This window comes from Delphinus delphis, chromosome 1 (genome assembly GCF_949987515.2).
Source record: "Delphinus delphis chromosome 1, mDelDel1.2, whole genome shotgun sequence".
In the NCBI taxonomy this organism is placed as follows: Eukaryota; Metazoa; Chordata; class Mammalia; order Artiodactyla; family Delphinidae; genus Delphinus; species Delphinus delphis.
This window is the reverse complement of record NC_082683.1, coordinates 8,705,236-8,847,805: the sequence shown is the minus strand read 5'-3', so window position 1 is coordinate 8,847,805 and position 142,570 is coordinate 8,705,236. Positions and strand designations below refer to the sequence as shown.

At 52.4% G+C, this 142,570-nt stretch overlaps 1 protein-coding gene across 1 annotated transcript; it reads right to left on the bottom strand.

The window, feature by feature from the left end:
* Window positions 1-57,356: 57,356 nt before the first annotated feature.
* On the bottom strand, window positions 57,357-87,449 carry DISP3 (dispatched RND transporter family member 3). Its single transcript, XM_060014275.1, has 20 exons — window positions 86,354-87,449; window positions 85,197-85,416; window positions 77,728-77,864; window positions 76,702-76,836; window positions 76,120-76,280; window positions 74,506-74,645; window positions 72,722-72,870; window positions 72,332-72,493; window positions 71,258-71,419; window positions 69,210-69,320; window positions 68,182-68,318; window positions 66,836-67,020; window positions 64,903-65,033; window positions 64,653-64,825; window positions 63,527-63,653; window positions 62,861-63,006; window positions 60,713-60,872; window positions 60,031-60,144; window positions 59,433-59,599; window positions 57,357-58,542 (listed from the first exon to the last, which is right to left on the bottom strand). The coding sequence occupies exons 1-20, from the start codon at window positions 87,447-87,449 to the stop codon at window positions 58,180-58,182; spliced, it is 4,176 nt and encodes a 1,391-aa protein (XP_059870258.1). The 3' UTR covers window positions 57,357-58,179.
* Window positions 87,450-142,570: the final 55,121 nt, after the last annotated feature.

The window sequence follows — 142,570 nt, the reverse complement described above, 5'->3', positions numbered from 1 at the left end:
AGCTGGAAAGAATGAGTCCTAGAGGAGGGAAGGGAAGACAGTATGGTACTGGCACGAAAACAGAAATATAGATCAATGATTCAGGATAGAAAGCCCAGAGATAAACCCACGCACATATGGTCACCTAATTTACGGTAAAGGAGGCAAGAATATACAATGGAGAAAAGACAACCTCTTCAATAAGTGGTGCTGGGAAAACTGGACAGCTACATGTAAAAGAATGAAATTAGAACACTCCCTAACACCATAAACAAAAATAAACTCAAAATGGATTAAAGGCCTACATGTAAGACCAGACATTATAAAACTCTTAGAGAAAAACATAGGAGAAACACTCTTTGACATAAACCACAGCAAGATCTTTTTTGACCCACCTCCTAGAGTAATGAAAATAAAAACTAAAATGAACAAATGGGACCTAATTAAACCTAAAAGCTTTTGTACAGAAAAGAAAACCATGAACAAGACGAAAAGACAACCCTCAGAATGGGAGAAAATATTTGCAAATGAAACAACGGACAAAGGATTAATCTCCAAAATATACAAACAGCTCATGGAGCTCAATATCAAAAAAACAAACAACCCAATTAAAAACTGGGCGGAAGACCTGAATAGACATTTCACCAAAGAAGACATACAGATGGCCAAGAGGCACATGAAAAGATGCTCAACATCGCTAATTATTAGAGAAATGCAAATCAAAACTACAATGAGGTATCAACTCACACTGGTCAGAAAGGCCATCAACAAAAAACCTAGGAACCATAAATGCTGGAGAGGGTGTGGTGAAAAGGGAATGTTTGTGGGAATGTAAATTGATACAACCACTATGGAGAACAGTATGGAGGTTCCTTAAAAAACTAAAAATAGAACTACTATATGACCCAGCAATCACACTACTGGGCATATACCCTGAGAAAACCACAATTCAAAAAGAGACACGTACCACAATGTTCATTGCAGCTCTATTTACAATAGCCAGGACAAGGAAGCAACCTAAATGTGCCTTGACAGATGAATGGTTAAAGAAGATGTGGCAATGGAATATTACTCAGCCATAAAAAAAAACAAAATTGAGCTATTTGTAGTGAGGTGGATGGACCTAGAGTCTGTCATACAGAGTGAAGTAAGTCAGAAAGAGAAAAACAAACACCGTATGTTAGCACATACATATGGAATCTAAAAAAAATGGTACTGATGAACCTAGTGGCAGGGCAGGAATAAAGACGCAGACATAGAGAATGGACTTGAGGACACAGGGCGTGGGCAGGGGGAACCTGAGGCAAAGTGAGAGTAGCATTGACATATATATGCTACCAAATGTAAAATAGCTAGTGGGAAGCTGCTAAAAAGCACAGGGAGATCAGCTCGGTGCTTTGCGAAGACCTCGAGGGGTGGGATAGGGACGGTGGGAGGGAAGCTCAAGAAGGAGGGGATATGGGGATATTTGCATGCATATGGCTGATTCACTTTGTTGTACACCAGAAACTAACACAGCATTGTGAAGCAATTATACTCCAATAAAGAGGTATTTAAAAAAAAATACAAGAAGAAAAAAAAAGAAGAGGTCTGTTAATGAAATCTCCCCACTTTACAGCTGGAAAGAATGAGTCTCAGAGGATGGAAGGGATCCATCCAAGGTCACACGGGGAGCTAGGATGGAAGTGAGGCCAGCGCCCCCTCTGATTCCCACCATGCCATCCCACTTGGGTCTCCACTGCCCCACCACAGGGCCTTCCTGCAGGGACCCAGCCCCTGTAGGGAAAGTACCCAGAGCCCTAGGTTGCTGGGAGCAGGTGACCTCATATCATTCTCCCAAGAGACTCGTTCTCCATCTGTTCCCCCACCCCTGAGAGCATGCTGGATTTGGAGTCAGAAAGCTGGGCTTCCTAACCTCCTCCCCACGTAACAGATGTGTGACCTTGGGCGAGGCACTCAATCTCACCGATTCTCAGTTTTCGAATCTATAAAATGGAGCAGAGATGGGCTCTGCCCACCTGGTGGGGTGGCAACAGTTGCCAACAGCCTTTTGCTCTGGAGGAAGCGACCCCCGCCCACCCAGGAAACATGTCATTAGATCTATAAGTTGTCACATAAACGCCACTTCCTCTGGAGCCAGGAGGAAGAATCTGTTCCTTTCAGAGGCTGGGGAGGGAGGGGCCGGCCTGGTACCAGGAGCTACAAATACCATCCCCCAGGACCCCTCCCTCTCCCAGGGGCCTAGGGGGACCCAGGGGGACCCAGGGGGGCCCAGGCTCGAGGTGGCAATGCTGCTGCCGGTAACTGGCTGAGCTCTGGCTCCCTCCTGTCCCCTCCCACCCTCGGTCTCCTCCCGCTCTGATCAGAAAGCCCGAAGGGTCCAGAGTCCCTGAAAGTTGCCAGGAGCCTCCCGATTGGGGTCTTTTCTGGAGTGAGGTCCTGGGTCCCCGGCGGAGGGGACACGGAGGGGTGGGGCTTCCGGGCCTATGCCCAGGACCTTCCTGGTCCTATGCCCAGGACCGGGCACCTGGGCCGAGCAGCAATGAGTTTCCAGCCTTTGGTCAGCTGACTCTGGAGAATGTTGTGAATAACACGGAACACAGGCTCCCCTGAGCCAAACAATCTGGGAGGAAACGGAATTGGGGTTTATTCACGGGGGAACACCGTGACCCTCTTTTCTCCATCTTCATCTCATTCCAAACAGGATGACGGATTCCAATAGGGAAGACGGCTCCCCTCCCTTCTCGAGCGCTTATGTTGTGCCAGGCCCTGTACTGACCATTGTAAACGTGTCATCTTATCTAATCCTCACCACAGCCCTTTGGGAGTAAGTACTATTTATTATCCCCACTTTACAGATGGAGAAGCTGAGGCTCAGGTACCTGGCCTAAGGCCAGCCCTGTCCCCTAACCACTAGGTAACACTGCCCTTGTTCACACTTTGTCTGACAATATTCTGGGAACTGAGGCTCTAACTGGGAACCTTGGTACAGCCACCCTCCTTCTCTGGGCCTCCTGGCTCCAGGAACTGGGCCTGACCAGCAGGGGGCACTCCAGTAGCCCTCCCCTTGGCTCCCAAGGCCCACATGCCTGGCCCTTGAAACCCACCCCCAGGTGCTCCCCGTTCAGGTCTCCCTAGCAGGGAGCCAGGGACAAGGAGAGATCAAGAGCCAGAAACCTGTGGGTTGAGTCAAAGTAGGGAGGCTCCAGGAGAGGCCCATGCAGTTAATGAGAAACCTGCCCCTGCAGACCTGGGCAGTGACACCGCCGTGATGGTCTCTCTGCCCGAGGCCCCCGGCCCTGCCCTGTTGACTCCATTCAGTGTCATTGATCGGCAGGGGCCCTGTAAGAGCCAAGGGGCAGGAGAATCGATGTCCCAGGGCCAGTGGGGCTGTCCCTGTGGAGCAGGGTGAAGAGAATGGCTTGGGTTGGGACCCCAACTGTGGTCCTGATGACATTTCAGACCTTTGTCTGCAGAGGGAAGGGGATGCCTTCCTAGGAGACCAGGCGATGGGGGTCCTGTTTTGTGGCTTCCTACCAGTCCCCCTCTGCAAGGACCACCAGGCGTGTTTCCCGGGGCAGAGACTGTGCTGCCCAGCTGGCTAACCCGACCAGCGCCTTCTCTCTAGGTCTTCCTACCGCTTGCTTGGACCATGCTGTGGCTCCCAACTACCTCCTGTGTTACTCTATACCACCACCCCTCACTCTTCACCCCCTTCTCAGATTCCCGTCTCTGACTCTGAACACTTTCCTGAGTTCCAAACCCAAAAATCCTCTCCCCATTGGCATCCTCACCTGGACAATCCCAGGCCCCTTGGGCTCAACAAACCAAACAGGACTCGCCATCTTCCTTCTACAACCTCCCTGCCACCTGGTTTCCCTGCCCTAAGTTTCACCTCCCCAGTGAATGGTAGAGACGCACACTTTATGAACACGCAGGTGAACAGGAGTATCAGGTGGTGTTCCGTGTGATGTAGGGGAGCCAGCGGGGTAATGAGGTAGAAGTGACTGGGAGTGGGGTGGGCTGTGTCTGATAGTCAGGGGAGGCCTCTCTGAGAAAATGAATGACCTGAGAGCTGAATGACAAGACAGAGCTGACTTTGCAAGGATCTGGAGGAAGAGTTTTCTGGGCAAAGGGGAATAGCAAGTGCAAAGGCCCTGAGGCAGAAGCAATGAAGCTGGTGTGTCTGGGAAGCAACAGGAGAGCCAGTGCAGGGTGAGGGTTGTGGGTCACATGGAATGCTGTGTGGGCTGAAGTCAGAGAAATCCGAGGGCAAATAGATGGAATTTGTTTCTAGGTGCAGTGGGAGCCACTGGAGGCTTTTGGGTAAGGGTGGGGGCTCACATTATCTGATTCATGTTTTAAAAGGATCCCTCTGGCTGTTGGGTGGGTGCTGGAGCTGGAATCATTTAGGCAGTTGACTTGGAAAAGGCAGGTAAGGACAAGATGTATGAGGAAGCAGTTGGAACTGGGATGTGATTTGGAGACAGAGCCGACAGGACTTCTAATTTGATGCAGGGTGAGGACAGAGAGTGGAAGGCAGGATGATGCCTGGACTTTTGTTCTGAGCACCTGAGTTGGGGAGCAAGGAGGGAGGAGCAGGTGGAGAGGGAAATTGAGATTTCTGCTTTGAATTCCCGTCCTCGTGACAATTTCAAGAAGGCAGCTGGATGTATGAGTCTGGAGCTCAAGAGAGATGTCAAGGCTGGAGAGATCAGTGTTAGCAGATAAACGTGAGTCCAGCCTCCTGGCCTTGTGCTCACCCTTTGCTGCCAATGTCTCTGCTTCCTATTGGAATGTGAACTCCCTGAGGGCAGAACTGCGTTTTATTATTGTTATAGCTCCAGAGCTTTGGGGCGGATGTGACTCAATAAGTTGTTGAGGAGCGAATGAAAGCATAAATATCTATTTCACGTATTCATTATAAAATATTTCCTTAGCACTTACTCTGAGCCTGGCTCTTCTCTTGGTGCTGGAAATACAGTCGTGAATGAGATGATGTTCCTGCCCTCTGGGAACTTAGACTTCGGTGGGTGAGATGGGCCAAAACCAAACCAATGAATATGTAGTATAATGAGGAACAGTGACAAGAACGAGGAAGAAAGATTAAGCAAGATAAGGAGATAAAGGGCACTAGGAAATATTCTTTATGAGGGTAGTTGGAGAGGTCTCTTTAAGGAAAGGACATTTGAATAGAAACCGAGAGTGAATGAAGGGTAAGCTGTATAAATATCTTGGGGGAAGAGCATGTAGGCAGAAGGAACAGCATATGCAAAGGCCCTGAGGTTGGAACAGAGATGTCCCTATGCTGGAGGCTAATGGCACCTCAGGGAAGACACATTTGAGGGCTAATGAGAGTAAGTCAGAGTCTTCTTTTTTTAAAGTTTAAAAAATTTTTTTAAACTAAAAAAAATTTTTTTATCCCTCCCTGCCTTTCCCCTTTGGTAACTGTAAGTTTGTTTGCTATGTCTGTGAGTCTGTTTTTTGGTTTTTTTGTTTTTAGATTCCACATATAAGTGATATTTTTCTTTCTCTGTGTGACTTACTTCACTTAGTATGATAATCTCTAGGTCCATCCATGTTGCCGCAAATGGCATTATTTCATTCTTTTTTATGGCTGAGTAATAGTCTATATACACATCTATCTATCTATCTATCTGTCTATCATATCTTCTTTATCCATTCATCTGTCGATGGGTGTTTAGGTTGCTTGCATCTCTTGGCTATTGTAAAGAGTGCTGCTATGAACATGGGGGCGCATGTATCTTTTCACATTAAAGTTTTCGTCTTTTCCAGATATATGCCCAGAAGTGGGATTGCAGGATCATATGGTAATTCTATTTTTAGTTTTTAAAAAATTAATTAATTAATTAATTTTATTTATATATTTGGCTGCGTTGGGTCTTTCATGCTGCATGCAGGCTTTCTCTAGTTGCAGGCTTTCTCTAGTTGCGGTGAGCGGGGGCTACTCTTTGTTGTGGCACACGGGCTTCTCTTGTTGCGGAGCATGGGCTCTAGGCGCAGAGGCTTCAGTAGTTGTGGCACGCGGCCTCAGTAGTTGTGGCTCGTGGACTCTAGAGCACAGGCTCAGTAGTTGTAGCACATGGGCTTAGTTGCTCCGCAGCATGTGGGATCCTCCCAGATCAGGGCTCAAACCCGTGTCCCTGGCATTGGCAGGTGGACTCCCAACCACTGCGCCACCAGGGAAGTCCCTATTTTTAGTTTTTTTAAGGAATCTCCATACTGTTCTCCATAGTGGTTGTATCATTTACATTCCCACCAACAGTGCAAGAGGGTTCCCTTTTCTCCACACCCTCTCCAGCATTTAGTATTTGTAGATTTTTTGTAGATGGCCATTCTGACTGGTGTGAGGTGACACCTCGTTATAGTTTTGATTTGCATTTCGGTCAGAGTCTTCTTCTTTCCCATACTCGTGTGACATAAATTCCCTTGACTAGTGACTAAAGATAGAGGCTTGACCATTTGCTAGCTGAAATATTTTTTTCCTTTCCCATGACCTCTAGGCTCCTTCTAGGGAAGGAGCCAGTGAGTAGAGAGGTCAAGAGCCTCTTTTAGGGGAAAAAGAAAAAGGAAGTCCCAGTGTCTCTCGGGCAGGACACTTAGCCCCCAAGTGTTTGCTCTAGAATCCCTTCCTCTCACTGGGGGAACGGGTGCAAGTTAAATTCAGTGACACAAAGTACCTTCATGACAACACTGTGTAATAACTTAATGCCTTCCTAGAGCTATTATCTATAATCACAGAAGACTCCAAATGCCACTGCCTAAGAGTGCTGGAACGCAGCCTCCGCCCCAGAAAGTTTCATCCCAATCATGGTATTTTAGCCTCGTAACATTCCCACTTAGAGGTAGGGGGGCAGGACAGCACCCCCATTGTAACAATGTCACCTTCAGGGGTGGAGATGGACCTATGATCAGAGGTTCCAAACTCCTCATTCTGGCTCTTCCTCCTTCCCCAGGTGTTCTGGGGAAACGGAGGTCGCTGTCAGCTCCCCATCTCACCCAAGAAGCCCAGGCAGAGGTTGGGCTCTCTCCTCTCAGCCCCGCCCTCAGCTTTTCCCCACAGCTGGGTTTGGTTGCAGGACTCTGATCAGACCTCTGGCCAGAAGGAACCGTGAGAGGAATGAACGTGTGCAGCATCTGGGCCCATGGCCTCCAACCTCCCAGAGGAAAACATCCTTTTGTCTCTTGGCAACCGACTCTTTGAAGATGCTGTCCAACTCATGTCCTTATTTCCCACTGGCCACGCCTCTCCAGGGGCCTCTGACCCTTGGGTCTGGGTCTGTATCTGGCCTCTCCACCCTGCCCTTCCTGTCCCCGAAGCAGAAATCCTGGGGGAAGCTGCACACAAGTCTCTGGAGTCCTTGGGCTAGGAGAGAGAAATTCACAGCAAGGGACAAGACCACTCCATTTCAGGCTCGCTGGACTAACAACAACAGCAATAATAATAAAGCGCTCGTCACATGCTGAATACTTTTCATACATGGTCGCATGATCGACGGTTATTTTCCCCATTTCCCGGCGGTGGAAACGGAGGCTTGGAGAGGCTGAGGGACTTGCCCAAAGCCACACATTCAGGGAGAGGCAGAGGAGGGATTTGAACCCTGGTCTGGCTGACTGCATTGCTCTCTCTGCCCGTGCCCGAGCTCCCACCTCTGTCACTCATCAGGGGGCCTTGACTGCCGCCTCTTCTTGGCCACCTCTGGGTGTGGATGTTCCTGACAGGGGCCTCTGGCGCTAGTTTTCCCTCCGTGGGCAGGCCGGCCTCTCCCTCGAGCCGGGCAGGCTGTTGACAGGAAGGAAGCTTGGGTTGCAGGGCAGGGCTGTGAGCTAGGCACTCCTCCCTGATGGCCCCGGCTGCTCCCAGGGGCCTCCCTCCCAGCTGTTTTCTAGAACCCCCTGGAACTGCAGGGAGGTGGCTCCTGGGCAGGACAGGCCTCACTGTCCTGCACGACCCCTGCCCCGGAGGCCCAGAGCTAGCAAGGCCTGATCTGTGTGTGCAGGGACCGGGGGCGGGGGACAGGTGGTAAGGAAAGGTTGTGGAACTTCAGATGCTCCGGGGGCCCTCTGTTTGCCCCTTCCCTGTGCCTGCCTCCACCTGCCTCTTCCCTCTCATCTCTTTAGAGGCTTCTGTTGCTTAGCCTCGACCCAGGAGGCCAGGAGGCCAGGAAGCATCACTTCTGCTGCTATGCTTCTTCCGCGGTTTGCAGTTCTCAGAACTTTCTCACACACCTCTCTGGCAAAAGCCCTGGGACGTGGGAGGGGACATTCACAGCTCATCTGGGAGGGGTCTGAGGGGCCCAAGACCGCAGAGTGTGTCGGGGGAGAGCCGGGGCCTGGTCTTCCAGTGGTGGAAAGGGAGAAACAGATTTTACCGCTGGCCTCAGCCTTGACCAGCCTGTCCTACCTGTGCTGAAATATTTCCCCCTGGGGAGGAAATGGAAACAACAGTAATCAACATTTGTCAAACAGTTGCTAACCTGGTAGTTCTGAGGGCTTTGCCTGTACTACTAATCAATTTAATTTTGCCACAGTCTTGTGTGGTTGGCACTGCTATAATCTCCATTTTACAGATGGGGAAACTGAGGCATAGAAAGGTTACTGTCACATGGCTAGTGAATGGTACAGCCAGGATTCAAATGCAGGCTGCCTCCAGAGAACTGCAATGGTATTTGATAGTGATTTACAGAAAAAGATATTAAGTCTAAAAATTACATCAATGTACGTGTATATTTACACAATTGCCTTTATTGAAAAGAATGCAATAGTATGAAATCAGGACTATCTCAGAGCATCTGCTACATGTTTCTGCCTGTGTTGGGAGGCTGTGAGGGGCAGCCACAGGCAGGCAGGCTCTGGTGTCATGTCAGGAGGTCCTGGATTTAAGTCCTGCCTTCCCCACTCACTAGCTGTGTGCCCCTGGGCAAATTACAGAACTGCTCGGAGCCTGTTTCCTTCTCTGTAAGATGAGGATAATGCTATTCTCCATGTCATGGGGTTGGTGGGAGGATGAAATAAGAAATCACGTATAAATACTTTGCCTAGTGCCTGAGATGTAGTAACAACTGGACAAATGAGCTTTTATTATTTAAAGAAAGCCACACCATGTTTGTGGTGGTTTGGTGGACAGTCAGGGGGTGTGGTGGAGAGATCTCTGTGGTGGTTTGGTGGGCAGTCAGGGGGTGTGGTGGAGAGATCTCTGGGGTTGTGTCTCCGGTGTTCATGTTATCTCTTGCTGCATACAAAAGTCACCCCAAAACGTAGTGGCTTAAAACAAAAGCCTTTATTTTGCTCTATATGGGCAGGGCTTGAGGGCAACAGTTCATCTCTGCTCTGTGTGGTATCAGGAGGGGAGGCTGGACCGGGGATGGAGCACCCATGTTCAAGAGGAGCTACTCATATCTTGATGAGTTGGTGCTGGCTGACAAGTTGGGATGGGTCAAGGGCTGCATTTTCTCTCCATGTGGGTCTCTCTGCAGTCTTCTTGGGCTTCCTCATAGCATGGTGGCTGGATTCTAAGGGTGAGCATCCCAAGAGAACCAGGTGGAGGCTGTCTCACCTTTAATGACCAAGATTTGGAAGTCTTATAACATTGCTTCTATTGAAGCAGTCATGAAGGTCCTCCAGACTCAAGGAAGGGGACATAGAACCTAATGCTCAATGAGAGGAGTATCAGGGTCTCATTATGAGAAGCACATATGGGATGGGAGGTACGGTTTCATCCATCTTTGGAAAGTATGTTCTCCCACACTCAACCACTAGTCTTTCCATTAGCCAGGACAGGTGAAGCTTTGCCTTGAATCTCACTGGAAGCCATACTTCTCACTCTACTGGTAGTCCATGCGGGTTGGCCAATGCCCATTGCCTGCCCTCCCACATGCAGGAAATAGGGGATCCTGGTTCCTTCTGCTTTACTACACTGCCATCCTAAACTTGTGCCTTTGAAGTCAGTGTATAAGAGGGAGAGAGAATATAGATGAAAATACAGGGGGTTATGGCCAGACCTAGAAATGACATCCAACACTCAGCCTGCTTCTCCTTTGGCCAGAACCTAGCCAGATGGCCCCACCCCCACTGCAAAGGGAGCTGGGAAATGTAGTTTTCCTGTGTGCTCAGGAAGAGGAAAAGGGATTGATGAGTACTTAGTTAGGCTCTGCCACACCCACCTTCTAAGGCCTCACCTAGAGAGCACAGGGATTAAGGTCCTGGTGTTCACTGTTGTGTTCCCAGTACCCACCACATTGCCGGCACATAGTAAGTGGTCAATACATTGTCTTAAATGAATGAATGGACAGGGAGATGGCTTCCACTTTGCTCCTGGCTTCTGAGCTTTGGGGTTGGGTGTAAGAAGCTGAGTAAGTCTTAGCGTTGATAAGGTTTGGAAAGTGGTGGTTCTCATGGTTTGATCTAGAGTTCAAGTTTAACCCCACCTTCATGAACCCACCAAAGATCCCCTGTGGAAGCTGTGCCCTGGGTGTGGCTGAAGCGGCCACCGTGTCAGCGGGCACCCATGCTTTCCAGGACTTGGGGAATGAGTTGCAGGTGTTTGCAGGAGGTGAGCGCCAAGGGGCATGGGTGGGGCACCGACAGCATCTGTCACATAGGGAAGGGGGAGGATTAAGAGGGTTCCTGAGGTGAAAGATGAGTCATCCTCCAAATGTAAGGGATCGTGGTTAAAACTGATTGAGCAGGAACACCCACCCACCCCTGTCCTAACACAGAAGTCCTGGAACTTCCTCAACTCCTACAACACAGAGTGACTGGCAAAATGAGAAGCGAGATCTTGCTTGATTTCCAAGTGAGAAATTAGCTTCCTGGATCAGGAAGCTGGTCGAGGCTACCACCTGGGGGATGCTGGTGCTGCCAGGGACCCTGAAGGGCAGTAGAAATGGGGTGTCCATCAGCCTCCTGCGCTTGGAAGCTTACCCTTCTTACTCCCCCTGAGTGCCCTATCACCCTGTCCCTTGTCCTGGCTCGAAGTGTCCACAAGTCATGGATATTGGAGCCACTAGCAGGGCTAAGAAGTCAGGATGAGCAGTGTTGGGAAAAAGGTTGAGAAGAGGAGGATTTGAGGATGCTAAGTTTCAGGGGTTGGAGAGCATCCTGGTGCAGACGGGTTACAAAGTAGGCAGCGAGAAGATACTCCACAGGGGCTCCATGACTTTGGAAAAAATAGGAGAATCTTGTAAAGCACGCCCACTTTTATTAATGATCATGGTAATAATGAAGATAAAAGCAACGGCTGCCGTTTACTGGGCGCTAGCACCACCCACTTGCAAGGAGTAATTTATAAACATTTTTCTTATTTAATCCCCTCACCCCAATGAAGCTATAGGTGAGGCACACAGAGGGCCTCCCCAGGTAGCTTGTCATGTGTCAACTCCTTTGAGGCAATCAGGGCTGGATGGGGATGTGGGAGGGTGGCTGGTACCACTTCTCATGGAACCCGGGCACTTGTCTCTGAAACTGGACCCTCAGGGTCACTTGATTTGTGTCTGTTTTTCCTGCTGAACTGTAAGTCCCAGCAAAGTGAAATCAGTGCCTATTTTTCTCCCAGCTGTATCTTTACTGCTCACATGGTGAAACTTAATTCATATTTGTTTGATAAATAAGCCAAAGGGTCAGTTTCTCCAGGAACTCTCACAGGTTCACTTGGACCTGGGAATGGTGGGTCTCACGGGAGATCTAGAGTTCAAATTTAACCCACATTAAACTCGGAAGGAGGTGCCTGAGCACCCTAGTCTCCCACTGCTAGAGCTTTCTGACAACTCTCTCTCCTTCTGAAAGTCAGTTATATGCTGATGATAAACTGCTGTGTAAAAAAGTGTCCCCAACCTTAGCAGCTGTATTAGTCAGCATTCTCCAGGGAAACAGAACCAATAGGAGATAGAGAGAATAGGAAGGGTGGGTATTTATTGTAGGAATTGGCTTACATGGTTATAGAGGCTGAGACGTTCCACCACCTGCCATCTGTAAGCTGGAGACCCAGGAAAGCTGGTGGTGTAATTCAGTCGAGTCCAAAGGCCCGAGGACCAGGGATGCTGATGGAGTAAGTCTGAGTCGCAAAACATGAGAAATAGGGGACCAGGGGTGTGAGTCCTGGTCTGAGTTTGAAGGCCCCAGACCAGGAGCACTGATGTCCACAGCAGGAGAAGATGGATGTCCCAGCTCAAGCAAAGAGAGGAAGTTTGCCCTTCCTCTGCCTTTTTGTTCTATTCAGGCCCTAGATGGATCAAATGATGCCCACCTGCGCTGGTGAAGGATGACCTTTTTTACTCAGTCTACCAATTCAAATGCTCATCTCTTCCGGAGACACCCTCACAGACATGTGAGGTAGAAATAATGTTTTACCAGCTATCTGGTCAACCCTTAGTCTAGCCAAGTTGACACATAAAATTAACCATTGCAAGTCCACCCCTGGTCAACTTGGCACCCATATACATCCCCTTAAACATACTTAATCTCTGAATAAAGACAATAACAAGGTCATAATCCCACCTAACGTGATAGAACTATGCTTCATACAACCAAAAATGCACTGATCCCTTTCCCAGAAGAGGAGGTAAAGTCCTTGAGTGATGTTTACTCTTCTCCTGATACGCCATAACTTAAATACTACGATGTAAAATGAACAATATGTAAATACTGACATAAAGTCAGTACATTTTATGTTACATGATAAAGGAATAAGAGAGGAAAGAAAACAAAGATATTCGCTTAATATATGTATATACACACACAAAAGTATTCGTAACAAATAGCGAGGAAATACTCATGACAATTACAGTGCTTGATTTTTTTGTAACTGGTCATGCGGTCATAGTTGGTATTTATAACTGCCTTTCTTTGTTATGCATTCTGTATTCCCTTTGCATTTGTCCCTCTGTAAGTAAGACCTCTGGGCCATAGAGTCACGGGAAGAGGAAGCAAACGTTTTCTAGCAGGTCTCTAGGGATAATAGTGGGTGGTACCACTCTCATTTCCATCCCTTGGTCCTGGACCATGAATCCTGGCTATTGGAGAAACGGCACCTTATATTGGATGCTGACTCAGAGCATATGCAGCCTTCTGGAGAACCTGGCCTCAGCCGTGTAAGCTATTGCTATCTAGCTGGTGCAATGACTCAGTCTTTAAAAGGCCATTCCACCAGTCTGTTAGACCAGCTGCTGCAGGAGCGTGGAGATCATGGCAAGCCTAGTGAATTCCCTGAGCACAGGCCCACTGCCACACTTCTTTTGCTGTGAAGTGAGTTCCTGGGTAGCAAGCAAGGCTGTGTGGGATACCGTGACAGCGGAGGAGGTGTCCTGAATGAATCAGTGTGTAATCACACATCTGCCATTTCTCCTTCCAAGAAAAGTGAATAACCAGGCGCAACGCCCAAAGTTCTGCACACTGGGAGGGCTTCTCTTCACCACTGTCCTTCATGATGTCCCAGAGGTAATGTGGCAGCTGCCCACTTTTGGGTGGTACCTGGGTGTTGTGCAGAATCGTCTGTAAATTAGGCCCGAGTCTTTTCTTCCTCTGTCAACTGATCATAGTGAGCTCCTCGTGAGGCCGTAGGTGCAGGCTGGGAGAGAGAGAGAAGGCAAGCGTAGCAGGAGTGGGGACCATGGGCATCTGGGCTATTTCTTCATTACTTACTGGTGCTCGGGCCCGATCTTGTATCTACCACGTCCATTTGCTAATGGAGTGTTCTTGTGCACACCCAACTTTCTGGCTTGGTGAGTCAGATAACCCCCAGAAATAATGTTTGACCAGCTATGTGGGCATCCCTTAGTCCATTCAGGTTGACACATAAACCATCACATAACCATCACAGCAGCTGAAACAATAATTTATTATTAACGCTTGCATTTCTGTGGGTTGACAAGACTCCGCTGGGTGGCTTCTCCTTGGGATCTCTCATGGGGTTACAGCCAGATGGAGGCTTGAGTTGGAGTCACCTGAAAGCTCGACAGGGCTGGTCGACTAAGATGGTTTCTTTATGTGCATGTTTGGTGCCTCATTTGAGATGCTGGAAGAGCTGGGAGCTGCCAGGCCGTCTCCGCCTCTTCATGCAGCCTCTTTACGTGGCTAGCTTGGGTTTCCTCACAGCATGGAAGGTGGTTGGACTTCTTACACGGTGGCTGGCTTTCCCAGAGCAAGCGTTCCAAGATGCCTGGGTAAAAAATTACAAGGTTTCTTGTGACCTAGCATTGAAGGTCACGCAGCATTACTTCCATCATGTTCTACTGGTCAACAGGAAGTCACCGACCAGCCCAGATTCAAGGGGTGGGTACCACTTATTGAGAGGTGCAATTTACCGGGTGGGAGGTGGAGGTCATCTCTGGAGACCAGTTACTATAGGGCTGAAGACAGACGTGGTGCAGAAAGCAGGTCTCTGAGCTGCGGGTCAGAAGACCTGGGTCCCAGTCCTTGTTCTGCTGGTCACCCTTGGACAAGTGTCTTGACCTTTCTGGGTCTCAGCTTCCCTAGGCGTAGAAGTGGACTAGACATCTCGAAGGTTCCCCTGGCACCGATAGACATGGGCTTGGCTCCCCGGAGCACAAGGTGGGCCTCTTGTGGAGTAGGTGGGCCGGATGCCCACCTCAAATCCCAGAGCCCATGACCCCCTGCTGAGCTCCTAGACTTGAACTGAAAACAGATGGGGCTTGATGTCCTGAGATCTGGAAAAAATTCACCCTCCCCAGCCATCTTTAGGTGCATTATTCGCGAGTCCGTTACTGTTTGATTTAATCACCAAATGTCATCCAAATGCCATTCATTTTGCCTTATCAGCAGAGATTTACCTATTTATTTTACATTTCAAATGAGTTGCTCATTATTTTGTCATTTGGGGCTTTCTTTTGTAATCATTTGTCAAATTTTCACAAGTCAAAAGTGACGCTGTATTGAACATAGTAATTTCCGGCCCCCTCGAAGGGATCCCTTCCCTAAAAGGGCCTCCCTGAAGCCGTTGATCTGAGAGATGGACGGCACCTCGGCCTGGAACCGAAGCCCACATCTGTATTACAAAGCATCATTGCGCCTGCAGGCAGCTTTATGGGTGCAGCAGAGCCAGAAGGGCTCTGGGCCAGGCTGCCTTCAGAGTCGCTGGGGAGTCCTCACCCCAAGATTCTTATTCCTTAGCCTGGGGTGAGTCCCAGAGGACTCAGAACAACTGCCTTTTGTGTGTCCCTCTGCAACCCAGAAGCTTCCTAGGCCTCTTGGATTCTTAAAAAAAAAAAAAAATATATATATATATATATACACATATATATATATGTATATATATATATATTTGCTTTTCTAATTACAAGATCAATAGCTGTACAATGAAGAAGGCTGGGAAGACACAGAAAAATCCACTTGAGGGAAAATGGCAAATCCTACTCCCTAGAAGGCACTAATATTCTCAGTCTCTGGTTTGTGTGTATGTTCCACGTCACGCATTGTTTCACGTTGTACTCTTCCAGCCTGCCTTTTCAGTTAAGGGCTTAATGCCCATGAATGTTCCTCCTCCCTAGGAGTTTTAGTGTCTGTCCTGGTCCTGCGTCCCCACTCTGGGACTGGCTCAGTATATTCTTCCTCTGTTGGGCAGATTTGACTTCTCTCTCTTGGACCCCAATTTTCAGCCAGCATCCTCAGATTCCTCATCCTAAAATACATTCCCTGGACCCTCTCTTCCCACTCAAACCATTTTTCTATGTTTCCTTTTTAATTTACTGTGAATTTTCTGAAAAGTCTACCTTCGCTCTCCTCTCCTCTTTATCTCCTCTTAGGGTGTTCACTTCAGACCCTCAAACTCAGGTTTTTGCCCCTCCCCATCCCCTGAGATGCTTTAGAGCAGTGCCATCGTCCAATAGCAATAGAATGCCAGGGACTTCCCTGGTGGCACAGTGGTTAAGAATCTGCCTGCCAATGCAGGGGACACGGGTTCAAGCCCTGGTCCGGGAAGATCCCACAAGCCGCGGAGCAACTAAACCCGTGCACCACAACTACTGAGCCTGTGCTCTAGAGCCTGCGAGCCACAGCTCCTGAGCCCGTGTGCCACAACTACTGAAGCCCGTGTGCCTAGAGCCCGTGCTCTGCAACAAGAGAAACCACCGCAATGAGAAGCCCACGTACCACAATGAAGAGTAGCCCCCGCCCGGCACAGCTAGAGAAAGCCCGTGCAACAAAGACCCAATGCAGTCAAAAGTAATAAATAAATAAATTTATTTATTAAAAAAAGAAATAGAACGCCAGCCATATATGGAATTTAGCATTTTTCTAGCAGCCACATTCAAAAAGTAGAAAGAGACAGGTAATATTAGCTTTAATAATATGTTTCATTGAACTCAATATATCCAAACTATTATCATTTCAGCCTGTAATCAATATAAAAGTTACTAATGCGATATTTCACATTCTTTTTAATTTTTTTGGTAGCAACTCTTTGAAGTCTGGTGTGTATTTTATACTTATAGCACATTTCGATTTGGACTAATTGTTTCAAGTACTCAGTAGCCATGTGTGGCCAGGGACTACAGTATCGGACGACACTTACGGAGGGGACAAACCAAGGACCAATGGTAAAACCCAAGCATCTCTTTTCAAGGAGTCAATTTCTATAGTTTGTTGTTGTGTCCAGCATAGCTTTCCATGCTGCCCCTTCTTTCACCTTCACATGTTATATCTTTATTTCTGAAGCTTCTTTTATGATATCAGTAGTACATGATAATTTCTGAGTATCAGAAAAATCCAGATACAATGACCTAAATCTTTTTTTTTTTCGGTACATGGGCCTCTCACTGTTGTGGCCTCTCCCATTGTGGAGCGCAGGCTCCGGACGTGCAGACTCAGCGGCCATGGCTCACGGGCCCAGCCGCTCCGCGGCATGTAGGATCTTCCCGGACCGGGGCACGAACCCGTGTCCCCTGCATCGGCAGGCGGACTCTCAACCACTGCACCACCAGGGAAGCCCGACCTAGATCTTTGAAGTAAGATCTTTGTGACTTTCTCTCCCCCGAGGCCCTTGTAGACATCCCAACCTGGTCAGGCAGAAATATCACCTTGCGTTAGGATTGATTATGGCAGGAGCACAAAGGATGGAATAGTCACTGTTGAGACTTTTTGAGAACCTAAGGGAAAGTTCCAAGGGAATTTGGGTTTGGAGTTCATGCCATAAAAGTAGACAGGGCAGAGGAGAAGGTAGAAGCCAACCCCAGCTCCCCTTTGCTAGGAGTAATGATACGAGGACACTCAGGCTAGTTTCAGAGCAGAAGAAGGACATTTCACAGGGTCTTCAATGGTCTATAGAAATGTTGGGGGCAGGAGGCCCAGACTCCAGTCTGAGCTTTCAGGATTGATTTCTGCAGCCGTGCAGCATAACTGGGCCACTAAAGGGGAGGCTGTCACTTCTATGGTCAGGATGCCTCTTGTGGAGTAGGGGGGCTGCAGTTCCAAATCCAAACCACTGCCACCATGACCAGCATCACCACTGCCCTGACCCAGCTGCTGAATCAGGATGCAGCTGTCACCATCCACACCCACAGCACTGGGGCCCTGAGCCCTGCCAGGTCACTGGATTCCAGGCCACTGGGACTGCCCAGATATAAAATATAATACCATAGACTGAGTAGCTTAAACACCAGGCAATTATTTCTCACAGTTATGGAGGCTGAGACATCTAAGATCAAGGTGCTGACTGATTTGGTTCTTTTTTTTTTTTTTTTTTTGCGGTACGCGGGCCTCCCACTGCTGCAGCCTCTCCCGCTGTGGAGTACAGGCTCCGGACGTGCAGGCTCAGTGGCCACAGCTCACAGGTCCAGCCGCTCCGTGGCACGTGGGATCCTCCCGGACTGGGGCACGAACCCGCGTCCCCTGCATCGGCAACCGGACTCTCGACCACTGCGCCACCAGGGAAGCCCTGATTTGGTTCTTGATGAGGACTCTTTTTCTGGCTGGCAGACGTCTGCCTTCTCACTGTATCCTCACATGGCAGAGAGCTATCTGGTGTCTCTTCTAATAAGGGCACTAATCCCAACATACAGGCCCCACCGTTATGACCTCATTTAAGCCTAATCACCTTCCAAAGGCCCCATCTGCAAACGCCATCACTTTGGTTGGGGGGGTGGGCAGCGATGGTGGGAGTAGCTTGAGGTTTGGGGCTTCAACACACGAATTTTGGGACATACACGTCAGTAGATAGGAGTATTTTTAAAATTGCAAGGTCACTGAAGTTTCTAAGCTGCAAGGGGGTCTGATAAATATAGTGAGGTTTTTGGGGGGCCGTTCCAACCTCTGCAATAGGGAAGGTACATTAGAAAGGGTTATAGGGTGCTGGCACCTGCAGGCAGCATTCAGGACCATGTGGAAGCTGATCCCCCAGCACAGACACCCTCTCCATTCATCACCAAGAGGAGCCTCTATTGACACTGTGGTGCAGTTCTTATAGACTTTCAATAAATATCTATTAACAACCAGAACAAAGAATGGAGATCATACTTAACACCTGGCTCCATGATTTGTTTTCCCTTTTGCTGTATTGTTGAATCCTTTCTCATGTCAATAAACATTCACACCGTCAGTGTAAACAGCTCCTTGATAGTTTGCAGTCTGGATAAAACCATAATTTATTGAACTAAATGCCTATTGTTGGAATTTTTTAGAACAAACGTAGATTCAGCCTAATGTTCCCCTATTAGAAACAAAATTCTGAAGGACATTTCAGAAGCGAAATCTAACGATAAATGACTGAGAGCAAAATTGCTTCAAAAGGGTGTATGTGTTTTAAAGACTGGATACACATTATTGAATTGCCCTCCTGAAAAATTATGTCAAATTACGCCCACGAGTCATGGCAGACAGCGCTTGTTTCCTCACATCTTCAACCACGCTGTGTGTTATCATTAAACTTTCTTCTGATTTGATAGTGAAAATCTGCCCACCCCACCCCCACCTTTTTGACGTCCTTTTCCTGATTTTACAGGTGATCCTGTCTGCATCCCTTCCATTTCTCACTGACGCCTTCTCAACCTCGGTGCAGGTTCCCTCTTCCCCACTTGCCCTGCAAATGTCTGTGCTCCCAGCTGTCTGTCAAACCACATCCTTTCCTTCCCCAACATTCCCTTGTAAATTTGAATGAAACGAACCTCTACAATCTCTCTCTGGCTGACGCCCACTCAAAAAGCCCCCAGCATGCATCTCTCCCCTCCTTGGCCCCAAATAAATATGTGATAGATAAATGAATGAGAAATAACACTCCTAGCGAAGACTTGAAACCAGAAATGCCCTCCTCAGAACTTGTTGGAATCTTAACGACCTTTAGGTGAAATTGTTCACACTCAGTACAGTTAAGAGTTCAACAGTGAGAACAAAACAGAGAGTCGTATCTTAAAGAATCAGCTTTAAAGTGCCTTTCTGCAGCTTCCCAGGAGCACAAGACAGACCGGGAACAGAGCTAGGTGGTAATTCTCAGGAACCGAATCCCCCAAAAGATGGAGGGGAAGTTGACTACAGATCTCATTATAAAGATCTTCTGCGATACAATACTTTCTGGGGTGGGCTTTGGTTCACTCTAAAACAGGTTCTGTTTCCACCCCCGATGTCCAGTGTCTGACCCACTTCTATCTGCTTCTATAAATCTTTGGAAAATAAAACCAAACAGCAACCAAAAAGCCCTCTCTCGTCTCTGTGGGCGATCCCCTAGAGTCTCGAGCTGTAGATGGGATGTTAACTTGATGTCCTGCTGGGATCTCAGACTCGAGGTGCTGTCATACTATTGCCCAATCTTCTCACTATTTTAATCACTGGCATCTATTGAGCACTGTCTTAAGCTGAGTTACCCCAGAGGCAAGCCCAGGGACAGAGCCGTGAGTGCAGTCGTTTATATGGGAGGTGATCCTAGGAAACGCTGGCTGGGAGAAGTGAGGTTGGAGGACATGGGGGAAGGAAGGCGATGCCGGCTTTGTTAACGAGCAGGTGACCGCTGTGCACTGGGCTCACTCACCGGGAGACCTCTGGGAGCCTTCGCAGAGCAGACCTCAAAGCTGCCTCAGGTGAGGGGCAAAGAAACCGGGTATTTATCCACCAATTCCAGTCCGTCATCCGTGTGGGAGAGCTGTGAGACCTCCTGCAGCAAGTGAAGCCTTCGGGAAAGGACCTGCTGGGACCATCGGCTTTTGCAGGAGGGATGAGTGCCAGGGGGCCTCACAGCATCACCATGAGAGCCTCTTACGTGCCGGGCATCACGCTATTAGATATTTATTTATTTATTTATTTAACATCTTTTGGGAATTTTTTTTTTTTTGAGGTACGTGAGCCTCTCACTGCTGTGGCCTCTCCTGTTGCGGAGCACAGGCTCCGGACGCGCAGGCCTAGCGGCCATGGCTTACGGGCCCAGCCGTTCCATGGCATGTGGGATCTTCCCGGACCGTGTCCCGAACCCGTGTCCCCTGCGTCGGCAGGTGGACTCTCAACCACTGCACCACCAGGGAAGCCCTATTTAACATCTTTATTGGAGTATAATTGCTTTACAATGGTGTGTTAGTTTCTGCTTTATAAAAAGTGAATCAGTTATACATATACATATGTTTCCATATCTCTTCCCTCTTGCATCTCCCTCCCTCCCACCCTCCCTCTCCACCCCTCTAGGCGGTCACAAAGCACCAAGCTGATCTCCCTGTGCTATGCGACTGCTTCCCACTAGCTCTCTATTTTACGCTTGGTAGTGTATATATGTCCATGCCACTCTCTCACTTTGTCCCAGGTTACCCTTCCCCCTCCCCATATCCTCAAGTCCATTCTCTAGTAGGTCTATGTCTTTATTCCCGTCTTGCCCCTAGGTTTTTCAGAACTTTTTTTTTTTATTCCATATATGTGTGTTAGCATATGGTATTTGTTTTTCCCTTTCTGACTAACTTCACTCTGTATGACAGACTCTAGGTCCATCCACCTCACTACAAATAACTCAATTTCGTTTCTTTTTATGGCTGAGTAATATTCCATTGTATGTATGTGCCACATCTTCTTTATCCATTCATCTGTCGATGGACACTTAGGTTGCTTCCATATACCCTGAGAAAACCATAATTCAAAAAGAGTCATGTACCACAATGTTCACTGCAGCTCTATTTGCAAGAGCCCGGACACGGATGCTCTTTGATTGCACACGCCACTTCATTTAGTCCCCTCCAGCAGCCCAGGAAGTAGAGACTCTATGTAGCCCCGTTTAGAGATGGAGAAACTGAAGCTTGCAGAAATTGATGCCGAAATCCCAGCTTCCCTGCGCACCGGCGCCGAATCGTATCTCAGAGACAGAGTTTTGGGTGAAGTAGAAAAGGAGAGCTTTATTACTTTGCCAGGCAAAGGGGGACACGGTGGGCTCCTGCCTCAAAAAACTATGTGTCCCAACCCTGGAGGATTTTTTTTTTTTCTGGTACGCGGACCTCTCACTGTTGTGGCCTCTCCCGTTGCGGAGCACAGGCTCTGGACGCGCAGGCTCAGCGGCCACGGCTCACGGGTCCAGCCGCTTCGCGGCATGTGGGATCTTCCCGGACCTGGGCACGAACCCGTGTCCCCTGCATCGGCAGGCAGACTCAACCACTGCGCCACCAGAGAAGCCCAGCCCTGGAGGATTTGGTTAGGAGTTTTATAATGACACTTCCCAAGGGTGGGGTTGCTGACAAGATTAGGGTGTGTGTAGGGGCTCAGGTGGTCGGGTCTCCTCATCTTGATGAGCTTCTCTGGTCCCTCTAATCTTGCCTCAGGTGGTTTCTTGGCTACTCCTACCCTGATTAGCAACAGCTTGAATCTGCCCTTTGGAACTCAGGGCAGGTCATGGAGGCTGGGGTCTTGCCTACAGGAAATGGGGGACCAAAAGAAGAGGACTCTGTGCCCAGAAGCCCCACAGGGCCCCGCTCAGTTTCATTGTCAAAGGATGGGCCACACATACCCAGGAGGCGAGGGGGCTGGGCTTCGGACTGCAGAGCCTGTGTGGTCCACACAGTACCGCCAGCCTCACATCACATGGCCGTGTTCCCTGTGTTCCCTAGTGTTCCCTGTGTTCCCTCGTGCCAGCTGCTCCTTCCAGGGTGGCACCTGATGAGGAAATGGGAGACGGATATAATTCAGGGGCTCATTTACCTCCCAAGCTGTGTGTTTCCTTCAAGCACAAGGTTCTTGCAATTTTCTGAGCCGTCGGTTCCCCACTTGGCAGGATTTTAGACTCTGAGGTGGGAGTTCTGCTTGCGAAGCCCTTCGGAAGGAAAATGAACAGGAGCCCTGCCTGGTGATCACATTAGCCTGATTTTGATTAAAGAAAGTATGCATGCATGTGTGATATGCTATAATGTCATTTTTTCCCATGGAAAACAACCATTTTCTTGTGCTTTGAATGATCTGTTCTAAAGAAGGTCCCTTCTCTGTCTACAGCGTTCAAAACCCTTGGTTAAGCACATGGGAAGAAACGTATTTTAATTCTGATTTCTTTCTCGTCTTTACTCTGTTATTCCCTTTAATAGAATAATAATTGTAGTAGTAGTAATAGCAGCTATCATTGACAGAGGGCTTACTGCGTATGCAAAATGATGTATTGGGTTGGCCAAAAAGTGCCTCTGGTTTTTAAGTAAAAATAAAAGACACATTTTTCATTTTCACCAAGAACTTTATAAAGTATTCACCCTTTTGTTTCATTACCTTCTGCCATTTTTCAGGCAACTTCATAATTCCATCTTCCCAAAACTTTTTATCTTTTTGAGCAAAGAACTGTTCCAGGTGCCTTTTACAGTCTTCCAGGGAATTGAAATTTTTTCCATTAAGAAAATTTTGTAAAGACCGAAATAAATGGAAATCCAAAGGTGCAATATCTGGTGAATACGGCAGATAAATCAGAACTTCTCAGTCAAGCTGTAACAGTTTTTGCCTGGTCATCAAAGAAACATGCGGCCTTGTGTTATCCTGATGGAAGATGATGTGTCTTCTGTTGACTACTTCTGGACACTTTTTATCGAGTGCTGCTTTCAGTTGGTCTAATTGGGAGCAGTACTTGTTGGAATTAATCGTTTTGTTTTCCAGAAGGAGCTCATAACAGAGGACTCCCTTCTAATCCCATCATGTATACAACATTACCTTCTTCGGATGAAGACTGGCATTTTGCTTGTCCCACCATCTCTTCTGTTCCACATTACTGCAGAGTATCCACTTGTCATCGCCCGTCACAATTTGTTTTATTTTTTTAAATTAATTAATTTATTTTTGGCTGTGTTGGGTCTTCGTTGCTGCGCACGGGCTTTCTCTAGTTGTGGTGAGCAGAGACTACTCTTTGTTGCTGTGTGCGGGCTTCTCATTACGGTGGCTTCTCTTGTTGTGGAGCATGGGCTCTAGGCGCGTGGGTTTCAATAGCTGTGGCACGTGGGCTCAGTAGTTGTGGCATGCGGGCTCAGTAGTTGTGGCATGTGGGCTTAGTTGGTCCACGGCATGTGGGATCTTCCCAGACCAGGGCTCGAACCTGTGTCCCTTGCATTGGCAGATGGATTCTTAACCACTGTGCCACCAAGGAAGTCCCACAATTTGTTTTATAAATGGAACGTTTTCATTAAGTTTAAGTAGAGAAGCACAGGCAGAAATACGGTCAAGACGGTTCTTATTGCTTAATTTATGTGGAACCCAAATATCAAAGCAATTAACATAACCAACCTGGTGCAAATGATTTTCAAAGCTTAATTTGGATATTCTGAGTATGTCGGCTATCTCCCGCGTGGTATAACGTTGCTTGTTCTTAATTAATGTCTCGATTTGATCACTATCAGCTTCAACTGGTCTACCCAACCGTGGAGCATCGTCCAGCGAGAAATCTCCAGCACGAAACTCCACAAACCACTTTTGACACGTTCGATCTGTCGCAGCACCTTCTCCATACACTGCACAAATATTTTTGTGCATTTCAGTTGCGTTTTTACCTTTCTTGAAATAATAAAGCATACTATGCCGAAAATGTTGCTTTTTTTCTTCCATCGTCAATATTAATATGGCTACCCCAAAATTCACCAATTTTGTTAAGTTTTTTTAGAAAATGCACGCTGATATGACAGCTGTCACATACAACCTAACAAAATTGTTTCGAATGAAGTTAAAGACAACTAAGTGCTACTAGAGCCATCTTATGGAAAAAACCAAACAAATCTTTTGGCCACAACCCAATGTATATGTGCTAAACTATATATATAGAGAGAGATATAGATAGATATATAGATAGATATAGATAGATATATTTATATATAGATATATAGTATAAATATATATTTAGGTATACTATTATATGACTATTATATAGATATATTATTTAATCTCCACGGTAACCTTGCAGGGTGAGTGTATCTCTGTTTTGCAGAGGCTGAAGCGGAGACTCAGAGAGGTTAAGTAACTTGCTCGAGTTCACTCAGCCATGAAGAGGTGGAGCTGAACTTGACTCCGTCTGGTGCCAGAGCCCCAGCCTCTACCCTCTGCCCAGTGTGCCTCCCTCTCCCCCCGACTCCAGCATCCACCTCTTCCTGAGTGTGCCACCTCTGTGTTTTTCAGGTTCCAGTTATTCTGTCCCATTTTCCAGACGGGACCTAAGTGAAAGCTTCTGCTTTGGCTCATCTGGCACCTCGGCAGTGAGGCTGGGAACTTGGGGAGCAGCCGTGCAACCCAATCCCCTGCTCTGTGTCCCTGGAACCACTGCCTGCAGCCTCTGCCCACGGCGTCTCATCACAAATAAATATGTCAGAGCACGATTTGTGGAGGGTGTCAAGACTGTGGGCACTTTTTTTTCACCTTCTGTTTCGATTTCCGTTATCCTTGCTGCAGTGTAGGTTCGAGAAAAAGTAAGTAACAGAGGCATTTATCTTCTCTTCCTCTGTTCTCTCTCTGGGCTGTATCTCTTCCACCCTTTCTCCGCCTATGGCTTGTCTTGGACATGAATGAACTTTCACTGGCCCCAGCAGTGGCATGGAGCGTCTCCCCACCCCCTCAACATGGCTGCGTTTGGGGACTGTGGCTCCCTCTCCCCTAGTTGACAGGTGCTCCAAGAAAATCTAAATGAAAATGGTTCAGAAAAGATGTTCTAAACCGCTAACCAGCCGTGAAATAAAAGGAAGGGAGACCCAGATCCCATGTCCACTTACTGAGCTCCCGCCATGGGCAGACTCATGCGGGCACATTCCTGACATCGTCCAGGAACTGCGCTGAGCACAGCCTCTCTCCTTCCAAGCTCTGCTGGGTCATTCACTCATTCAACAAACATCCACTGAGCACCTGCTACGCTGCAGGCACGGTTTTAGGCACTGGCGATACAGCAAGCAAGTCTTCCTGCCTTCGTGAAGCTTAGATTCCAGTGCAGAAAAAAGAAAATAGAACGAGATAAATAAGTGGGAAATAATTATGGTTTGTGAAGTAGGGACAAAGTAAAGCAAGAGGTGGGGCTTTTTGGGGCGATGCAAGTTTAAACAGAGTGGTCAGGGAAAGCCCCTCTGAGGAGGTGACCTCTGATCCAGGACCTGAAGCAGGGGTAGGTGTGAGCCATGTGGGTCTGCAGGGGGAGAGCATTCCAGGTAGGAGCGATGGACGAGGCAGTGTGTTTGAGGGACATCGGGAATCCGATATAGCTGGGGCAGGAGGAGTGAGGGCAGGAGCGAGGTCAGGTGAGAGTGACTGGGCAGCAGAGCATGTGGGAACTTGGGGCCACCATAAGGACTTTGACCTTGACCTGAGTGAGATGGGAGCCATTGGAAGGTTTTAAGCAGAGCGGGGGCGTGACCTGACTTAGATTTAACAGGATCCCTCTGGCTTGCTGTTTCTGGAGAGGCGTGTGCGGGGGCTGGAAGGACGGAGGCTGGAGAGCAGTGGGGAGACCCAGCCACACTCCAGGCTTGGGTCGGCCTGGGAGGGGGTGATGGGGGCATCAGATTCTGGATACATTTCAAGGCTGATGCTGATGGGACTTGCTGATGGGTTGGTTGAGGGATGAGAGAGAAAGATCAGGGATGACACTATGGTTTTTAGCCTGAGCATCTGGAAGGATGGAGTTGGTGTGGACTGAGACGGGGCAGGTGCGGGAGCTGCAGGTTTGGGGAGGAGAAGGGCCCACTCAGGTAAAGAAGGAAAAGCTTCTGGTGGGTGATGAGATGGCCTGGGCCTGAACCCCCATCCTGCTACTTTCCTAACTGTGTTGAACTCTCCCAGCACAGCTCCTCACCAGATCAAAAGGGCACTAGTCTCTTCCACCTGGGTTGTCATGAGAACAATAATAACAACTAACATCTATCACGGGCCTACTGTGTGCCAGACACACTTTATGCACCTTAACTCACTTACTCTTCACAACAACCTTATGGGGAAGCATAAATTTCATCCCTACTTTACCAATGAAATGGAGGACATTTCTTTACTTTACCAATGAAATGGAGGCACAGAGAGGTTAAGTAGCTTGCCCAAGGTCACACAGGAAGTGAGTGTCAGAGGCTCGGCTCAAACCCAGGCAGTCTGGCTCCAGAAACTGCCCTCTTTCCTGCCTTCTCTCCCTGCCTCTGGCGTCAATTAAGACAAGGGACGAAGAGCACCTGGCACCCAGTGGAAGCCTTTCCTCTCTGTTCTTGTCCCTTCTGATGCCCTCAGCCCTCTTTCCACACGTTCCTGCATCTCAGATGGAACCAGGATGGGTGGGGAGTGTGGGGGCAGGAAGAGAAGGAATGGGAGGGGGGACTGGAGGTGTGTCGGCAGGAGCGCGAGTGTGCGTGTGTGTGTGTGTGTGTGTGTGTGTGTGTGTGTGTGTGGTGGCCTGTCACTGCCAGTGGATGGCTGTGTCGCGCAGGGCTCCCCTGCAGGCGTGCTTATGCAACAGCATGCTGCATTTGTCCTGCTTGAGAAGGGAGTCGGACTGTTGATGACTCAGCCACAAAGGGTCTCAGCTTTACTGTGAGGCAGCAGGTGTGTGGGTGAGTGTGCTTGGATCTGTGTGTATGTGGGAGGGTGTATTTCTCTGTGCCTGTCTGTTGGTGTGTGCATTTGCGTGTGTGTATGTGTTTGGGCACACACTGGAGGGGGCAGAGGGGGCCTGGAGCAGATTTGAATATTGGATTCTCCTGTCTATTGCACCAGAGGTTACTGTTTTCCAGAGAAAAAGCACCGTCTGACCATTCCATTGGGTTGCTTCTGCCCCCTCTGCTTTAGAGCCAGAACACAGGAACTGATGCTGCCACTGCTGCTTCGGATGGTCCTGCTGTCGACGGTGGTGGTGGCGGCCGCCACTTATGCAGCGATTCCTCAGCGCCAGGCGCTGTGCTGAGCACTGTGTGTGTATCGCCTCATTCGTGTCTCCCAGCAGGTCCTGACGTTATGGCCAGTTTTATAGACAGGAGGTTATAGACAATGAAGTTACTTGCCCCAGGTCGCCCCCAGGTGAGTGAGATGCCAGGTCTGGCTGACCGCAGGTCCCGCTGGCTGACAGTGGGATCTCAGCGGGCTCTGTGGTCTCCTCTGGAGAAGCACCTACATGCACCTCTCAGAAGGTCAGACCGGGAGGTGACAGGTGCGTCAGGGACTGGGCTTCTCCTTCCCTTCTGGCTCTGAGGCAGGGGGTATGCAGGCCACCAGGCTTAGAGCAAATGGCACCGAAAGTGGGGCCTCTGGAGCGGCAATGCTAGCATCCCTCGCTGGAAATGCGAATTCTCACATGGAGCGGGATCCAGCCCTCTGAGGTCTAGAGAGCCCTCTGATGCCGAAAGATCCAGCAACTGAGATGGATATCTCTGCCCAGGGTCACACGGTTGATAGCTGGAGGAGCCCCAGCTGCACCCAGGTCTGCTGAGTCTGTGTTCCGAACCTCCCTTAGGCCGTCTCCAACATCATTAGCAGTCAACGTCTCCCACGCGCCGCCCGCCGAAACACCACTTTCTCCTCCACCTGCAGTCCTAGGAGTCCCTGGGTAGGGGTGAGATCTCCCATTCTTATGCAGATCCAAACGTGACTGGTGAATATGAGCCCTAGGACTCTTGACCTTGAAAACCACAGGATGGGAGAAGATATCTATAATACATATATCTGACTGAGAGCTTAATCCAGAATATATGAAAACACCTACACATCAGTATGAAGAGAGAGAGGCTATCACAATGGCTAATGAAAACACAACAAGGTGCTCCACTTGATGAATTTTCAAGGAAATGCAATTAAAACCATACGAAGATCCTACAATACCCCAACCGCAATGACTAACATGAAAACAAGACAATACCAAGTGCTGACAAGGATGTGGAGCAACAGGAACTCTCCTACACTGCTGGGAGGAGGGCAGATTGGTAGAACTACTTAGGAAAATCGGCAAACTCTCCTGAAACCGAAATTATGTGACTTGGCAATTCTACTTTGAGGTGCCAGGCCACCCCTATCATGTGCAGGACAGTGGGGAAATATTGTTTTGCAGGACTCTTGTTTATATAAACAATTAGGAGATATATGTATACACATAGCTGATTCACTTCATTGTACAGCAGAAACTAACACCACACGGTAAAGCAACTATACCCCAATTAAAATATATATATATATAAAAAATATATATATATAAAATGAAACTCATGGGCTCACATGAGGCATGGTGATTTATTGATGAAGATTTAGAATAATGGAGAGAAAAGAGTTACTTCTGTATTTGTTTATTGCATGGTCAGTTTCTTTGTTTTCTGGTGAAGTTTCTTTGTAGTGTCCAGGCACCATCTCTTCCGTTTAGATCCAGAAACCTTCTCTTCAAGTTCTTTACCGTCATATGTGCCATTCCTGGCTAATTTCATTTCTCCACCAGGAGGAAAATGTAGCAGTGCTGTAGTGATTCACAGCGCTACGGCTCTCTGGAAGCTGTTATTGAAACAGTATACATCTTCCCATCCCTGCAGTCCCCGATGCCATTTACATGGCGCTGCTTACAGCATCACTCATGATGCTGCATCATCTATCGTGCTACCTCTGAATCCTGACTTCTGATGACTCTCTCGGAGGTTGTCACTGAGCTTCGGTGATGATGCAAGTCTCACCCCGTGTGTGAGTGAGAATGCATCTGGGGGAAAGGTGAAGCCTACTGTTTGGACTTTGACAGCATACGTATGCAGCAGCATACTTTTCAAACCTGTCTTCTCTGGAATTTGGGGGCCATAATCATTGCATTCCTGGAATGCAATCTTTTTCATTGTTGATGGGACCCCTGCCTTCCACACCACCACCAGCAGGGAGAAAGACAGGGACCCGGGGGCCAAGAAAGAGGAGGGGTCCCCAGTGTCACCACCTTGATAGACAAGGAGAGGACACCAGCAAGAGGGGGCCATTGGCCTCATGGAGCAATGGTCTCAGAAGCCCTTGGAGAAGATGAGCACAGCCACCCCCAGAGGACTGCCTGACACATGGAGCCCTTTGGAGGGGGATGGAAGACCAAACTGGGTGCCAGGGGCTGGAGGGACACAGGGTCAAGGACACTTGCTGCCAGCCCTGCCACGCTGGGTGCTGCAGACCAGAAGAAGCACTGCAGCCAGGGGACAGATGGGCAAAAGCTAATGCACAGCTCAAGCCCACGGGTGGGCAGTGGACCAACGGTAGCCTAGAGCTCTGAGCTCGTTCTGTGCCAGGGTGAGTGAGTCATCCTGAATCAGTGCGCCAACATCCTTCTAGTGGCCCAACCCTGCACAGTCTCACAAAGAAAAAATCACGCTGACCAGCAGGCATGGACTGCAGGCTGGGCCACCCTCCTAGAACCAGGGCCTCGCCGTGGAGCCCCAGGACAATCCATTGGTGTGAGCTCCAGAGCCTCTTGGGGCATCCACTGGACACCACGTGCAGGACAGGAGGCCAGAGAGAACATCAAAGGAGAAACAGAGACCCAGATCCATGCGGATCTTGGTCTGGGTTCTCGGGGTGCCCTGTCCAGAAAGTACTGCCTGCCCTGGCCATCCCAGCCACCATGGGGAGGCTAAGGAATTTCAAGGGAAGTTCTCCGAAGTGTGGGCTTTCCAAGGCACAGGACCCTTCCTGGGTCCTTCCTGCTTGCTGCCAGGTCTCCCTCTGGGGGTGTTGTGATGAGAAAGGATCATGAGGGGGACCTCTGGCGTGCTGCTGGTCTTCTGTTTCTCTGGGTCTGTCACTAAGACAATTCATTGAGCTGAACACTTAAGACAGGCACGTTTCCATACGTATTTTAAACTCAAAGAAAAAGTTTATCAAAGGAAAAAAAAAAAAAAGAATCTCAGACAGCCCTCAGCCCATCCTGAGCTCACCCTGGGTAGGCTCTGATTCCTGAGACCCCTCCCCATCTCAGAGCTCCCAGATACAGTGTTAGAGGTAGCCGGGCACCAGGATTGGGGTGCTGAACTCACTCTGGGTGGCGGGAAGCTGGGGCCCAGGGTGAACTGCATGGAGGTTAGGAGGTCCAAGGAGGGAAAAATCCAGACATGACTGGGCCTGCGAAGTTGACTCTCTCGTATAAGAAAGTGTTTAGGTACAATCTGTTTACCTATTAAATGCCTCATTTGGGGAGGACTTTTTTTTTTTTTTAAACAACCCACTTTTGAGGGGGAGTAGAAGAAGAGAACTTCCTTTCTAAGGGGAGGATGGTGGGAAGGATGAAGAAAGAAAAATAAGGGGTCTTGTGCCCCTGCTCTTTCTGACTCTGACCCCACGGTCAGAGGTATGAGTTAGGAAGATTGTCTTTTAGGGTTGTGGTTCAGGCATTGCATTAGTGTCCTGGGGCTGCAGTAACAAAGGACCACGGGCTGGGTAGCTTAAACAACAGAAATTTATTCTCTCACGGTTTGGAGTCTGGAAGTCCAAGATCAGGGTGTTGGCAGGGTTGGCTCTTTCTGAGGCCTCTCTCCTTGGCTTGAGCTGGTCATCTTCTCCCTGTGTCTTCAGATGTGGTACGTGGGCATGGGGCTGAAACAGTGACAAATCCCTTGTAAAGCCCAAAGACAGGCTGTCACATTTTTGCAAGGCAGTGTGGAGGAGAGGTCAGGGGCACGGACTCTATAGCCAGTCTCTCTCACTTCCTAGCTGTGTGACCCTGGGCAAGTTACTCAACCTCTCTGAGCCTCGGAGCCCTTCTCTGTGCTTTTCCCTCGGAGATCTGTTGTGAGCATTTCAAGGATTAATATTTGTAAAGTGCCTGCAGCATGGTAAGAACTACGTTAAGTGTTAGCTATGATTCTTTTCAAAGCAGCACAAAAGAACTAAATGTTGCAAATGGAGAAAAAATTTAAACTGCATTATCCTACACTAATAGAACAATTGATTTGCTTTTTTAATTGTGAGATGTGCCCCAAAGAACAACTAGAGCTTCTCAGGTGATGGGTTCAGAGGCCCTTGGTTCCTTGACATGAAAAGCCCTAAACCCACGCCCCTAAATTGGAGGTGACAAGTGTAGGAGGGCAAGGCTGCTGCTCCCTGCCTTGGCCAGAGCTGCAGAGTGTGCGGGGGTGGCCGCTTAGCTCCGGGTCTTCCAGAAGAAAGCTGTTTCTTCCCTGCTCCTGCCAACCTGCAGCCGCCTAATCTTTTCAAGCTTGTAATTTCCCTTTGTCTCCACGGGAACCAAAGCCACCCCGTTAACCTGCATTGCAGGCGGGCTCTTTTTAAGGATTTTTTTGGTCCTGTGTGGCCCTGGCTTCAGCTCCAGGGTGAATGGAGCCTCTGCTGGGGCCGCCTAGATCAGGCTAAAAGGCGCTCTCAGGGGCTCACGGCGAGACGCTGCGACCACTGTTGGTGGTTCTGAAGAGCATGGTCTCTCCGAGGCATGTCCACCACCACCACTGCAGCGATTCTCCGCTGTGTCTAGAGAGGAGGCCAGGAAGAGGTCGAGTGTGTGTGTGTGTGTGTGTGTGTGTGTGTGTGTGTGTGTGTGTATTTGTATGGGAGAGAAAGCAGGGGTTTATATCCTGATAAATTCAACTAACACTAACTGCATGAATCTAATGCTTAACGAATTTAACACTTACTGAGAACACGCTGAGTTCCTCTCCAAAACTCTAATAAGGTAGGTGCTTTTCTTTAACCCCATTCTACAAATGGGTAAACTGAGGCACAGGACGATGCAGTGAATTGCCCAGGGTTCCACCCCTGGTAAAAGGCAGAACTGCGATCTGAACCTACTGAGAGCCTGGTTCTGGACCCTGCGGGCTAGACACTTACACACACCGCCAGGACACTCATCTCTGGTTATTTCTCAACCTCGAGTTTCATCTCTGTCGTTGCCCAGGGGCTCATTGCTTCTGCCTGGTGCCTACAAGCCAGGGGTGACCCATGTGTGGCATCTGTGCTCCCATCTCCTCCTTTATTTTTATTTATTTATTTTTAATACGAGATTGATCTTCCGGAATCTCCATCCCTTTCCCCTCTGGGACATCTCACTGCAGCCTCTCTCTTTTTGGCCTCAAAGGCCCTAGCTCCCGTTTCCTCAGGGACATCACCTCTTCAAAGGGCTGAGGCTTTCCCCTGTGTGAGGGCTTCTGTATTCTCCTCTGCAAACCCACTGCCTAGCCCAGGCAAGGAAAACTTAAACCCAGCCACGTGTGTGTGTGTGTGTGTGTGTGTGTGTGTGTGTGTGTCACACACACAGCTCAGCATGCTAATGCATTATCCTGTCAACCTGATAGTTGAGGCAGGGAGTGAGTTGTCTCCACTCCCATCAGGAACCGAGGCCCTGACATCATTCAGCCCTCCCTAAGACCCTCAGAATCCCAGCACAGGACACCCGAGCCCTATGCCTCGAGGCCATGATTCACTGGAACTTCCTTTCTGCTCACACTGGCTGTGCCCAGATTTGCTGTCACCCCTGCCTTTGGGCAATAACGTGACAGAAGAGGAACATGGTCAAGCAGATCACCAGGCTTCCTATGAGCCAGGCCTTGTGTTGCACTCGGAATGTGGGCTTTCTTACTGGATTTTCACAAGACACCTGAGTTCGGGGAGGGCAGATTCCTGTTACCTTGCACTCTATTAATAATTGCTGCAAGAATGAACAACTCTGTGAAGTGGGTACTCTTATTATGCCATTTGACAGATGAGGAAACAGAGGCTCAGAGAGGTTTAGTAACTTGCCCAGGGTCACACAGCTCAGAGATGGGAGAAACGAAGCAGACACAGGCAGCCTCTGCTCTTAAGTGCTGGCCGGGTCTGCTGCTTAGCCGGGAAGAGGCCCAGGACGAGATGGGGCTGAACCCTGGGGCCCCTGCCCCAGCTCCTATGGAGGCAGGGAGGGGAGGTGGGCACAGCCTGCTGAGGCCAGGATCCTGGGCTGGGTCTGGTTCAGTCCACATCTGGCTGCGTGGCCGAGCTGCCTGTGGAGCCACGCCTGCTTCCCGTGGCCATCCTTCAGACACAGTGTGTTCTGGGTCATGGGTGCCTGTGATTGAGCCTGGAGCACCACGTGTACTTACCAACTGGTCCTGTTCTACCTTGCAGGTCATTACCACAAACCAAGCCGAAGTGTTCTCCCTTTTCCTTTCACCAAGGCGGGACACGCAGCTCCTTCACTCAGGGTGGATGTTCAGGAGAGAGTACAAAACGCTCCTTTAAGGAGGCAGAAAACTAGCTGCGCTGAGGAAGTGAGTCAGCTAGGACTCTCCTTTAGAGGGAGGTCCTGCTCTCTACTGCCTCCAGGGCTTTTCACATGATGTTCTCTGCCTGGAACATTCTCTCACCCTCTCCTCCCCCACTGTCACCTAGCTGATTCCTAGCTCAGGACCTTTGGGCAGATTCAAAAAAGGAGCCCCTTCCTCAAGATACCTACTGCCATCTGAGAAGACAGTCATCCTAATTCACAAACAAATTAGAACATAAAGCATGAACCTTGTAGACTTGGGCAGTGCACAGCCTATACAGCTGTACATGGCAACCTCGGTGCCCCATATATTTGGTAAATGACTATAGTTGTAAATAAAATGGAATTCTTATGCTCATATATGTAAACTACGTACTTTAAATAACAAATTGAGTGCCTGCTTGGAGCTGAAGTGAGCCCAACCTTTGGAACACAGGAAAGGAAACTGGGTTGGTGATAAATAGATAACCATAAAGAGGCACCCTAGAAAGGCAAGACCCAGAAGTGGGTAAGGACCAGAGCCTATGCAAATGAGCGACTGTTTATTTAGAGGCTTTTCTCCATGGTGTACGGCTGCAAGGTTGGAGACAACTCATTTGGAGATTTAGTTTCAATAGAATAACAACATTTCTTTTTAAAAATAGCTTTCGATTTTTAAAGTATTTTCCACTGAGCCGAGGCTGGGGCGAGGAATAATTGGCTTGCTGGTGTAGTGTGGGCAAGAAGGGGGACAGGAGAAGCCTTGGTCTGGGCTCCCTTGTGATCTGGACTTGCTAAACTCAGCCCAGCCTCCCCTGGCTTGTATCCAGGCCCTGTGGGAAGGAGATCGGGGAGCCCTGGTGCCCGGTTTCATTGGGGGCAGTGGCAGCCAAGGATGCATATGTGGGGTGAAGATGGAGAGACCAGGTAGAAGAAAGGGAGTGACCTCTCCCGAGCCTGGCTGTGTTCGGGGCGCTGTCTGGACTGAGTGCGGGTGATCTCATCTCATCCACGCAGCAGCCCCGAGGAGGCTTGTGCTGCCGCCACTGATCAGATGAGAAAACTGAGGCTCAGGAGAAGCCTTAACAAAGCTTTTCTAAGAAAAGCCAGAGAGTAAATAGTTTAGGCTTTGCAGGCAACTGCTCGACTCTGTCCCTCGTACTGTGAAAACGGTCATAGATGATGTGTAAACAGATGGGCACGACTGTGTTCCAGTCAAACTTTATTTACAAGAACAGACGTCGGGTTAGATTTGACGCATGAATGTTCAGGATGATTGACTTGTCATCTTCAGGTTTAACGGAGGAAACATTATGGTGCAAAAGAACAAGGAGATTGGCACTTGGATTTGACTCCTGTCTCCCCCACTTATCAGCTGACCCTGGGCAGGTTTCAGAACGTCTTTGTGCCTCAGTTTCTTCATCTGCAGAATGGGGAGGATGTCCATCATACCCGCCACACAGAATGAGTGAGTGTGGAATGAGCAAGGCCAGCAAGGTCTGGCATGTAGTTGGCACTCTCCCACCCTCCCGGGTTTGAGCCCGGGCAGTCCGACTGCAAAGCCAGAGCTCTTCTTCCTGCAGATGGGTGGGGCAGCAGCCCTGCCTCACTGCCCCCTCGAAGAAGCTCCTGTCCAGCTTGGAGGGACTTCCTGGTCACCGGATCCTAAAGGAGGTAGGAGGTGGGGGAGCAAAGCAGGAGACTCACCCCCAGCCTCCAGGTCACTCCCCTCAGCCCCCTCCCCCAGGGACCTGCCCTCAATGACCTCCACCCTCAACTCACATGCAATTGTCTTCAAAAGTGTATGTGCTTCTGTTGAACCCTCTAGTTCATCTCTGATTTCTCTTGGTGAGGATGCGGCATGGGGAGTGCGGCTGGGGTCTGTACTAAAAAGTATCCGGGTCTTGCCTCCCAGGCCATAGTATGTTTTCCCACACTGCCCACCCCCCTTCTCCAGGTGACCCCTTTAGTCTGGCGGGACCTTGGCTTTCTGAGACGGAGGAACCAGGCAAGGGGCAGTCCCCACCCAGTTGCCGCTGTGTCATTGGGCCGTTGGCAGGTGGGTGTGCTCGGGGCACCTGCAACACAAGGACTTATGGGGCAGAGTGAGGGGGAGCCGGGCTCGTGGACTAGCTGCGTGCGGCGCCATTTAGCACAGGGAGGAGGAAAAGAAAATCACGAATGGAATAATGCCGTCCTGGAGACTCACTACCACACCCCCATATATTCCTGCCTAAAGGAGTTTTTATACGGCTAGGCACTTGCTCAGCAGGGCCGTTGTGTGTTTACAGATGGGAGTTTAAAGGAACGCCTATTATAAAGTCTCAATTAGCCGAACCCTAATTTACGAGCATAATTTGCTTTTGCCATTAGAGCAGAGCTGCCCTGGCTTGCTGGAAGCTGTGAGCATCTGGAGTGCACTAGCAGGGGGATGCGGGGCTCCCACTGACAACAGGGTGGTGGGGGGATGGTGCGGGGGCGGGGGAGGTTTCTTGGGAGCAGATAGGGTCCCGAGGGTATCCCCAACCTGGGGAGGTTACCTGGTGCAAAACTTCACACTAGTTTTCAGATCCTTATGACAGCCTTGGGGATAGCTTCTGATAGTCCCTCCAATTTGCAAGTGAGGAAACTGAGGATCAGAGACATTAAGTAACTTGTATGGGATCACACAGCCCGTAGGTGATATAGCTAGGGCCTGAGTCCAGAGCTGGGGACCAGAAGTGTAAAGCCTTAGCGCAGTTCTTGGCACTGTTAGGGACTCAGAAGTATGATAGACCTGGGCCCCAGTCCCAGCCTCCCCGCTCACGGCTGTGTGACCTTAGGAAAGTTACTTAACCACTCTGAACCTCATTTTCCCTATCTGTTAGATGGGGATGATTGTAGAGACTATCTCATCAGACAAGTGATGGGTAGAAAGGGCTTAGCCACGTATTAGTTTCCTAGGGCTGCCAAAACAAATGACCACTAACTGGGTGGCTTAAACAGTAGAAATGTATTGTCTTACAGTTCTGAAGTCCAGGAGTTTGGAATCGAGGTGTCAGCAGGGTTGGTTCCTTCTGGAGGCTCTGAGGGAGAATCTGTTCTGTGCTTCTGTCCTAGCTTCTGGTGGCTGCCGGCTAGCCTCGTGTTCCTGGGCTTGTAGAAACGTGGCCTGGATCTCAGCCTCCAGCCTCACATCACCTTCACCTCCGAGTGCCCGTGCATCTCTTCTATCTCTTATAAGGACACGTGTCATTGGATGTCGGGCCACCCAGTTAAGCTGGGACCATGACATCCCAAGCTTCTTAGCTTAGTTACATCAGTCAAGAGCCTTTTTCCAATAAGTTCATATTCATGGGTTCCGGGTGGACATATTTTTGGGAGGCCACCATTCAACCCCACTACAGCCCATACAAGGGCCTGTTAGGAACCGGGCCGCACAGCAGGAGGTGAGCGGCGGGGCGAGTGAGCGAAGCTTCGTCTGTATTTACAGCCGCTCCCCATCGCTCGCATTTCCGCCTGAGCTCCGCCTCCTATCAGCATTATGGTGAGTGGTATAATTATTTCATTATATATTACAACAACATAATAATAGAAATAAAGTGCACAATAAACGTAATGTGCTTGAATCATCCCAAAGCCATTCCCCCCACCCCACCCTGGTCTGTGGAAAAACCATCTTCCACGAAACCGGTCCCTGGTGCCAAAAAGGCTGGGGACCACTGGTTTCTCTGGGGCCTCCAGGCACAAGGTCTCAGGCCAGCTGGGCGGGTTGAGGGGCGGTGCCTCTGAAAGGCGGCCTGAACTGCATTCGCCGGCCAACTGGGAGCCCAGGCACAGGGCTGGAGCCCCTGTCACCACCATGAGATCTCCTCATCTCCCAGCATCTTTATCTTCATTTCTGACAGATCTGTGGCGGGCCCGGGCCCTGACACTTCCTCTTCATGTCTCTCACTCCTGGAGCCTCTCTGTCAAGTAGCTAATGAACTGTAAACAGACACTCCAGTGCTCCAGGGGAGCCCTCGAAGGAGGTCACAGGCGCTGTGTCTGTGCAGCAAAGAAGGTTTCGGGAAGGCAGATAATACCCATCCCGCATCAGCCCCCCTCGAGCCCAGGAGCCCGTGTCCCTGCCTGTGCCCTCCCCTGGGGGACAGTGGAGGGACTCCCCAGACAGCCTCGGCCCTCCTGCTCCTTTGCTCGTTGCTTTGGAAACTTCAGGGGGTCCCCGCCCCACCTCTCCCCATCCCCAGCTCAGCTGTCTCCAAACCTGGTTTATGACTCACCAGGAGGGCTTATGGAAAATGCAGATTCCCAGGCTCCCCACCCTAAGGACTGGAACTCAGCAGGTAGGGTGGGCTCCCCTTGATTGGATTATCAGGCTGCTTTGGGAACTGCTGGGTTAGGCTGGGACCACCCCCCAAAGCTCTGCTCACCAGCTCTGTCCTTGTCTCCTGCCCTGACATCACTCCCCTCTGGGAGACGTGTGTCCTCCACGCTCTGTCTTGAAAACAACTTATCTGATCCAATTCCTTCACTTTACAACTCAGTGAGCTTAGTCCAGTGAGAGGAAGGGACTCGTCCAAGGTCACTAGGGTGGAGCTGAACTAGAACACGGCTCCCCCATCCCCTAATTCATGGCCCCGTGTCCCTGGAGGCTCATGACTTCCACTCCTATTTGCTGCTGCTCCAGCCCTAGTTGGGCTGTGTTTCAGGACGGAGATGGAGGGAGCCCCCCGCTTCTTCCCACCTCCCGCACTGTTCAGTTGACTCCCCCGTCCCCCTGTCTATCCACAGCCAAGCTAATAAAATCCTGCACTTTCCATAGACGGTTGGGTCCCGCCAAGTCCTCTGGCTGCTTTAGTTTCTTCTTGGTTCTGCGAGGAGGCAGGAAAAAGGCAAATGCTGATCACTCTGCTGGTGAAGGGAGAAAATGAATAGCAGCTCTCGTCTCTGAGGTCCTTTTCATGCTCGAAAATCCCTGATCTTGTCCTAGATCCGCCTGCTGGGATTCAAGATGGGCTCCCCCACCCCTGTGCTGATTTGCTGACGCCATCAGGTTTCTGGCAGGCACAGGACCAGGTCCCTCGGGGGAGGTGGGGACACCGGACTGGGGGGCATGAAGGAGCAAGGGGTGCCCTTCCTGGTGAGGGGGTGGATGGTCCTTCGGTGGCCCGTGAGAAGGGATTGAAGGTGTGGGCTTGGCTCACAGAGGGCCCAGAGCCCGTCACAGAACGTGCGTGGCAGGTGCGGGGGTGGGGTGGGGGAGGACTTTGGGCAAAGAGGCTGTCAGCTCAGGGTCCGTGTGTCCAGGGCCTTTGGTCCGGGGCCTTCTCAAAGCAGAGAGGCGTGAAGCGGGCCTAGGGAAGGAAGGGGTGGCAGCTTAGGGGGCTGAGGGCCTGAAATGAAATATGAACGAGCCTTTTCATTCTAGTAACTCGGTAGCTGGCGTTGAGCGTGGTGCTGGCTGGAGGCCACAGGGTTTGTCCAATCTGATAATGGCCATTTTCAGTGACACTCTCTCCGTCACCTCTGGTCTTTCATTTTGTGAGGTTCCTGCAAGGAGGCGGGGGGATGGGGTAGAGGCCCTGAAGACAGCTGGGTCCCTGGAGAAGAGGCCTGGGGGCGAGTAAGTTCTGCTCGGAGGTTTGGCAGGGGTGTCCTGACGTCAGACCAGGGAAGGACGGGGACAGTTCCTGCCCTGTTTACCTGTATCCTGGTGCCCATCACAGTGCCTGGCATGCAGGCTCAACCAGGATTTGCCAAGTGGAAGAATGAGTAACCGTTAAACATGATTTCTTAAAAACCTTGCTCTCTGCCAGGATCTAACTTACCGTATGCATTTGTATTAGTGGGCGCCAGTTTAATTCAATCAGCCTGTAGTTACTGAGCACCCACTATGTACCAGGCAAAGTTTCTGCGGTCGAAAGCTCACACCCCGGTGCTGAAGGTTCACTGCTCACAGGGGATGCTTCAGAGCCAATTTCTTTTTTAAAAAAAAAATTTATTTATTTACTTACTTACTTAATTGGCCGCATCGGGTCTTAGTTGCGGCATGCGGGATCTTTTGTTGCGATGCGTGGGCTTCTCTCTAGTTGTGGCGTGCGGGCTCCAGAGTGCGCAGGCTTAGTAGTTGCGACATGTGGGATCTTAGTTCCCCAGCCAGGGATCGAACACACATCTCCTGCATTGGAAGGCGGGTTCTTAACCACTGGACCACCAGGGAAGTCCCTGGAGGCAATTTCTTAAAGAAACTAGTGGAGTGGAAGCAAGTGGAGTGTGTTAGATGCTAAGGTAGGTGGGTGGGGAAGAGATCTCTAGCTGAGGAAGGGGGAAGAGAGCCTTCCAAAGTGCTACGTTGTTTGAGCCTCACCTGGATCTGGACCAGGCAGGGCTGGCTGATGAGACCCCAGTGACTCATTCCAATTTGCACTTGGAGTTGGCGGCAGGGCCAGTGCCCCGACTGTTGAGTTGAGATGAAAAGCATCACCAGGCTGTTTCCCAATGTTCTAGGCCTGGTGCTGCAAACGGCCTGGGCTGGGAGAAGCAAACCCTTTTTCTTCTCACTTACCCCACCTCCAACTCTGTGATTTGCTGCAGTCCCTGGAGGATTGGAATTGGGGTGATGTATAATAAACGTCAAGTCAGTAATGCTGATGCTGCTAGAAAGAAGAGAGATACTAGCCACTGAGGGGCCTTATCACACGAATAGGGATGTGACAGGACAGAAAGGATTCACCTGGGAGTGTCCTCAGCTTGTCCCTGCCCTGCTCGCTAAAGAGGGTTCTGTTGTCGTCTACTGGTTTTTTCTACCCCAGTTAGTCCCCACTCTGGGGAAGGCCCTAGTGTTATCAGACTGGCTCGTTGGCTTTTGGCGATACAGAATCATGGAGAATAGGGAAGAGTAGCTAGAAAATCTGCAACTCCGGAGTTGGGGGCAGGTCCGGGGGGATTTGGGAGGAAGGAGGCGCAAGGGGAATCAAAGGCACTAGGGACGGAGGGGTGTAGGTGGGAGAGACAAGGAAACAGGGAACACTTTCTGACATACGTCCACTTCAAAAGGCCTGAGATATGCAATTGAAGAATTTTAAATAATTTAAAACAATTTTTGGTTGCTGGACGGTGTGTCTTCATCATGGTGACACTAACCGTTTGGATGAGAGCTTGAGTAGGGTACGTGTCATAAGGACAAAGAAAACATAATACCTAACATGTACCGAAGGTTATTATGTGCTATGTATGAATAAAAATTATCAAGTGCTGCATTTCATTTAATAACACTATTCTTTTTCTCTTTCATATTCAAAGTTTTGACCTCCTCAAGCCTGCTTTTTTTTCCCCCTCCATGTTGACTAATAGAATTCCAATATTGGGTCTTGAAACTGTATGTCTTATAACTACTGGTGAAAGAAATCTCAGCAAGGTAAGATGTAAAAAAAAGAACAAAAAAAACACAGAAAAACCTTTCCACTTTCCCTGCAGCTATAGGAAAGCAGACTCTCGTCTGCATCAGAAGCCCATCCTTGCAAATGTTACTTCTAACCAAAGAGTTTTATGTGGCACCCTGACTTCCGAGATGGTTACAATACTCCATGGTAAACAGTTTTTCTCTATTTATTTATTGAAGTATAGTTGATTTACAACGTTGTGTTAATTTCTTCTGTACAGCAAAGTGAAAGGGTGAAAGGGAAAGGGACCACAAGGTCAATGCCACTGATGTGGCGTAACTCAGGGGCACCATATACAAGAAAGATGAGGTGAGTGGTAAACCCTAGACTTGGGCAGCATGGAGACCCTGCTTGGGGACACTTTGCTTAGAGGAGCGGCCAATTCACTGGACAGAAAAAGGCAAGAGGATATACAGAAGAGCCTAATGAATGCTTTAACACTCTGTCAAGCTAACTGGGCAATGTGAGGCTCAGTACCTGGAATGCACCAACTTGCGCATTGCCTGTGTCTGTTAAAAATGGTGGGCACCATGGGCAGTCCTGCAGGTGTTAGATATACTGCCTGTTTGTCTACCATGCTTGCCCATCCCCCTTATTCTAATTCCTGTGAGAAACAACCTCCTCAACAGGCATGCGTGCACACACACACACACACACACACACACACACACGTGTTCTAGTTATCTTTTTCTGCATAACCCATTACCCCCAGACTTAGTGACTTAAAACAATTGTTTTTTGTTTTTCTTAGCTGGTTAAAATAACACATATTTTTATCTTACAATTTGGGAGGTTAGAAGTTCCACATAGGTCTTACTGAGCTAAAATCAAGGAGTTCTCCAGGTGGCATTCTTTCCTGAAAACTGTACTGGAGAATCCATTTCCTTGCCTCTTGCAACCTCTAGAGGGCAGCCACATTCCTTAGGCGGTGACCCTTTCCTCCATCTTCAAAGTCAGCCAAGGCCAGTTGAGTCCTTCTCTGTCACCACACTCGGACCCTCCAGAGTCACGTTTCCCTCTGAGTCGTCTTCTGCCTCTCTCTTCCTCTTTTAAGGACACTTGTGATTACATTGGGCCCACCCAGATAATCCAGGATATACTCCCTATTTAAGATCAGCAATGGGATTTCCCTGGTGGTGCAGTGGTTGAGAGTCCGCCTGCCGATGCAGGGGACATGGGTTCGTGCCCCGGTCTGGGAAGATCCCACATGCCACGGAGCGGCTGGGCCCGTGAGCCATGGCCGTTGAGCCTGCGCGTCCGGAGCCTGTATTCCACAACGGGAGAGGCCACAACAGTGAGAGGCCTGCGTACCGCAAAAAAAAAAAAGATCAGCATTAAGCAACCTTAAAACAATTGTTTTATTATGATTACAGATTCTTTGGGTCAGAAATTGGGAAAGGGCACAGGAGGATGGCTTGTCTCTGCTTACGTGATGTCTGGGGTCTCACGTAGGAGGACTCAGTCTAGGGGCAGGAATCTTCTCCAAGCCTCACCACTCACGTGTCTCTGGTTGATGTTGGCTGTCCACTTAGACCCCTCCTGGGGCAGTCAGAACACCTGCTCTTGGCCTCTCCACACGACCTGGGCTTCCTCATAACATGGCGGCCTTGAACTTCTCAAATGGGGGTCTAGGGCTTCAGAGGTGAGTGTCTCAAGAGGCAAGAAGTGGAAGCTGCCAGTCTCTAAGGGCTGGACCTGGAAATGAGGACAGTGTCACTTTTGCCATATTCTACTGGTCAAGGCAGCCACAAAGTATGCCCAGATTCAAGGGGAAGGGACATAAACCCGACACTAAGATAGAAGGAGTGTCAATATCACATTCTAAAAGAGTGTGTGGGATGGGAGACATTGCAAGGGCCATATATAGAAAAACACAATACATATACACTCAGTCTTCATGTGGAGATTATGGTGTCCCTTTTGTCCCCCAGGAGTGGTCACCATGTCTATGCTGGCCAATCAGATATCCCATCCCTCTGGCAACAGTGAAATGTTCAGGGGTTAATATGTGACCCAAGCAGAGCCATTAGAGTTCTCCCAGGTGTTGATCCATGGATTTGGGAGAGGAATTTTCTGGAAGGATGAGATTCTAGGCCTGTGCTGACCTTGTCTGCTGCCAGCTGGGGCAAGCCTACTTGCAGAATGATTCCAAGAACACACCTGCAGAGCTTAGAGCTGGAGAGAGACAGAGTTCTCACAACATTGCCTGAGCTATGAGTAGAGTCGTGCCCCCAACCAGGTCTTGTCCAGGATTTTCATGTATCTGACACAACTAAAAGAATTCTTAATAATAGAGAAACGGGGAGAGGGATGACTGTACCCCAAAGGTATAGTGGCCAAGATTTTGAGCCCCCAGTCTCATTCTGTGGGGGAGAAACTTCCTCCAGAGAGGGGCAGTCATCTTCCAGGGAAGAAATAGTGGGAGACTGGGAGACTGCTTTGGGGGGTCCCCACCCTCCATGGAGTATATCACCTCCATTCCTTCCTCTCCTTCCACCATGATTTTATCCCAAAGAATCCAAGAATCATGGAGATGACCTAGAAGTTGGGTAATTAAACGTAGCTCCTTTCCATTCCTGTGATTTTTAAAACAAGCCACTTAGATCTCTCCTAGCCTCAGTATTCTCAACTAAAATATGGAGATCATGGGGTTATTGTGAGGATTAAATGAAATGGTACATGGGAAACCCTGAGCGCAGCGCTGGGCACGTTGCAAACTCTTGATGACTGAAAACTGTGACATGAGCTAGGAGCTCTTTGGGTGGTCAAGATTTCTCTGACGTTAGTATAAGGATGGAGGTCTCAAAATCTCCAAAATAGCCTCAGCTCTGCCCAGCCTTCTCTCAGTGCAGCTTGTGGAACTATTAGAAATGACAAGAGGCTCTCTTGCAGATTTATATGTATGAGTGAGTGGTAATTTCCATAACAAACACAGGCACACAGAGATTCCTCCAAGGCTCTGGAGCTGCAAAGGGAACACCTACTAAATCAGGACTGGTGGATAAAGCCAAGTGTGTCTTCCTCCCCTTCCCCGTGCTAATGAGCTGACAGATTACAGTTATGGTCCAGTGGAAGGGCTTGGCCATGGTGGGATTTGCCGATGGCCTCAAAATTGAAATAGCAATACATACAGAGAGGCCGTGTGGAGCACAGGCATCTTTGTAGTCCCAGCACACCTCCTGATGATGACCGGAGAGATTGCAGGAGAGCCAGGGCCTAACGGGGGCTTGAAGGGCCTGTGTGTGGGGGTAAGGGGGTATCTGGAGAGTGGGGGAGTAAGCCCTTGCAGAATACATTTCTGGAAGAGTTAGGATTTACCTGAGTGAGTTGTAATGGAATCTGACCCCCTCTAGCTCAATCTGTAAATTTGTGATTGGTCCTTGTGATCTTGAGGTCTCAGTTTTCCCATCCTGAAAAGTGGGCACAGTCTATGGCCATACCACCCTGAGTGTGCCCGATCTCATCTGAAAAGTGGGCACAATGATATGTATTTTCTATACTTTGGGGGGGTTTTGGGAGGACCAAAGGAGATACAGAAAACGTGGGAAATGCAGGTCCTAGGCCATTTACAGACTGCTAGAGCCAGAGGATCATGGAGTTCAAACAAACCCCCTCATTTTACAGTTGAGAAAAACGAGACCCAGGGAGAGGAGGAGATTTGCCTGACATCCTTGAGTGAGTTAATGAAGGAGATGAGACCGAGTACCAGGGGCTATGGTGCTAAGACAAGTGACCTTTGTTTTTTCCCTCATTTTTCATCTAGGTCACATAGGTACGAATTCCCAAGGCACTTACGGCTAGTGAGCCTAGTTGGGTAGCAAATGGTCTTGCCCACTATGCATTTGTGGTCTCTTTGGGTCTTCCAGCTGGTCTGGGAAGGGGTGTCCCTGTTGTAGTAACGCCTTAAATATCATACACGTTGATGCTTTTGTTCACTGCATAATTCATAGTGTATAGTCTCCCCCATTGGCATCCCATCAGGTGATGTTTGTTTCTGGGATGATGAGCCATGAGGAGTGGATTAAGTGCTCTGCGTGCCATTCCTCCCCAAGTGGTAGCCCACTAATTGAAAGAGTTTGAGAAGAATTGGCATAAAAGAGGCAATAGACTCCGTTTCTAGATGAGCCATTTCTAGATGAGCCAAGTGGCTCTGAAGTCACCATTTCATTCATTCTTTCAGCAGTAAATAGGACATAACATGTGACCCTGTGCATATTCTCTCATAATATCTCACAAATGTATGGCATTGGTTAGAGGAGGGACCAGAGGAAGGGAGCATGGATGACTCAGAGAAATGCATCCTTAAGTTGGGAGATAAAATTACATGTGGAGGGAGGTAAGGAGAGGCTACCCTCACCATCATCTCTCAGGGGACCGTTGTAGCAGCTTAGCTTGGTCTTCCAGCTTCTCCTCCCAGTCTCTCGCTAGTCCATTCTCCACATGGCAGCTAAAAAACCAGGTTGTTTTAAACATAAATCATATCATATCACTCCTTTGCTTGAAACCCAAACTCCTTATTAGACCTACAAGGCCCACGTGATCTGGTCCCCTCCTACTTCCCCAGCCTTATTTCCTCCACGTCTTCCCCTCGTGCTCTATACCCCAGCCACACTGGCCTCCTTTCCATCCTTTGAACACGTCCCATTTGTTTCCACCTCAGCACTTTGCAGATGCCACACCGTTTTCCTGGAATGCATTTCTGTTAGATCTGCACAAGTCTGGCTCCTCCTCATTGTTCAAGTTTCAGCTCAAACACCGTCTCTTCAAAGCGGCCTTTCCTGGCCCTTCTCGCTAAAGTATTCTCACCCACTCACTATACAGCCTGTTACTCTACTTGCTTTCTTCATAGAACTTGCCACAAAGTGAAATTATCCTAGTTATTGATATGTTTATGTGTCTATTGTTGTTCCCTCACACTAGAATGTAGACTCCACAAGGGCAGGGAATTTATTCGGTTCATCATTGTATTTCCAGCGCTTAACACAAGGCCTGGCACACAGTAGGCTTTCTACAAGTATTAGCATTTCCACAAGAATGAGCTCAGGGTGCCCGTATTTTGAAGAAAAGGTTTCTAACTAACCTCCCTTTTCACTCTCTCAGAGTGGATGGTATTCTTGCATCTAGGTTTCAGAGGAAAATAAGCTGGGTCCCAGGGGTTCTGTTCTACTCTGGCACTCCACTGACAATTCTAAATATGAGAAACCCCATTTACCTGGGCATTCCCTGAAGTTCAGGTCCGTTGGGGAACGCCTGGATCGGAGGAAGGAGATGGAGGTAGAAAGGAGGTAAACGGTGCGTGTTTTCCAAAACAATCTTCTCATCACACATACGTTTTTAATGCTGTCAGAATTTAATTTGTTATACAAAGCTGGAAGCAATAGTGTTGTGTGTAAAGAGCAAACCGTGGGAAGATTGCTTTCCACAAATACGTTTTGCTCTTCCAGTCTATTTCTATGCCCATTTAATGCATGAGCCGCTGTCCCTGGTGCTGAAACAATAGAATCAGCCAGGAGCCTGAGCTTCACGCAGGGGCATCTCTGTCCGAGGTGTTGAAACAACCTCTGGGAGCTGCCCGGCAGCATGTGGTCACCATGTCCTGCCATAGTTGGGTCACACTGCAATAACAGCTGCTGGAAACCACAAGGCTGGTCTCTAATTCAATTTTCACTTGACATCTCTTGAAGTTCATCCTGGAGCTGCTGCAATAACCATCCTATTCTGCTCTAGGGAGAGTGGCAGGGCTATGGGATGATGAGCCCTTTTGGTAACTTGGAGGGGCGTGTCCAGCCTCGCGTTGCGAACCACATCAATAATGCCACGAGAAATGATAGGGGTGCCACAGATCACGGATAACAGTCTGCACCCACCATGACACCTGTCCGTCCAACCTTAGACAGCATGGTCTGTAATGGTGCCTCTACCTGGACATTCCATGCCTCAGTATCCTCATTTGTGCTATGGGCAGGTATGTTTCCATTTTCCTCAAGACAGAAAGTAAAGCACAAACTCTGTGCATATCATGGCCCTCAAAAAGTGAATGACACGTGATGATTTAAATTTTGGAGTGACAGATTAAAAATATTTGTTAAAAATTTTGAGTTATATCATATAAAGTACACAAATCTGAAGTATACAACTTAAAAGTGTGTGTGTGCGTGCGTGTGTGCGTGCACGCACGTGTGTGTGTGTAACCACCATCCAGGTGAAAATACATAACATTTCCAGCACCACCTCCTGTGCCACCTCCCACCAAGGGTAACCACTTTTCTGACAGCTGTCAGCATAGACCAGTTTTTCTTGTTCTTGAACTTCATATAAATTGAATCATTCAGTAGGCACTCTACTGTGTCTGGCTTCTTTCATTCAGCATTGTGTCTTGGGATTCATCCATGTTGTTGCGTGTCAGTAGTTCATTCTTCTTTATTGCTTATAGTAATCTTTTGTGTGAATAAAACACCACTTATTGATCCATTCTACTGCTGATGGACATTTGGATTGTTTCCAGTTTGAGGCTGTTATGAATAAAGCCATGAATTTTCTTGTGCACGTCCTTTGAGGACAAAGCACTCAGTGTGTTGAGTATGCACCCAGGAGTGGAACTGCTGGCCATAATGTATGCACATGTTTCCAAAGTGGTTGTTTCACTTTACAGTCATTTTTTTAAAAAATTAATCCTTCCTTCCTGTTTTTGCCTTTTCTGCATTCTCTGGATCAACAGAGACGTTCTGGGGAGGGTCTCTTTAAATAATGTGGCTTTAGATTTTTCTGGGACACTTTACTGATCAATATTGATTAGATGACTATTCCCAACTAATCTCTTTCTAGAAACGAGAGACATTCTTCCCTCAGACCTTTCTTCTTTTTGATTATCACCATGACTGATTCCTGTAATGGAATCTGAATGAGATGATGCAGAGTTTACAATGAATAATCTTCCCTTCCTCCACACCCCAGGCTGCAACATGTCTGAGAGAAGAATATGGCCAAGGAGAGCTAGGAGCATGGTGTTTACCCTCAGTGCCAGTGGAGGAATCCTGGGAGCTCCACACATTCAAAGCCCAGTTGAAAATCTGCAAGGAGCTTTGTGCTCCAAGAATAGGAGGGGGACAGGGAGCAGGGAAAAGAGCAGGCTCCTTATCCTTTGTTCCTCTCCCCTCTTGCCTTTTCCCAATTTTAGGAGTTTTTATGAGATTTTGGAGCATTATATCTACTGCTAATATATAGTGTTTAGATAATTTAGGGTTCACATTTGGACTGTATTATAGACAGCTCAACAACCTCGAGGGCACACATGGAGCACTTTACAGATTGTTCTAAACATTGATCCATCCATTAGTAGACTAAGTGTCCACAGTCTGTTCACCCTCCTGACTGTTCTCGCTGACTCTGGGGTCATGAGATTTCCCAATCCACACTTACTCCCCTGTAAAATCAATTTCTCTCTCTCTCTCTCTGTCTCTTTCTCCTCCAACCTCTACTTGTTTGGCATACTCTTTGGAGACAAGGTCTCTGGATTCAGAACAGTGTTCTTTGGAGATGGAGTCAAAGCTTCTCATGGCCTCTTTAGAGACAGCAGTAGAGATGGGTAACGGTTTGTGCCTCATGAAATGACAGCAGTCAGGGCTATGCCAACAAGAATTGAAGACCCTCCACACTGCCTTTCTGCGTTGGGGTTGGGGAGCTCTGGGTTGGGCTGAGGGTTAAAGGACTTGATACGTGGAATGAAGAGGGAAAGTGGAACACATTTCTGGTTGCACCTTCGCTTGAATTCCCATGGCCTGAAGAGTTGGGAGTCAGATAGGCATATGGTGGGACAAGAGAGGGTGCAGTGTTCACCTTGGGGCTCTAGGAATCTTGGAGGGTCACATAGATCCTTCACATGACTTTAGGGAGTCCCTGCAGGACTGGGATTGAGAGCTCTGTCTGTCTCAAGTTTACTTAACATTCCCATCAGCCATCTAGGCTACCTGCAAGTCATACAGGAAGGGATCTCCAAATCTGCCATAGCTGCAGGATTTTGCCGTGGCCCACTCCTCCCTTCTGGCCTGAAGATGGTCCCTGTCAGCACTTTCCTTCTTTATGTAGATCAATAGGGCGCTTGAATATGACCTCAAGTTCAATTATGGCTTCAGTTATGGAATAAAGAGGCTGTTACTGCACACCTACCTCTTATTAAAAACACTGCACTGGGGGCTGGCAGAGACTGGACCTGGGGGAAATCATTAGCCTACTAATTTGAAATCAATTTAAAGTGCATTTGCTTAATGGTGTGAGCATTGTGAATTATCTGTAAATTGTTAATTTAGTTGAATGTCACACTAGATTTTCATTTTATAAATTGCATTTTGGGGTTGGCAAATGTGTGTATCCTTCCTCCTCCCTCCCCCCCTTGCTTCCTCTCTTTTTCTAAAACAAAGCTTAATAATCCTGTCTTCTGGGATTCGACCCATAGCAGGAGGGTTGAACACAATTCAAGTCATAACAGGAGGCCTTGTGCATGACCACTCATCCTCCAGGAAGCTGACGCTGCCCTGTGAACAAGCCTGGTGAGTGACACATGGCCCTGTGACCCTTGTTCCCTCAGCCTGACAGCCAGCCCAGCCCCCAAAGCAAAATCACTCAGCTAACCCACAGTTGACTGCACACACACGGCGTAGCCCTCTAGGATCAGAAGAACCACCCAGCTGAGCCCAGCTTAATTTGATTAGCTCACACAATCATGAGCTAAATAAACTGTTGTTGTTTTAAGCCACTAGATTTTGAAGTGGTTTATTAGATGGCAAAAAATAACTGGTATATTGAGGCTCAGAGAGATCGTGCGGCTTGCACAAGGTCGCGCAGCAGGTGCAGGTGGCACCCAGGCAGGCTGATGTCTGATTACCACACCACGGGGAAAGGATGTGTCCCGAGGTGTCAGATTCCTCAAAGTCTCCCTGGGACAAGGGGCCCACTAGGTGGGACCTCTGCAATTCAGTGACCCAGGAGACAAGGTGGGAGGAGTCTTACATCAGCTACACCATTAGCTTTGAGACCCTGGGAGAAGTCACTTCACCCTGCTGAGCCTCGGTTTTCTACTCTGTAAAATGTGGTGGGAATAAGCCTGCCTTGCAAGTTGCGAGGAACTCATGAGATTCTGTGAGTTGCACAGGGTTGTACCCATTTTGGGGGGTCTCTCTTTTTACTGTAATAATGTCATTGATGCTCTCTGTCCCCTCTGATACCACCTGCAACACCGAGGTGCTCGGGATCATTGCTCCCTGGGGAGGCAGTTACAAGTAGTAGAAATTGACCTTGGGAGTGAGCCAGCCTGGGTTAGACTCCCAATGCCGGGTGAAGGTGGGCGAGTCACTTTCTCTTCTGAGAAATGGGGATACACCTTCCTTCCAAGGTGGGTGGTGGGGTTGAAGTGAGCTCATGGGTGGAGAGAAAGCATGTGGAAGAGACCCAGTTACATCTCAGCTTCCTTCCCTCCATCCTTCCCTCCCCTGCCCCATTTCTGCCTGCCCTCACCAGGACAAGGCAGGTCAGTCCTGAAGGCGCTCAAGTAGGCAGAAGGGAGTGAGTGGGCACAGCCCAGTCAGAAACCCATCTCCCCTCCCTGAGCAAGCCAAGTGAGTACAGGCAGCATCTCTGTCAGGTAGATAGACTTGTGCAAAACAAAGGCTGCATTGATCTTCCGCTGACAAAACATGTCTTTCACCTCGAGTCCCTTTGAGAAGAGGCAGGGGAAGAGTCTAAAAGCAAGGAGGGGATGCAGGTGGCTGGAGAGTACGAGGTACCTGCTAACTCCTTCCCTGCAGTGAAACAAGGCACAGGCATCGCTCTGCCCCAGTTCTGATGTGATTATCCCCATTTAACAGGTGGGCAGATCGAGACTTGAAGGGGTAGGAAGTCCATTCAGTCAATAAGCATTTACAATGAACACACTGTACGCCAGGAACTGGGGATACCCGGGCTTTGCCTTCGCGGGGTGTGCCCTCGTGGGGAGCGAGACAAGTAGGAGGTCATTAAACATACAGGGCACAGGATGTAATGAACAATGCTTCCATCAGCTATTGCTGCAATAATGCTGCATAACAAATCTCCCCAAACTCAGTGGCTTAAAACAATCATTAACCGATGTCAGCTGAGAGCTCAGTGGGCTTGGTCCAGGATACCGTGTGGGTCAAGTCTGCTCCATGTGTCTCTCAGCCTCCTGGAACCAGTGGGCTCCCTGGGGCATGCTCGTCCCATGGAGAGGAAGAAGCTCAGAGGGCAAGTCCCCTTGGACGGGCACGTTTCAAGCCTTTGTTTGCTGCACTCTTGCTGCCATCCCAATGGACAACGCAAGTCGCATGGCGAGACCCAACATCGATGGGACACGAAGACATATGCCACCCGTGGTCAGAGAGGAACTAGTCAGAGAGGGAGTAGTTCCTATTTATTGAAGCGCTTTGCTACTCCAAGCACCTAAACGCTATCCTGAGTTAGGAGAACTCTGTTTTAATAACAATGGTAACAGAAATTATGATGGTTTAGCAGGTCTCGCTATGGCCAAGCCCTTGGCATATATTAACTCATTTATTAATAAAACACAAAACCAGGGACTTCCCTGGCAGTCCAGTGGTTAAGACGCCACGCTTCCACCGTAGGGGGTGCGGGTTCGATCCCTGGTTAGAGAACTAAGATCCCGCAGGCCGCGCGGTGCGGCCAAAAAAAATAACAAAAAAGCCAACAAACAAAAACCCACAACAACCATTCATGATAGATATTGTTATTCTATTTAACAGTTGAGAAAACGGGTTAAAATAGAGGAAATGACTTGCCCTAATTCACAGTTAATGGAGGCAGAGTCAGGAGGCTAACCCCCAGTTTCTGGAACTCCACACCAGGAGGGTCACAGACCCCAACTGAGGCCTCTTTCTTTGTTGTTTTTTTTTTTTGGTTTTGTTTTTTTTGCGGTACGCGGGCCTCTCACTGCCATGGCCCCTCCCGCCGCGGAGCACAGGCTCCGGACGCGCAGGCCCAGCGGCCATGGCTCATGGGCCCAGCCGCTCCGCGGCACGTGGGACCCTCCCAGACCGGGGCATGAACCCGCGCCCCCTCCATCAGCAGGCGGACTCCCAACCACTGCGCCACCAGGGAAGCCCTGCAGCCTCTTTCTATTACCCTGTGCTGCCCTCTTACAAGCGTGCCCTCTGCCTGCTCAACTACAAAGAGGCGAGGGAGCGGCATCGAGCAATGCCACATTCCTGATCACTCCAAAGGCTCTTGGTCTCTTTGGCTCCAGAGCGGGTGATGGTCCACATCTCTACTCAGACACGGTGGCAGGGAGGCTGTTGCTAGCCCCACAGGACGCTGGCAGCGCCTGGGTTTAGAGCACTTCAGCTGATGTTTGTTGATGCCTTCTCGGGGTGGGGGCACACCTTCCTTCCTTCCTCACTGCTGTCCCTGCCCCACTCCATATCCTCCTGAGTGCATCCTCTTCCCCGCAGCCAGAGTGAACTTTCTAAGGAGTAAACAAAAACCATGTCTCGTTTCTGCTTTAAAAAAAAAAAAATCCAGATAATATATTCCTGCTGTCAAAAAATGCAAGAGTGTGAGAAGATTTGTAATAAAAGTCTTCCTCCCGTGGCTGTCTGCCATCCGCCTAGTCACCCCCGCCCACCCCTAATTCCCACAGGTAACTACTGCCTTAGTTTTTCTTGCATTCCCTTCAGTTTCTTTATGCGTATACAAGCAAAATGAGCATACATTCTCTCTCCCACCCATTTTTTCAACATATTTTACACACACTTTTGCAACTTTCCTCTCTTTTAATATAGCTTGGTGGTTTTTCGCATATCGGCACTTAGAGAGCTTCCTTATTTTTCGTTTATAGCCACAGAGTATCCTATTGTCTGAACGGACTGATCATAACTTATTTCATTTGTCACTGCGCTGATGGACGTTTAGGAGCTCCCAATCCTTTGATATACTAGACAAGGCTTCAGGGAATAACTTGCCCTGTGGAACTTTATCCGCAGGATAAATTCTCAGCAGTGGCACTGCTGAATCAAAAGGATTGTGCCATTGTGATATTTACTGCCAAATTCCCCTCCACGATGGTTGAACCAGTTTAAGCTCCTACCAGCAATGCATATGAGAGCCTGTTTGCATACGTAGCCTTGTCAACAGAGTGTGTTACCAAACGTTTAGATTTTTACCACTGAACAGGCATGAGATGGTCTTCTGCTTTAAAAACCCTTCACTGTATCCCCATCCCCCTTGCACAGAGTCCAGCTTCCTTGGACAGTGTAGGGGTGAGCTCAGCCCTGTCCTTTCTCGAGGGCTCTTTCCCAGCCAGGGAGATGGATGTAGACACAGCTCAACCAGAGCACGGGACTCGGTGTTCCAGTCAAGGAGCAGAGAGAAAAAAGACGGAAGCTTCAGGGAGGAGGTAGCATCTAAGCTGAGCCTTTAGGGACAGGTCAGAGTTTGACAGGTGTCAGTGGGGGAAAAGAGAGGGGGACTGTGTGGGTGTAGACCACAAGGGAGATGGGGAATGTCTGGGGAGGGTGAAGAGCCCAGGATGGCTGGAGGACCTAGAAGGAGATGAGCCTGGAGAGGGGTCGGGGACAGGTCACGATGGACCTTGAATGTCACGTGAGAGAGAGTTGGGGATGTAACCTGTAAGTGATAGGAGCACAATGAAGGCTTTTGAGAGGGTGTGTGAAGTGGGTGGGTGGAGGGAGTGTTTAGCTAGGACTTTTGACTTAAAGTCAGAGAGAATATTACTCAAAGTGGCTTAAGGAGAAGGGGAATTTATTGCCTTATTTATGAAAATAATCTAGGGATACATTAGCCTCAGGCATGGCTGTATCTAGGGGCTTAAGTGATGTCATCAGAAATCTGTCTTTCACCCCTGGTTCTGCTTTCCTCTGTGTTGCCTCGTTCCCAGGCAGGCTCCAGTCTTTCCTCCCACAGCCTGGAAATATAGGTCAAAAGAGAGTGTATCTTTCCCAAGAAGATGCTCAGGGGACTGATTTGGGTCAGGTGTCAATTCCTCAACCAATCACTATGGCCAGGAGGATGGAATGCACTGATTGGCTGGGTCTGGGTCACATACCTACCCACCTGGTGGAGGAGGCGGGGAGGGATAATGTAAGGGGGTGACGGGAGGAGTGTGTATGGCGAGTTTGCCTCAGCTTCACCCGCATCACAAGGTCTGGATTGGGGGAGGATTCCCAAAGAAAAAGCAAGGTGCAGTGTCCAGAAAAGGGAAGGATGGGCGTATGTCGGAGACAATTAAAGGTGGGGAAACCCAAGCAGAGGCTGTAGAGCTCAGGAAGAGGATGAGGGAACTAGAAGAGGTTCCTTTTGAGCTCCTCCCTTGGAGGTGTGGTGCGGGGCCCTGAGCGCCTCCTTGTGGCCCGGAGGCGCACCCCACCCGCTGCTGCAACCGGGTCCCAAGGTGAAAACTGCAGAGCTAGTCTCAGGCAGAGCCAGGCAGCCTTGGCGGGCAGGGCTGGGCAAAGACATCAGGCCCTATGCCAGCCCGAGACCTCCAGGCACGGTGGTGTGTGGACCCAGGGCCTCCAGATGCTGGGCTCCTATTTTAAGTCCGTTTGGAGTGGCTGGGTTTTCACATGACTCCACTGAGCCTTGAATGCCAAAGGCAGTGGTATTTAGCCTGCTGGAGAGGACATGAATGCCACTCTGAACTCCTCTGGAGGCCCCAGGAGGAAAAGGAGACTCGGTTCTATCTGGGCAACTTTCTCTGCAGTGACCGAGGCAGGACTGAGAGCTGTGCAGGCCATTCCGTGCCTCTCTCTCGGGTCACCGGGTGGGGGGGTGTGTGTGACTCTGAGCTTCTAGAACAGCCAGATGTTCTCTCCTGACCCAGTGTGTTGCCGCTTTCCGTGTCCGCTGCCCCCAGAAGCTGCAGCCTTGTCCCCTAAGATACAACGGAATCCCTCCTTTTATGCCTTCGCATCGGCCTGCGGTAGGCTGTCCTGTGGCTCAAGAAGGCCTGTGTCTGGTAGGACCAACCCCCAGAGGCAAGGGAACTCGTCCTTATCCTTTATTTTATTTATTTATTTTAAGGCATTAACCTTCTGTTTATTTTTTTTATACATCTTTATTGGAGTATAATTGCTTTACAATGTTGTGTTAGTTTCTGCTGTACAACAAAGTGAATCAGCTCTACATGTATGTGGTCCCCATCCCTTCAGTCCAGGGCAAGGACCCCTCTGCCAGCCCCAGACACAGGGCTTTGTGCCCCCACCCCTCACTCTTCTCCCTCACAGCTCTCTGCTTTGTGGTTAAATATCTGAGGGGTTCATTATTAAAGATTTTCCCCACCTCGACTGTAAGGTCCACGTGGTCAGGTCTGGGTCTGTTTTTGCGTTTTCTTGGATGGCTGAGGCCTGGAACAGTGACTGGCACATAGTAGGTGTTCAATAAATTGTTGTTGAGCAGACGACAGCTCCAGTGGGCAACCTCCTGCTTATTGGATGTGAACATGACGAGAACAGGAGAGACTCACAGGAGAAGACGGCCACCGATGGCGGGCACTGGGGCAGCTTGATTTAAGGAGACTCAAATTCTGGCAGCATAGCCCTGGAAGGAGGCAGAGCCCCGGACATCACGCTGTCCCCTGCCCCACTTTGAAGGGCGTTGAATCAGTGTGCAGTGGCTTGCTCTAGGTCACCCAGGCAGGGCTGGAACCTAGACTTGGATGCTGGACTCTCCCCTCTAGGCCTGGACTCTCCCTTCTCCAAGTAGCACACAGGTGGGTGACTGTGAAGGAGGGAGGACTCTGGTTGCCCAGTTGGCCTGGGGCTGGCTGCTTCTGTGAGTCAAATCTGCTTGCAGGAGAGGCTGTATCAGAGAGCGAGCACATACTCAGGAGCCATCAGCCTTGGGTGGGAATTCCAACTCTATCTCGCACAGGCTGTGTGACCTCAGGCCAGTTACTTCACATCTCTGGGCTTCAGTTTTGTTAGCAGTGAAATGGGACAGAAACACTCCCTGCGAGAATTCCCAAGAATGCATGGATGGGGCCTGGACACGGCCAGCACTTCAAAGCACCCGGCTCTCAGTGATTTCCTGGCTTCCAAGTGAAGGAGAAAGAAGCAAGGGCTCAGGGAACCTTTGTAGGTGACAGGGGTCCCTCTCCATGGGCTCCCCTCATCGTCCTCTGCCCCTCCTTAGCCCACCAAATGCCTGCACACCCTCACAGACCCCAGGCTAACTGCTGTGCCTGAGCTAATGAAGGGCATCTCATTAATGCTTGGCAAAAGCTCACTAAGACCATGAGCTGTGGACTTCCCTGGTGGCGCAGTGGTTAAGAATCCGCCTGCCACTGCAGGGGACATGGGTCTGAGCCCTGGTTCGGGAAGATCCCACATGCCATGGAGCAACTAAGCCTGTGTGCCACAACTTCTGAGCCTGCACTCTAGAGCCCGCAAGCCACAACTACTGAGCCCACATGCCTAGAGCCCGTGTTCCGCAACAAGAGAAGCCACCGCAATGAGAAGCCCGCGCACTGCAACGAAGAGTAGCCCCTGCTCGCCACAACTAGAGAAAGCCCACGCGCAGCAACGAAGACCCAACCCAGCCATAAATGAATAAATGAAGAAAGAAAGAAAGAGAAAGAAAGGAAGAAAGAAAGAAAGGCCCATCCTCCAGAAGGACCCATGCTGCCAACACCTTGCTTAGGAATTCCAGCCTCCAGCAGTGTGAGAGAATAAATTCTGTTATAAGCCACCCAGTTCAGGGCACTCTGTTATGACAGCCCAAGCAGACTAATACAAACCCTGAGAAGGGCGACTGGCACAGTAAGTGCCGTGTCAACTTGTACCATTGATCGCGTTTGGTGTCTGTCTGATGCTCCCTCAGCAAATACCGAGCACCTGCTGGGCGCCAGGCATGCACTGGGCGGGGACATGGTGCTGCGTCTGTCGTGCACGCCCAGCACCCCCCGACCCCGGTCAATATTCACAGATGACCAGGTGAGCTGATCTGGAGACAACCCTCAGGGATGTCTACCCCGCCCTAAGGGTTTAGTCCCAGCTCAGTCTGTGTCCAGCTTCCGAAAGCCCAGGGGCCAACGTCTGTCCCGAGGAAGAAGGTCACAGCACAATACCAGATGCGCTGAAGGGGCCGACGGACGTCCCTGTGGGGAGCCAGACAGGTCCCCTCCCACGGTGCTCCCCCAGTGGTACCCAGCCTCCTGAGCCTGCACAGCACTCTGTGACCCTGCTCCCCAGAGGGTCTGGCACCTTCCACCCCACCTCCATCTCCTTCCAGGCCCGGCCCCACCCCTCGTGCCAGGTTCCGGCCGGGTGGCATGCGAACACTTAAGTTATTTCAATTTTAAGAATACGATGGAGCCAGCGATGCTTAAAATGCTCGTGTTAATGGCAGCGGTCTGCAGTTTCATTTCACTTTAATAAGAACCATCTGCTGTGAGCAGGCGGCAGGCACGGCCAGCTCCCCCTCCCAGGGGCTGCCCCCCTCCCCCAAATTCCAACCCCAGAGTCAGGTGGGGGAGGTAGGGGCTCAGATCTGTAAGGAAGGCTGTGCTGGGGCCCCATGGCTTCCAAAGAGCAGGAGCCCCTTGAGGCTGGGGCCAGGGGTGGGACATGCAGTACCCCAGGCCGGTCTCTCCGTGCTCCCCGGCCACGACTAAAAGCCCTGGGGAAGATCACAGGACCACCCAGCACTGGCCGCTGTAAAACTGATGGGGAGGCGGGGGCAGGGAGTGCGAGGCCCTGCCCTTGCGCCCACTGTGCTCTTCCTGCAAAGTCCCCGAAGGAGGCAGCTCTGGCTGTGCCGCCACAGGTCAGTCACTTTGCCTCCTGATGCCTCGGTTTTCACATCTGCAGAATGGGGGAACTGTAACACCCACATCAGAAAGTTCTTGTGAGCACTGAGGCAGTGTGCGAGGGAAGCCCCCTGAAAACATCACCTGACCCTCATGGTGACCAGGCACAGGGGGAAGGCTGGTCTCTTCCGCCGCCAGGCATAGTCCAGGGCGGCTGCCAGCTTGACCACCCGGCGGTGGCTGGCACTGAGATGAAGGCAGTGTGGGTCACACAGGTGAGTGTCGCCTGGCCCAGGCCTGGGAACGTAACTAGCTGTAGCCAAGCTGGGAACAAAGTGCCCCTGGGGTCAGAGAACGAGCATCTCGTCCCCGACCCACTGGACCAAAGGTGTGCAAAGCCGGACGTAGTGCCAGGGCTATAGGGAGGTCCCATCGGGCAGGGGGATCTTATAGCCGCTCTGGAGGAGCAGCAGGCAGGCGCCCAGCCCCAGGGCCCCTGCCAGGAGCACGGCACCCAGGGCTTTCAGGAAGGAAGTCCTGGTCCGGGTGAAGGAGCCGGGCGCCATGATGCCGAGCAGGGCTGTGCTGACCGTGAGCGTGTAGAGGATGGAGACTCCAGTGTTGAGTGCGACGATCTTGCCAAACTTGGCAAACGGGGCGATGATGCAGAAGAAGAGGGGCACGGTGGCGATGACTGTGGTGAGGGCGCTGGAGACGATGGCCACGCCCACATGCCGCACAGCCTCCAGCGTCCGCCACTGGCGCTGCGAGTGGGCATCCTGGGTGTGGGTGAGAGAAAGCTGGGGCCCCAGAAGCAGGAGGGGGTGCCTCCCTGCCTGGGGCTTTGGAATGGGGGCTTGGACCCCGGATGAACACGCATCGCTGTCCAAGGCCAGCCTTGCCCTCACGGGCTCCCCATTCCACCTCCGTGAACGGGGGTGATAACAGCACCTGCTCCCTGGGGTTGGGCGTGAAGCTGAAGCGGTTCCCCTGCAGCAGCTCACGGTGCACAGCACACAGTAGGGCGTGTTAAATGTGGCTATGACAACCAGAGCATTGATGACTGCACAGTAGGTCCTCAAACATGTGAGCCGTGATTGGAACTGATTTCCTTCTTCTGACCAAGAGCAGCTAAATGTATAACCGATTTAATTTACATATTTATGAATGTTTCACACCAACACAATTCCAAACTAAGAAAAGCCGAAAACTTTACGAGACCCAGAGCTAGTTTTGGCACTGGTACACGGGCATGTCCTCCCTAAGCCACAGGGTCCAGTGGGGGCAGGGGTTGGTGGCCTCAGGGTCACGGCTAGAAGGGCTCAGACTTGCTTCCCGGGCTCCAGAGTGAGACTTAGACTCAGGGAACCGAGAAGCAGGAAGGGCCCTTGGACATCGCCTGGTTCAACCCCTCATGCTCACTCAGGGAGACAGAGGCTGGGGGCAGTGGGCCCGCCCACCACCCACCACCCACAGCGATGCTTGGGCGGGGCTGCTTTAGAACTTGAGTCCCCTGGATGTGGAGAATGGCCCTGGAAACTGAGCCTCCTGGAATACATCCTGGCTGGGCATTGGGAACCAGGGGTGTCCAGCTACCCTTGGGGGTCCTCATTGGCACCGAGGGGGGAGAAGATTTGCTGGGGAACGGTGGGGCAGGCAGGGTGCTCACCTCGGCCTGGTGCGGGGGCAGGTTCTCTCCGGCCAGCAGATAGCCCTCGACCAGATGCACGCAGTAATCCACGGAGGAGCCGACGAGGATGGACAGGGAGATGGCTTCCACGGCGCCCATCTCCCAGCCGCTCCAGTACATGACGGTCACCACGAGGCAGACGCTGCCTACGGGGCGCGGGAGGCGGCAGGGAGGCAGCTTGGACCTGGTCCCACCCACACAGTCCTGGAGGATTGCTGGACAAATTCTAAGGGCCCCTGGGGAAGGTGGTAAAGTCTACAGTGGAGCCCCCAGCTCTGGTGACAGGTGCGATGAGTAGGGACAGGGCCAGAGAGAGCTGGGTTGGGGGGGGGGCTGCTGAAAGAGGGGACAAGTGCAGCAACACGCCCCTGGGACGAGAGCTACCCCCTGGTGACACCTGGCTCCCCTCGGGGAGCACATGGTCCTATGAATGACTGTCACAGAGGCTCTTTTTGCTTGGGGTGGGGAGTCGGGAAACCTTCACTGAAAAGACGGGACAGTTAAGGGTGGAGAGAAACCTCCTGACCGGAAGCCACCAGCGAGACCCCTGCCCGCTCCTGACACCCGGGCCACTTACCCAAGATGCTCAGGAGCACGGGCAACAGGAGCAGCACGTGGGTGGTGAACACGGTCACCGCAGCCACGCAGATGAGCAAGGAGAGGGCCAGGCCGTACAGGGCGCTCTGCACCCCTGGAAGGGAGAGGAGGGGGCCCTCAGCTGGGCTGCACCGGGGGGCACCCACAGTCCCCTCACCCTCATGGACCAGAGGTACTGGGGTTATGCAGACGGGCACCGTCACAGCCAGCTGTGCCACTCTGGGTGAGCCGCTTGACTTCTCTGAGCCCCCATTTCTTCATCTGTAAAATGGGGTAATGATAGTACCTACTCCCTAGGCCTCGTTTGGAGTTTAAAGAGATAACATAGGTCAGGCCTCAGCCAGGGCTTGGCATCAAGAAGGGCTCCAAATGAGAGACCACTGCCATGAGGGTCATTACCATTACTTTTTAGGTGGCCAAATTCAGGATGAGAGAATGTGGCCCCCCAAGCAGGAGGGGACCCAAACTCTGGTCTCTGATCAGTGTTCCCGGCCACTGTGTCATCCCAGTTTCTCCAGGGCTCTCGGCCAGAACTGAGAAGACAAGTGTGGCTCAGACAGGCCAGGTCGTGCCCTTCCTGCTCTAGGTCACCTCCCCGTGTCCCTGCCGCCAGCGCCCACCCCACCGGGACCCTGTGGGGTGCGGGCTGGGCTGCCGCTTGCCTATGATCTCCATGAAGATCCGCTTCCAGTGCTCACAGGTCTGGAAGCCGCGGTGCAGGGCTGAGCCCTCGGGGACCGTCTTCAGCTGCTGCTGCAGGAAGCTCTCCCAGCGCAGGTAGTCCGAGTAGGTCTGGAAGGAGGACTTGCCCTTGTACGTGGTCTGCGGGGACATGAGCCAGTGAGACAGGCGGGCAGCTGTGGCCCACGCTGCTGCCCTGGTGATGGCTGGTCTGCTCTGTGCCAGCTGCAGCTGGCCTCTGGCCACTTGCAAAGAGAGTGCGCTGTGTGAAGGGTGAGCCCACCTGAGATCACTTCCCACCAGCCTCTGGGTGCACGTGCGACTCTCACAGCAGCGGCAGGTCCCCATTCAAGCAAAGTCCCTGTCCCTTTCCAACAGAACCACCTCCAACTTCCAGAGCCCCCCAGCTCCGCGTCCCACCCTCGGCCCATGCTGTCCCTCTGCCCTCTGCACAGCTTGCTTCCACCCCTCCCTCAAGCCTCGTGAGGTTTCCGTCTCCTCTAGGAAGCCTTCCTCGATGCCCCAAGATGGTCATCTTCTGGGCTCTGCGAGTCCTCAGTGCTTCCCCATCACAGTTCTCGTCACTGCCCGGCAACCTGCCCCTCCTCTCCTGGCTGGACTGTGAGTCCGGGAGGGCAGGTGACCTGTCTGGTTCACGGCGCCCAGCTCTGGAACGTTTATATATGTTACCTCGCTGGTCCAATCCTGCTCTCCCTGAGCACAAACCAGTGTACAGCGTGTCTGTATGCACGTGTGTGTCTGCGTGCTGGTGGGGGAGGCTGAGCAGGGATTCTCTCCTCCAACTGTCTGCGGCTTCGGCCTTTTTGAAAAAGGAGGGAAATTCAGACGCCGGCTACAACATGGAAGGATGTGAAGAACGCTGTGCTAAGTGAAACGAACCAAGCACGAAAAGAACAGCGCTGTGGGATTCCGCCTCTGTAGTCAAATCCATGGGGGCAGAAAGCAGTGGTGGGGGGAGGGGGTGCCTGGGGAGTCCGTGTTTCATGGGGACAGTTTTCAGTGTTGCAAGATAAGAAGTTTCATAGATGGATGGTGGTGATAGTTGCACAACGCTGTGACTATGCTTCATATTACTGAACTATACACTTAAAAATGGTTTAAATGCCAATTTTATTCTGTATATTTTACCACAATTTTAAAAAGCTACGTGGGGCTTTGAAGTGGTGTCTGCGTTAGCCTGGGGCTCGCTGAGGGCTTGGAGGGGGTCTGGGTTCTCCTCGTGGTGGCCGGGGGTTTGGCTGCTCATGCAGTGAGTGGCACAGGTGGTGGGACAGAAAGTAGGGCTGGGGCCGAAGAACAAGAATTGCCCTTGTCACATGAATTCTCGTTCCCCAACACCTTCACGTGACTGACCTACCCTAGCTTCTCGATGACTGCCAGAGGGCGGGCAGGGAGCCGTAACCCTCATCTTTAGAGGAGGAACTGGAGGCTAGAGGGGATGAGTGTTTTGCTCAAGGACACAGCGCAGCAGGATCAGAGCCAGGACTGGACCCCGGGGCTCAGCACGGAGGCAACAGGGGCAGACCTGGCAGGTCTCACAGTGCCGAGTGCTAGGGCCAGGCCCGCAATGCCCAGGTCGGGGATGTGCGTGTGTGCAAGTGTGCATATGTGTGTGCGCATGTGTGTGCATGGGTGTGTGTGCATGGGTGTCTCCCTGGCAGAGCCTAGGGGGTGAGAGAGGAAGCAGTGAAGTGTCGAATGGCTGGTCCCCTGTCTTCCGATCTCTCCTGGGGGGGCCCAGCACGGGGGCTCTGTGGTCCCAAACCTGCCCCCTCACAGTGGCAGAGGGGAGTGTCCTGGACTGTCACCTGCCCCCGGAAAACGATGTGGACCTCGGGCTGTCGGGGAGGGAGGGTGCTGGGGGGTGGGTGGCGTCCCGTGTGGCAGAAAGGCCGAGCTTGGCGGTCAGACGGGGTTTAGCACTTGCTGCTGGCGCTCACCAACCCCGTGGCCTTGGACAAGCAATTTCACCCCTCTTGGCCTCAGCCTCCCCTCTGAAGAACAGCCACTCTGCTCTGATCTGGGATGAGGTCCGGGGACCCGTGGTGACACTGCACTCTGTGAGGTCAGCACACTGCCCTGCACCCGGTGGCCCACCCGGGGCTCACCGACTCGAAGGCCATGGAGATCCACTGCACTCGGCCATCCTTGACGCCCACGGCCCCGTGTGACAGCTGCCCTGGGAGCAGGTGGGGCTCAGGCAGCTCCTTGCACTCAGGGTGCAACATCTGCAGGAAGGAGGAGATGCTGTAGCCTGCGGGGAGAGGGGAGAGGTGGGTCGGGGGGGGACCCGGGAAGGGAGCACCTCTTCCCCCGATCCTGCCTGCGCATGTGTACTTACCCATCTGGGTGTGTATGCACAGGGGCACGCACCCTTCCCCCAACCTCCTAGTTTAAAAAGTGTCTGGAACCACTGGCAATGCCATCGGGAAACCTACAACACCTATTAGCCGTCAGGGCAGAAACTGACACCTCGTGCCTTCTCAGGAAGAGCCCTGGCCGGACCCAGGTCATTGTCTGTGCCGGCTCCCGGCCTCGCTCCCAGTTCTGGAAAAGCTCCTCCTGCAGGGGCGCCCTGCACACCACACCCCCGCCAACGCCCATGCCGCTCTGCACCAGTTCACCTTTAGGCACGAGCCCGCTCTCATCTGGAAGATTCGCACGCCCCCCACCCTAGCGTGGACACACATAAGCTTGGACACATGTCTGCAGATGCCCTCACGCCAGGCACATGCGCCCTCGGGGCTGTCCACTCTCGGGTCCCCCACACGCACCTGAGGGCAGGCACTGGGCCCCGCCCGGCTTCACCAGCTCTGAGTTCCCCGCGATGGCCTTGCAGAGGCGACACAGGTGCCCGATTTCTTTGAAGAGGTCAAAGCTGCTGTCGTAGATGACGCTGCCCTTTCCCAAGGAGACACAAGCCAGTGCGACTGCTCAGTGAGTCGGGAACTCAATCCTGGGCCCCACCCCCGGGGAGGAACCTCCGGCAGCTCCTGCAACCGTCGTCGCCAGCACTTGGAGCCCTCTGCCTGGTCACCCGTGGTCCTGCCGGAGCCTGCTCTGCCCTGCCCCTGGCAGCACCTCTGCTGCCACTGCTGCCCACCCGCACGGGCCCCCTCAGCCTCCCCTCCTTGATCTTACTCACCACGCGCTCACCTGGGCTCCCTGCCTTCCCCTCTCCCTCGGCACAGCCGAGTCCCACCTGTCCTCCAGCGCGGGCCTCCTCTCCTCCCTGCCTCCCCAACCCTCCTCTGAACACTTGCGGACTCCCGATCCAGATTGGACAGATCTCCTCTGACCCCACCTGGCTCCCGAATTACTTTCTGTCTGAAACCCTGTACACCCAGCCAGGTTGACTTCCCAAGGCAGGGGTCATGACCAAGAGTACCGACGTCCACGGTCCTTCCCACCATGTCTCAGTACCCACCAAGTGCCAGGCACAGACCTAGTCACACCTCCGTGTCAGTTCCTCTCCCGTCCAACGCCCAAGAGCCCAGCTCTGGCACAAACACGTACAAGGTGGGGAGACCACCCCGAGCGAGGGCACCATGGCCGAGGCACGCAGCAAGGGCTGTGGGCACCGGGAGGGCCCCGTGCAGGAGGAGGAGGGCAGGGAGGCTTTGCACACCTGTACTGCCCTCACCTCCGTGCCACCCCTAATGATGCGGGGCCGCTGGCTGAGGCCCCACTGTACCCAGATTCCTGGGCGATTCTGAGAGCTCAACGCTGCTCAGTCCTCAAGAGAAATGGTGCCGCGTAGCAGAGCCTGTGGGCCAGGTGAGCAGCCAGGGAGCCGAGAGGGGGTGTGCGGAGCCGGGCCGGCGGGCCCTGGGCTGGCGCTAGCTTGCAAGCCTGGTGTGGCCGGGCCCTCTGGCATCTGCCCAACGTGGGCACGCGTACCGGGTCTCCGATGACATGGTTGTCCACCTGCCGTGTGCGGTTGATGCCAACGATGCCAAAGACCACGAAGACCATGGCCCCCGTGTCCACGAGCGGCCGCACCGCCGGCTTCCCACAGCCCGTGTTCACGCAGGGGTTGAAGCCGAAGGTGGCAGAGGGGCGGGCCTTGGGCGCTGCGGAGGGAGTCACAGCTGTATGGGAAGGCGGGGCCCAGTCTCCCAAGGCCCCGCCGCGGCCTCCCCGCGTGTACCTTTCTCACTGGGCACGTAGAAGAAGCCTTTGGTCGGCCCATCAGGGCTGGAGCCGAGCAGGCAGCCAGGAGGGGCCGCACACACACGGCCGTGGAAAGGGGGCTTGTGGGACTGGGCAAAGTACAGCTTCCTGTGGAGGCAAAGGAGGCGAGGCCAGGACTGAGGCCAGGAAGGCCAGGAGCAGTGGGGGTGGGGAGGCACATGCGGCCATGCGCAGGGGCTGGAAGAGCGCAGGGGACGGACTCGGGCTCCCCCAGCACAGGGATTTAATCTTAGGTTCAGGCCTGGGGTTTGGACACCTGTTCTAGTCCCGCCCCTGCCAAGGCCCACCCTGTGGTCCTGCTCAAGGCACTTCCCCTCTCTGCATGTGTCTCCTCGCCTGTGGCAGGAGGGGCGGAAGAGACCAGCAGCTTCCAAACGGTCCTCAAGGGGCCCCAGGGCTAGCCTTGGGGGTCGGTGCTCAGAAGCCCCCTGCCCCACTTTAATCTGAACAGTGACAGAGCCTCAAGATTCTGTTTGAAGAAAGGATTCCAAGGTTAGCTTATTCACCACTGGACTTGATGTAGCTCAAGGCTCTTTCTAGAATGTTCTAAGCTCAGCCAGGCAGCCTGACCCCAGTGGCTACTGTATTTGTGCAGCATGAGCCCGACCATGGAGGGGAGGCAGAGGGACCCCCTCATGCCCCGAGCCGAGGTGTGCCAGGCCAGAAGGGCCCAGCGAGCCCATCTTGGTCATCCCCCTGCCCCAGGCATCAGCCTCGTGTGGGCGTTCAATGTCCTGAGGCCAGGCCCTGTCAGAGACCGTGGGCCCCTGGTGTCACCAGTGCAGGCCCCGCGCTGCTGTTCCCTGGACCACAGCAGCTGTGCGCTCTTCCTTTCAGAGCACGTATTGTAATTTGCAATGACACTGTGCTGTCTCCCGAGAGCAGGAGTCACATCTGTCTTGTTTCCCATCCCCAGCACTAGCCCCGTGCCCGTTCACAGTCGGTGCTCAGTGTTAAATGAATGAATGGGTGAGAGACAGGCCCTCGGCTGACACAGCCTCAGTGGTCAGAACGTGGCGGGGGGAACCTGGGAAAAGATGGCCCCAGCTCGCTCAGAGACCCCCGGGGCACGGAGTGCAGTTGATCATTAGGTGTTCATGGGGACTTACTTCATGCCAGGCACCAGGTAGGGCGTGCGTATTCAGTAGGTAAAGACAACAGACACGGGCTCTCTCCCATCACCTTACAGTCCGAGGGAGGGGGAACATTCAATAATTGTTTTCTGAATTAACTGTAGGTATTGAGAGCGTGGATAGTGCCTTGGAGAGGAATGCAGAGTGTACTCATTCATTCATTCATTCATTTACTCAGCAAATGCTTCCTGAGCACCCGCTACCTAGCACCAGGTGAGGGGACACAGCACAGAACTGCTCACGCAGGATGCCTGCGCGCTCCTGAGCAAGGACAGGTACTAAGCCAGTAGGTCAGTATGATTCCAGGTGGTGGTAGAAGCCAGAACGAAAGCAGCGGGGTGATGTATGGGGAGAGGCGGGTGCGGCTATTTTCCCCAGGGAGGGAAACCTTGTTGGGGGTGGGTAGGCATCTGGGTAAGGACCTGAATCTTGAGAACAAGTCAATCCCGGGAGGAGCTAGGGGCAAGCAGCCCAGGCCCAGGGAATAGCGAACGCAAAGGCTCTGCGTTGGGAACTGCTTGGTGTGCTGAGGGGCCAGACAGCCGCTGCGCCTCCCGTGGGAGCCATGCAGAGTGAAGGCAGCAGGTGGGGGAGCAAACTGCGGGCCTGGCGTCTTGGCATCCCCGATCCCCAGTCTTGGGCGAGGAGCATCTGAACAGATGGGTAGAAATGGACTGGGGTTTCTGAAAGGTGTCGTGGGAGGGGCAAACGAGTGGGCCAGGCTGGTGGAAACCAACTTATCTGCGAGGCTGTTACCGGGTGTGCTGGTGCTCCTTGGCGGCCACGTAGAAGCTAAAGTCAAACTTCCAGCCCCGCTTGGTGTCGCAGGCCAAGGTCGTCACCATCCACCTGCCGGAGGGGCTCGCCGCCTGGAGCAGCCCTACTGTAGACATACAAGCGGTCAGCTTCTTGGTGAAGTTACCAAAAGGCGCTCTATACACCTAAGCAGTGGATTGACAGAGACAAGACAGGTGACTCTGGGAGGCTGCCTTGGCCTGGGCCCAGCCTCAGGCTCGGTCCCCTCCCTCCTTGGAGCGCTCGCCGCCCCCTGCCCCCATTCCAGCCCCCAGAGTCAGGGGGTAGAGACCTGGGCAGAGGCGCAGGAGGCCTGGGTTCAAGTTTAAAGACGGAGCAAATCCTTCCCTACCTCTCTGAGCCTCAGTCCTTCCTTCAACTGAGGATCTACTCCAAGGCAGGCCCTGAGCTGGGCTCTGAGGATGTGGCTGTGAGCCAGACAGGCTTGGTCCCTGCCCTCCTGGAGCTGCCAATTATGATGGCTTCAGATTCTTTGAAGGGCCTTGAATTAACTATTAGGCCGATAAGGCACAGGATGAATGGGGCAGTGGAAGAGGAGGCCAAACTGGTAAGTATGGTCAGGATAGGGTCCTAGGAGGAGGTGACATTTGGGCTGAATGGGGAGCCAGCCACGCATGAAGCTGGAAGGAAAGCCCTCCAGGCAGCGAGAACCGCAGTGCAAAGGTCACAGCCAGGGAACGCCTCACACACCCCATCTTTCGAATGGAAATATAAACCCCGAACAAATGAGTTGACATGTGGAACTGTCACCCAGGAGGTGTAACATGTTAAAGAAACACAAATTATTCCTGAGAGGAAAAATCAGAGGCCTGGGTTGGCCCTGGGAGCCCCTTTTCTGGGGCGCTAGAACAGACGGCTGAGAACAACCACCTAACTAACAGCTCCCATTTTACTGGGCACTTCCTATGTTCCAGATGTTACAGAACGCACAGGCCTTGCCTCACGTACCTCCAACATCCCTGGCTGGTCCCTTTCATGTCCCTGTATCACAGATGAGGAAACTGAGGCTCAGAGAGACTACATAATCCTCCCAAAGACACACAGGTTACAAATGGCAGAGCCAGGACTCGAACCCAGGCCTGGCTGACTCGGCAGCCCGTGCTCTCACCACTCTGCAGGTCCCTGCCGCAGGCCTGGCTGACGGTGGGAGAGGGTCCTCACCTGCCTGGAGCAGCTCCATCCTCGCAGGCCCTGCCCCCACCCCCATGTGGCCAGTGCCCACCAGTGTGGCACTGAGGGCCCCCTCCCCTGGTAGTGGCAGCTCACTTAACAACAGCCAGGCTCACCTGGAAGGAGGGCACCTCCCCGTCCCCAGAGGACACGGTCTGCCAAGGGCCAGGCAGGCTGGCGTTGAGGGAGAACCTGTAGACAGCCGGGTGGCCTTTGCTCTTCACCTTGGAGACGTACACAGTGCCCGGGGAGTCTAGGGACAAATGAGGGGAGGAGGAGGGACAATCACCTCGACTGGCTTCCCCTAACCCTGCAACAGCCCAGCCTCTGCTCTGCTGACTGAGGAGCTGAGCCTGACCTTGGGGTCATCTCTGAATGGTGGCTCTGTTCCTCTCTACCGGACCGAGCCCATGGCAATGATGGGGGACTGGTTGGTGGTGGTGGACACTGGATGGGGTGGAGGTATAGATGGAGGGGAGGTGGTGGTGGACGTTGGATGGGGTGGAGGTATAGATGGAGTGGCGGTGGTGGTGGACACTGGATGGGGTGGCAGCACGGGTAGAGGGAGTGACAGAGATGGTGGGAGCCATGGGGTGGTGTGCCAGGAGGAACTAGGGTCGTGGAGGTGACGCCAACAATGATGCCCAGGCCTGGCGTGAACGGTGCGGGTGTGCTGCTGGTGAGGATGGTGGGCACAGAGGGGGGACGATGGCCGTGCGATGACAAGGACACGCAGAACTGCCCCATGTGGGGGGTTTATTCCCACATGCATCCTGGCATCCCACATCTGATGGAGACCCCAGCAGGGGTAAGCCAGCCTCCAGGTGTTCAGGACGCCCCGCCCGCCCCCAGACACTCAGGATGGATCCGCCACACAAGGCGGTTCACAGTGCACCACAAGCCAGGCTGCGGTGGCGGCAAGAAGGGACTGCCCTGTTCTGGCTGAAGAGAGCTGGTGGGACGAAGGACAAGGGCCTCAGGTTCACCCCCGCACCGACCCTTCCACGGTGACCCAAGAACACAGGCTTTTGTTCCCGAAGGAGAATCAAACCATGGATTTAATGTGCTCTCCCCACAGGGCCCCTGCACCCTTGTACCAGGACCTCCCACTGCCCCACCCAGCCAGTGCACACTCCCCACTGACCCTGTAGGGCGGTCTCAGGCCGGCCGGCCCAGGACACCCCTGAGCCCCGCTGCTTCTTCTCCAGGGACGTCCGGATGTTCTGCAGGCTGTGGGGCTTCTCCTGGAACAGACCTACCCACCCCCCCCAACCCCCGCACCGTGTCAGACAGCAGGGCCTCCCTGGCTGGGCCCGGCCAAGGCTGGGAGAGAGACGACCTGAGGGACATGGGCCCCAGGGCCCTCAGCTTGGGAAGGGGGTGGTATCAGGGGTCTGAAAGAAACTAGATGGAACTGAAGAAAGGCCAAATGCTGAATTTACAAGAATCTTGAGGCAAAGGAAAGAACCTGCCAGCCCCATCCAGAGAAGGACACTCGCAGCCCACCCTGCTCATCCTCACCACGCCTCACTTCCCTCCTCTGTCAAGTGGGATGACACCCAGAGGGTACCTCCAGAGGGTGGGTGAGGGACAAAAGGGGATGCTGCGTCTCAGGCGCTTAGCAACGTGTCTGGCTTGCGATGAATGCTTGATAAACAGGAATAATTAGAAATGGCATGTTAGCAACTAGCAGAGACAGGGGGACCTCCTGTTTTGCCCCAAGCAAGCAGAGGTTCAGGGAGGTTACATGACCTTCAAGGGAAGTGAGAGGTACAGCCCCATCAGGATGGGTCTTGTCTGCCCCTAAAGCCGAAAATCTTTTTGCTACAGCCTGAAGGGCCCCTTTAAGAGGCAGTTCAGAGGCTAAGAGATACAAGGGGCTGGGGCTGGACTCTGGCTGGGGTCCTGGCCCTTCTCCAGATGTTTCCAGGAACTTCGGGACCATCCCAGGGTTTGTCCATCTGTGAAGTGGGAGCAGACAGGCCCTGAAGGACGGTGGGAGGCCTTGCAGCGGCAGTGACATTGGAGCGAAATTCGATGCCCAGGCAGGTGGGAGAGGAGCGGGGATGTGGCCAATTTAGGAGGGGCTCCTCGGGCACCTCTCTGAGCTGCAGCCAATTATCATGCATTCAGCTAATGCCATTTACCAAGGGGAAGGCCAGGTTAATCTGAACACCACCCTAATTACATGAAGGCAATTACAGCAGTCAGCGGGTCTTCCCCCGGGAGCTGGAAGCAGTCACCCAAGCGTCTTCTCATTTGGTTTCTAACCACCCGGCAAAGCTGTATGACCTTGGGTCGACTTCCCCCGCCCCAACTCCAACCTCAGGCTCCCCTCTGTAAGACGAGAGCCTGGATCAGACTAACTCTAAGGCAAGCAGACATCTTCATCTCACCTCTTAGCTCATCCCCGGCACGCGCTCCATCACCAAGTCCTGTGGGTTTCACCTCCTAAAAACCTCGCGTCTTCACTGTCATCATCGGCCACACCGGCTCCAGCCCCCACTGTCTCTTGTCTAGATGACTGCACGAGACTCCCACCTGGGCTCCCAGCCACGCTCCACGCTGGCCCTCCGACCACACAGCAGCTGGCCCTTCTCTGCTTAAAGCCCTCCACTAGCTTCCAGTGCCAATTATGATACAATCCAGACTCCTCACTGTACCACAGCAGGCCCTGGCCCAGCCCGCCTGGCTAGCCTTAGCTCCTGCAACTCCCTCCATCAGACTTGGCCCTGGTCCCTCCCATTCTGGTGCTCGCCTCTGCCTAGACAGCTTCTCTCCTCTCCTCTCCCAGCTTGGTCAACTCCTTCCCTCCCTCCCTGCCACCCAGGCAGGCTCAGTCTTGCCTTAGACATTCCCTCCTCCAGGAAGAAGCCTTCATGCTGAGCTCCCCAGTCACCCTCCTTTTAGTCCACCACAGCTCAGATCTACTATTATATGGCCTGCCCCAGCAGTGGAATGAACTCCCTGAGCTCGAGAAGTCTGTCCTGCCCACTGCGGCCTCCCCAGCACCAGCACAGCTGGCACCCAGTAAGTATTCGTTTAATGAAACGTGAAAACACTTAGAGGTGGGGTGATTTGCCTGAGGTCATACTGTGATGGGGAGCCTGGATCTCACATCTCTCGTCTTGGAGACGTGGACTCCAAAAGGGGCAGGGGCCCACAGGGGACACCCTGGCAGGAAACCCTCACCTGAACAGGTGATGCAGGAGATGCCCTCGGCGCTCAAGTTGTACTTGAGGTCCAGCAGCACCTGGATGTTGGTATCCGGCCGGAAGAGCAGCGGGGCCCGGCTGGCGGGGCGGAGCCGGCTGGCGAACACCAGGGACAGGATGAGGATGGAGACAAAGAGCCCTGCGAGGAAAGGATGCTGCGCTAGGCAGGGCTGGGGCCAGGGGTGGGGTGGGGTGGAGGCATTCGCAGCTGGGGCTTCCAGAGCCCTGGGAAAGAGCCGCTCCCTCTATGGGGACAGGATGGGGAAGGGGGGGGGCAGGTATCCCAAGGGAGCAGGCAAAGGCCCAGCGTGCCAGCCTGTGGGTGAGGCTGCTAGGGGTCCGTCCCTTGGAGGTAGGGGCCGGTTGTTACATGTGTCATTGGTGGTCAGACTGTAAGCTATAAGCTCATATCCCTGGACAAGAACCAGCCACCACCTTAGAGCCCTTAACAGTCTGTAAACAGCCAGCATATCCACTCGATCTTACACAGACCTGAATACAGGCAGTGATGATAATAATGATAATAATAGCAATAGCAGCACTTAACTTTCGTTGAGCACTTACTACATGCCTTGCGCTGGGCTCAGTTCTTTACATACGCTGTGGCTTTCCTCACAGCTGCCTTAGTAGATAGATACTATTCTTATCCTCACTCATAGGACAGGGAACGGAGGCTCAGACTAACTGGCACAGTCAAGGTGACACTGCTAGTACACAGCAGAATTAGGATTCCAACTTAGCCAAGCTGGTCTAAATCCAGAGCCCAAGCACTGGGCGCTCTGCTCTGCTGCCCAGCCTCACGACTGGCACATAGTAGCTGCTCAATAAGCAACAGCTGTCGTGGAAGCAGCTTTATTCTACACAGGAAGCGGGGTAAAGCTCCGAGAGTGAGGGACACCAGCCCAGGTTTCTGACCTCTAGCTCATTTGGGGAACAGGGGTGGGCTCCCAATGCCTGCACGTTCTTTGCATGGGGTGGGGTCTGTCCCCCACGCCTTAGGCACTGGGAGAAGCTGCAAGATGGGGGAAAGGAGAGTGGAGAGCCCACTTACCCACAATCACCCAACGGCTCTTGACGGCCGACCACAGGACCCAGTGGTGCAGCAGCTCCTGCAGCTGGGCGATGAGCTGCCCCCGGCTGCCCCCATCGGGGGCTGGCTGCAGGCCCTTGGGGGGCACAGACACCAGGGACGCGTCTCCCAGCTCCAGCGACACTGCCAGGGCAGAGCAGCGGCCTGTCAGAGGGCCGGCCCAGAAGCGGGTCAGAGCCCACCCTGGTCCCTGCCCTCTCCAGGGAAGCCCAAACGCTCGATGGGGATCTCGTCCTGCCCTCCCCTCGGGACCAGCCTGTCCTCATACCAGCTCGCCAAGGGCTACTTCCCCTGGCCGAGGCAGCCCCTGGGTCCCGGCAGGCTCAGCGGGAGGCCCGCACCAGCTCTCACCTGGCTCCTCCTCCACATTGAGCAAGGGGATGTCATCATCCAGGTAGGGCATGGGGCCCTGAGCAGGGCTGCCCCCAGGCCGCTCAGCAGCAGCAAACACGTCCCCGGGGAAATGCAGGGAGCTCCTGCAGCCGCACTTCTGGTGGCAGCTGTGGAGACAGTGGGAGGAGGGGGTGAGTCCTGGGTGTCCAGGGAAGGGGGCAAAGGTCCCGGCTACATGTGAACCCAGGTATCACACCGCTGCCGACAGCTCACATAGGACACTCATCACAGGTTTCCAGGAGCCTGCACCTGAGTCCTCTCTAGCCCTGGGGCCCTTGGGTGCCACTCTTCCTCTGGGGACACAAATGGTGACAGCAGCCATTACCCAGGGAGAGGGGACGATGACTCGCAGCCCAAGCATCAAGGTGACCAAAGCAGGGGAATCATGTCTCCCACATCGTGTGCCCAGGGCCCTGACACCAGGAGGACGGGGAAGCGGGGCTGGGCTGAGGACGTAGCTGAGGCCTCGGCTGGAGTGAATGTGAGGGAGACAAGGCTCACCCTAGGGACTGGGGACAAGAACAATGCACGCGGTGAATGTGCCAGGAATACTACGTGCCAGGCGGTGAGTAAGATTCTCTCATGAATCCTCACGGGGTGACATGTACCCATTTTATAGAACAGGAAGCTGAGATGCAGAGAGGTTAGGTAACACGTCCAAGGGTCCGCAGCCGCCAGGCAAAGAGGCTGAGGCTGGAGCCCAGGACTGGAAGACTGCTGCGTCCACTGCCCCCAGACTGGCGGGCGGGACAGGGCGGGCTTAGTTGGGGTCTCTGTAGAGATTAGAAACAAGGAGCCCTTTACCCGAGACACTTTGCTTCTATGTCACAAAACTGTCATAGAAATAGTCAAATCTGAACGTCTATCGTGCAGACCACTGTGCCTCGGCCAGAGTGCCCTTGTCCAGTGCCCAACCCGTACCACCGTACATGGTGGCCCTGAAGCAGGGGGTGTGTGTGGGAGAGCTGAGTGTGTCCCAGGCCCGAGTCTGAGCTCCTTGCTGCCCCTCCTTGGCTCACCATGGTCAGGTGGATGCTGTCGTGGACCCCTGACAGTTCTGCCCATGCATGCCCTGCCCCAAGCCCAGACCCTCCATCCTTCCTCAGGACTCCCAACCCAGGCAGCCACCCAGGCTGGATTCCATTTGGTCACTGTCCCCGCCCCCCCACCCCCCGCCACTGACCACCTGGCCCACGAGACCCCCAACCCCTAGACCTTCAGCAGCGGCTCCGGGCTGATCCATTCAACTCTGCACACCACTCACTGCACCTAAATATTGTTCCTCTCCCAAGATGAGAACCTCGAGGACATTTAACGTGGCGGCTAAGAGCATGGGATCCGGAGTCAGATTATGTGGTCTAAATCTCAGCTCCACTGCCTATTAAATGGGTAACCTTGAGAAAGTTGCCCAACTGCTCCAAGCCTCTGTTTGCTTGTCTATAAAATGGGTGAACTAAGAGGACCCAGCTGCCAGGGTCCTTGGGGAGGGTGGCAGTAAGATCTCGTACGAAAGCTCATTGCCCACTTCCTGGCACATAGTAGGTGGTCAGATGTAACTACTGGACAGGATTCTCTTCTTCCTCTGCTCCCCCAGTAGTGCCCAGCATAGGACTGGGCATACGGAAGGTGCTCAATGGTGAATCACGAGGCTCTTGGGAGATAGGAGGGTGTGCTGAATGGCCCCCCAAGGGCCTGCTACGGATATTCTGTGAGAGGAGGACGCGCCCCCCTGCCTGGCTCACCTGGTCTGGCAGGCAGTCTCCAGCGGCGCCATATAAAGGCTCCAGATGCCCAGGGCAGCAGGCATGGTGAAGAGCACAGCCAGCCAGCAGCAGGACACGATGAGAGACATGAACAGGCCAAAGTCGTGGACGGCCGGGATCTGGCAATGGGGAAGTAGAGGGGGGATGTGGGACCACCAGGCCTGGAGCCCAGGGAGCCTGGGGGCTCTGCAGCAAGGCACTCAGGACCCCCGACCACCCTCAGACTGAGGCAGGATAAGGAGGCCGGGGCTGCGGGAACAGAGGCACTGGCCTAGGAGGTGGTCAGAGGGCCAGGCTGGTGCCAGGGGCAGGGCAGGGGAGGAAGAGTCCCACCTCTGGTCCACACCGCAGCCCTCTGCCCGGAACAGTGCTCAGCACAGAGCAAGCGCTCCATAACTGTGATTACATGAAGGACAGAGGAAGACGTGCCCTGCTGGAGCAGGCCACGGGTCAGCGAGGGGGAAGGGAGGGAAAGCTGCTGTGATGGGAATAGGGAGGCTGGGTGTGCTCCCTGCGCAGGGTCACAGGGACCTGCACGGGGTGTGGCAGTCAGAAGGAAACTGTAGCCCACAAGCAGACAGGCCTTCACTGTTTGTGAAACACTTTCACAGTCATCTCATGTCAGTCCCTGATGATCCACACATGAGGAAAGCGAGGCTCAGAGAGGTTAAACAACCTGCTGAAGGCCACACAGCCAGAAAATGGCAGAGGTGGGATGTGAACCCAGCTCTGCCTGTTTTCTGGATGTGGTTCTCTAGGAAGGCCTGGAGAATCCCAAAGCACCTAGTGGTTTCTAGACAGGATCCTCAGCCCAGGTCACAAAACCTCTCAGATTCAGGCAGGCTCACTGTCCTCTAGGCTCTGTTGGCACCAAGGACCTGGCCGAAGATCCTTCTCCTGAACCCAACTCAGACGTGAAGGAGCGCGGGGTCAGCGAGAGAAAAGTGAGTGTGAGGCATGACCCTGTGGCGTGAAGCCAGTGGGTGGAGAGGGCCCTGGACCCCGCTCAGCAGACATGGGCAGGCTCACCACTTACCAGCTGGGGGCCTCTGGAAACCGCCAGACGCCCTTCAGGAAGGAGGTTGGATTATCATTAACGAGCATCAGTAAGAAACACTATTTGTATTATTATAATTCTCCCATTGGTTAAGTTCTGGTAATGACGACTAGTAGCAAACATGGACTCTAAGCGGGGGAGGGGTAAATTGGGAGACTGGGATTGACATATACACACACTACTATATATAAAATAGATAACTAATAAGGACCTACTGTAGAGCACAGGGAACTCTACTGAATACTCTGTAATGGCCTATATGGGAAAAGAATCTGAAAAAGAGTGGATATATGTAAATGTATAACTGATTCACTTTGCTGTACACCAGCAACTAACACAACACTCTAAATCAACTCTACTCCATTAAAATTTTTTTTAAAAATGAGAAAAAAATGGACTCTAGAGACGTGGCAAGAGCCTTGAGGCAGAGGCTGCGTGGCCCCAAGAGAAGGGGCGGGTAGGAAGAGCAGAGACCAGGGGCCAGGTGTGCACGGGAGGGACGGGGAGGTCAGGGCGGGGGGAGGGCGGGCTCCCACCTGGGAGAAGACGTTAGCTGCATAGGCGGCGGCCGTGGTCAGGGAGGTGAAGAAGGTGGCCTTGCCCGCCGTCTGAATGGTATGGGTCATCCGCAGCTGCGGGTCTTCCAGGTGGGTGGCCTGGCGGTAGGTGTTGATGAATACGAAGACGTCGTCCACGCCTGTGGGAGGGAGCCCCGGGCCAGCAGGGCTCAGGGTCACTCTGCTGTGTCCACGGTCAGACCCAGCCTGGGCCAGGAACCCAAGCCCCACCCTCCATGCTCCTGGCTCCTCACCCCCGTCCCCACCAGCACCAGGCCCTTTCCTCCAAACCTCAGCCCCCTTCCCACCTTTCCCACCATTCTTAACCTCCACCCAGAAGAGCTACCCATTCCTTCCAGCCCGTGGGGGCTCCACCTATCATATGCCAAGGATCCCCCACCACTCATATTCTACCCACCCACCACCCCAATTCCAAGGCTCCGAGGTCTGGAAGGGGACTTTCTGGAGCCCCCATGGAAGCCAGGCTTTGCCTCCTGGAAGAAGGCCCTTTTGGGGACAGAGTTCCCAAGGCCCATTACCATGGCAACAGAGGCAACTCACCAATGCCCACTATCACGAAGGCAGCCACCCCATTGAGGATGCCCAGGTACTGGATACCAAAGACCACATGGTACAGGAAGAGTGCCACCAGGCAGCTGAGGCCGATGCTGGCAATTCCGAAGAAGGACAGGAACACTGGGCAGGGCAAGAGCCACAGGGGACGGATGGAGTGGGTGGACCCAGAGGAACACACCTCTTCAGTGTCCCTGGCCCCTGCTGGGTCCTGCCTCCCACACCCCCAACCCCAGGGAGTACCTCTACCACCCCACCTGAGCCCAGCACAGTTTTCTGCACCCAGAGAAGGGGCTGGGCAGGAGGCCTGAGGGGCAAATGAAGCCATTTTTGAGTAGGTTCATCTTTGCAGAACTTGTCTCAAGTGCTAGTGGGGAATTATTATATATTTACATCTGTCACCCCATGGGGTAGGAAGTGTGTCTGTGATGTTCACCATGTGTCTGGATCCCTGGCACCTTAGAGCATCTGGCACATAGTTGGTGCCCAATTAATACCTGTTACATGGATGAATGAATGCCTTTTCCATTTTTGAAGGTATGACCAATCTCTCATTCACTTGAGCAACCGAGAGTACCTACTGTATATGCAGAAAGAAGCAGCTAGGGTATATGGGGAGATGGTGGTGGAAAAGTAAACTGGGGGACTAAGGGCAGCTGACTGGGACTATAGAACAGCCTACAGAATAATTCATAAGGTGTCCGATACTCCAGACTCCCCAAAACTTATCAGCAAGTTTATCGGCAAGAAAAAGAGGGTCAAAGGGAAACACGTTCAACTGTGGGAGGTCATGGGGATGGGGGCCCTTGGGCATGGCCCAACCTGCCTCTGAACCTCAGTCTACCTGCCTGGGGTTAGAAGGTGATGTCTGAGCACCCCTCCCCCCACCAGTTCTGACATAGTGGATTCAAGACCATTTCTGGCATTCCTGAGCAGGAAGGCTTTGTCCAGAGAGAAGCACACTGGAAGAAGAGAAGGGGCTGGCTCCACGCGGGGCTTTTGAAGAAACCCTACCTGAGCAGGAGGTGAGAATGTAGACGAGGGCGGCAATGCAGCTGCTGCTGATGAAGGCCAGGAGCATGTCATTGTTGAAGGTTCTGCGAACCTCGTAATCAAAGAGGTCCGTCCCCCCATACAGAACCTGCACTTTGCTGAAGGAGGGAGGACACAGAGAGAGGAAAGACGGAGTGGATCAGAGCTAGAGGAGGTCTGGGAGCCATCCACCTCACCAGTGTCTCTTTACCTTGGCTGTACATTAAGATCACCTGGGGGACTTCCAAAAATCCTGATGTCCAAGCCATACTCTAGACAAATGAAATCAGAATGTCTGGGGTGGGACTGAATTATCAGTGAGGTTGAGGCCACTGCTCTACACAAATAATAATCAATTATAGCCAAATTCTATGTCACCTTCCAATTCTCAATTATCCACAGCAAAATTCTAAATTCAAACCAGCTTCCAGATACTGTTTTACACCGCTAGTGTGCATTTAACAGCAGTTGTTCTTAATAAGAAAAACTTCACCAAGCCGGTCGAGTTGGGTTTTAAAATACAAACAGGAGTGAGATCTGCTTCTGGCCAAGATGGAGTAACAAGGTGAAATCTAGATTTACCTTCCCAGTGAACCTAGTGAAAACCATAAGAAAATACATGAGACATGAGGTAACAAAGAATGGTGATCTCTGAGAGGTGAGAAGCAAAATGGACCCTATGCTTACCCTGACTTACTGGCTTGAGAGAGTTTCCAGGCTTCACTGCAGCCTAATATATGGGTTAGTGACTTCTCAAAAGAGGCTGAAAGTTTTCCAAACTTGATGAAAACTATAAACCCACTGATTCAAAAGGCTCAAGCAATGGACCCCAAGCCCCCCAAAACCATGAATAAAACAACAACAATGCACATCATAATCAAATTGCTCAAAATCAGTGACCAAGATAAAATCTTAAAAGCAGCCTGAGGAAAAAGATGCATTACACACAGAGGAACAAAAATAAGGATAACAGCAGATTTCTCTTCAGAAACAATGCAAGTGAGAAGATGATGGAGCAAGGTCCTTTACCAACTGGGGAAAAAGTCAACCCAGAATTCTATACCCAGAATTCTGTATCTTGAAAAATATATTTCAAAAACAAAGGCAAGATAAAGACTTTTTCAGTATACAAAAGCTGAAAGGGGGCTTCCCTGGTGGCACGGTGGTTAAGAATCTGCCTGTCGATGCAGGGTACACAGGTTCGGGCCCTGGTCCTGGAAGATCCCACATGCCGTGGAGCAACTAAGCCCGTGCGCCACAACTACTGAGCCCGCACTCTAGAGCCCGGGAGCCACAACTACTGAGCCTGCATGCCACAACTACTGAAGCCTGCACACCTAGAGCCTGTGCTCTGCAACAAGAGAAGCCACCGCAATGAGAAGCCTGTGCACCGCAATGAAGAATAGCCCTCACTTGCCACAACTAGAGAAAGCCCGCACACAGCAACTAAGACCCAACGCAGCCAAAAATAAATAAATTTTTTAAAAAGCTGAAAGAATTCATCTCCAGTACACCTGCACTACAAGATATGTTAAAGGAAGTCCTTCAGGCAGAAGGAAAATGATTACAGATGGAAATATACATCTACACAAAGGAATAAAAAGGACTGGAAATGGTAACAACATGAATAAATGTACAAAATTTTCTTATTCTTATGAAAATTCTTACTCTTATTCTTATTTTCTTATTCTTAAAATCTTTTAAAAAGATAACTGACTGTTTAAACAGAAATAATAATAATGTGGCATGGGGTTTATAACATATATGAACATAAAATATATGACAACAATAGCATAAAGGCCAGGAAGAAGGAAATGGTGGTATACTATTCATATATAGTATACACTATACATGAAGTGGTTTAACATCATTTGAAGATACACTGATAATTTAACGATGTATACTATAAACCTTAAAGCAACCACTAAACTAAATATTTAGAGCTAAAAAAACAACAAAGGAAATAAAATGGAATAAAAAATTCTCAGTCTAAAAGAAGGCAGAAGAGAGGAAAAAGGGAACTGAGAATATATGGGACAAAGAGAATAAAATAAAATAGTCTTAGGTCTAACCATATTAACAATGCATTAACTGTAAATGGTCTAAACACCCCAATTAAAAGGCAGAGACAGTCAGATTAGATTTTAAAAAATCAAGACCCAGCTGCCTACAAGAAACTCACTTTAAATATAGACACAAATGGTTAAAAACAAAAGTGCAGAAAAAAATATACCACGCTGACATGAATCAAAAGAAAGCTGGAGTGGTTACATTAGTAACAAATGAAATCAATTTCAGAGCAAAGAATACTACTAGGGATAAAGAAAGTAATTTAAAAATGATAAAGGGCTCAGTTCATTAAAAGAATACAATACTACATGCTTTGGACCTAACAACAGAGCTTTAAAATACATGAAGCAAAAACTGATAGAAATAAAAAAAGAAATAGACAAACCTGCAATTATAGTTGAACATTTCAAAACCCCTTTTCTCAATGATTGCCAGAACAATTAGACAGAAGATCAGTAAGGATATAGAAGACTTGAACAACATAATCAACCAACTTGACTTAATTGACTTTTATAGAATACGCCACCGAACAACAGCAAAATATACATTCTTTTCAAGTGCACAGGGAACATTTAGCAAGACAGACCATACTCTGGACCATAAAACAAAACTCAATAAATTTAGAATAACCTAAGTCATACAAAGCATGTTCTCTGACCATGATAGAATTAAATTCAAAATGAGCAACAAAACACTATCTGGGAAATTCATAAATATTTGGAGACTAACACATTTTTAAATAATACAAGGGTCAAAGAAGAGATCAAAAGGGAAAACTGAAAGTATTCTGAATTGAATGAAAATGAAAGCATATGTCAAAAAGTGTGAGATGAGCTAAAACAATGCTCAAAGGTAATTCTATAGCAATAAACACCCATATTAGAAAAGGAGAAAGCTTTCAAATCAATGACCTCAGTTTCTACTGCAAGAAAGAAGAACAAGAGGAAATTATATATAAAGTAGGTGTAAGAAAGGAAATAATGAAGATCAGAGCATAAATATATAAATAAACAAACAGAAAGATACTAAAGAAAAATCAATGAAACCAACAGCTAGTTCTTTGAGAAGATCAATGAGATTGATAAACTTCTAGCCAGACTGATCACGAAAAAAGGAGATAAAACACACATGAAAGAAGGGACATCACTACAGTTTTTATAAATATTCAAAGATAATAAGGGAATATTATGAATCACTTTGACATTTTAATGAAATATACTACCAAAGCTTGTGCAAGAATATAGAAATAACTTTAATAGCCCTATATGTATACTTAAGAATTGAATTTGTAGTTAAAACATTCCCATAAAGAAAACTCCAGATCCAGACAGTTTCATTGGTGAATTCTATCAAACGTTTGAGGAAGAATAATACCAGTTCTATACAAACTCTCCAGACAGCTGAAGAGAGGAGAATACTTTCCACCTCATTCTGTAAAACATTTTGATACCAAAATCAAACAGAGATATTACAAGAAAACTACAGCCTAGTATCCGTCATGAACATATACCAATGAACAAAGAATACAAATAGAATCTAACACTATATAAAAAGGATGATAGATCATGACCAAGGGGGATTTACCCTAAGAATGCAAGGATGGCTTAAAATTAAAAACTCAATCAACATAATTCACCATATTAAACTAAAAAAGAAATACTGTATGATCTCTCTCTAGATGCAGAAAAAACATTTGAGAAAACTGAATATTCCTTACTGATTAAAAAAAAAAAGACACCAGTAAATTAGGAATAGAAGGGAACTTCCTTAACCTGACAAAGGACATGTACAAAAAACCTACATAATCCGGTCAGGGATAATACAGGGTTCTCCATTCTCATCACTTATTCAACATTGTACTGGATGTTCTAGCCAGTGCATTCAGGCAAGAGAAAGAAATAAAAGGCATCCAAATTGGAAAGCAAGAAGTAAAACTGTCTTTATTAGCAAAAGACATAATTAACTATGTAGAAAATCAAATGTAATCTACCAAAAATCTTCTAGAACTTATAAGGGAGCTTAGCAAGGTTGCAGAACCCAAAGTCAATTATATTTCTATATGCTAGCAACTAACACTTTTCAAATGAAATTTTTTAAAAAATACCATTTACAATAGCATAAGGATATGAAATAGGGATAAATCTGACAGAAGACATCATATACACCACATTCATTAGTCATAAGACTAATATTGTTAAGATGTCAGTTCCCCTCAAACTGACCTGTGTATTTGACACAATCATAATCAAGATCCCAGCAGACTTTTATTTGGAGAAATGGACAAGCTGATTCTAAAGTTCATAGGGAAATGCGAAGGACCTAGAATAACTAAAACAACTTTGAAAAAGAACAACAAAGCTGGAAGACTAACACTTGGACAAGACATGGTATAAAGCCACCATAATCAAGACAGTGTAATACTGGTGTGCAAATAAAAAATAGATCAATGGAACAGAGCAGAGCATCCAGAAACAAACTCACGTATATACGGACAAAAGATTTTTGTCCAAGATGCAAAGGCAATTCAGTGAAGAAAGAATGATCTTTTCAACAAATGATGCTGGAACAACTGGACAGTCATATAAAAATAATAAATAAATATCGGCATGTTACAATATATACAAAGTGTTTATAGTGTATGCCTTGCATATATACAAAGATTAATTAAAAATGGAATATCACAGATCTAAATGTAAAACCAGTTTTAAAGTGATCAAAAGATCTAAATAGTCACCAATGAAGATAAATGGATGTCAAATAAGCATGTGAACATCATTGGTAATTAGGGAAATTCAAATTCAAATTGCAATGAGATATCACCACACACCTAGTAGAATGGCTAAAATTTTTTACACTGACCATACCAAGTGTTAGAGAGGTTGTGGAGGAACTGGAGTTCTTATACACTGGGTGGGAATGCAAAATGGTACAACCAATCTGGAAAACAACTTGACAGTTTCTTAAAAAGTTAAACACACACCTACCATATGATCTAGTCATTTCACTCCTAGGTATTTATCTAAGACATATGAAAGCACTTGTTCACACAAAGGCTTGTTCATAGCAGCTCTATCTGCAATAGCCAAACCTGGAAACAACCCAAATACCCATAAACAGCTGAGTGGATGAACAAAAGGTGGCATCTCCACACAATGGATACTACTCAGCATTTACAAAGAATAAACCATCTACACATGCAACAACATGAATACAATTCAAAATAATTAGGCTGAGTGAAAGAGAGCAATCAAAAGTGTGCATACTATATGATGCCATGTATATAAAACTCTAGAAAATGAAAATGAATATACAGTGATAAAAAACAGAAAGTGGTCCTGGGGTGGCAGTGGGAAGGCAAGGTGAGGCAGGATGGAGTGATTATCAAGGGGACATGAATAAACTTCTGGGGGTGACGGGTCTCTTTATTATCTTGATTGTGGTGAAGGTTTCATGGTGTATACATGGGTCAAAACTAATCAAATTGTAAACTTTAAGTATATGCAACTGGTTGTATATCAATTATACCTCAATAAAGCTGTTTAAAAAACCAAACAGGACATTTAAAAACCAAGTAGAAAAGATCTTTGGATTATCTACTTTGTTGAACTAAATGGATTAATTGATCTTTCATTAGAGTAGAAAACTGAAAGTTCAATCAATTGTTTATTCATTCATTCATTTGTATAGCTTTTATAGAATGCCTTCTAGGTTCCAGGTCCTGTCTTAGATACTGGCTATAAAAAGACATGGGCCCAAACTTTTACTCTCAAGTAGAAAGGAATAGCTCATGCAAGAACAATATTCTTGCCTAGAACTACTAAAAAGTCAGATAAAATTGAGAAGTCATCTGTTTAATGACATTAGAGACTTCCTGAAGCAATGAGAACTAGAGGGCTAAGACTCCAGAAAGCAAAGAACCTACAAAAGGTAAGCTTCCCTTCTACAGCTGCATTTACCCTAGAGGTATTTGCTGATTCTGAACACAGGCATGAGGGTAAAAATCTAGGCGGGGAGTCAGAAAAACTAGCAGAGCTTTGGGCAGAGACTTGCAGACCAGCATAGCATAAAGCCAGTTTCTTCCTCAGCACTTCTGCCAAATACTGGGGCTGTGTGGAGTATGAGGCTACAAAGCTAAGCAGAAAGGCTCTGAAAAACCAGAGTAGAGATATTTTTAGCAGTTTCGAGAGACAAAGATTAGGGTCTGAAACCTGTCAGGGGAAGGGGCTCTGCAGAATACTCCAGGCTCTCAGTTGAACATCTTAGAGAACCAAGGGCAAACTAGAGGTAGGCGGAGAATTTTCAGTATTGCAAACCTGCCTCGACTTTGTGTAACTGCTGATTATTTAAGGTGATCAGTCACAACTCCATCTGCCTAGTGGAGGGAAGGATAAACTTTCTCTGGAAGAAATAACATCATCTGGACCTCTATGTTTTTATATATAATGTTCATCACTCAGTAAAAATTACCAGGCATACTCACAGGTAGGACCACATGACCAAAAACCAAGTGAAAGAACAGACCAAAGAAACAAATCCACAAGTTATCCATAATAACCTAATAACTTAATATGCTTAAGATGCTTATGGTGTGTATAAGGGGCTCAGAACAGTGTGTGGCACAGGGTAAGCACTCAATAAATGTTAGCTCTGATTATTACAGTAGTTGCTCAATAAAGGAACGAGGGTATTTCAGTCAGATTCATTCCTCCTGTGCCGGGGGATGACTTGTCAGGGCAGAGGACCAAGAGGCACTGGAGTTACTGCCCTGCAGGACTGACAGATGAGCTATCCAATGGTCTTTCCTGGTGGCGAGAGGCCCATTTGTATTCTCAGACACACATCCCAAGGGCTGGAGGATGATCAAAGCACCCACTGCCCAAAAGCTCTTTCATATCTCTTAGTTCGTCTCCTCCTAATGACTGCAGAAGGGTAGCAGGAGTCATCATCCCCGTTTTACCAGTATCAGAGGCCCAGAGAAGTGAAGTGACTTGCCCACTATCTCCCTGGATAGTAGAAGCAGAGAGGAACTCCTTATGCCCTGGTCAATACTCTTTCCACAAAGCCTTCTAGCACCACCTCAGGAGAAAATCAATACCAAAGACCTCGAGGGCAGAAGTTCCTCCAAAGCTGTCATGTTCACTAAACCATCAGCACTGATCAGGAAAAGCGTCCTTTCATCTGTCAGAGTGATGATGAGGATGTATCTGGCTCTGCCCCTGATCTGAAAAGAAAGATCTCCTAGGGAAAAGGTTGCAGGTAAGGGGATCTGGGGTTTATGAGAAAAGAACCACCTGGAAACCAATTCCCTATGCTAATACAGCCCTTTCCTGGTACAAACAAGGACAGGCCAGGCACACACCGGGTGCAGCTGAACTGCCTACCTAGTGGACTGCTTGGCCAGCATGGCCACATAGGTGACCACAAAGCTCTGAAACTTAGCCCGCTGCTCCTCCCAGCGATCGTCCACCGAGTAGTAGTTGGGCAGGGGTGCTCCAAAGAGGATCTCGCTGCGCAGGAGGGAGCTCTTGAGGTTTTCTGCAGAGAGGCCTTCGTCCACATACCAGTAGAACTCCGGGTGAGTCATGGCCAGCTCTAGGGAGCCTGCAGTGGCACAGGTCAAGGGGTCCAAGGAGCTCAGTGGGTCAGCTCCCAACAACCGTCCATCAGGGTCATCCTGCCTTCCTCAACACCTCACCCCCTTTCTGAGGAAATGGAAAACTGTCCCAGCTTGGGCTACCTCCAACTGTCTCTAACAGAACGGATGGTTTAGAGAAATCACAGCTGTCCAAGGGGAGCAGCCCCCCAGATATGCTCAGGCGGCTCCCACTAAGTTTACACCTTCATTTCAGCTTGAATCTCACCTAATTCAAAGGCTCAGTCTCTGCAGTCCTGTAACTCCTTCCCATCCCAGTCCCACCTCCACCTGCTTAGAACCCCGCCCATGTGCCCCTTAAAAGGCAAACCCAAGCCCCGCCTCCACAGCCAACCTCTGGCCCCTCCCCATCCTTTCTCAAGTCCCATCCCTAACGTACTTCAAACTAATGCACCTTGATCTTCCTGCAACCCCAGCCTCTCTCCAGATGCCCAGTTCTCTGTAACCACACCCCACCTTCCCTCTAACCAACCTCACGCCCAAGCCCCACCCCAAGCCTAACTCTGGCCACAGCATAACTCCCAGTCTCCCTCAATCCAGGTGTGCACACAAACCTTCCTTAACTCCCTCAGATCCCATCTTACACCCAACCCCAGCTCCCTGCCCTTCCTCAATGATGGCCCCCAGGCCTGCCCAGCACTCAGCTCCAGCCTGACTCCACCTCACAGCCAACTCCGACCCCATCCTCCGACCAGTCTGTAAAGTACTGAGTCAAGAATCAAGCCTTCCCTTAACCTCCAAGCCCCGCTCCCAGCCTCATTAACCACCCCCTTCCCTTACAAGCCCCACCTACCCTCAGTCTCCACCCCTTACAAGCCCCGCCTCCAGCCTCCTTCAGACCTGGTCCCTACAGGCCCCACCCCACCCACACCCAGGGCTGCTCACCCCGGATGTCGGCCAGGTCCTGGCCCATGCCATCATAGTAAATCTTGCCACCCCTCTCAGTGGGAAAGAAGTAGGTCATGAGCGAGCTGGGCGGGGAGCAGTAAGAGTAGGAGCCGAGCGGCAGGTCTTTCAGCACTTCATGGGGCTTCCAGCAGAACTCCCGGAAGCCCGGGTGGTCCATAATCTTGCGCTCAATCTCGTGGATTGTGACCAGCCTCTCACTCGTGAAAATGTTGCGCTCTGCGTCGCCACGCGCCAGGAAAATGAGCTCGATGCGCCAGTGCGCGTGCGTCTGGGTGTTGGCGCTCACATAGGAGCGTGAGTAGTCCCAACGCGAGGCGCCGTGGCGGGCACGGCTCTGATTGGCCGCAGCCGCCGTGGGGGGAGGGGCGCTGGGTTGGCGCCGCCCATTCTTGTCCAGCCCCTGGTTCACCTGGGCTTCACTCTGGTTGGCTGCCAGGCTCCCCAGGGGTGGAGTCGCTCGCCGAAGACGCCCGCTCCGATTGGCTGCTAGCTTCTGAGCGGTGGAGGTGTCCCACAGTCCTGGGCCAAGCCGCAGCGCGGCAGGGACCTGGTACGGGGCCCGGGTGGCCGGCCGTGAGCGATTGCCTGGATGTAGCTGCTGCAACTGCTCTGTGATGAGGCGTTGGAGCGTCTCAGAAGTGAAGTCGGCCAGGTCGCGCCGGTTGCGCCCCCAGGACCCAAACTGGGATTTGAGCGCCAGCGCGAGGGCGTCGAAACGCTGGGAGGCCTCATGGTTGCGGATCTCAAAGGCATTGTAGGAGATGTCAATGTCCAGCGGCGGGTAGTAGAGGAACATGAAGGCTGAAAGAGCCATGGGGATGCTGCAGCCGAGGAAGAGCACTAGCCCAGCACAGCACGGATTGGTGAAGGCCCAGCCCAGTGTATTCCAAAAGCCTGACGCTGGGGGCCGGGAGGGCAAGGTCCAGTGCCGCCAGCAACACTGCCCCCCTGCCCCAGCTTGGGGCCCCGGCTTCTGGGCCCTCCTAAAGGCCTCACCCGTTGCTTCCTCCTCCTCTTCCTGCGCCTCCTCTAGCCACACATCCTGCAGCAAGGGGTCATCCTCCGGGTCCATAGCCTACAGGAGAGGGAGAGGGTCAGCAGGCTGCAGAGAAGGAGAGGATGGTGCCCTGTAGCTGCAGTCGCCCACCCTGAGCGTTAACCCTGCCCACTCATAACCAAGACAAATACTACAATGGAATTGCATCAAGCAGGCACTTAACTGAATTCAACCACGTGTGTACAAAACAGAAAGAAAAATCCTATTATTTGCCCATGTCCCAGCTAGATCAGGGCTTTCAAGGTCACAGAGAAAGGAGAATCACAGCCCAGTTGCAAACAGAAGAGAAATTCCTCCCCGTGTAAGGGATATTCAAGGGGAATTTTGACGATGTATGATTTCCCAATTTTTGCTGCATCCTCTGATTTTAGAACTCAAAGCCAATGTGAGGTGTGACTTTGCTGCAATCACTTTTATTTAACGAGCAACTGTAAAGGCATCCAAAAGTATCAGGGTAGAAGGGAAAGAGCATGCTCTTCGGAGTCAGACCCTAGTTTGCATCCTGAACCTCAGTCTTCATCTGTAAAACAGAGGTGGCCATTCCTGCCTCACATGGCTGTGGGGCGTGTCAAGGGTGGAAGCACTTTCAGTCTGTGGAGTATATTATCACTTGAGCAGATTTCTTTGCTCCTCTCTGGGGATGGTAATGTGCTCAGCCAGTGCCCATGCGGCTCTTCCAGGGCTAGATGCCTGTCATAGTTCTGCTCAAGAACTCTCAATAGCTCCCCACCCCCTCTTTGGGACACTGCAGCTGTGGCCACTGTTTGTCGGGCTCAGATCACTTAATATGCAGCTCCAGGGACGTCAAACCTTTAGGCACAGACAGAGGCCGGGCACCTGTCTCCCCAAGACGTGGGCACAAGCAGCAGGAGGGCCTGGCAGGAGAGGGCAGCCTGAGGACTCCAGCAGGGTGGTCCAAAGGCAAGAGGCCTTCCGGCATCCCTGGGCATGGCCTGTCCCCTTGTCCTGCCTGCCCTCTGTTTGGACGGAGAGAGACTCATTATCCAGTTAGAGGCCAGGCAGTGAGAAGGGGAAGCTAATTATGCCAGCGCTGGCTAATTAATGCTGTCTTTCCTATTAACATTCTCTAGAATGCTCCATTTCAATTAGACTGTCTGTCCGGGAAGAGAGGGGGCTCCCCTCAGCCCAAAGAAAGTGAAGGAGAGAGCTCAAGGAGAAGGAGGAAAACAGAGACTGAGAGACAGGACTTGGGAGAGATGCGAGACAGAGAAAGATGAAAACTGGAGAGGGACAGGAGAGTGGAGTTAGGGGACAGAAGAGGAGGGAGGGGGTGCCGAGGGTGGGTGGGAGAGGAAGACTTGAAAGGGAGAGAGGCCTGGAAGGGGTGGGAACTGCTTCTGTAATATTCGAGATTCCTACAGATGCAAACATTTAACTTCCCATTTCTGAGGCCCTAACACAAGCCTGCTGAGGGGATGCTACCTGCACTGAGGCCCAATTTGCTTTAGCAAAAACTTGTGCGAGTGAACCAGAGGCAGCTCAGACTCACCCCATCTCCAAAGGGCAAACCCAGGTCTGCATGTGGAGGTGGGGGATTGGGGGAACCTCCACCCCATTCCCAGCCACTGAAGGAGGAAGCTGATGGTAATACGGTGGAAAGGGACAGGGGCCAATTTTGCATTTATTTTCTGGGGACTAAGTTCATCCACTGGCCGCCAGCCTCAGCCTGCCTTGCCCAGGGCACAGTTTACAATGTGTTGGTGTGTGAGTGGGTCTAAGACCAGGATTCCGAGTCATGTCAGCACTCCCTGGGTGATCCTTCTATCCCATTGCTACTCCATCAGGAATGCTACTCCCTTCCCCAGATGTCCAAGTTTAAAACATCTTTCAAGGCCTTGCTCAAGTGTCACCTCTGCCAAGAAGCCTTCCCAGATCTGAACACCCCGCACCCCCCACCCCCAAGCTACTTGTCTAAGCTTCTCACCACACTTTGCGGGTAAAAACTACTTAGGGACAGGGAGGGAGAGGCAGTGTAGCAGATTGTTAAGAGCCATGGTTTTGGAGGCAGACAGATTTGGGTGCAAATCCCAGCTGTATGACTTAGGGCAGACAGTGTAGCATTTCTGAGCCTCAGTTTTTCCATCTGCAAAACGGGGCTAACAGTACTCACCATCGAGGTTGCTAGATGATATACAGAGCAGGCTGACCACAGTGCCTGGTAGGTTAAGTGCTTAGGAAATGACAGCTACTATTCTTTAACACTCTGCTTCTCCCCAAAGGCTGTGAACTCCTAAAACACCCACGGGGCCCATTGTATTTGCCAAAGATGGCCACTATATCTCCCACCTCACATGTTCTTCTCATGTTGTGACTTTAAGACTTCTCGCATCAAGAAGTAACGTCTGCATTCCTTGCCTTGGATCTGGGTGGGCTGTGGCCACAGCAGAGTGATGCTCTGTGACTTCTGAGGCTAGCTAAAAGGGAGATGCCGCTTCCACCTGGCTGTCTCGGGACACTCATCCTTGAACCCCACCACCATGCTGTGAGGAAGCCCAAATTAGCCCCTGCAGAGAGACCACATGTGGGAGCCCCTGCTGACAACCTGGCTGCCAGCCAGCATCAACCACCAGGCATATGAATGAAAATGCCTCCAGTGATTCTGGGCCCCCTGCCATCAAGTTTCCCCCAGCCTTCTAGTCTTCCCAGCTGAGGACCAGGTACTGTGGAGTCGAGCTAAGCCACCCTCTCCTGTGCCTGCCCTATCCTAACCCACAGAATCCACGAACATAATATATCAGCTGTCACACATCACTAAGTGTTGGGCTAGTTTGCTCCATAGCAACAGTAACTGGACAGTCGCAGTGGAGCCCTGTCGCATATGTATGACTCTGTGCCCTGCAGGCTGTACTTGCTAGATTTAAGTGACCCATTCTGCCTCCCAGTGAGAGCCCCACAGCTCGGTGGACATGAGCTCCAAGGGAGCAGGGACTTGGCTGTCATGTTCCCTGCTGTGTTCCTGTGGCCTAAAATACTCTGGGGAGGGACGTCAGTGCCTAGCAGATATTTGTTAAATGAAGGAAGGAAAGGGAATCTCTGAAGAGGCTGGGTTTGATATTAGGTAGAACTTTCCCCTGGACAGAGGACAGTCAGACACCAAACAGTGTAAGCATAGGGCAGAGAGTATGGTTTCTCCTGCCTGGGGTGGGAAGGATCTTGGAGAGGATGAGATGGAAGAGGAGGAAGTGGACCTGATGAGCTGTCTAGCACGCCCCTCCCCGCCTCCACCACCATGCCCGCCTTCTCAGTCTACCCCTGAAAGGGAAAGTTGCCAGGTGGGAAATGATACATGGCTCCAGACCCAGCTCAGCTTCCAGCTGTCTGTGTGGCCCTGGGCGTGTCCCATCCCTTCCTGGTACCCTGTCTCTGCCATCTGGCAGTGGGATGGTGAAAGCCCAGGTCCCTCCAGCTTTGACACCTCCAGACTCTCTGAGAAGCCCTAGTCTGCAGGCCAAGGGGAGGGTGGGTGCAATCTGAGAGATTCCACCAAACCAAGGGAGGCCCGGCTGGCAGCTGGGGTCTGACACCAATGCCTCAGCTGGCAACCCCGTCCTCAGCAGCCCCTCCCAGGATGGGCAGCAAATCGCAAATGTGTTTGCCTTTCTCAAATTATGGGAATTGATTAGCTTAGTGAAGAGCTCCAGCTGCACCATGCTGGAGCTCTGTACTAAGCTGATGGTGCCTTCAATACCTCTCATTGACTCAGACAAAGAGCCCAAAATAGGGCTGTGATCACGGGGGACTGTCACCCTGCCCTCGTGATCTCCCCTTAGGGTGCCCCTGCTCAGTGACCGACAGGTTTGCTCTCTCCCTCCATCTCCATCTGTCTCTGACACACACACACACACACACACACACACTCAGAGACAGTCAAAACTCTGGGCCTCCCGGGGGCCCATGAACCAAGGTGGACACACATCCATGGAACATGGTTTCCCTCCTCTTGAGAAAAGCAAATGAGACAGCAGCCTACAAGGGAAGAGCAGACCCTGAGGAGCCTCAGAAGAAAGAAGCTGGCCCAATTTCAAGGGCCAGGCTTGGGGCAACCCAAGGCCACATTTGCAGCATTATCCCAATTTTATAACAGAAAAAAAATCTACATATATATGCATTAAAAAATCCCATTAATAGGGCTTCCCTGGTGGCGCAGTGGTTGAGAGTCCGCCTGCCGACGCAGTGGACACTGGTTCGTGCCCCAGTCCAGGAGGATCCCACATGCCACGGAGCAGCTGGGCCCGTGAGCCATGGCCGCTGGGCCTGTGCGTCCGGAGCCTGTGCTCCGCAATGGGAGAGGCCGCGGCAGCGAGAGGCCCGCGTACCACAAAAAACAAACAAACAAACAAAAAACCCCATTGATAGTGGTTATCTCTCTGTCTGGGAGGATTATGAGTGATTTTTATTTTCTTCTTTATACTTGTCTATTTCCAATTTTTCTACAATGATCAGGTACAGCTGGACTTTTAGAATCAGAAACAAACGTTATTTAAAAATAGAACATGTGTGTATGTGTGTAGAAGGGATTTTGTTAACAGCCTTCAACTCTTTGAGGAGTTACTATAACAGGCATGGGAGGGTGGAGGGTTCTGTCCTCCAAGGAGAAGCAACATGGAGAGTTGCAGCAAGAGAGATCCTGGTTAGAAAGCAGAAGGACCTGGGGAGAGCGGGAGGCGGCAAATGCCCAATGAGTGAGTGAGTGTGGGATCTTCTATTCCCCTGAGATGGACAGAGGAGTCTTTAAAATGACCAGGAAGTAGATCCTGTCTTATCAGACTCAGAAGGGCCATCAGAGCACACCTGATCCCACTCCTTCATTTCACCGCTTAGAAACTAAGCCCAGCAAAGGGTCTTCCCCAAGGTCATGTTTCAATGGCAGAGCCGGGACACGTGGCTCAAAGGAGTGCTCTATCTGCTCCGGCACCAGATTCTGGAGGCCGTTTTTGGCAGCCCTAGGGAATAACCAGGCCTGGGGAAGATGACATGGGGACCCAAAGAGCCAACATAGGGAAGCTATTTTTAAAGTCGAGGAAAGAGGCATTCTTCAAGTCACAAGCCAGATGGACTTCCCCATCCAGACAGAACGGGGCTTTGGCGGGAGGCGGTATTGTCTCAGACACCCTCAGCCCCTCACGGGGCTCTGCTCCTCTCCAGAAAGCCTCCAAGGGATGTGGCCCCATGCCTGAGCTGCCTGTATCCCTGTTTACAACTTCCCTCCTTCTGACGAAGGGTAACAGAACCCTTCCTTCTTCATTTCCCCATCCCAGCCAGACTATTAAAATGTAATAAAAGGATCACATTAGCCTTGCAGATTCGGCTTAAAGCACGTATATGTATATATAATTTAATGGTAATTAGGAGCTAATCAGCGTTTTCTTCCCATCTAGGGGTATTTTGCCTCCCTGGTTCAGCTCTCGTTCTTGGAAACATCTTGGGGTCTTTGATTTTCCTACTCTTGGGCTGAGAGATTTGGGCAGAAATTCAAAATGAGATATTTTGAGTCAAACAGCTCCATTTCCTCCCGATGTGCTGCAGTGGGGACATTGTGCCCTTCTCCACTCTCTGGTTATGGATCTAGCCCTCTGGTGAATTTAGCTCATCAGAGGTGCAGAAGAGAGGAAAGGAGAGACGAGGGCTTGGTCCCTACTAGGCGTCACTGTCCTAAATCCTAACACCCCATCTTCTAAGAGTCTGCCAGCCTCCATATGCCCCAGCTATGTGCCTGCTATCCAGAATTCCAAATTCTTCTTGGATACCTGAGTACTCCATCTCAGGCCAGGAGGATGCAGATACATTGGAGACATGGTGATAAAACTGGGTCAAGGGGCTTCCCTGGTGGCGCAGTGGTTGAGAGTCCGCCTGCCGATGCAGGGGACACAGGTTCGTGCCCCGGTCCGGGAAGATCCCACATGCCGCGGAGCGGCTGGGCCCGTGAGCCATGGCCGCTGAGTCTGCGCGTCCGGAGCCTGTGCTCCGCAACGGGAGAGGCCACGACAGTGAGAGGCCCGCGTACCGCAAAAAACAAAACAAAACAAAACTGGGTCAAAATCACACAGATGGGATGAAGCCGGAAACCCAACTAGCTCAATGCAGAAACTGACACCCAGGAAGAGAATCATAACATAATAATTAGCTGTGCACCTACCATGTGCAAGCACCTTCCCTCTTATATCAGCCCTGCAAGGAGGCTTTATAAGCATCCCCATCTTACAGAGTAATAAACAATCAGAGAGGTTAAGGGACTCTCTTGTGGTCACACAGCTAACAAGGCATGGAACTAGCGTTTGAACCTCAGGTCTACGAAGCCCGAAGCCTATGTTCTTTTCACCATTCCAAGCAGCCTTTGAGTTCCTTGAGAGCTGAGATGTAAATACTCACTGAGGAAACCCACTGCCCTTTAGCAAGCCTGTAGCATCCCCGTAAGACCTGAAAGCACGCAGGTCTCAGCAATTCTGCTTTTAGTAGGTGACAGGCAGCGCAGGGCATGATGCAAAGGAAGTCTCCACCAGCCTTGGACGCTTGGCCTTCCCTTCAAGGAAAGCATGGACGTGACGGTTAATAGTGTGTCAGCCTGACTGGCCCATGGGATGCCAGACATTTGCCCAAACATGATTCTGGATGTGCAGACTGAGCAAAGCAGACGGCCTCCCCTAGTGTGGGTGGGCCTCATCCAATCAGTTGAAGACCTGAATGGAACAAAAAGGCTGAGTAAGAGGGAACGCTTTCTGCTGACTGCCTGAGCTGGAACAGTGGTCTTTTCCAATCTTCAGACTCAGACTGAAACATTGGCTCTTCCTGGGTCTCGAGTCTGCTGGCTTTCAGACAGGAACTTACATAATCAGCTCTCCTGAATCTCAGGCCTTTGGACACAGACTGGAGCTGCACCATTAGCTCTCCTGGGTCCCAGCCTGCCAGCTGCAGATGTCGGGATGCCTCAACTCTTCTCAATCTCTCTCTCTCTCTCTCCTCTACCTAATCAACATCCTATTGGTTCTGTTTCTCTGGAGGACCCCCACTAATATAATTTCCCCAGAGGGAAAGTGGGGGTGAAGCAGGGAGCCCCATCATCCCAGCAGCTGGATCCTAGGATCCTCCTGGACTCTTCTCTCAAGAAGCCCCAAGTCCTATCCAGAATCTCAGATGAAAATGGCAACAGAGACAGGGAATGCCCTTCAAATCCACAGAGGAAGGAGTGTGGCTGGGTGGCTTTCTGAGCCTTTTCCCCAACAAGAAGACCCTAAATCTATCACCCCCATCCTCCCTGCCCCAGCCCTGAAGAAATCTGGCTTCACAGCCGCAGCTGAAGCAAACACCTGCACCTACTCCCCATTAGACCTCCTGCCCCCTAAGAAATACCATTCTATCAGCTAAATCTGCCAACAGAAGGCAGGAAGAGGGATGTACACGACCACTTCTCCCCCGAGAGAAAGTCTGGGCTTATTTACTGGGAGTCCAGGTCGGGTGGGAGAGGGAAGGGATCTGGGAGAGGGGCTCTGTGGTGAGCGCGTCCAGGCGCCTCATTTCTCAGAGAAGGGCAGGCTGCGGAGACGGATCACAGGAAGGACGGTTGGCCTCCCCAGGTTGACAGCCGGCCAGGAAACTGTGGGCACTGACTCGGAAGCCCAACAGCTCGATATATATCAGGCAAACCAGCTTTGATCTCATCAATATATCACCCGGGGAAACATCCCAGCCAGCACCAGAGGAACCCAACATTAATGGTCACAACGGCCTAAGCGTCCCCCTTTCTGTGTGTTCTCTCTCTGGTGGGCTCAGTGGAAGAGAACTGGTCCCCAAACACTAAGAGGGATGTCAGGTATTAAGAGCACCAGGGCCTGATTTTGGGGGGAAGGGGAGAGACAGCCCTGGGTTCAAACCCTGGCTCTGCCACTAACTGGGTACCTTGGGCAAGTCTCAGTTTCCTGATCTGAAAAATGGGGTGGTGACACCCTGCTAGCTGAGTCACAGCAGCTAGTATGGTCATGATGAGCTTCAAAGATGGGAAGAGCCCCAAACCTGGCCCCTGCTCGTGGCCAGGTCTACCAGTCGGCTGGAGCTGACTTTTCTATTCTCTGCTACATCGGCCCTCACACTTTAATACGGATCAGTCACCGGGTGCACTTGTTAAAAGGCAAACTCCTGGGCCAGACACTAGATCCCATCAATCAGATGCTCAGGGGATGGGGCCCAGGAATCTATTTACACCACCTCCCCAGGTGATTCCTTTGCAGGTACTCCAGGACTATTCTGTGAAAGACCCTGCTGCCCTGGCCACCCTCCCCTATTCCCAGTGGCTTCCTCCAGCAGGTGACCTTGCCTTTGGCCTTCCCCTTGCTGGGGCTCACACCAGCCTTTCCTCAGGCTTGTCCTACCCCCGGCTCTAGGGATGGACTCAGGCTCCTGGATTTCTGGCCAGGGCTCACTCCTCCAAGCACCCCTTCCTTCAGCCATGGGGAGGGGAGAAATGATGCCATTTGGGCCAGGAATAGTACTTTATGTCCAGAGAAAGGACACACACAGGCCATCCAGATCTGCCACCCAGCTTTTTCTGGTGGGACAGGCAGCGAAAGAAAATAGAAGGCCCTACGGAAGGGGCTTCCCATCCACCGAGCACTGCTGTGTGCCGTCACTGGTGCTTTACTTGTTTACGCCTTGTCTGATCCAGCCTCAGCTCTACAAGGCAGCAGGAGTGGGGCTGGGATCTGAGCCTCTGCAGGCCTGAATTAGAGCCCATCCTTTTAGCCACTGTGCTCCACTGCCCAAGGGAATTCCACTCACTGACCCACTCTTGTCCCCTCCCTCCCCACCTTGTTCCGCCTGCACAACTCAGGCCTCACAGCCCAGACCCATCAGCCCTGCCCGCCAAGCAGTCTTGCATTTCTGAGAAAAAGTCAATAAAAGCTTAATAGGGGACTTCCCTGGTGGCGCAGTGGTTAAGAATCCGCCTGCCAATGCAGGGGACACGGGTTCGAGCCCTGGTCCGGGAAGATCCCACGTGCTGCGGAGCAACTAAGCCTGTGCACCACAACTACTGAGCCTGCGCTCTAGAGCACAAGCCACAACTACTGAGCCCGCGTGCCGCACCTGCTGAAGCCCGTGTGCCTAGAGCCCGTGCTCCGCAACAAGAGAAGCCACCGCAATGAGAAGCCCGCGCACCACAACGAAGAGTAGCCTCCGCTCCCCGCAACTAGAGAAAGCCCGCGCGCAGCAATGAAGACCCAACACAGCCAAAAGTAAATAAATTAATATTAATAAAAAAAGCTTAATAAACCCAGCGATACTTACAGAGCCTGTGAAATTCAGCCAGGGCCCCAGACACCCCTCGCCCAAAGGATCAGAAGGTTCCTGAAAATCCTCACTGCATACCTTGGTCAACCTGTCCAGGCCACCCCTTCCCACCACCTCTCCCCCACCCCCAGTCCCAAGTCCTGGCTGCTGCCTGGAATTCGTGGGAGCAGGAGGGCCCACGGGGCCCAGCAGCCGGTCAGCTCCCCAGCCCCCAGACCGCTGGATTAATAAAAAATAAAAAGATCCCCACAAAATACAACCAATGACAATGGCCATAAAAGCCAAATGGGATTCCTTCCTGGCTGACGAGCTCAGCGCCCTTCTCTCTCCCTGAGACCCAATTAACCAATATGTAAAACAACTCCCCTTGCATCTCCTCTCCGGCCCCAGCCAGCTCCACCTGCGAGCTCAAGATCAGGGGCGAGACGGGAGGCGTCAGTGGGGGAGGGGTCCTGGGGCAGCAGCAGTGGCCCTGGAGGCTGGGAGTAGGGACCTGCCCTGCCACCAGCCTGCTGTGTTACCTAGAACAAGTCACTTAACATCTCTGGGTGGGTGGTTCCCCATCTGTCAGACCGTGGGTTGGGAGAGATGCTCTCTAAACTCTCCACCTCTGATTGTTAGCTGCTGCCCAAGAGGGGGAGGCAGAGGAAGGGGAGGGGTTCCCCTTCATCCCTATTCAGAAGCTAACATATAACTGGATGGGGGTGGGGACACCCAGACTGGGTCCTGATGTATCATCAAGCCAAGAAGCAGGAACAGCCGAATAAAGTGTGCTGGCTGGGTGCCATCGGCTTCGCTGGGACACAGCAGGTGGTAACCTGCCAGTCCTTAGCGCTGAGGAAAGCTTCGGAGACCACTACCCCTCCTCTCCCCCCACGTACCCAGACCACATCTGTGGGTCTGGGGACGTTCCAAGACTCTTCTTGGCCCCGTACCACAAAAGCGAAGCTCAAGGGCTAATTGGAAGCTGAAAGATAAAAAGCAGACACGCAAAGTGCTCAGACACACCGACAGGCCACCACGACTGGTTTGGGATGGAGCTGTAGAAAGGGGCTGTATCCCCACCCTCACTGCCCAGAAAGAAAGTGAGAAGGCTTAGGACAGATCTTCCCTTCTGAGAACCTGGGGCTCCCCCAGCCCCTGCTGCCTGGGCTCGTGGAAGGCCAAGGAGGCCAGCCCCAGATGGAAGCAGCTCAGCAAGGAGACGTTGGCGACTGCTGGGGCTCTCGTGTCCCTAAGCCATAGCCTTGATCCTATCCTTGACCCTCTCATCCTGAGGGATTGAATGATGCTTCATCTCTGTAGCAACTTACAGCTTGGAGGTGATTTTCATGTAGGTTTTCTAGTCTTAGGAATCATTTCCAATTTGCAAGCAAGAAAACTGAGGCTAAAAGAAGTAAAGGGATTTATTGGAACCTGACTTCTGATGAGCTCAGTACTCGTCTCATTATACTAGGTTTTATTTGAGTCTCACGTGTTGGAAAACTCCCACAGTGCTAGAGTCTGCCTTCCCAATCCCCACTGGTGTGTGCACGTGTTGCCCCCATCCCCCCGCCCAGCCTCTGCCCCCAGGAGCCATTCTGGCCACAGGCACAACCCTGGCTCCTGGGAAGGGAGGAGAGAAAAAGCACCAGGGGGTGACATCCAACTTCATCATCTTGGTTGGCCGGGTGGAAACGCACCTTCCGTGCCTGCACGGAGAAGTGCTTCCTGGCTACCCTGCTGATTGGCAGTGCAGGTGCGTATAGTTGGGAGGGAGGGGTCAGTCCAGGAGGTGCACTCAGAGCCCTCCCACAGCTGGGGCCAGCAGAGAGGCCCCTGGCAGGGTGGTGAGTCTGACCCTGGCCCTCAGCCCACCCTCCATGATGGTGTAGCTGCCTACAGAGACAGAAACAGAGGGCTGGAGCTCAGCTGCCGGAGCAGAGGGTCCAAGATGAAGAACAGACCCCAAGTAGCACCCCTCCCCAACTCTGCTGCCTTTCCCATGAAATGCTTGGGAGATTCAAGGCCCCAGGAACTCAGAACTGTTGCTCCTGGCCCTGCTTCAGAGGCCAGGAGAGACCCAGTGAAGCCACCTGGGCTCCAGAACGTCGGGCCCCTCTGTCCCACCCCCACGCTGCTCTGTGATGCAGTGTTCTCCAAGGCCTCATAGGAGCTTCCCTCAAATCCTCCCACGATGATAGGGCTCAGTCTCCTATTTGCTCATGACCTTGGGCTAGTCTTTCTTCCTTCCTGGGCCTCAGTTTGCCCTTCCGTAAAATGGGAGGGCTGGACTCAATGAGATTTCAGGTATTTCCTAGTTCTGTCATTTGGAGTCCTCTAAAAGCCAGGACACAGAAGTGTGACAACAGAGAAGACGGGGTGGCTTAGGGCTAGGGAAGTAGCTGGGAAGGTGAAGAGGGCTGCAGATTTTTCGGGGTGCTGGGGCTGCAGCCTCCATCAGCTTTGCGGTCTCCTGGGTTCCAATCCCTGCCACGGCCAGGAGCCAGAGGAGCCCGGTGACCAGAGGGCCCTGCACAACGGGGTGGGGATGGGATATGCAGTGAGAGGGCAAGGTTCAAGGATTCAGACTCTGTCTCCCTGACTCTGAGCTGAAGGGTGTTCCAGCGGACAAGAACAGAATCATTTGCCTTGTCAGTACTTGGGGTCAGGTGTGGCCAAATCCAGGCCCTGGCTGTCAAAGTCTCTCGGCCCCATTCACCAATTCTACGTTTATGCATTCATTCACTCATTCATTCATCGTCTTCATGCATTCACTTGTTGGTGCTTGCTATATAAAATAAGGACTTTCTGTTAAATCATCATTATCTTAACTTTGTGGTGTCTTGAGCTCCTTTCCTCCGTAAGGCTCCATGAACCTTCACGTCCCAGATCTATTCTCATGAGCATTAATGCCCAAGAGTGCCTCTTGGCTGACTCGTCCCTGTTTATCACGAATTTCTGGCTCTGTTACTCTGGGATCATCCACTCAAAGCCTCTGGAAGACCAGGTCACCAAGTCAGGAACCCTTGCAGGGAACATGCAGCAGCTACTAACCTACAAGGCTCTTCGCCAGCCAGCCTCTTCCCAGCTTCTCTGGTTGGAGAAGGGAAGGGGGTTACTTTTCTTCTGGCTGCTGAGAGATCAAAGCCTGATTTCTCTCTGGCTTAGCTGAATGTCTCCCAGGCCTGGGTTGCAGAGAGGAACCAAACCCAGCATCCTGCCTTTGTGAAGTCACAAGATGATATTATAAAACCAGCAAATAATATTTCAAACAGAAAGTTCTCACATACGATCGTGTCCAGAGGTATGCAAGTCCCAGCTGTGTCTACATGGGATGAAAAGGGGAAACTTCTGGATGAAGCCAGAAAAGCCCTGCCAGTCTGCCAGATGTTGCCCACATCTGGATATCCAAAAAGTGATCTGTTCGGTGGCTTGGTAGTCAAGGAGCCAACGGTCAATCCACGTCACCCTGTCAACCAGGACGCAGACCGAGCCCATATGTACAAATTACCCAGATTACTGAAGGATCCAAAGGGTCGTTTGATTTCAATCATACTCATCTGTAAGGACCCAAATCAAGTTGATATAAAGGCCAAAGCACGAGCCACAGTCATCACATGGTGGTCATGACCGTGCACTGAGGCCAGCTTGCCTGGGTTTGGGTCCTGTCTCCGCGGCTTACTGGCAAGCTGTTCAGTCTGTGTTTCACATTCCTCATCCTTAAAATGGAACAATAATGGTAACTCTCTCACAGAGCAGGTATGAAGATGCAATAAGATAATACCTATAAAGCCCTAAGCCCAGTGCCTAGCAGGTAGTAAACAGTCAAAATACGCTGGCCACTATGATAATCATCGTTATCATTGGGGTGATCACCCGGCAGACCCTCTCGACTAAGAACAAGAGAAATCCTCCAGGACAGTGCAAAGGCCAATACAGTGGGAAGGGGGCGGGGTGAAACACATACTCCTCCCCAAACACCCCAGGAACTCCAGTTTGCCACAGCTGTTCCAACTCCGACCCCATTTAAGCCACCTTCCTCCGAGACAAGATCGCCACATTCTCCTTCATGACAGGAGTGGCTTCCAGCGGGCAGTCACGTCTCCTCTACTAACAAGGTTTGGCAAAGGACGCACCGTCCAGGTGCTAGTATGTGTGTTGGATGCCTCGAGCAGATGGCTGGGCGGAAATGAGCCTTCCCTACCGCACCCGCTCTCCCACCAAGACATCAAGCTGGGGAGGGCACCCGAGTGTACTGCAGGTACCACCCACAGGAAATTCCCTTCTCACTGTGAAATGACCACTGGCCTGGATCATGTTCTCCTGCCCCAGAGGGCACCTGGGTCCCTCTTCTACTTCTGGTGGGGGACCTGGGTGAGCTATTACTTACCATCCATCACCTCTGGTCCAGGTAGGCGGTGCTGGGGCAGGCATGGGAGACTCTGGGGAGCTCTACAAGGACAGAGACTGAGGCTTTCCCACTTCTGCATGTCTGGCGCACAGTGGGGCTGCTTAGGCAGACACTCGTGGGATGTGGGATTAAGGAGAAGGCTTTTTCTGGTAGAGGAGATTTAAGCCTCTGGACACTGTATCCCAGGACAGCATTCCCTAGTTCCAGGGAGTGCTCCCTATAAGAGACCCGGATGGTACCTGCTGGTATCAAAATCCAAGCCAGTCCTTCCCACTGTCACCACTACTTCCTCATTCCCAGTGGTCAAGTTCAAATCTTCCACCCAACGGCCCTTTCCAAACTGCCCAGATTCCCAGTCTAGTTCCCTCAGAGGGAGGAGCAAAGAGAAAGCAGGATGCCAGGACTAAGGGCATCTCTGGGAGTCCCACATGCCTAGCGGGTTCTTTCCCTTGAGTTCAGGGAGAAACATACCCAGACCTTACGCTTCGCTAACGTCCCCCAGGGGCTGGTCTCAGGACCCTGCGCTGGGCTTCTTCCTTCCAGGTTTTGGCAGAGGGTCAGCCTCTGCTGGCACCGATGCCAGCAAGTGTGACGAGGCCTAAAGGTGGGATATAAATAGGCTACTGCTGCCCATGAGCTCCTCCGTCCCCTTGGCTTTGGTTCCAAACCTTCTCCCTCCTCACCCCCAGAGTAAACCTGCTAGCAGGGGCTCTGCGGGGCTCCACATGCCTCTTTCCTAGCTGTGTGGCCTTGGGCAGGTGAGTCGACCTCTCGAGCCTGGGTCCTTCAATTGCAAAGTGGAATAAGTACACACTCACCTTGCAGGGTCGCTGTGGGCATTACATCAATTAGCCCACGTCAAGCTTCTAGCACTGTGCCTGGACCATGGCAAATGTTCTGTATCTGTTAGTGCTGTTGTTCACAGTGACGAACGGGGGGGACCTGGGCAGGTCAGCAGGGTCAGTCTTGATATCGGGGGGATGCGGAAGAGAGGGCTTGGCAGTGAAACCAGCTGCATCTCACCTCTGTGCTTGGAAGGGGAGTGTTAGGTTTACCGCCTGCACCCGTTCAATCCCCTTCACTGGGGCCATGTGGAAGCTTCCCACATACGCAAGGAGGCAAGCCTGGCCACACGGCATGCCAGCCTCGGATTCTGAGATTCAGGTTCTGCCACCAACATGCTGTGTGATGCTGGGCAACTCACTTGCCCTCTCTGAAGTAACTTCCCCATCTGCAGAGGCCTCTCGCAGCCCTAACCTCTTATGGAGTTAAATTGTTTTTCATAGTCCAGGCTTCACAGCGGGACTCCCATCTGAGCCCACCCCCCCAGGCAGACAGGTCTGGGCTCTCATGGTTGGGGACACAGCCCAAGATGCAGAGGTAAGACACCCAGTTCCAGCCCCAGCCTGGAAGCCTGGAGTATTGATCCTGGGATGGAAAAGTCTGCCCTTTCCCCTTGGCCCAGCCAGCAGATGAATTTACATTCTTTTGAAAACCATCACATAAGTGGGTTTCTTGAAAAAAAAAAAAAGTATTGAATAAATGAATGAATGAATGGCAGAAACAATGCAGAGTACTGGGCAAAATAGGGGCTCTTGCTTCATTCAGATGAAAATCTGACCCCAACTTGGCCCCTTCTAGCTGTGTGGCCTTGGGCAGACCTCTTGACTTCTCCGAACCTTGGTTTCCCCTCATATTTAACAATCCACATGCCATGAGATGGTTGCGAGGTTAAGTGACCCCTTCCATTTACACGTGTAAATGCTTGGTGCCTGGCACATAGTAGGTGCTCAACAAATGACAGCTGTTACTATCAGGATTGTAATTACAAGCCTGCTGCCCCCATTGTAAGGCAGAGGAACCAAGGCCATCAGCCTTGCTTGGTGCCCATTTCCAAAGAGCTCTGACTGCCAGAGACACATGATCTCAGTCCTCCCACCTGTGTACCTTCCAGCTGGCGAGGAACAGAGCGCCGTCTGGTCTCCCAGGGCAAGGCAGGGAGTGAGCTCGTGGGGGAGGCTCTGCCACTTTCCCTGGACCAGTCCTGGCAGCATACTTGCTTCCGGCCTTAGTCGAACAGCTGGAGCGTGAGCAACGCTGTCTTGCCCGTGAAATGCAACTTTTGGAAAACATGCATATTTGTGAGTTGGTGCGTGTTTCTATTTCGGGCCAACCCTGCCCTCTTTACTTATTTTCCCTGGGCTTTGCATCTGGAACCCAGCTTGCTAGGGTGTTCTGACAGACTTTGACGCTGCTCCAGGCTTCTCTGGCTGGAGACGTGCTCAGGTGTGGGAAGGGTGGGCAAGAGAAGGAAGATTTCAGATGACAAGCCCTCTTCCTTGGCTAAGAGTGACAGATGATCAGACACCCCTGCCTCACTGTCCAAGCTCTCGGTTTCTCCAAGTATAGGTGGGGGAAGAATATAAGAGGTTCGGGTGGGGAGCAATTTCAACGAGGGGGAAGGGAACCAAAGAGGCAAATCACTGAGTTTCAAGCATCATAATGGTCACATCATGATCAATACCAATAACATCATTATCAACCACTGCTGCCGCCACCACCACCCTTCAGGGGGCACCTGTTGTTTTTTTTTTTTTTGTGGTACGCGGGCCTCTCACTGTTGTGGCCTCTCCCATTGCGGAGCACAGGCTCCGGACGCGCAGGCTCAGTGGCCATGGCTCACGCACCCAGCCGCTCCGGGCACATGGGATCCTCCCGGACTGGGGCACGAACCCGCATCCCCTGCATCGGCAGGCGGACTCTCAACCACTGCGCCACCAGGGAAGCCCCAAAATATATGTATTTTTGTATACATATAAATAGTATATGACCCAGGGAAGCCCTGGGGCACCTATTGTTATGACTGAGAGCGGGCTGGCTGATTACCCTCAGGGAAAGCACCTCATCTTTCAGCATCTCGCTTCGCTCATCGGTAGAGGTGATTTTCGCAGTACCCAGCTCGTGGGGTTGTGAGAAGTGGTTGCTTAGCCAAACGGTAGCGATGAGCGTCTTCCCACCCGGCTGCAGATCCTGGCCAGCTGCCCGTGGACAGCCTACTCGGTAGAGTCTTCGGGACTTGGAGTTGACTGCCAAGCCTCTACCCGCCAGGCATGGTCTCTAAGGCTGCTCTCAGCTAGCCCTTCTCTGTGGTCATTTGCAACCAGCCCAGAGTCTGCCTTAACGGGGGGAAGGGACTCAGACAATTCCATCCGCCTTTGAATGACCAGGTGAGTGGAAGGGGAAATGAGGAGGCAAGGGAAACATGTCTAAACTATCAGAGAAAAGGGCTTAAACCATAATTCCAAGATTCTGAGGGTCAGGGGACCCAGGTTTTAGTCTTGACCCTTCCACTCACTCATTCATTCACCAAGCTGCCACCAGCACAACCAGTGGTTCATGCAGAGGATATGCTGACAGCAGCATCAATGCCCCAGTGGAGGTGGTGCTTCAGTGGTGTGACCTCAAGAAAATTACTCGACATCTCTGGTCCTATAAAGGAAATCATCTGAACATCCATTGCTCAGGGGACAGGATGCCTTCACCGGTGGTGGGTGCTCTGAGGAAGGGGAAAGGTACCATAAACTCTGGGGTTAGAATCACAATTTTCAATCCCACCCACACTCAGGAGAAAGGAGACTCGGGAGACTCGGGAGAAAGCCAGTGTCCCACATTATTAGGGCCAAACTGGGACCCTTGAAGGTCACCTCCACCAGCCCTGTCCTTGTACAGATGGGGAAGCCTAAGGCTCAGAGAAGGGAATTTGCCCATGGACACCCTGGGAGCCTGTGGCCACGCTGAATCTAGGATCTGCCTCGCCGCTCCCCACTTCCACTCCAGCGTTCCTTCCACTACATCACTCTGTGACTCTTCCTCTCTCAGCTCAGTTTCCCCGATTCCAGAACTGAGGAATCCTGGCCCCTTGGAGAGACTGTGAGGGATCTGTGTCATCTGGCCCTGGAGATTTTCCTGGGGAGGGGGCAGAAGCTCCCCATGGGGAGGAAGGTCAGACTTCCAAAGAGAGACGTATGGGGGCGTGGATTCTGCTGGGGAATGCAGTCAGCTCCCCCTAAGGGTCAGCTGTGGCCGCATTGGAGCAAAGACCGACTGGATCAGACCCCGGCTGCAGGAAAGTTGGGGAGAGAGTGAAGGCAGCTGGGAAAGAGGAATTGGGAAAGACAAAAGGTGTGTGTGTGTGTGTGTGTGTGTGTGTGTGTGTGTGTGTAAGATAAACATGGGGGAGGGAACCAAGCAGGGAAACAAAGAGACAGAAAGTGCGAGCAAAGATATGCAGAGAGACGGATGTGGACCTTGGCTGCAGGAGCTTTGTCTGAAGTAAGAAAGAGGAGCAGGCATGAGGGTGGTGAGCTGAGAAAAATGGACTCTGAGCCCAATACCAAGATTCTGTAAGGCTGGGGTTCTGTTTGCCGCTTCCACTGGGCCAGGCTACTCCTTCCATTTGGCACATACCCTGGTTCCTGACCAAGTCTGCACTGGGGTGGGGGGAGGGTTTTCTTTGTGACCCGCTGCTTGGCTCAAAGGGTGTGTGTGCATGCGGGGGGGGGGGGGGGGGGGGCTGAGGCTGAGGGAGGGAGCCTGAGCAGCTCTGTGAGTCACTGGGCATCTCTGTGACCACCCGGAGGGGAGCTCTGAAGTCTGAGGCTCAGTCAGGTGTCCAGAGACAGCAGGACCTGAGGGAAGGTATTGCTCGGCTTGCTGGTGCTTGTGGGAAGATCTGTGTTTGTTCACGTGCGTGTGGATCGTCCCTCCATGTGCCGATTGTGTGGAGTGTGGGTGGATGTATATCACGTGAGTGGACTATGAGTCTGTGGGGATTGTTTGCGGGTCTGTGGTTTGCGGGTAGACCGGTGTCAGTGTGTGCATGGACTGTGGGTCTGTGTGCTCTTGGGCCCGTGGGCACGCGCGCGGGGGCTGTGAGTCCCCAAGGCCGCCTCCAGGTGCTGTCCGCGGAACTGACCCCGGGCGTGGACGGGCGGGCACCTGCGCCCAGTCTCAAGAGGAACCTGGGGCCAACTGTGGAGCAAAGAGGGGCCGAGGAAAGGACGCCTCCTAGGAGGCGCCTTCCTAGCCCAGCTGCGGGCCCCGCAGCGAGTTTGGAAAAGTTCTCCCAGTGGCGGGGCTGCTCCCAGGAGTCGGCGCCACTCGTGCCGAGAATCTTCCCCACACCCTCAGCGCCACCACTGCTGGCTGCCCACCCCATCTCCACACTCACTAGCGTTCTCAGCAGGGCCCGGAGACCCTCTCGTGCTCAGCTTCCAGAGCCTACCCGGTCCGCCCCAGAGCTCCCGCGCGCCCGGTTGGACCGGTTGCCAGGTTAATTGGGCCCCAGCACTCCGGGAAGGTCCAGTCGAGAGCATGAGTGCGCTAAGGTAGAAAGTGGATGGAGAGGAGGTCATTAGCTTTTCCAGTCCCCTCCCTGAGCTCCAGCTGGCGTGAGAGACTGATCCCGAGCGGCTTCAGACTGATGCTCAACTTTTCCGGAATCAGTCATCCATCCGCAGGGACTAGCAGGGGACTAGAGGTCGGAAGCCTCGCCGTTTGTGGGCATCAAACAGGCTGGTGCAGACCCAGGCTGCTCGGGCCCCGCGGGGAGCTGGTGAGGAGGGAGCTCGGCCGCGGGGGGCTATAGCTCTGGGCTCTGCGCCCCACCAGCCGGCTTTCCCGGAGGGTCCGAGGCCCGCATCCCGGGCTGGCTGGACAGCGGGAGAACTTCACATACAGAGCCGCGCAGGCCGAGGTGGGGGCGGCGCGGAGGGCTTGCCCCCCTTCCTCCGAGCAATGCATCCCCCTGCCCCGACCCGGATGGCGCCCAGCGGCCGTCGCACTCACCTCGGCTGGCCAAGCTGAGCTGGCTGAGCCGCGGGCGCGGGAGGGAGGCGCGCCGTAGGGGGCCGAGGGCTGCGGCCACCCTGCCGTGCGGACTTGTCCCCTCGCGGGAGTCGCAGGGAGAAGCTCTTCGGAGCTGCAGGAGGCCGGCGTTGCCCGCTCCGCTCCAGAGCGCACAGACTGCGCGCAGCCGGCTGTGTCTCTCGCTCCCCAGCGCGCACCGGGAGCTCGCTGCGCCGCCGCCGCCTTTTATTCGCCGCCCGCCTTTGTTTGGGTCCGGGCTCCTACCACGGGGCGTGGGGGTGTGCAGGGCAGACTCTGGGGCCACACCGCCCCCCAGACCCTGGCGCCGCCGGCCTCCGCGCCGCCCGGCTTTGAGTCAGTAGCCGGCGAAGGCTGGCGCTCCGCCGCTCCCTGCTGTCTCCAAAGCCCGCCGCCAGGCGCCACGGTGGCCGCCGCACCCCCTGCGAGAGCCGCGCTGTGGTATAGCCGGGCTCTCAAAGCCTGCGGGCGGGGACTGCGAGGGGCGCAGCGACCCCTGTGGGTCAGTCCCCGCCTCTGCAAACGGCCCTGACAGGGTCCCCTGCCCCGCCCCCCCCCTTTCCTAGATTCCCACCTCTCTCCTAGCCCGCGCTCCTCTCCCCGTCCGCCCGGCCTTGGCAGGTCACCAGCCTCTTGGACACTGGAGGGCATCCTCAGGTCTTCTCCGGAGGGAGCTGCCAAGCCCAGGTTCCTGGCGCCGTCCCTTCCTCCCATCTCCATTCATCTCTCTGGCACCAGAGCCCAGAGCCATGCCAGCGCCTGGGACCGGGCATCCCTCCAGCCTTAGTACACGCTCTGCCTATATCCCTGGTTCGCGGGCCACAAGGAGAAGGGGCCAGGGAGCCAAGGCTATTATTGCCTGGCTCATTTCTCTCCATCAGTAGAGAAAGACTCAGAGGACATTAGCATTGGTGTCACCCAGGGAGAGCCAAGGGGGATGCCTTGAAAGAGGACCGGTTGCCAGCCCCCAGCAGCCGGATGGAGGGGTTTTACTTATAGAAGCCAGAACGAAGGGAGGCCATTGCTACTGTTGTGTGAGGGGTGAGCCAGGAGTTTACGATACATCCTCAGTGTGTGCTGAGAGCAGAACAGAGGAAATAGAGAGGGGGTCGAAATGCAACCCCTGTCTCTAGGAAGTTCCCAGCTTACAGGGCAGATAGAAACACGGTTGAATTCTAAAATGAAACACCAGGCCCCATACCCACACACGGATGCTCAACCCATGCCGCAGCCTTTCTTTTTAAAAGAGGAAAACTGGGGCTTCCCTGGTGGTTGAGAGTCCACCTGCCGATGCAGGGGGACATGGGTTCATGCCCCGGTCCGGGAAGATCCCACATGCCGCGGAGCAGCTAGGCCCGTGAGCCATGGCTACTGAGCCTGCGCGTCTGGAGCCTGTGCTCTGCAACGGGAGAGGCCACAACAGTGAGAGACCCGCGTACCGCAAAAAAAAAAAAAAAAAAAGAGGAAAACTGAGTTGGGAGCACCTCTAACATAGAAGGGCTGAGTGGAGCTTCTGTTTGCTCCTCACCTTCCATCCCTGCTCTGTCTCTCTGGTGTGCAGCCCCTGGGGGCTGTTCCCAGTGGCTGGCTGCCACCCGGACACATGGACGTTTATGATTGTGGATGCACTGAGAGCTCATCTGTGCAGAAGCGAATGGCCCGAGCCGGTGTCCCTACCCTGGCACTCACTCTCTATGTACTCAAGATCGTCATGGGAACGACTGCCAGGCTGGCCAAATCTATCAGGGAACTCCCAGTGGTCCCATCTGGCCTCGAAGACATTAGGGTTTAGGACAGCTCCTGTGTGAAGGGTGCCTCCCTGAGCTGTGAGCGGAGAGAGAGACAGGAGACCTTTCCTGAGAAGTGGAGAGCACGTGTGTGACTGCCCCCAGATCAGAGGCCAAATCTGACACATGCGCACGGAGGAACAGACTCAGCATGGCCCTGCAAACGTCTAGTCTCTCTTGCCACATCCCAGAGGGAGGGCAGAGAACGTGGCACCATGGGAGAGGGTGGGAGGAGGGAGAACCAGGAGAAAATCTGTTTATAAGGGAGACACAAAAGTGTGTTCCCAAGCCCAGCTGAGAGCAAAGGGTTTTCTCTGCGGGCGAATGCCTTACGCTTTTCCATTGGTTTGAAGGCTCTTCCGGGAGCCTCCTCAAAGCTCTTCAGGGCTCATTCACTGTTCCTCCCAGTTGGACAAATCCACAGGGAGCGATACTGATGTGCTCTGTGTGTCACCCTCAGCCCATGCCTGGGGACACAGCCCTCACTTCCCTGGGAACTATTTTTAGTGGATTTGGGTCCTAGCTTCATGCTGTCTAGCAGGTCATAGCTGTGGCCCCTCGGCCACACCCTCCTTGGAGTCCTCCCTGGCCTCCTGGGACCTCCAGATGATCTCCAGCGGGGGCTGGGTTTGGTCAGCCCTTGATGTGGGATCTTCTGGGAACAGAAGGTCCAGAGGCAGAGGCCCAGTGGAGTAAAGGAGGAGGTGGGAGTGTGGTACCCAGGAACACTGGAAGCATGCAATTTTCTCAGGCCATCAGCGGGGTTTTAAAAATGCAAATGGAACTAGGCCTTTGAAATATGCCTGCCATAAAGTGGAACTGGTGGTGGCAGCGGAAGCTGGCGCCGGTGTGGAAAGTCACAAGAATCCCCCTCCTAGAGCCTCATCCTTGGACTCCCCCCTGCCCTCTACTCCACGTTTTGCCTGCAGGAGAGAATGCCTGTTTACAGGGGCCTGGGAATGCTGGACTCAGAGATCCCTGCCCAACCTCGGGGCCCCTCCCTGAAGCCTTCTTTCCCTCCAGGTGCTAATTAAAGATGACTCCCATAGTCAAATGATCCACCCAACTGCAGGGCTGCCGAGAATGAGATTCTACGTTCCCCTGGCCCCCTACTCTAGTGATGTCTGTTGGAAGTTCTTCCAGGGTCTGATTTAAATGCCTCTTGGTGCCGATAAGCTGCTTCCCCTGTTCTCTGTCTTCACGACTAATTGAAAGGCCTTCTGTAAGAAGTTGGAGCTATAAAGGGCTGCTTTGTCCTTAGCTCTTATCCCTTTATTTCTATTTTCTCTCCAACCATGTCTGAAGCAGAGCCTCTGAGCCCAGCATCTGATTCCACTACTCCCAGTAAAGCCGTATTTCTGTTCCATTCCTTAGCAGCTATGTGACCATGGGAAAGCTCTAAATAAATATTAGCTGCTGCTTTTGCTTCTCCTTCTCCCCCTCCCCCTTCTTGTTCTTGCCTGTTGGGCAAGAGTGACCTACAGGTGACCATAATACCTCTCACTTCTTTGCCCCACCCCTGGCGAGGGGGACTGTGTGCAGATCAAGTCCTCCCACTAAATGTTTAAGCAGCTAAGGGAAAGAGTATATGGTGACGGATGGGGTGTTCATTTTTAACAGTGCAGTAGATTAAGCAATTTCTCCATTATCGCCCCCATCAAGGAATAGAGTAACTATATTTATAGGTGTTTCCTTCTTCAGTCTGCTAACACACTGAGTTTGGCCCCAACACAAAGAGATTAGAGGTTTCCCTCTAATCTCACCTTCTCCAGGATGCCCAGAGGCAAGTGAACTGGGGTGTGCTGTAAAGAGTTCTAGATTTAGGAAACTGAGTTTGATTTTTCTACGTGTTGTTTATTAACTGTATGACCTTGGGCAAGTCACTTCATTTCTCTGAGACTCAGTTTCCTCAACTGCAAAATGGGAGTAATAATGAACTCTGCCTATAATATTCCTGCAATTATCTTTTCAGCTGAGGTGGAGCACAGATTTATAGGTAACAGTTAGGTAATTAGTCATATATATAGTTATATATAGTCGGAGAGCCATATGCTAGATAGAATGAACAATCCCTGTTTCCGTGACTTTCAAGGTCGATTGCTCATCGACCTTGACGCAAAAGAGCTCAGGAAACTTGCCCAAGTTCATGGTGAATGAATTTCTGACTCCAGGTCGTGTAGCAGGTCAGTGGAATAGTTTGGGTTGGACCCAGGCCTCCTTCAGTCTCGAGCTTCTCCCAAGACAGCGTCTTTCCTCTCCCCAGCTCCGTTCTCCCTGAAGTTCTGTTCAGGAGGTGAGTGTGAGTTTATGGGGGGAAGAGGATAGAGGGGCCAATAATTCAAGAGAAGAAAAAGAGGTCTGGGGAAAGGTGATGGGGCCGGGCTGGGGTGGGGATGCTGCAGACAGGGCCTGGGGGAGGCTGGGCAGGTGGCAGCCCTTCACTCCTGCCTCTCCAGAATTTCGCAAGCAGCAGGCTTTGCACTCCTTTCCCAGCCTTGCCTGCCTCCTCCAAGGAAGCAGGCAGCTTATGCCAGAGTGAATACGATCCAAGTTATTAGCTGCCTGCAACAATTAGCCCCAGCGCCTGGGCCGGCTGACACCTCGGCTTGGAAAGAGGGAGCCAATTACAGCATCATCAGCGTTCACGCTGCCACATAATCCTCTCCCAACACGCCGTCCCCTCATTCCCCATCCAGGTTTCTAGAGGGCTTTGCCCTGACTTCAACACCTGGAGAAGACCAAGTAGAAGCCTTCAAGAGTGAAAGTCAATGAGGGGTTAGACCCCAAGGGGCATTGCACACAGCGGGGCTAAGGCACTAGCAGGGAAGGGCAGGACCCTGCTGCAGGTGTGGACAGTGCGGCACTAGCCAGAGGCTGTCTCGTTGTGAGCGAGAAAGTATAACCTCCAGGTTGTGGGTTTTAAGTAGATTCCGTGCGGGTTTATTGTTAGAACTGGCTTGAAAGGGAGAGGTCAGAAATACCCAAAAAGTTCTCGTTTAAATCCCAGCTCAGTCACGTACTAGCGCTGTGGTTTTGGGAAAATCCTTTCATGTCTCTGAGCTCGTTTCCTTACGTATAAACCTGCCACAGCGGCCACACCTCCCCAGGGAGGGAGATACTGCACAGTAGCACATAGTAGCACAGCTAGTGGCACAGAGGAGCTGGAAAGAAATGGCAGCTATTGTGTTCTATATGGAAGGAGCCCTGGAAGGAGAGTCTATGCTTCCTGCGAGTCCCCTGTCCCTGGGCAGGGGAGTGAAAGTGTGCGGCAATGGGGAATGAGGTAGCTGGGGAGTTAGGAGACCCGGATGCTGGCCCCAGGTTTGCTACAACTTACAGTGTGGTCTCGGTGCCCTTTCCACTCTGGCCTCTTGTTCCAACCTGACAAATGAGGGCATGAGACTAGATGAGCTCTAGAGCCCCTGTAACTATGATCTTCCAAGAGAGTGTGGGTAGAGGGAATGAGTGTAGGGTGGGTAGGAAGCTGTGGGGAGTATGGAATCCCCAATTCTTCAAGAGGGTGAATGGCAGCAATGGTAAATGTAATGGAACTGCCAAAAGAACATGAAACCAGTTACACAGTTAAGCCTAGAGTCTGTTGGTTCTGCATCAGTAAAAGAAACCACATCCCTTCGATCAAGACAGGAAGAAAAAGATCACCGCCTGGTGCAGAGCTCCTGGGAGAGGCTGAGTAGAAGTCCCCAGTGCAGTTCTTATCTTTGGGGATGTTTAGAACGGCTAGTGGCTGACGACATCTTCCAAACACCCGAGCCGTAGCTGAGGCAAGGACAGAGGGATGAGGACATTTTGGCCCCTTGGAGGTGGTGTGATGCTCAGGGTGAGCAGTGCTGAGGCTCCGGAATAACTCAGTTACACCTGATGGAGGTTTCTGAGCACCCAGTGGGGCTGCGCGAGCATTAGAGGGTGGGGTCATGTATAGGCAGGTGCACCCCGAATACCTAAGGCTCCGGATGCTCCTGCCTGTGTGTGAGCTCTTTCATGACTCAGCATGGAATGCCAGCCCCATCTTCCCACCGTTTCCTGCCCTTTTATCCCTCTGGCCTCGGCTTCCTGGCACAGGCTGGTCAGCAGCTCCCCCTGCCCCTACCAGCCTGGCTGGGGCCAGCTTTAACACTGACCATCAGGCTCTACCTGGGCCTCTGCAGTGGCAGCAAGAAAGAGCTTTTCTGGCATTTTCCCAGTCAGGAATCTGTGCAGCTCTGATGGGCTGCCCCAGTGCCAGCTCCTATTCTAGCGCCTCCAGTGTGGGCAGGGCAAGGAACATTTCATGCCAGAGAACTCTGTGGCCAGGGTCCTTGAGCTGGAATGAAGGGCCGGTAGACAGGTCATCAGTGCCCAGGCAATTAAAATACATTTTGGGGAGCTTCCCTGGTGGCGCAGTGGTTGAGAGTCCGCCTGCCGATGCAGGGGACACGGGATCGTGACCCGGTCCGGGAAGATCCCACATGCCGCGGAGCGGCTGGGCCCGTGAGCCATGGCCGCTGAGCCTGCATGTCCGGAGCCTGTGCTCCGCAACAGGAGGGGCCACAACACTGAGAAGTCCGCATACTGCAAAAAAATAAAATAAAATAAAAAAATACATTTTGGGCACCAAGGGATTCTGCTAACAACATCACCACCGATAATAATGAATGGCTACCATTTATTGAGTACCAGGCCTTGTATGTGCGTCACTTCATTTAAACTCACCCCATGAGGTGAGCCCTCTTATCATCCTCCTTTCCAGGTGAGGAAATTGAGGCCCAGAGAATAAGCTCCTTTTGGTCACACAGCAGGTAAGTACTGAAGACTCAACCCTAGGCCGTTTGATTCCATAGCTCAAGTTCTTTACCGCATTCTTATTCTCATTTACAAATGGAAAACTTGAGAGTTGGGGAGGATAAGGGACTTGGTTAAGGTCACAGAAAGAGGCAGCCATGGAGAGGATTCGAACTAAGATACTACATTTATCTGATCTACTCTACTGCTCCCCGATGAACTTGGTCCCTGTTAAGATACCACTCTCAGAGACCCCTACTGTGGCATTTAGGTCTTATCCTAGGTCTAAAACATAACAAAACTCACCTCCCTATTCATCCTTAGGGAGGTCACTGCCGCTCTCTGTGAGTCCCAATCTACCAAAAAAAAAAAAAAAAAATCCTAAGACAGAGCTTACATTCCAATCTGCGAATTGTTCTGTCTGATGAGATTCTCCCACACAAACTAGAAGGGCTATCCGGCAAAATGGCAAGACAGTTCCCAGGACCCAGGAGGGCAGGGTCATACCTATACCTTCCAGGACAAGATGTAGGGGCCAAGGTCTCTGGTTGTGAACACGTCATGGGATTGACATCCCTTGATACGAAATGCCACGTCATCTCCTAGCTTCTCCTTTACCACTGGGGAGACTGAGGTCCAGTGCAGTGATCGCAGTGGTGTGGTTGCCTCCTGACAGAACTGTCCTCTTGGCCACCCCTCCAAGGCCTCTGTGTCCTTCACAACACCGCTGGGTCCTCATTTTGCAGCTGGGCACGTCTGGGGACAGCTGTTCTTGCTGGCATCCAGGGCCGCATCTGACAGATGTGGCAGAAGGATGCAGGGGGAATGCGTGAGTGGTCTTAATGGCCACTTGGGGAGTAGATCGGGCCAGGCTGGCATGGCTGGGTGTGTCTGGGGATGCAGTCTGATGGCATGTTCCCTTACTCCCCCCTCCTCCTTTTCCTCCCTGTTTTCTTTCCTATCTCTCCCCCAGCACGCCCAAACTCCCCACCTTTCCTCCTTTACATGTCTTCCTTCCCTTGATAATGGCCACAGTAAACATATATCGAGCACTTACTGTGTGACAAGCCCATACCAAGTGTTTTACATGCACCATATTCTTTCATCTTCATGATAGCCCTTGGAGAGTAATTATTTCCCTTTTGAGGAAAATATGACTCAGAGAGGTCGGAGTCTGTAAGGCCCAGCTGGCTTCTGAGCCCACATTCTCCTGTCCTTCTGCTCTGCTGGGGACAGTAGCACCTCATCACACGTAGGGCAAGCGGGCCAGATGCAGTGCAACCTGCTGATTGATTGACATTGACTGGATTGATTGGCAAATGCTTTTTTCCTTTTGATTTTCCTTTAAAACTCTAAGCTGATTTCATCTCCCTCCCTGAATTGTGACGTTCTCTGTACCTTCTCATCCTTCTATTCCCAATGTGTATTTGGGCAGCCCAGGGTCAGCCTATGAAGGTCCTGACTCTAGGCCCTGCCCTCTACTGGGCCCTGCCCTCTACTGGGCCTGGTACGGGAGGACTGGGGAAGCCGGGAGAGCTCTCGGGGCTCCCAGGAAGCCCTGATGACACCTGCGACTCCCTGCAGGAGAGTCTGCTGCTCCACGCTTCCCCACTGCCTGCACGACACAGTCCTGGCCCTGAATATGAACTCAAGGCCCTCTCTCCTCAGTGGCCTCTCTCCAACCTGCTCGACTGGCCGTCCAATCCTCCCCCGCAGCAGCCCTGACTCGGTCCTAGCTGAAGAGTTAGTCCCTCATCACTCAAGCACACCAGGCTCCTTTGTGTCTCTCAGCTTTGACTCACATCCCTCCCTCTGCCTGAAACATCACTCATACTCAATGCCGAACTCATCCCTTCCATGATGAGGTCACTCCCAAACCGACCCTCACCCTTTCCCCCAAAGAGTCTTCAACGCTCTCTCTTCTTTGCTCCTAGAACAATTTCACACATCTATTTCTGCATTTGTCACAGTCTGACTTGTTTTCTATATAGAGTGTTGTGTGAGCACGCACGGAGTGCAAGGTTGCGTGAAGACTCCGCAGGGGGGCCGCTTCCCAGGCTGAGGCTGGGGGCAGGCGGGGGCAGATCATGAGAAGCAGCAGAACCTGGAGTTCCGGGACCATCTCTACCGGGACCTGGATGCTGAGCTCAGAAGTCAGAGTCAGACATTCTTCTGCTCATTTTAGAGATGGGACAATTGAGGCTCACTGAAGGAAGGGATGACTTTCCCATGATCACATGGCACTTTGTGGGATAGTTCCATATGACCTAACGGTAGACCCCGGGGTCCCAAAGTCCGGTGGGGTCCCCAAAGTCCCAGTTGTAGGGCTGGGCTGTGGCGCACACTCTTTCTCTGTCACCCAGAGCCTCCCGTTCTCCTTGCTACCTTTATCAGTCAGCTATTCCCACAATAATGCTGCAAAACAAACCACGTCAAAGTCTCAGTGGCATTTTAACCTTAACACTTCTATGTTGCTCACAGGTCTAGACGCGGCTGAGAGCTCTGCTTCGGGTTGTGAGCCCACTCACGTCTGCTCCGTGTGTCATGTTGGGGGCCGTGGCTATCCCGGTTAAGTTCCTTTTCTGGCCATGGCAGGAGTGCAAGCAGGCAAGCACAACCACAGAAACACATCTCAAGCCTCTTCTCTCATTATATCTGCTGCCATCCCATTGGCCAGAGCAAATCACCTGGTCAAGCCCAAGGTCAAGTGGTGAGGAAGTAGACTCATGTAGCCTTGGCAAGGGTGTGAATGTGAAATACTACTCCAGGAGAGTGAAGGATTGAGGCCAATGATTCAGTCCTCTGTGCTGTGCTTGTGCCTCTACCTTTCCTCTTACAGATTCAAATTGATAACCGACTGCCCCCCAAAGCCACGAGACAGGCCCCCCAGCTTCCTTCCTGACAGCCACTAATCACAGAGCCTTCAGCTCACTCTCCACCTTCCCCATCAGCAACTTAGCCATGCTATTTTCAAAATAACAGCAGAGGAGAGATGTAAAGAGAACACTCAGTCTCCACGAGTTGAATGTAAAAGAAGAGTAAAGAGGCATGTGGTTTGTTTAACCTGGAAGAGTGGAGTTATCTCCACCCTCACCTTCCAGCCCCACCCATTGTCCCAAATCTGAAAGGTGAGCTTTAGGGTCCCTCAACGCTTTGAGTCAAGTTCTCATAGGATCTCTAATCTACATAGCCTCACAACCTCTTTTAATTTTTGCCTTCCTGCATCTGTTCACCACGCTTTTGATAGCTACCCACCAGTTTCCAACAGAGAACGACCATTCCCGTTCAGCCCATGTGATTTCGGTGAGGGCAACGCACACGTGGCCCAGGCCTAGGCCAGAGCATCCCATCACCCCGTGGCTACAGGGATTGATTCAGGGACAGACTCACAGCAAATTAAGGCCAATGAGAATTCAGTCCTGGGCTTTTTGTCAAACTGCTGGGCTTGATATGAGGAGTTAGAGGAAGCCAGAAAGAGACTGCTTTTCCTGCAGGACTTGGAACGTAGAGGATATAGGCTTTGTGTTACCAGCAACCGCAATGCCACCATGTCAATTCCAAGAATAAAATGTGCCAACATCACCATGAACTGAGGGACAGAGACAGATTTGACTTGAGCTCCTGGATCAAGCTATGCCTGAAGTCCTAAACTGCTTTGGGGTTTTTCAGCTATGAGACCAGGTGGAACAGTTTTTCTGTCACTTACAACTGAAAGCGTCCAAGTAAACTTGGACTCCTTTAATCATAAAATACTGGACATCTAGAGCCAAGGATGCTTCGAATCATCAGTTTGTTGAATCCCAGGGAGTTGAAGTCCTTAGACTTTAAGCATGACTTAGAGGAACATGGAGAGGGTCCCGGAGCTATGGGTGTGGAGAAGGGGAGGAACCAAGGTATCTTTAGGCAACCCCACTGATGCCAGCACATTTGTCCTGTACCAGGAGCTCCTGCAGCACCAGACGCTAGACTATAGATTGGCCAGGGCGGGCTGGGTGGAATGAGATGCATAATCCCAGCTTCCTGGTCTCAGTAATGACATCAACTTATAGCCTTTCATGTTTGTGCTCCTACAAGGCACTCTCTCAGCCCTTCATTCAAGGAGAAGATGCGGTCTGAGCTGACCTGGGGCGATGAGAGCGGTGTTGCTAGGAGAGGCTGCCGCAGACAAGGGACTGGAGAGCACAAGGGAGGCACAGAGGGAGAGGTAGACAGTGAGGACGCCCCTTGGAAGGGTTGCGTTTGGCCGGCAGAGAAGCCTGCCCCAGACTGGACTCCTCTGTGCCAGGGGCCTGGCCCCAGTGTGCCAGCCTCCAGCATGGCATCAATGCCCACTCTTGCTGGCTAACCGTTCTGAGCAGATATTTCAGGAAGGGAAATGAAGGCTCACACTCCACTCTGGCTTCCTTACCTGCTGAGACAATTTTCAAAAGTGCCAACGGCTGACCTGGCTCCTGGGCTATATCCCTCTGCCAGGGCTGAAGCGGCCACTGGCCCAGCTGACAGGGCCTCCTGCCTGGCCACAGCTCCTGGATCCAGCTTCACTTCCCGTCTGGCCACTGTTCCTTGAGAGCAGATGGCTCTTTTGCTCTGAATGAAGTTTCCTGGGTGTAACAGACCTGGGTTCTAGTTTCACTCTCTCCAGCGACTTGCTTCTTGTGTATCTTGACATCGGTTTAGCCACCTGTAACCTGGAGGCCTCCCCACTAGTGATGAGCCTCGCTACACTCTTATGAAACAGGCCTTACCACCCCCGTTCTACAGGCAATAAACCGAGGTCTGAGAGGTCCTGACTTCACTCATTCAGCAGCACCATTTACCAAATGGATGAGTCGTCTCCTTGCCAGGCACTATACTAGACTCTGAGGACACTAAGGTGACTGAAATAAGGTCCTGACCCATAAGCTGCTCAGTTAGGGTGAGGGAAAGACTTGCTCAAGGTCAGAGAGCGAACTGTCATCCCCTTTGCACACAGTAGGTGCTCAATCAATGCATGAATTGGCTGAAATACCGTGTGGGCAACTGACAAGGAGGAATCATGGGCAAAAAGGCAGTAGGATACAAAGGATGCAAGAGGAGAAAGGGAGATGTCCATTTCCAGCCTCAAGGCTGGGCTTGCAAACAAAAACTCTATCATATCTGATGCTGTTTGCTAAAGATCAGAATGGAAATGAGGGGCGGCGAATGGTGTGCTTCGCTCCCACCTGACAAAGCAGCGTGGGGTCTGCAGGGGCTGCACTTGGCAATGAGCTCTGGAGTGGTCCCCAGTTCCCCCCAGTCAGGGCTGAAGAGAGGATGGAAACAGTTCATTCAGCGTGGCATGCTGGTAACGCTGGGAACAGGAAGGGAGGATGCATTCATGAGAATGAACGCTTAACTGCCTAGTTAAAATATCCCGAAATGTGCCCAGCCTCACAGATGATAAGAGCAGGTTCTTCCTCTCCTCTGCACCTTGTTTCTCAAAGCGTGGTCCAGGCAGCAGCAGCAGCAACACCTGGGCATGTATTAAAAATGCAGACTCTCAGTCCTATCCTGGACCTACTGAACGCGAAGCTACATTTTCAGCAAGGTCCCCCACTCTCTCCCAAGGCTGGCCGCATGTTAGAATCACCAGAGGAGGTTTAGAAAACCCTGATGCCTGCATATACCCTGGGGATTCTGACTTAATTGGTCTGAGCTGTGGCCTGGGCAGCAGGACTTTACTGAGATATAATTGACATCTAACATTGTGTAAGTTTAAGGTGTACAACGTGTTGATTTGACACACTTATACCCTGCAAAGTGATGACCACGGTAGCATTAGCTAACACCTTCATCACAACACATCAATGCCATTTCTTTTCAAGCAGGACTTTCTAATGTCCAGCAGGTGACCCAAATGTGCAGCCGAGGTTGACCATTGCTTTCACTTTACAGAGACATCCCCAACTTGACCTCCTATGCTCTTTGCTGTAACCCTAGGAGCTCAGGAGGGTATGGTTCTCCCCACTTTTCAGAAATGAGGTTATTCTCATTTTTCAACCCAGCAGGAGGGTGTGGAGCAGGGGTTCTCCAAGTGAGGTCCCCAGACCAGCCGCAGCAGCATCCCCTGGGAGTTTATTAGAAAAGTAAATTTCAGGATCAGAACTCTAGGAGTGGGACCCAGAACCTGTGGTTTAACAGGCTTTTCCGGGTGATTCCTACGCGTGCTCAAGTTTGAGAACTGCTGGTATAATGGAGAGAGCCCTGGACTGGGAGAGGAGATCTGGCATCTCCCCCAGCTCTGTGCGTCCTCGGGTTTCCATCTCCACATGTGGAAACCGAGGGGACTGGACCAGATCAGGGCTGCCCCGCCCACACAGTGTTCCCCTGGCAGACATTGCTAATCCATCCCAGCACTGCTTCCCACTGAGCCTCGGTTGACCAGAGAGCTTTTCTCAGCACATCCTTCCCCTGCCTCCGCCACCCTCAGGGAGTGCAGCCCTCCCAGGTGGTCAGGGTTGGCACCCAAATTAAACTCTCTTTGCGACCCCAGATGCTCCCTGATCTCTGAGAATGCCTCCACCTCTGTTAATGGCAAGTGTGGCCCTCAGACCTTGGAACTGGTGCTTTTTCTGTCCTCCCCCTTCTCCTCCGCCGGCTCTAAGAAAGCTGTGGAAGCTGGTGCCTCCGCATGGGTCAGAAGGCGGGTGTTGGAAGGCAGGTGACCCGCCCCCAGCTTCATGCCCTGTCACACCTCCACGCTTTGCAGAGTCTTTTGCCACATCTCACGCACTCTTCTTTGCCTCCTCCTCTTCTGGACTTATCTTATGCAGCCACCAAGGCCCAGGTCAAATGTCACCTCCTCAGTGACACCCCCCCCCCCCCCCCCGCCCCACGTCTCCAGGTAGGGACAACTGCGCTTCCTGGAAGATGGGTGCACTTCCCACCTGCGTTACGCCTCTGCATTACAATCTGTCTCCCTCCGTGGACTGCAGCTCCTGGAAATCAGGGAGCATCAGGATCCGTAGCATGCAGCCCTGAGCTTGGGAAGGAGAGCTGCTCAGGACAAATGCGACTGAATGAGGCGCCCAGATTCCCAGTGTCGGGGGCAGGGCGTCCGCATGGGTCCAGTGCGCTCCCAGTCACAGTGTCTTCTGTGCCTCATTCTAACCGCATATCGGCCGACTTCCCACCTGCCAATCCTCTGTCACTCAGAGTCGAGCACTGGCCCTGGCACGGTGCGGTGCTGAGAGGTGCACTGCCCAGCCCGTCCGGCCTGGCTCCTTCCCAGGAAAGTGGGAGGCAGGGAACGAGGCCACAGAGACATCCCCGCGTCTCCAGCAAGGAGCTAATGGGCAGGTTAGTGAGGCGCTGGCTGCAGTCAGATTATTCACCCCAGAGCGCTGGGGAAGTAGGCACCAGGACTGCAGTCACGCCCACACATCAAGGCCAGTTCCAAGGAGGTGGAGAAGCTGCCCTCTCTCTGCTCACCTGCACACCTCCCATCGCTGGGCTCTGTCCGTCTGGGAGGGAGGAGGGGCGAGGTCCATTCAGCCCACACTTACTGAGCACCTACTGTGTGTTCAGCCATGGGAGAGATGCACCCGGGGCAGGGCAGTGAAGAGGAGATGCAGCCCCTGCTCTTAAAGAGGGATGAGAAGGGGAGAGACACAGGCATGTACTGAACATGGCCGTATACCGAGTCTTGTGTGAGGGCGACGTGCATTGAGCGTCCACTGCATACCAAGCCCTGTGTGGGGATTTAACCTTACAACGGTCCTTGCAGGCAGCTTCCTGACCTGGGTTTGCATCCTGTGCCTCCCTGCCCTACAGGGATCCAGCTTTTCCTCTTCCAAGGCCCCGCTCAAATGCCATCTCCCAGGGGAACGCTATGGACATGCCGTCTAGTATGAGGAGCCTTTCCCGCTCTGTCGGCCAGAACTCTTGGTTCTTTCCTCTGCCTGGGGTTATTGACAGCAGGCTGCTGTGTGTTCAGCCCTTCCCGGGGACCAGAAATGATGCCCAGTACTGCCGTGCATCCTCTCTCAGTCCTCACCACCCAGCTACCAGGTAAGTACTGCTGTTACCCATTGTACAGCCAAGGAAACTGAGGTCCTGAGAGGCTAAGGGACTTGCCCAGCACGGCACAGCCAGCAAGTGACAGAGCCAGAGCCTGACCCTAAGCCCAGCTGTTCCCAAGGTCATTCCCAAGGAATGACCCAGGCCAATTCCTGGGCCCCTGTGCATGGCTGTCCCTGAGGACATCCACTGGCCATTTTAATAAGAGTAAACTGAAGCCTTTGTCCTAATGTGGCTGCCCCTCCCCCCACTCCCCACCTGGCATGCAGACACCTCTCCCCTGAAGCTCATGGAGACTCAGGATGTCATATTTCCAAACTGAGAAACAGCCTCACGTTTCTGGGGGAGAAAAGACCAATCTGGAGAAGTTAGGCATTCCCCTCCTCCCACCCCCCGGGGAGTTTGCATATTGCTGTTTCCCATGATGCTCTCCCTCCCACCTCACAAAATAATTGCTGAGCAGATTGCATTGGAAGGAGAATTCCTGAATTATGGAGTCATGATTCTAAATGGCTGTTTATCTGTGTTTTGCTTCATTTCTTTAAAAAAAATTGTTAAAATTTAAGTAAGTGAGTTAAATGCAAAGGCAATGGAAGCTGCATCCGTCACCCCGTGGAGGATGGTGTTGGGTATCACGGGAGGCAGAGACCACGGGAGGCAGAGACCGCGGGAGGCGGTAATGGCCGCCGTCGGCTGCCTGCTGGCTTTCTGGGCCTGCTCCCGACTTGTCTGTCACAGCCTCCCTCATTGTCTTCCCCACTGCACACCTGAGGAAACGAGAGCCCAGAGAGCTCAAGTGACTGGGCCAGGGTCACACAGCTGATATGAGGTAGTACTGGGCTTGAAACACCTGTCAGTCTGACCCCAAAGCCAAGCTTTCCTCCCTCCCATGGTGAGCTGGGGCGTTTTTCAGCTGCCTCTCTCTGAGCCTCACTGGTGGGTCGCTCTGGTGTGATGGAGAAGGACACAGAGGCCCAGCTGGTTAGGAACCACGCCTGAGATGCCAGGCTCTGCCTGCTGTGAAGTGGGCAGGGCTCTGTAAGAACCAGGTGGGGAGGTGCAGGAGGAATCACTGCCCTGACCTGCCCCAGGGAGCTCACAATCTCAGGGATAAGACGAAGGGCCCCAGCCTGGTGATGTGGGAGAATACTACCTCCTCAGTCCAGGGACACATCACAAACCGATGCTCCTGGGTGTCTCCTTGGACCCGGAAGTACGTGCTTCCCTCCCTGCTGCTCACCTGCGTGGTCCTTCAAGGAAGGGTAGGGTCCTCCCTCGTGCTGCCAGAGTCAAATCTCCACCTCTGCAGTTTTTTAATAATCATCAGACCTTGGACAAGTTGCTTAACCACTCTGAGCTCAGTGTGTTCATCTGTAAAATGGGGATAACAATAGCACCTACCTCGTAGGGTCATTGTGGGGGTAAACTGGACTAATACAAATAAAGGGCTCAGGACAGTGTCTGGCATTAGGACCTCATAAGTGCTCAGTAAATGCCGGTGGGTAGGATTCTTCATGCAGTAATTCACTGGGCATGCATGTGCTGGGGACGCAGAGGGGAGATGCAGACCCTGCCGACTCAGAGCCTATAAGCTAAGGGCCTGAGGAGGAGTGGCAGATGGGTAAAGACCACCCTGTGGGCCGTGAGCTGCAGTGCAGGTAAGCACAGGGCATTAAGGGAGCCTAGAGGCAGAGGGTCAGTGAGGGCTCCCTGGAGAGATCACAGCTAATCTTGATGGATGAAGAGGCATTCACCAACTGGCTGGTATTGGGGGGTCAGGTGGGCAGCTAAACACGAGGCAGGCACCCAGGCAGAGGAATGACACATAGAGAGGTGTGGCCCATCTAGGGACTGGCAAGTGACCCAGGATGGCCGAGGTCAGGTGTGTGAGGGGCTGTGATGAGAGACGGATACAGAGGGGGAGGCAGGGACCAGACCTCGGGGAGCCCTGGGAGCTGTTATGAGTGGAATCATGTCCCCCGCAAAAGATATGTTGAAGTCCTGGGATTTCCCTGGTGGTCCAGTGGTTAGGACTCCACGCTTTCACTGCAGGGGACACGGGTTCGACCCCTGGTCAGGGAACCAGGATCCCGCATGTCACGTGGATACGTTCAAGTCCTAACACCCAGTCCCTGTGAATGTGACCTTAGTTGGATATGGGATCGTTGCCAATGTAATTAATTAAGATGAGGGCGTATTGGAGCAGGGTGGGCCCTCTAATGGGTACTCTAATGTGACTGGTGTCTTCATAAGAAGAGAAGAGAGACACGGGGAGGAGAATGCCGTGTGCAGACACAGACCCATGAGAGGAAAGGCCAGGTGCGGTCAGAGGCCTGTGATGCAGCCTCAGATGCAGAGGATCGCTGGCCACCCCCGAAGGCAGCAAGCAAGCAGCTTTCCCCGGAGCATCCGGAGAGGGCGAGGCCCCGCGGACACCTCGCTAGTGGGCTTCTGGCTTCCGGAGCTGCGAGAGCATCTGGTGTTATAAGCCCCAGCTGATGATCCTTCGTTACAGCAGCCACAGGAAGTAACCCAGGAGCCAAACTACTTACAGCTCTCAGGGTGGAGAGGGTTAACCCCCAAGAGCCTGGCCGCAGCCACTTCTCTGTGTCCCCCTTGCTGCCTGGTGCTCAGCAGCGCTGCACAGAGACCTGGCGCCCTGCTGCCTGCTCGTTGCGCCCCCATCACCTCTGCCTTCGCCCCCAGTGCCACTTCCCGTCGGGACCTCACTGCTGTGCCCGAGACCGGCCATGGCGGCAGCCACAGCAGCTCATCATGAGATCTACAGCCGGCCTTGGGCAGGGTGACAGGGCCCTGCTGGGCTGGCATGAATCATGTTTATCGCAAAGAGGAAACAAAGCTGCTGGAGGGGGGAGATGGGCAGGCGGGAGTGAGGTCTGGGGGCAGGGGCCGAGCGGAGTGAGAGGCGCTGCCCACAGAAAGACCCATTAATCTCCTGATGTTTGCTCCAGGCCCGGGACCAAACAGCCCAGCGCTCTGTTGAGGTTTATCTGTGCGCCTCAGCTGTGAAGCGTGATGTGTGCCAGCTTCTTGGGTGCTTCAGAGATTTGCCAGGCCCGGGATGGGCGCCCATAGAAGCTTCCAGCCCCTCCATTACCCCAGCAAAGGCCTGGCTTTCAACGCTGTCCATGGGTGAAACTGCGCTACATTCTACCTGATAATGAGGTGTCTGTGGGACCAGGAGCCGCTCGGGCATGAGTCACTCCCAGCCCAGACCGGCCTGGCCTGAGAAGCCAGAGAGGGAGGGCATGGAGGTGCCAGAAAAGGAGGAGATGGCAAAGGCAGAGGGTCAGCACCAAGGAGACGTAAGGGAGCCGGAGTTCTTGAGCACCAGTGTGTGTACCCAGACGCATGTTCAGAGGTTTTCCTCTATCATAATAACAGCGGTGCGTTAGTTTCCTGTTGCTGCTGTAACAGATCAACACAAACTGGGGCGGCATAAGGCAACAGAAATTCATTCTGTCACCATTCTAGAGGCTAGAAGTCCAAAATCAAGGTGTTGGCAGAATCGGGTCCTTCTGGAGGCTCTGGGGGGAGAGTCTGCTCCATGCTTCTCTCCTGGCTTCTCGAGACGGCCAGCAATCCTCAGTGTTCCTTGGCCTGTAGAGGCCTTGCTCCCCAAATGGCCCCATTTACTCAAATGGGGAGAAGAGAAGGGACGGACGGGCTCAGGGCAGGGGCAGGCAGGAGGACAAGGGCTTGGCAGTGGACTTCAGAGGCAGGATCTGAGAAGAGGACCCAAGGACCCCTACCCCCCCATGGCATCAGCCATTTGGCTTCCCAGCTGCACCCTCCAGGCCCCGCCAGCACCGCCAGCCCTGCGTCCTGTCCGTCCCACGTCCCCCTTCAGACATGTGGCCATTTGCAGGGAGCCTGTTTAACTCATTCTCCGGGACTCACCTTGGTCACTCCTCTTGTATGAGGACAGCCTGACCTCTCCCCTTCCCCCCGACCCCCACTTCATACAGGACTCTATACACCTCCTTTCACTGGCCAACCTCCAGGACACGAGCCCCTGCAAAGCAGCACTGGACTTGTATTTCTGATCCTCAGGCCCAGCACGGGAAACATTTCTCAGTGAATGAAATAAGTCAATGAATGCATGTGTGGGAAAGGGGGCAAATGACAGTCACCAGCCCTCCCCCCCGCCCCCCCCCCCCCGGCAGCCCCAGCATGAGGCCCCCATCCTCCCTCTGGCCACTCTTGCTTCCCCTTTCCGCCAGCCCACACCCTACAGGGGAGGGAGCCCCGCAGCCACTCTCCCCATCACCCCCGGGGCAGAGAGACCCTGGTCCAGAACGCGAGCTCCAACAGGCACCAAGAGTGGCCGGGACCCTGCCGTATGCATCCCATCTCTTCTTGCAGCCTCAGGGGTGGGGAGCTCTGATAGGTGGGGGGAAGAGGGAGGAGCCATGTATCTGGTTGGTCACGGGGAGATGTGGTCCTTACCTGGGGAAGGGGTAGATTCTCCCCACCCCAGATTCGCCGGTGTCCTCACCCACTGGGCAGGCTCTCCATCTTCCAGGGTCCCTGATATTTAAGGAAATTAAAGTCAGGTCTGGATGCTAAATATTTGTCTAAGCTAAATAGAAAATGGTACCAGAGAAGAAGGCCTTCAATTTTATGAGCAAATAAATCATATGAGAGAGAGTGGGCTGGTGAGAGGGAGGCAGGGCAGGGCACTCAATTATCTAGGACAGAAAGGGTCTCCCAAAGTCTGGGGCTCTGTCCACATCCCCCTTCTTTCAAAGTGTGCTTCTTCACCTGGCGCTATGGGCCACGGCTGCGTCTTGCTCTCCTTGCCTAGACTCACAGCATGCGATTCCAAGCTACCCCTCCCCGGATGGTTTGGGGAGGGAGAGTTTGGCCTCTGGGTTCAACTGGACCCAAGTCTGAATCCCAGATCCACTACCAACCAGCTGTGTGGCTTAGCAAGTCTCAACTTCCCTGAGGCTCAGTTTTCTCATCTGTATAATGGGGGCAAGCTAGCAACGATTTCATCAAGTTGTTGTCAGCATGAAGTGAGTTGCCGAATGTAAAATGCTCAGCCTGGTGCGTGGTCCATGAGGATGTGCCTGTGGTCAGCAGAATAATGGCCTCCAAAGATGTCCACGTTCGAATCCTCAGAACCTGTGAATGTGGCACCTCATGTGGCAAGAGGGTGTCAAGTCTGCTGATGAAATTAAGGCTGCTGATCAGTTGCCCTTGAGACGTGGAGATTAAGCTGGATTATCCGTGTGGGCCCAAGGTAATCAGAAGCGTCCTTAGAAGTGGACGAGGGAGGCAGGAGAGTCAATGTCAAGGTGATGCCATGTGAGGAAGATTCGACCAGCCACTGCTGACTTTGAACCTGGAAGGAGACTGCAAGCCAAGGAATGCAGGCAGCCTCCGGAAGCTGGAAAATGCACAGAGGTGGCTTCTGCCCTCGAGCCTCCGGGATGGAGCACAGCCCAGCCAACACCTTGATTTTAGCCCTTGAGGCCCATTTCAGACTTCTGACCTCCAGAACTGCAGGATAATAAACTTGTATTGTTTTATGCCGCTAAGCTGTGGTGATCTGTTACAGCAGTAATAAGAACCCAACACAGGGCCCACTGAACAATCAATACTATCGCCACTTAGCAGTCACCCAAGGAAAATATGTTGATTCAATGAATAAAAAGACCCCTGGCCTGGGCATCAGGAGTCTTAGATCCTGGCTCCATTCTGCCCCTAACTAGCTATACTACCTCATTGAGGTGACACCCTCTGCTCTCCTGACTCAGTTTCCTTATCCGCAAACAGAAGGATTTGGATTACAGATGATCTTCAAGGTCCCTGCCTCGCAATTCCCAACATTTTCTTGTTGTAACTGTCCCCTGAAAGGTTCTTGTGTCCCCACCCCCCACGCCCCTCCTTTCTACCTGCAGTCTGCTCCCTGCTCCCGGGCAGGGTCCAGGCTGGGCCAGCGGCCCCTGGAGGAGATAGTTAATAAAGGCGGGCAGAGGGGAATCAATGTGCTCCGACATCCCTGACAGATTGGCGAGAGCGACAGATTTAATATCCTGCAGTTTCCCTTCCCCAGCCTGGGGGCTGGAATTGATTAAATAAATTAAAGCCCGGCAGCCCAGGACGCTCTGGGTAAGGTCGTCTGGTCCTCCCGCTGTCACTGTCCAGCTACACGGCTCACCCCACCCTGGGGCTCACACCATCCGGTGGTCCTGGGTCACCAGCAAAGGATGGAGTCCTGCAAAGTGCGGGCATGTCATCCTCTGCTCGGACCACCCAGGCATGCACAGGCACCCTGGTTCAGGTGGGAAGTGAGGGATGGGATGGGGGGGTGGGGGAGGAGAGAGAGAACATCAGAGGCAGATGTGGACTGGCACCCTTCCGAGAGCCGAGTACAGGGGTTGCAGGAGTGAGCTAGATGGGCAGGGCGGCTGCTGCATGCAGGTTTGGGCTGGGTATGTGCCCAGGCTGGATGGAACAGGGGGAGCCCTCGGCAGAGGCCCGGCAGAGATGCGAAGGGACTTGCCCAAGGGAGCATGTGGTCAGACGGGGCTGAGCCCACATTCTTCACTCCCGGCCTGCAGAGCCCCCTCCCAGGGCCCGATGTCAGCCTGCGTTGACCTCCGCAGCCTCTGCTTCTTTTCCAGTTCTTCCCCTGACTGTTCAGGGAAGGCAGGCTCACCTGAACAGCCTCCTGAGCCTGGAGGATTAGGGGGTAACTCAAGTGTTAGCAATGACGGTGGAACGCATCCTCAGGCTCAGCTAGAATGATTGGCTGTCTGGGGATGGTTGGTCCGTGTGCCAGACCCCGTGGGGTAAGAGCTACCTGTAAGGCCACGGAGCTTGGCGGTGGGGGGAGGAAGAGCTGCCTCCCCTCCCCTCCCACTCCCCGCAGCCTCTGCTTTGAGTCTCTGGGCCCTTTATGATGAGTGGAGGCATCTTTTGGTCAGTTTCCTTCCCACAGTGTTGAGTCTGAACCACCCAGTTGAGTCAAATGCAGACCCCACTTCACAGATGTGGAAACTGAGACCAGAAAAGGAAGCGCCTTACTCAAGGTCACGGTTGCAGCCTGGACTGGAGCCCGGGATGCCTGGCTGTCTCCCGTATCAAACTTGTTCCACATCAGAGGAAGCACAGAAGGGACTAGAGGCTAGCCAGGGGCTGGGACAGGGCAGGGGTGATGGTAGCGCAGGGGCAGGCTGGGGATAGGACAATGAATTTGGTTCTGGACTCAAGAACAGGATCTGAGAAACGGGACACAGGGACCCCCACCCTCCTTCCGTGCTCTGCCAAAGATGTCACCAGCTTCCTTTAGACCACGCTGACCAGGCAGTGCCCTGGCGAATGGAACAAGCTCTGGAGTCAGATTAACCAGAGTTCAAGTCCCAGCTTCCCCACTGACCGTGGGCCCTCAGACAAGCCAGCAGCTTCTCAGAGACTCAAGTTTCCCTCTCTGTCAAATGGTGCTGATCAGGGCACCAGATCCATGAGAAGTGACATCTGAACTCAGGTCTGCCCAGCGCCTGTCCGAGCCTGCGACTCCCCGCCACGTTCAGGGAAGAGGTGGTCCTCACAGAGCCCCCATACAGGCCAAGCACACAGCAAGTGCGCAGGAGGGGTCAACCACGTACCAATCTGGGGGTAAGGATGACACACCCTCCCCTCAGCTATTTTCTGAGATTCAGTTCAATTCATGATTCATTCAACAGAGTCTGGGATGTTAGCGGAGCCACCCGTTCACAGCCCAACCCTTCTCTTTTTCATGAGACATTTGATCAATACCCTCCTAAACAAACAGTCCCCAACCACCGAGATCTCCAAGGAAGGAGCTTGCGGCTAAGCGTTTGGGTCGCCTGCCCAGAGCTTGCCTCCTTCCTTCACGCCACACGGCCCTGCTCTGCCCCGGGACGCAGGCCACGGTCTGTCTCTCCACCTTGAACCAGACCTTTGGTCTCTCGAGACCTCAGTTTTCTCTCTCCTGCAGTTGAGGTGGGATGAGCGGAAGTGAGAGGCAAGCCAGGTGCCTGGGGGAGTCCTGAGCACGAGGTCCACACCCTGCCGTCAATCAGTCTGCCAGCTCTGTCCAGCTCCTGACCAAGGCTCACCGGGCACCATCTCTCTCGCAGTTAATTCCTGCTCCCATTCAAATCCCTCCTGGGGAATGTTGAGCCGGTGCCCTGTGAATGGATGGATCCTGGAAAGGAGGGCAGATTGGAGCCCGCAAAAAGCAGGGCAGGGGGCCTGGGGGTGCAGCCCGGAAGACCAGTGGAGGGCACCTAAGGAGGGTGAGGGGTCCCCGTGTCCCATTTCTCAGATCCTGCCCTTGAGTCGAGAGCCAGATTCCTCCTCCTCCCAGCCCACCCTTGCCCTGCCATCACCCTTATCCAGTTCCAGCCCCTACCTAGCTCTTTCCCTCTGTACTTCCTTTTTCTCCAAATGCACCTCAAAAAACAGCCCTCCAGGTGCTGGAACCACCCACCGTCTCAGGTAAGGACAACAATGATGACAGTGATCGTAATAGCCTCCGCCTCGCGCTCCCGCTCCCGTGACGAACAGGCACGAGGCTCCGTGCTTTGCACGCTCATCTCCTTTCTCACAAGTCCCTAAGTGGTGGGTGTGAGTGTACTGCCAGTTTACAGGGAGGAAACAGGCCCAGACAGGAGCAGGGACTCTGAGGCAGAGCCGGGGACTCGCACCCAGGCCCCCTGGCTCCAGAGCTGGCCCCTCGGGAGCCGCGCCCCGGCATCTCCAGCTCTCGCCCCCTTCCCCCTCCAGGTGATGAGTCTTTGTCATCTTCCTGCCACCACGCCCCCTTCCCACCCCCCAGCCCAGGCCCAGGCGCTTGGCGTCTCGGGCTGGAGGTGCCGTGACTCTGCCCCATTACCCCCTCCTCGCTCTCCCCACGCAGTCACAGCTCAGCAGCGTCTGGGCCTGGTGGAGTGGAAGCCACCTGGCCTGGGGGATGGGGGCGGGAGCCCAGACCCTGCTCAGTGTCATCGCCACAGGGCCGGGCCACCCAGGACGAATGGCTCCATTCCCTGAGCCATAGATGCCCCGCCCATACAGAGGGGCAAACTCACACCCCGGCAGCACCTGGTCTGCAGGAAGGGCACCCGTTTCTATTTCACTCTGTTTCAGGTCCGTGTGCGCTGGTGGCGGCGTCGCCCAGTCCTGAGGAGCCGCTGGAAGGCTAGAAACGGAGCTGGAAGGCGGAGGGCCTCGCTTCCTCTGTCGTAGGGGGCGGGGCACAGGCGGGGCTCGCACTCAGCCCGAGGCTCAGATGGAAGAAGCCCGGCGGGGCCGGCGGCAGCAGGTGGCTCAGGCCCGTTCCTTCTTCTCAGAGCGCCCCCCGAGGGCTGCCGCCAGCCTCCACGTGCAAGGCCCTCTCATCCAGCCCTCCCGGGGATGCTCTGCCAGCCAAGCTGCCTGGATCCTCCTCTTTGCATTGATGAGGCACAGAGAGGGCGCTGGTCTCTCCCAACTCACACAGCAAGTGTTGCATGAGCTGGGACCGTTAGTCCTGTTCCAAACCCATTGCTCCAACGCCGACCTCTACCTCCACGGCCTAGGCGGGCTGTGCCGAGCATGGCCGGTGTGGGCAGAAGAGACATCTCTGTGGCATAACTAATGTTTCTGGTAATAAATTTTATAATACAGGTATGTGATTTTTAAAAAGTCAAGTGGTATGAAAGAGAATAGACAGTGAAAAGTAAGCTTCTCCTCAACCATAGCCCTGCTCCCCTCCTTTTTCCTTCTCTTTTTTTCATGGTAAGCTATCTGTAAACGCAACATTTACCATTTCAACCATTTTTAAGTGTACAGTTCGGTGGCCTTAAGCACATTCACATTGTTGGACAGCCATCACCACCACTGTCTCCAGACCTTTTTCATCTTCCCAAGCTGCAGCCCTGTCCCCACTGAACACTAACTCCCCATTGTCCGCCTCCACAGGCCCCGGAACCCACCTTTTCTACTTTCTTTTTTAAAATTTCATTTCATTTCATTTGTTTTATCTTTGGCTGCGCTGGGTCTTTGTTGCTGCATGCAGGCTTTCTGTAGTTGTGGTGAGCGGGGGCTACTCTTCATTGCGGTACGCGGGCTTCTCATTGCAGTGGCTTCTCTTGTCGCGGAGCATGGGCTCTAGGCACGCAGGCTCAGTAGTTGTGGCACGCAGGCTCAGTAGTTGTGGCACATGGGCTCAGCATTTGTGGCACACGGGCTTAGTTGCTCCGCGGCATGTGGGATCTTCCTGGACTGGGGATCGAACCTGTGTCCCCTGCATTGGCAGGCGGATTCTTAACCACTGTACCACCAGGGAAGCCCCACCATTCTACTTTCTGTCTCCATGAATTTGATTCCTCTAGGAGCCTCCGATAAGTGGGATCACACAGTATTTGTCCTTCCGTGACACCGCCTCACTTCTTAGGGCGCCCACGCTTCCCAGCTCCTCGCGTATCCATCCCTCAGTCCGTCAGCAGGAGATCTTGGCAGTGATTCCCCCGCCTGCACATCAGCACTGCCTCACAGCGTCTTGAACTTCACTTTGATGCTATGTGGCTGAGCCACCTTTTATCCGACCAGCCCCGTTTATGGGCGTGGCGTGATTTCCAGTCTCTCTGACATGCTGCCCTTCGGACACACGGTGAATCTCTCTGTAGGGTTAATTTCTTGGACTGGAACTGCTGGATCAAAGGATTTGTGCGTTTTAAATCCTGAGAGATGCCGCTAATCACCCTCCGAAGAGGTGGCTTGGCCCACGGTGGATGCTGCTTTGAGGGCGGGTACGTGCCACCTTTCGGGGAGGGGATGTCGGCTGAGAGGCTGAGCCAGACTCAGTTTCTCCAGGGTCTCCTGTAGCTTCTCCACGGCTGTGAGAGGAGCAGGTGGTGACTCCCCAGCTGCTGTCCTCCTTGCTGGAATGGATGCCCCTGGAAGATCTTACTCTTGCCCCTGAGCCAGAAAACCAGGCCTGGGAGAGGCTCAGCCCCTTCTCTAGTTAGTCCCCCGGGGTTACTCAGTCTCCGCCACCCCCGGCCTACAGCCTGGGCCTCTTCCTCCCCGTCCCGGGAAGGCCTCGGCAAAGTTACAGCCCCATTCGTTCCTTGAGTAGATTCAACCAAAGGTATTTATCTTGGGCCTTTCTTTCCCCCAAATAAACAGAAAATTCACAGCCTAGCATCGTCTGGGGCAAGCTGGGAGCAGGGAGGCAAAGAGAGACCACGAGGGCAATGTGGGGAGCAGCTGTGGGCTCAGGCCTGGGTGGGTGGATCCTGTGCTGTGATGGGGCACAAGGACCAACAGGGGAAGGGCCCCAATCCATATGCTCTGCTCCCCGTAAAGTGTCCTCAGCAGAGCACGTGGTCCCCAAGGGAGAAACCACTAGCATTAAAATAAGATTAACAGGGACCGCCCATCCAGCCCTCCCTGCGTATATTCTCTTTCCCGCAAGCCCCATCCCAAAAATGATCCCATTTTACAGAGGGGGAAACTAAGTCTAGCAAGGTTAAGTGACTGACCACAGTCACCTAGCAGTTGGGCCGAGAGGTCAAAGGTCAGAGACTGTTGTGACCTTCCCAGAGTGTGGGCCATATGTGCCCCCGTCCTCACGGGGGAAGGTTTAGGAGCAAACTCCCTAGTTATGGGGATAGTCAGGAGGACACAAGGAGCCATTTTCCCCCCTCCTAGGCTTCTCCGATGGCCCACATGACCAGTGGGCATCCACTCAGGTCCATGGGCCCCCCCACTCCCACCATATACCTCAGTCCCATAAGCCAAAGTTCCCAAGGATCTGCCTAGCTCCTCTTCCCTGGCTCCAATCCTGCAGCCTTACAGGATTCATTGCTGACAATAATTAGGTCTCACAAGGATAAAACTTAAACAAGTCCAAAGCCTTCAGGGATGGTATTAGCACACTAATTCTGTTTGCGGTTTAAGTATTAATGTCAGAGTGTAATTACTACCCCTGCTGTCGAAGGCAGCAGTTTGGAAACAGTTTCAGCCCAGCAAACGGGATCCATCCGTCCTGGATGTCAACATGCACAGGGGTGAGTTTGGCATTCTGGAGAGTTCTGAAACATTTAGAACTCAGGGCATTGGGAATAATAGCTACAAATCGACAGCCTTTGAGCCAAATCTGGCCTGCAAGCCTCTTTTACAAAGTTGGCCTGCATCGTGTTTAAACAAAAAGAAGGGGACTTCCTTGGCAGTCCAGTGGTTAAGACTTCACCTTCCAACGCAGGGGACGCAAGTTTGATCTCTGGTCAGGGAGCTAAGATCCCACATGCCTCAGGGACAGAAAACCAAAGCATAAAACAGAAGCAATAGTGTAACAAATTCAGTAAAGACTTTAAAAATCATCCATATCAAACAATCTTTAAAAAAAAAAAAAGAAGAACCCAGCTTTATAATTCTTCTTGAACAGTGGAGAAACATGGCTGTGTGGGACCACAATCCCACATGGTAACAGTGGGCTGGGCTGAGTGATGTGGTCCCCTGGAGACAGGCATTCATCTCCAGTTAACCACAGTCCCCACCATGCTCTATTATGTCACGCCCATTTGCTTCACCTGTCTGAGCACTGTAGGCATTGAGTTTGCGGCTCTTGGGTTAGAATTTGGAAAGTGTAGGGATGAAGAGGGTTGGAATTGCAGAGCTAAGAGGAGGCAGAAGTCCAGAAGGGGACTAGCTCTTGATCGAGGAGAAGGGAGATGCCTGGGTAAGGGGTAGCTCCTACCTTCCCCTGTCCTGCCCACAGACCGACCTCCTAGGTGGGGAAGACCCAACCCATCATGTTTTAGCTAACTCCAAAAGCACACTTGTTCCAGAAATGAAGCCTTAGCACCAGAGACTGCTGTGAGAGAGGGTGGGGGAGTCTTGGGTCTTGCTGGACACTTTCATGAGTAATTTGGTCCTTGACTAGCCACCACTACCATCATCCCCAAACCCTCCCCATGTCCAGCTAGGAGGGAGAGCCGGGAGCCGTGGCCCCTGGATGGGGCAGCTGCTGGGTGACCTTGGGCAGCTCCTGGGTCCTTCTGAACTTCAGCTCATCTGGACAAATGCTCTAGCTCGGCTCCGTGGCCCCAAACTCCACCCAGGACCGAGGCAGCCACGGTGAGGTAGCTCAGATTGGGGGGAGGGTCACTCAGTGCTCTTCTGAGAAAGGGACCCTGCGGTGTCTTGCACGGTGTGCCACCTATAGTGGGGGCTTAACTGGAGTGCGATAGAGAAAAGCTGTGGACTTGGAGTGGGAAAACAAGCAAAGCCGCTTCTCCTCTTACCAGCGTATGAGCTCGGGCAAGTCGTGTAACCTTTCTGAACTGGTTTTCCTCTTCTGCACATGAGAGGAATGATGCCGACTTCACAGGGATGATGGAAGGAAGAAATTAAGCCCCAGGCCCAGCATATTCCGCACCATACAGATGCTCAGTAAAGGCTGGACAGGACCTGTTGAAATGAATTTAGAAGAATAGAGGTGTTGCGTGAAACTGAGAACCGCTGAGGAGGGGAGGAGAGGGCTGAGGCTGCAGTGGGGATGGAGGTGGAGCCGGAGTAAGAGGGGGGCCACGGAGGGGCAGCAAGACAGGAGGACAGCAGCAGAGGGGCCCCGGGAGCAGGGCTGGGCTGCGTTCCCTGTATGAGCCTGAAGGAATCAAGTTCACATCAAGACACCTGCTCATGCTGACCTGTACAAAAAGGAGAGTTTAGGGCTTCCCTGGTGGCGCAGTGGTTGAGAGTCCGCCTGCCGATGCAGGGGACATGGGTTCGTGCCCCGGTCCGGGAGGATCCCACATGCCGCGGAGCGGCTGGGCCCGTGAGCCATGGCCGCTGAGCCTGCGCGTCCGGAGCCTGTGCTCCGCAACGGGAGAGGCCACAACAGTGAGAGGCCCACGTACTGCAAAAATAAAAGGAGAATTTACTCTACAGTCTGAAAGGTGCCTCCTGGTAGCCAAGGGCAGGAGGGGTGGGGGGTGGAGACTGAACGAAAGGACTCGAGGGGCTGCCCCTGTGTCTTTCTCTGTGTATATATCAACCTGTCTCTCTTTGTCCCTTTCGCTGTCCTTCACAGTTTTCTTTCAGTCTCCGTGTCTCTGTCTGTCTTTGTTCCTGTCTTTTTTCCTCTCTGTGTGTCCCTCTCTCTCTGCTCCCCGGCCTCTCTCTGCCGACAGCACTCTGTCTTCCTCCCTCTCTTTTTTTTCTTCTCTCTGGCTGTCTGTCTTGCGCTCTCCTGGCTTGCAGCACCAGCTCTCGGGAGCCTCTCTGCAGGTCTGCTTGGTCCTTCTGCTCTGCAGACCAGCTCTCCCTTTGTCCCACGGAGGCCACATCACATCCAGTGTAAGTGTCTGCCGGTCAGAGACTGAGCACGATCGGCCGGGGCCCAACTCCAAACCTCTGCCAGGAGGCTGCTTGGGGCCCGGTCTGGACCATCACCCATACCCCGGGTTTACCCCTCCCCCACCCCAGGTAGCTGGGCAGCGCAAGGATTTGCTCTCAAGTGTCAGTGCAGTTCTCAGAGAAGAGGGGCTGGGCTGGACCATTCCCAAGACACACCTACTCCAAGGCCTTGTGAGGCTGTGGTTGGGCGTCAAAGTTAGTACCCAGGGGAGGGGTTAGTACTGACAGTGACCCTGACAGTTAGGGGTATACTAGGGCCAGAGGTCCAGCTATAACCACCTGAGCTAAAATAGGGATGAAGCACTCAGAGCTAGAAAGAGTGTAAGCTGCCCCCTCAGGTTACTCCAAGAGAGTAAGCGGGGCTCCTGGGGGCTCCTGGAGATCGACCAGGTACCTCTGTGCCCAGGCAGGATGGCAGAAGGGAAAGGATGGGTGGGAGCCAGACAGACGGCACAGGGTGCATTCTCTGGTATATAGCCGGTGCTCAGTGACTGTTTGCACGAATGAGTGGGTAAGAGCAAGAGAGAGTGGAAGATGTTAACAGAGCAGGGAGAGAGAGCGCACAGAGCGGAGAGGCAGAGCCTAAGGTATCAGGAGCAGGAGAGAAAACAGACAGAGGAGCTGGTGCGGAGTCGAAGGGGAAAGGAGGGGAGGGGGCAGGGGCGAGGGGAGGGAGAGACTAATTCACTTCACTTCACCTCTGTTCATTTTGGACAAATAGAGCAGAAACTGCAGACCAAGGAAGGAGGAAACAGGGCATGAAATTGCACTGTGCCTTGTAATAGCTCTGCCAACCAGTGGCCAGGGGCTAAAAAGCCACTGGGTCAGCCCTGACCCTCCCGGGCGCTCCCGGGCGCTCTGGGGTGGGCAACCCAGGCCCTGCACTGCCCAGCTGGGCCCAGCGTAGGAGTGGGAGGTGAGGGGTGGCCACAGCGGCCGGGTTTCTGCCTGAGAAGCTCCTCTCAAGTTCCCCCATGTCCTGGGCCCTGAGTGACCCCAGGAGCCTCCAAGAAGCTGGGGAAGGGACGTCCATTAGACATCAGAGAAAATCCCTGAGAATTTAAGGGATTTGGAGAATTAATACAACCTGGATTTAGATGATCAAAAGCATTTCTGGAGGTGGCTGTATGGAAGCCGTTGGAAGCTTCTGGATGGATGTGGGCTGCAGGAAGCCTTCCTTTCCCTCTGCAGGAGCCTGGTGGGATGGAGGGCGGACGAGGGGATGGGCCAGTTGGGGACTCCAGAGGGCCACAAGATCTCCAGCTCTACAGCCCGTCCCCTGCCACCCTGCTTGGGCCAGCCTGCTGGGGCTGCGGCCATGAGCAGAAGCTTCAGACATGAGGGTTGAGAATAAATAACAAACGCCCTGCTGACAAGCTCTGGGGTGCCCAGCTTCACACACGGGTCCCCCTCTGAGGCGGATGGAGGAGCGCACAAACGGCCTACTGGGCGCCCAGCTCCAGGCTCTGCCCCCCCCCCCCGATCCCACTTATAACTCCCTGCAGGTTAAACTTTCTCCATCTCAGCTCAACCCCAGTGCTCCCCTGCCTAGTGGGTCCTATCGGCTTTGGAATAGATCACATCAACCTAAATAGTACGTGCTGTCATATACAGAGCGCTTGTTAAATCCAGACACTGGGCCAAGCCCTCGATGCGCCTTAGCCCAAGGTGACGTCAGCTCCTCACAACGACCCACATATAACCGTCACCCCCTTTTAAAGAAGTCTGGCCATCTTCTCCAGAGTTTATGATTTTCACCCGGGCTGCTGGGTTGGGTAGCGGGTGGGTAAGTGCGTTCATGAGAGTGAAGTGGATTGAGCTATGGGTGGGGAGGCTGGGTGGTGAGTTGATGGACTTGAGGGTGGGTAAGCTGGTGGCTTGGAGGAGTCAGTTAGCTTGGTGGGTTGAGTGGTGTGTGGAGAGGTAGTTGGTGTTGGGTGGGGTGTTGCTGTGTTGGGTTGAATGGGTAGATAAGGGCTGACAGTTGGGTGGTTTGATAGGACGGATGGCAGACTGACTGACCCTAGAGTACAGCATGCATTTTCCAACCTCCAGATCTTGGCTTTGCCACTCTTGCCACCAAGAACTGCCTCCCTCCAGTCCCCGCTTCTCTTACTCCTCCTTCAAGGCTCAGCCCAGACTCAGTAGCATCTTCTCATGCCATCACAGCAAAAGGCGAGTTCATCTCTGCAGACAGTCTAGGATGCTTCTGTTGGGACCGCTCTCCTTACACCTCATCGTCTGCAGTCTCTGGTAACAGTGACTTCTACCTGCCTAATGGGACCAGAAGTTCTTTGAGGGCAGACACTATGCCATGTTCATCTCAGTATGAGCAATGGTACCTCCGCGGTACCAGCTGCCCTGGGAGCAGGGAGTAAATATCTGGCCAAGAGAAGGAAACTACCCAATGACTCTCAGCCATCTGCCCTGGACCCTTCAGAGGTCTATCCCTAAGACACAGCAGAGCCAGCGCTCTGGGGCCGCAGCCTGAAACCCACCCTGCGTGGCTCATCGCAGACCCCTCCTCTGCAGGGCGTCGTCAGCTATGTGGCTCCCAGACACAGAAAATGAGGTTTGGATGGCGTGAGGATGCCCACGCTGCAAGACTGCACAGGTCTGCTCCCAGCTGGGACATATGCGGGGCAGAGACCAGCTGCCCCAGGGGCTGGTTCAAGGAGTTTCTAGCAGCCCCTGAGGCCTGAAAGAGCCAGAGGCTGTGGGGGGTTGGTCTAGGCCAGAGTTTCTGGCAGGCTTTCACAAGATTAGCGGTCACCCTGTGGATCCCCCCTCCTCTGCTGCTGACGTTCAGGCCCGGCCCCTCCTCCACCTCGCCACTGGGCCCCTGCTGTTTGTTTGCCCTCTGTGGCGGTGAGGGAGGCATTGGAAGGAGAACCAGCCCCCCACCATCAAGGCAAATACTTTCTCTGCTAATTGGTATTTGCATGGCAAATCCCAGGTAAAGATGGGATCATTTGCATGTTCTGGGGGTAATGATATTTGATGTTGTCAACTTATTACCACCTTAATCACCTCTCAATTTCCTGCTTTTCAAGCTCCCAATCACGCTGCCACCCAAAATAACCACCTCTTCGAGACTCTGGCAGGGCCTCACTGGGAGGGAGCCATTCGGGGATCCCCCTGGCTGACCCTGCTCTGGGGCTCCCTCCGTCTTCTCCCTCTTCCTTCCCCTTCCTCCTATCTCCTCCCCTCCTCCTTCTCTCCCTCTCTCCTCTTCTTTCCCCTTCTCCTCTTTCTCTCTTTCCTCCCTTCCCCCTCCTTGTCACCCCCTCCTGTCCGAGACCCCCCCTCAATTTGCTGAATCCACTCATTCCCTGTAGGAAGCCAGACACAGGAGGGGTCTCCATCGTGCAGACAGGAAAAGAAGCTCCCTTGCAACGGGGCGAGCATCTGATTAGGTTATTTATTTCCAGGAACAAGGGGGAGTCTCTCTCCAAGGGCACACCAGGACTCCACTCAGCCCCATTACCAAAAAAGAGAATTCTTTTTAAGGAATAACAAAGAATACCTTCTATTTAGTGCGCGCTACCTGCACCAGGCCCTGTGCTCAGTGCTTCGCCTGGATTTCTCACTGGTCCCCGTTCCACTCGGAGTAAAGGCAGAGTCCTTACGAAGACCCCTGAGACGCCACGGGGTCTTCCCTCATCTCCCGTGACGCGCCCTCCCACTGCCTCTGTTACCCCCAATCTGACCCCCTCCACCTTCAGCCAACACCAAGTGTGCCCCTGCCGGCGCTGTGCTGGCTCTGGTCGGAATGCTCCTTCCCTGGACACCTGCTCGGCCCACTTTGCTCCATCCCCTTCTCCATGCAGCCTGCCCTGACCCCCGTCCCCCATTAATCCTGCAACCCGCTGCTCCATGGTGCATGGGGCGTGTGCGTGTGTGCGCGCGCGTGCGAACACACACACACACACACACACACACACACACACACCCCTTCCTCCACCCTCCGGGGGCTCTTTGTCCTGCCCTTCTTTCCCTTGTCCTTTAAATATACCACAGCATGAACTCGCCTGGTACGTGTGTTGTCTATCTCCCACCCCGAGATGGGGGCAGGAAGTGTATTAGGCGCTCCATGAATATTTATTGTCTCCATAATAACCTTAGGAGGTAAGCCCTGTCATTATCTTCACTTTACTGACAAGGAAACTGAGGCAGAAGGAAAGACGTCCAGTATCCCGCCCAGGGCCACACAGGCGTTAGGTGAGATGCCGGGATCTGACCCCAGGTCTGCGCTCTGACACGGTCTGACGCTGCCCAGGAATGACCAGCCTGGGTCTCACCCTGTTTGGCTGGAGTTGATGCAGAGCTGCGCTGCCGGATGTGATGAAGCAATCTCTGTTAGTGGTGTGGGTGAGGGATCAGGCCCGGGCGCAAACCCACACTTACCTCCTGATGCTGAGCGAGTCTGAGCCTTACGCATTCTCAACTTGCCTTAGTCTGTTCATCCACGAAATGGCCTGCCTCCTAGAGCTGGGCCAGGATCCAGTGAGCTAACGCTTCTAGCCGCGCAGCACCTCTGTGTGCCAAGCGTTCAGTAAATGGCCGTTTGTCTAATAAATATTCCCAGTGTTTCAAAGGTGGCAGGGCCGCCCTGCCAGGCTACCTGCTGGGTGGACCAGGGTAGATCAAATGTAGTGATTGGGGCGCCCATGGGACTATGGGCCAGGCCCACCGATTCAGAGGGTCCCAATACCAGGGTGAAGGCCCCGGCTGTGTCCCTGTCCTTGGTGAGGCGTGGCCCAGGTAATCTGTTCCTGATACCCTGAAGTTCCCATGTTTGCACAGCATGTAGTTCTTATTATAAATTCGGTTGGCATTACGATGCTCCCACATTCTGTCGTGCTTCCCTGGATGGAAGAGAAAGAGAAATTGGACATAACCCTGGGACACACCCATGGAAGGGGTCATGCATGGAGGCCGCCACAGCCTTGGGGGGCTCGAGGCGGGGCCAAAGGAGGAGAGGGCTGGCCACACACATCTCTCCCCTTCTCAAGCCTAACAGGCGGGAGGAAAAGGGGCTCACTTCCCGCAGTCTCAGGAGGGTTCATATACATCCGACCACCAAGCTCACATGGGATCTTTGAGAGCTCAGGAAACCGGGGTGGGGTGCGGGCCTCCGTGCATGTGCAGATGAGCAGACAAGCCCATCGCTGGGGACTGGAAAGTTCCCACAGGAGACAGCCGCCCCTACTCGCGTCCCGTGTGGCCCCGTTGGAGGTGAGCCTGCAGTCAGACCCTGGGCCACAGGACCCTTCTGTTCTACCGACCACAGCTGAGAAGAGGATGGAGCGGGGGCGGGGAGGGGGGGAATGTCTGCCAGATGCTTCTTCCCCAGCCTCCTCCCAGAGGCAGCAACACACACACACACACACACACACACACACACACACACACACACACACACACACACACACACACACACACACACACACGAGGAGCTACGGCCTCTAATCAACGTCACTGGGTAATCAATACCCTCATTTTTTGCCTCTAAATGGCTGAGGAAGATAATCATTAAATACTCATGTAGTAATTCGACACATCGCGGCCTTTTAAACCATCTCAAGGAGGAGAGCGCGGGCTTGCACCTGGCCTTGATCACTCCTTACAGATTTCTCGAGCCGAATAACTGATCACCTTCACCTAGCGAGCAGCAGCGCGGTGGTAAAGGCAGCTCCGCGGAGAAGCAGGGAAACAGCCCTCGTGCCCGGAGGGTTTCCCGGGAAAGCACTTTGAAGGAAGGAGGTGTTGAGGGGAGTTGGGGGGACAAGCTCTGAACCGATGAATTAAACATTCGCTGAGCTCTTTCGAAGCCGCTGCTACCAAAGAGGGGAAACGCTTTAATTAATAAAGCACAGTCAGGGAGAGGGAGCTGTTTTTTGACGCCGCGCCCCGGGGCTCCAGAGGCAAGATAAACAAAGCAGAAGCCAGCTGCTTGGTGCCGATGCCAGGAGGGGCGATGCTCCGCTCCCGGGGTCTGCGCTGGGGCGGCTGCTCAGGTGTCTACCCCCTGCCCCCCGCGGAGGTGGAGAATGTCCTATCCTGGCTTCAAGGCCAGCCTAGAGCTGAGGGCACCTGCCCCATGGGAGACCCTGGAGATGTGGCAGACAGAGCACTGAACTGGGAGTCCTGAGGCTGATACTCCATCATCAGCTCTAAGTTGCTGCGTGACCTTGGGTAAGTCACTTTCTCTCTCTGGACCTAGGTTTTCTCATCCAGGGTTCTCAGACTGGGTTCTGGGGAACCACTAGGTTCTTGAAGTGTGTCTCAGGATTCCCTCTGGTGGTGAGGGTACAGGCAGGTGGGGTTCTGAGCTCCAAACCCAGCTTCAGCCAAAGCAGCTTTACTTTTGTCTGTTAATATATAACAGGCTTTATGTAAGATGTCCTTTGAAGAAAGAACACTGCAGGTTAAAAAAAAAAAAAAGAAAACCATTGGCTTAGATGTTTTCTCCTATCTCTTCAGGAGCCTGGGCCTCAAAGCTGAATGATCCTTGTTGGCAGGCCAGCCAGCATCAGTCATGACCAAGC

What these genes read in the sequence shown, in the direction of transcription:
- DISP3 (XM_060014275.1), bottom strand. Translation starts at nt 87,449, where the DNA reads ATGGACCCGGAGGATGACCCCTTGCTGCAGGATGTGTGGCTAGAGGAG. An exon ending in GGACCTGGCCGACATCCGGG is followed by an intron (nt 85,417 to 86,353) that starts GTGAGCAGCCCT and finishes GTGCCACTGCAG; the next exon opens with GCTCCCTAGAGCTGGCCATG. An exon ending in AAGGAGCACCAGCACACCCG is followed by an intron (nt 65,034 to 66,835) that starts GTAACAGCCTCG and finishes TTGCCTCCACAG; the next exon opens with GAAGCTGTACTTTGCCCAGT.